Source organism: Numenius arquata, chromosome 8 (genome assembly GCF_964106895.1).
Source record: "Numenius arquata chromosome 8, bNumArq3.hap1.1, whole genome shotgun sequence".
NCBI lineage: Eukaryota > Metazoa > Chordata > Aves > Charadriiformes > Scolopacidae > Numenius > Numenius arquata.
The window spans coordinates 55,696,930-55,817,635 of NC_133583.1; the positions used below are offsets into that span (position 1 = coordinate 55,696,930).

Here is a 120,706-nt window from a genome sequence, read left to right on the forward strand (position 1 = left end):
CTTTTCCTAGTTGCTTTTCTGACCGCTACTAGCTTTGAGCTGATGTTTTCTTAGATCTCTTCAAACTGGAGCCTCATTTCTTTCATGTTAACTCAGTGCTTATTCCTGCACTGTGAAGCTGAAACTTTTCTTTTTAATTATTCCATATGCATTGCTTTATACTGAATTTCAATTGTCTGTTTTACTGTCCAGGCACTCAGTGTTCAGACCTGCCTGCAGCTTTTGACCTCAGCCCTCGAGTCAACTTTATCACCCCACTGTTCATCTTCTTTTTCAAGGCATTAGTTTAGTTTTGAATAGGACAGATAGTGCCTTGTTCCACTGAAAACTTCTTAAAACAGTCTGGTACATATGAATCATTTTTCCTCTTGTGTACTTGTTTATTGACTTATCCAAACAATTGTAGTAGATAGGAGTCATATCTCTCAAACAAAAGCAGTATTTGCTCTCTACAAAGTAGTGTTTACTATTGCAGCCACCACTTTTTCCTAAATTCTTTCCATTTGGCTTGTGGGTTAAAATAAAGGGGAATTACAGGATTGCAGCAGTAATTCTGTACTGAAAATAATTTGTTCCTCTACACAGAGTTGCACATACACCCTTTCATTAGCAAGCTTTTTCCTCCTTTTGAATCACTGATGCTACCAGAAGAGCTTTGCACGGGTGTCTGTTATGCAAGCTAAGAACCTGCCTTTTCCAAGAATTTTGAGCACAGAAATAACAAAATAGCATATTTTGGCCATTGCTTAATTAAAGCAGTAACTCAATTTTGAAGTGTAAACAATCTAACATGGATTCTAGTAGTCCTTATCAATGAGTGTTTAAGTAAGATGTGCTTACCTGCAGATTGAGAGAATTTTTTAAGGGGGGGAAAACTGCACAGGAATATTAAAAAAACAAACCCAAAACCGGTGCCAAAATAACTCTGGAGCTTGCTCACTACCAAGAGAAAGAATATCTAAGCCTGAGACCCTAGCCTTCAGAGAAAACTAGGTTTATACAGGCTCAGGACTTTCATCTTCGGGCAGTTGCAGATATGATGTCATTATAACAGAAAAATCCCAGATTAAATGTAGATGTTCACGTATCTATTTTAGGTAGAAGGAGTAACGCAGGGGTTAGCACAGCCTACTTTCTGTGCTTGGAAGTAAGAGAACTAGTCAATTTTCTAGTTCTCCTGCAGTATTCTAAGAAGATGGACTAAAGTAGAAAGTCATATATTTACTCCATCTGACACAGACATCTGCCTTGTGTTACTCCTTCACTTTGAGCACCTTCTTTTTGTCATAACTTGGCTGAGAATTTTTTTAGGTATAATACTTTTTCTAGTTTTCCTACTTCTGGAAAAGGTGAGGTGTGTAGTGAGGGGGCTTTTCTAAAAATCCTGGATATCCCATTTACATTCTGCAGTCTTAGAATCCGATACCTGTGAATAAATAAATTCCACAGTGGACAGAATTAATTTGCCCTGTTCATCATGATGAGGAAGTAGGCAAAACTCTGTGATACGGAGCAGATTTTGACATTAAGTTCTCTTACTTATTTTTTGCATAACTCCCAGTTTATATGAGAGGAAATTTCAGCTTTAGAAATTAAGATGCTCAGGAGCGTTGTTCTTCCTTCATGGACTCTGGTGAACACCCTTTGCAGCTCTTGTGTGTGTGTTTTTTTTTTTTTTTTTACCAGCTATGATAAATGTGTTAATCCTTTGACAGCTGGAGATGCTGTCAAGTTGGCAGGTATAGCTTAGCTTTACTTTCTTTTGTAAAATTCATGTAATTCTTTCAGATATGAATTCTTATGCTAAAGAAACTAAGTAAAACACGTTTCATTGCTATAAAAGAAGCAAATAGATTTGCCAGAGCTGGAGCCAACGAGCAGAGCGATGCCTGACTCAGCAGATCTGGCTTGCAGGAATTTGAGGGAATGCTTTGGTTTTGGAGTGCAGATTTTCTTTTTAAACTTGTACTTGAGTTTTGTGTTTCAGTCCTGCTGCTTTGGCTAGTAAGAAATAGGTAAAATGTGGTATGTTACACTTACACACTATACCATATGTATTTTCAAAAGTGCTGCTTTTCTTGTAATTAATTGGAGTCATTGGAAGAAAAGCCGATGATCAGAACATAGCTCCTTTCCTTAAGAAAAGAGCTATGCTACTTCAAGAAATGTCAGTTCTGATGTCGATCAGGATAACAAAGATGAATTTGTTAAGAAATTCTGAATTTGCGTTGTTTGCAAGAGATCTCTCTGTGGATAAATGAGGGTATATCCATGTGTGGACAAGGCAGTTTCTGCAGCTGTATGTTGTTGGATGGGGCTGACCTTACCTCTTGAATAACTTCATGGTGGGGGCATGTGACACAGAGTGCCTGGTACAGGTGGTCATAACTGCAAGTGTTAGAAGGGGAAGGGAGAATCTGCCAGGTGGCTCATCATGGCTTATTTGTGTAAAGCAAGTTCTCCTGGTATGAGGTAATCTGGGATCTCTGGTAAGCAGCAGAGAGAGATTCGTTTGCGAGGCTGTGAACAGCTGGTTTGTGGCAGCTGGGCTAAGGGGCTGTTCTTTTGGGTGACAGATCATTTCAGGATGCGGGAGGATGGGACAAAGGGACTTTACTACATCTTTCCTCTCCTGATAGGAAAAAAAAAAAAAAGTCAAATAATCACAGGGCTGGATCTGTCCATTTCCCATATGTCAAATTCATCTGAGGTCAGTTTAAACTGTTACCTCCTTGGAACAGGAACTACATCGCTTCCTGTTTTACCAAGCGCTGAGCTGGATGTCAGATCTCGTTAAACAGAAAAGAAGAAGAATGCAATTAGCCTGGTGGATAAAAGGGAGGAAAAAGTCTGTTAGCTATGAAAAATCAACACTTGAGGAAGCAAACCACATGTGGAGAACAAATGCTGGAATAAAACCCAACTGTTTGGAAATAATTCCTTTATTACTTAAATAAACAGCAGCATAATTTGTTGGAGTGACAGTGTGAGCTGTTCTGTACCCTGTATCTGTAAGAAGAATTCATTGCTGACTTAAAAGCAGATGGCTTTATATGGCCCTGGGTGGGTTCTGTGGGAAATGTTAGTTATATACTGTGATATAGGAACAGAAATATCCTAATAATGCTGCAGCAGGCTAAAAGGAACAGGGATATTATAAAGCAAGTACAAAATATGCTATGTCTGTATCCCATATTTCAGGTAGATTAAAAGCAGTCATGGATTTTATTTTTTTTTTAAAGCGGTACATGTCCTGTGGGAGAACAGACATCTTAAACTTCATTCAGATCAAGACACAGACGCCAGTAGGCTCATGGCCAGGCTCTGTTGTGCATAGTTAGGTTTGAAAAATACTTCCCTTCCTGCTTTGGAGACAAAACCCCCTTTTACTCTTTGTGTTTTGATTATTCATTTTTTGAAGCAAATGACAGCAAGTTACTTAAAAGAATTTTAATGGGCTTTTTTCTCCCCTTTCAAATAAAGGGACAGTATCAGCACATGGCAGTGGATACTTCAGGAATGCCAGTATTTCTGCAGAGTCTTATTTAAATCAGATAAATAAAGGTGAGAGTAAAGAATGTTTTATTACCTTTTAAGATACAACTGAAACTTAAATCTCCTGAATGCCTCACTCCGTGCTGACCACAAGTGAGCTGATGCCTGTAGAAGCACTGTTCTTGGAGCTCATGCTTCAATAGGTCTGCTTTATGCCATTTGTTCTCTGCCATGTTGTTGCTTGACTGGGTTGTTATCTGAGTTTATCGTAACACGTCTAAATTTAGCCTATAATCTCTTTGGGACAGCAATAATAGTTGCAAAGTTGGAGCTGAGCAGGTCTCATGGGTTTGAGCTCTCTCTGCACTGTCCTGATGCTCTGTGGTTCCACGAGGCAACTGCAGCCTTAGCGTGACTTACTGAAATCATCTGGCTTTCTCAGTTGTGCTAGTGGAGTACAGCATATTGCATACTGCGGCCTGGCTCTGGACGTGTCCTTACGCTGAGGTCTGCAAGAGTATCTTTGAGAAGTAAGAGCTCAAGTTAGCAAAGTCTGTCCTTGACCACCACTGGGGCTTTGTTCAGCTGGAGCTGGTGCAGAAGGTCGGGTGTTGCGCCATGAGTTGTATGCCAGGCCCATGGCAAAAGCACAACAGTGTGTGGTGGCACATGCTGCCTGTTAATCAATTAGCAATCAATGTTAATCAGTGAAGTACCCCAGCAGCTGTTTTCCCAAGGACCTGTTTCTCTGCCATCTACACGATCTGAAGAAGTGATTGTACCAAAGTTTAAACTGAGTCTTCAGCTTCAGGTTTTAAACCTGAAAGAGTTTCTTCATTTAAGCTGCAGCCACCACTCGCACCCATCAGCAGGCAACGTTCAAGAGTACAAGGACTCGAGTTTGACTGGAAATGTTTCCTGCCACTAATTCTATGTTGTGAGTTTTGCAGGAGAAGTTCTTTCCTCTGAAAGCACCAGAAAGCTGTCATGAACAGGAACAGTGGTTGCCTGGGTCCGTGTACCATGCTAGGGCATAGCTTTTGTCTTAGTGGTGGGTCAGAACTCCTTTAGATAGGTTTGACTTGGGAATTTGTGTGGGTTCTGGTAATGGAAGTGCAGAGCTGGGCCTGGAGATAGGAGATTGCAAGTTTGGGATATGTTGATGTAAGAGTATAGGATGTGGAGGAAGTGAAAGCTTGGGGAAAAAACAGCCTAATATACAGAGGTAATTTGTAGCATGGTGTGTTACCTTTGCACTGGGATGTCTGGTTTCCAGTACTTGCTCTGCCCTGCTGGATAATCCTGGGCTGGCTATGACATTTGCATGCCTCTGTTTCCCCGCTAAAGGAGGCATAATGCCCCTCTTTTTATAGTGTAGTACCTCTAGGTGCTACGTGACAGCTAAGTGCTATACTTAACACAACAAAAACACAGATAAAAATGCAGTTTTGGCAAAGAGTAAACCCTGCTCTCTTCCTCTCCCTTGTGGGCTGCTCTGGCATCAATAGTGAGCCAGGTGATCACCCTACTCCTCCTCTTCTCTGTCTGCAGACTGGGGTGAGATGGGGTGGTCCCCCAACATAAACACATTTATCTTTCTCCTCCCTGAAAAACGCTGTGTCAGTTTTGTTGTATGGACTCGGGGTACTCGCTGTAATACAGAAAGGGTAGGAGGCAAATGCATCCTGGAGCTCTGAATCACTAAGAAAAAGCAGGCAGCTTTGTTTTGTTTTTATTTTTGTTTTAGTTTAAAAACGCACTTCCCGCCCTAACTTTTGAAGCTTACACGTGGCACGGAGGGGGATCGCTTCCAGTTGATATGAGCCTGGAAAAAGAGAGGGAGGAAATAACTTAATTGCTTTAGACTTCAGTTCGGCTGGAGCAGAGAGGAAAGAATCAGTGTCCCTCTTTTGGAATTCAGCAAGACGGTCGTGCTCTCGGTGAGGACAGATCCTTTGTGGATTTTGTGGAGGTACTGTATGGGGCGCTGCGGGACATACACAAAACAGGTGGCTTTATATTTAAAACAGGAACTCTGCCTTGTCAGTGACAAAAAGCTTTGTTGCTTTCTTGGAATTGTTGCTGCGCTTCGATCATACTGTGTTGTGAACAGCGTGTTCCTCTCTTTTTTCACGAAGAGGGGAGAAATAAGAAATAGGAGCCTTCTGGGCTAAATAACCTGGGCTGGAGTGTGTGTGTGTGTGTGTGTTGGAGGGTTGTTTTGATGTTTAGTGCTGTAATATGGGGCTTCAGAGATAAAAAGGATTGGGTACAGGGGGTGTTATATCAAATTTGGGGACTTTGCCTCTAAGACGTTTGTAGTTTCAGCCTATCTACTCCTGGTCACTAAAGATCAGTTGATGGGTTGAAAACCGGGGGGAGTTAAAAGGGAGGGAGATGAAATGCCGGAAAAAACTGCTGATCTGCCTGTTCCTGGCTAATTTGAACCAGACCCCTAGGGAACGGGAGGACATTCCCACCTGGAATTCAGATTTTTGGTTGAATGCAGATAAAATTAAAGATTTAGTAACAGATAGTGCAGCTCTGGTATCCTGCAATGAAATCCTGAAGCACACACAGTCTCTGCTTCTCTTCTGTCAGTTCCAGCAATGCTTTCTTTTGGCATCTCTCGTGGATCTTGCAAACTCTGTTGACAAAAAGCAATGGGAGATTGTTTCTTGCCCAAGTCTTTATATTGAGACTATAGCTGCTTCCTCTTTCCTACTCACATTTTCCCATATGGTGACTTTGGAAAATTCCTCTCCGATTTTGTTGGGAAGTGCAGGAAACTCTCGTTGGTAGAGGGTTGCCTGTTGCTCTCTCTAATTCTGCTGCTCACATCTGGAAAGGATCTGGCTTGGAAAGGGGAGACTCGCTCCGAGCTCAGCGCATGTAACTGACATGGCATGAGCCGAGGGAGCCTGTGGGGGCAAGAGAAATGTTCTTCTCCATTCATCTGATTTCCGACAGCAAAGGTGAGTTTTCCAGCACTTTTTTTTTTTTTTTTTTTTTTTTTTAAATGCTGGGTTGTCAGGCAACATCCAGCAGCCTGCCTTTCAGCTGCAGCTTTTAGGCTATTAAATGTAAGCAACAAACTCAGTTAACCTGTTGATATTGAAGGAGAGGATGTTTTTCCATCTGTGTGTGTGTATGTCCTGTGAGAATGTGCATGGACAATAATAGATCTGGAGGTGAGATGTTATGAATATGACTCTGTTGTTTATTGAGGTAACCGTAACCACTGAGAAGCATTCAGTAACTCCTGAAACTTCAGCTTGCTCCTTCAGACCGTGCCTTTTGTAGCCTGACTCCCAGACTCTGCCTCTGGTGCTGTGTGGCAGCAAAGTGCAGAAACCGGTGGTGCTTCTGCCTGGGCTCAGAAAGATGCAGCCACAGAACCCCCTGACCTGCTTTCAGTGTAACTTCAGTCTTTGGGTGGAAGGACCTGACCCAAAGCCCACTGACAGCAAGGGAAGAGCACTCTTTCCTAGTGGGTTTTGAGCTACTCCTTTAACAAGGTTTCTTAATAAGGCTTTGGATCGGGCCCTTGGGAATGAGTTTAAATGGAGCGAGTTACTTCAGACTTTCTTTGAACTAAAAGAAAATCAAAATCATGTCTGGTTTTACTGCCTGCGCTCCAGATGTAAGCAGATGTTTCTGTATCCAAAGTGTCTCCCTGTGGCACCAGAGCAGCATTCACTTCAAAGGCATTGTAGCAGCACCGTGCATATTGATGACAATGGGGTGAGATTGCTTCAGAAATTTCAGTGTGCAAGAGATAGGATGTTAAAAAATTAACCTGAAATATTCTTTCAGCTCTATATGTGGAAAAGTCAGCAAGTTGCAAATCTATAGAGCCCAATACAAACCACGACGTGACCGTGTGCTATGGGAACAGTGTTGGTATTGTTACAGCAGGGCTGATTGGGACCTGTATGTAAGAAGGGTTTTTTTCTTTAGTTTCTTTTTTAAGTCTCTATAAGGGTAAGCTGATCTAGAGGAACAATATGTTGTTAGAGATCTGATATATCATAGTTTATTTTTTGAGATTATTTTCTCTAAGATTTCTGAAATATTTTCTGAGATTAGGTCACCAAATACTAAGGATTTTACTAATCCACTGTTGGCATACTCATATGGCCAATTTTTATCCCACTATTAATACTTAGCTGCCATATAAGGAACACCAGCTGATCTCTGGAATGTTTTATAGTGGAGATTAATTTCATTACATTCAACTTTTACAGATAATGGAAGCTGTGGAATAGTGGAGCAGGGGAAGAGGGATCAAGCAAACAATGTTAAATGCTTAAAATCACCCAGCATGTTGGTAGCAAAGACCAGGACCAAAGCAAAACCATCCTTGTCTTGGGATGCCCTGTCCTGTAGTCCCACCTTCTCCAATTTCTTCAAGTATAAATCAGTGTTTAAAGAGATTATTTAAGATTTTTATGACTGTGAGCGAGAGCAGGATCTCTCCAGTATTTCCCAAGCACCCAAAGTCTGTGAGAGCCCCAGAGAGAGTTTCAGCGGGTGCAACACAGCAAAGCCCCGTGGATGTAAACAGGGATGTGCCAGCTCTGACAGCTGCCAGTCTTGTTTCTGATGCAGAGGAGGAACCTGGGCTGGCAGAGGTGAACAGAGTACTTATTTCATATTAATGTCGTGAATCCATTGTGCTTTTTTCACCTTAAATATCAGCCTAAATAAGAATGTCTCGTCACTGTCGAATAGGTCTGCAAAGAATAGCCAAAAGTATGAAAGACGAGCCCTTACTGCAAATCGTTATGTGTGAAACCTGAGAAGGGCAAGAAATGAGACGGAGGGGGCTGGATGAGGGCCAGCTGGCGCGTCCCTTTCAATCATTTTAACCCGCTGCCAGAAAAGATAAAAGCTGGACATCAGCCAGGGCTCTAAGGTTCAGATCAGCACTGTCCAAAATCAATAGGAAGCCCATTTTGTTTTCAGGAGCCACGAGATTTTGTTATTGTTCGATGGAGGTGAAGCAGCCCCTGGAGAGGCGTCCCGGGGCCGTGAGTCACTCCTTTCCAGCATACCTTGTTTACATTAACCAGAAGAGTTTCTTTCCTACGCAAACCGGCGAGGAACAGTGCAACCAACAGTCCCGTATAGATAACATTGCATAACCTCCTCTATAAATCTCCGGGATCATCCGGCGTTTCTCAATACGAGAAAAAAAAAGGCAATAAATAACTTGAGGGAGTCGGGGAGGGTGCGGAGGATGCTGCCAGGCCGCTGGTGGGTCAGGCCGGAGGGGCAGCCCCGGGCCCGGTTGCGCCCCGGGCCCGGTTGCATCCCGGTCCCCAAACCGCCTTGAGACGAGGAGGTGACAGCGCCCGGGGGGCGGCAGGGCTCCCGGGGCGGGAGGTGCGGGGGGTCCCGGCCCCCCCCTCCCGGCCGGGCCTGACCCCTCGCCCTGCTCTCGGCTTGCAGGGGCGATGCCGGCCGGCGGCCGGGCGCTGCTGGCGCTGGGGCTCCTGGCGCTGGGCTGCGCCGCCGCCCGCCCGCCGCCGCCGCCCGCCGACAACGACTTCCCCGAGGGCGGCCCCGAGCGGCGGCGACCGCCCGGCCCGGCTCCCGCCTGCCCCCGCGACTGCGGCTGCAGCCAGGAGGGCGTCGTGGACTGCGGCGGCATCGACCTGAAGGAGTTCCCGCTCCTGCTGCCGGAGCTGACCAACCACCTCTCCCTGCAGGTAAGGGGGCCCGGCCCCGGCCCGCACCACCCGCCTCCCTGAGGGGTGACCCCGGGCCGCCCGGGCCCCTGCCTTGGCCTGGACCCGGCTCCTTCCCGCTTCGCCCGGCGGCTCCTGGGCGTCGCCCGCGGAGCAGGAGGTGCCGCGGGCCCAGCGCTCGCCCTCCACCAAGGCGCCCGGTTATTGGCGTCGGTTCTCTGCCCCACACGCCCGGGGAGGAGAAAACACAGACATTTATTCTCCTTATTCTCTCCCCAGCTCCAGGAGAAGAACTTTTGTCTGAAGTAATAATTACTCTTTCTAGTGAAGGCCTCTCATTTTGACGTGTCTTCGAAGAGCGTGGGCTAAATTACTTCATTAACAAGACGTTTTCTCACAGCACTACCTGTTAGCTGAAGTGTTGTAAACGTGGTGTCTCAGACCAGACACGGACCCAACCGGTGTCCTCCAGAATCCCGTCTCCCTCACGCCCTCTCCCTGCAGCAGGTGGGCTCAGCGAGGAGCAGGGATGACATGGATGGAGCCACCCGTCACACTGAGCGCCATCGCCTGTGACATCCAGACTTGCTGGGCTGCCTGCCACCGGGACGCTCTTGGGTCATTTTCCCCGGGGAACTCATGTCGTGCCTGCAGGAAACAGTTGCGGTGCAGAGACATAATGTCTTCTCAGGACAAGGGCACGTAATGAAATGAGGTTCAAGGCCAGGTTGGATGGGGCTTTGAGCAACCTGGTCAAGTGGGAGGTGTCCCTGCCAATGGCCAGGGGGGTTGGAACTCGATGATCTTTAAGGTCCCTTCCAACTCTAGCCATTCTATGGTTCTATGAGGTTCAAGCTTCAGGTGGAAGCATCAGTCCATCTGAGACTGTTGGCAGGTTTCTGTGGTCTACTGTTAATTGATCTCTTTGACCAGCATTTGGGCAGTCATCCTTTCCCTGCCTGTCCTCTGACTCCTGAGGACGTGGGCAGGGCTGGAGTCTCGCAGTCCCGTGGCCGTTCCTCCTCTGAGCAGTGGCTCCAGGCTTCTCCATAAGGCTTCTTTGGCCCTTAACCAACTGCTTTTTGTTTATTGCTCCCGTTTGCCCATTCTGTTCAATGGATAAATTGCAGATTTTGCTCAGAGCTTTCCATCCAAGTGCAGCACAGTTAGAAAAACTGTAACATAAGCTGGCACCTTCCTCGGCAGATCTGTCCCAGGCGTGTGCTAGCCACGGATCCCGCCTCAACTGCCAAAAGCAAAGAAGCTTTTTGGAGCAGCAGCTGTCACTTTGTGTGTATTGGCCTGGCTTCCAGCCCAGTGGGTCCTTGATTGGTCCCCTAGATGCTGAAACACTAGAATCACTCATTAATGCTCTAAATGGTAGTCAGCACGTTAATGAGGATCTGACGGCAGTCACCCCTGACAGTAGAACCAGAGCAAGTGAGCCCAGTTGGCCTCCCCGTGCCCATGATGAGTGGTTTTTAAAACAACACGTAAATAACAGAAGTAATAAACTTGGAAATCCACGCTGCCAGCCTTGTCGCAGATGCTTTGCTGCAGTAAGAGGTTTGGCTGCGGCAGATGGATTACGGGCCTTGCCAGGCGTAATCACACTCTTTGTGCGCTACCAGTGCATAAGCCGGATATTTCTGGAGATGAGCACAAGCTACAGAACTTGGTTCAGGCCTCCAAATGCTGCTGGGTTTGGATGTCTTGGTTTTGAGATCTGAGCTTGGCTTATTACGGAGAGAGGTCTGTTGACAATGATTTGACATGGTGGATTCATTTCCAAATTTTATTGGAGTTCACAGTCTGGGTTTATTGGGATCCTTCTTGGATTACTTTGCCGGTGATTAATACTCTCCATTTTCTTAGAATAACCAGATAGAAGAAATCTTTCCAGAAGAGCTTGCTCGCCTCTACAGACTGGAAACTCTCAATTTGCAGAACAACAGGCTAACTTCAAAAGGTAAGCCGGCAGAGGCACGAGGTGGGCAGAGCCTGTGCCTCCTCAACACCAGCTGGTGCAGTTAGAGCAGTGACAGCTGGTAAGGAAGGCCAGAGGGAGTGATGGACTGACTAGGCTGGAGTGCTTAGCTATAAACCGCGCTCCTTTGGCCATCACACAGATCATGGAGGCACTTTATCATCCGAAACATAATACTCAGTGTGTAAGAATGCAGCCTTACGGAACCAGCGGAGGAGACCTGGCAGCAGCACGGCGTGCTGTGGCGTGAGATCTGCTCGTCCAGGAAACTCCCTCTGGTCCCACAGGCACATCAATGCAATGCACTTGAGAACCAGAAATGTCTACATGCTGAATGATTTCCTTCTGACTGACCTTGTTTCATAATCCATTTGTTTAGTTCAGTCAAGTCAGTCAGTCAGTGCAGTTTAGTCCAGTTTGGTCCTTGTCAAATTGAATATAAATAACATATATTACAAATAAGGGAACTTCTGCCCTTCTAAAACTGTTGATTTTTGTAGACAGATTTTGCTTGCGTGATCACATGCTTATTAGAGAAATTTGACAAAGGGTTAGTAAGGAAAGCAAAAGAAACAGAGGAGCTGAAGTAAATAGTAAGAGAGGAGGGTATGCAGTACAAGAGATGTAGTTGTTGTTAACTTGTGTGTCACCCAGTTGCTCTGAATGCTATTGCTCTCCTTATTCCAATGATTCAGAACAACCTTCACTGAGAATGTGGGCACATTATGCATGGCACCCAAACCGTCACTCTTATGTAGCACAAAGAAGGCTTAATAGATTCAGATTTTGACATTATTACCTTTGTGGCTTGATGTTTCTTTCACAAGCTTCAGTGCAGCCCCGAGTTTCCAAAATGTTTTGATGTGGGAAGTAGCTTCACCTTTGATTTACAGTTATTTAAGTGACAGGTGAAAATATTATTTGCAGCCTTTCCATTGTGACAGCAATTGTGCTTGTGTGATCAGCTGGATATGGAGTGATTCAGCTGAAAAATAATAATTACTGGGGGGGAGTAAGCTCCGAGTTGGATCCGTTCTCTGAGCGTGGGTATCTGGATTGTGGGGGAGCAGAACACGAGAAGGCTTATGACATGCAGATACTGGTGTTACTTTGACAATGTCATGCTCATAGACCAGATTGATCTGATCATTAAACAACCTCAGTTTATGTCCTCCCAAGAAAAATGATTTGCAGATTCATGAGCAAATGACAAAAGACACTTCTCAGACAGCATGGTTGCCGCAAGCACCGATAAAGACACCCTACAGCGAGTCTACACAGCTCTCTACCTGACCCCTGCCAGTGGGGCTGGCCATGAGCCTTGCATGCTTAGGATTTTTAATGGTCTTCCTTTGCTCTTAACAGTTTGTGGTGGTGTGGTTTGTTTTTTTTTTAATTAGAAAAACAATAGGTCTGAGTCAGATTGTTTCAGTGGCAATGAAAAATATTTAAATCTCACATTAAAGATATTATCTGAAAGAGAAAGCTGCCCTCTGGTATTTTTGATCAGAGAGGCAATAAGCTGCCAATGTCACCTATTAGTTATTCCTGTTTTCAAGGGTTGCCAGAGGAAGCATTTGAGCATCTGGAGAACCTGAACTATCTGTACCTGGCAAACAATAAGGTAAGAGGCTCACAAGGCTTTCAGAGTTCTTTTCTAATTGGGTTCTGAAAGTTAAATGAGCAAGTCTTCAATTCTTTTAAAATATATATCCTACATAAGTAAAATTGTGCTAAAGTGATCGTCTAATGCAGGTTCATCTAAGGTCAAGACAATCAGTTTGTATGCTAAAAAATTAGAAGGTACACATGCTGGTGTATTTTACTTATTTGTGCAGCTGGTGAAAGGTTTCCCTTGTGTGTGTAGGGAGGTACAGAGACCCCCTGCATTTATAAGTTACTGCTGTCTTCATTAGGCTTTGGATCAGCTGCATGCAGATTTGGTAGCTGCCTGTATGCAAATATGCTGCGGGGTGATGATGTGAAATGCTGCGTATCTCATCAGATGAAGCTGGTTGAAAAATTTGTGAACAAATGCATCCTAATACCTGTGTTTGAGCCATCAAAATCTGTAAAAAGGTGTCCGGTTTCCCTTGACTCCCATTCTGATTAGATTTGATGTTGGGGGGATACCCACACACACTGAAACTGCACAAGTATGAATTTATTCTTTTAGCTGCAATGGCAGGAGCTGAATTTCTTTTTTAATGGAGAAGATCCTGGGTGTTTTCCTGTTAATGACCCAAGCTGGGTGTCATGAAAGAAGCACGTCTTTCCTGCCAAGGCTGGGAAACAAAATCACTTCTCGCATACCCATACATCTGGGTGATTTCCATTATGGCTTTCTTTATCCCCAGTGGTAGTCCACAAGTATTTGCTACAGAAGATACTGGGATGCCAGAGAAAAATATAAGTTAAAACATCAGGCAGAGCTTCTTTAGTCTACAAAAGCCCTGCCCTTCCGTCCATCCCTCTCTCTCTATATATATATATTTTTTTTATATGCATGTCTCTGTATATATATTTTATTATCCCCCTAAAATCCCTGACCTTTTGATATTTTGTTTATATACATGTGGCCACATTCAGCTTTCAGTCAGGCCAAGACATATCCAAAATCACTCCATAGATTTCTATATGGAGTGATTGAGAATAAAACCCATTCCCTAGTACAGTAACACCGTGTTCTTTTCTCCCTTTCAAGCACCATTTCCATATAACAATCTTGGCAGTTAGTAACTCCATAAAATGGAACAAGCCAGACTGTGACTAATATTCCAGAACTTTGCACTCCAATTTTCCCTGTGTGACAAAACAAAATATTTGGTTTTTCTGGCTTTACTGCAGAGAGAAAAAGATCCCAAAAGAAAATGCAAACATCAGCGAATGTCAGAACTAGTTATAGTGAGAAGTTGTGGACCCACAGAAATAACACATTTCTTTATAAATCACAAGCCAGGACAAACCAGATTGGCTTCGAACTGCATCCACTCTCCAGCAGGAAACACTGCAGATCAAGTAACTGTGGTGGCTGGAGGAGAGCAGGGATTTGCTGGTAGTTTGCTGCTTGTTTTATGGATTATCTTAATGCTGCTTTATCTTCAATTGTGATCCCATCACATGGAGCTAAATTATCTTTCGTTAAACTAGCACAGTTGGTTGGAAAAAAGAAATACCATAATAGGCTAAAAGCCTTTTGTGGCTTATGAGTAGCAACTACTTCAAGTAAAGAATGGATGCTGTAGTTTTGTTTTTAATTTTCCACTCCACTCTCATAATTTGTGTCTATCTGATAGGATAAGGGGGAACGGTATTAAACTGAAAGAGGGGAGATTTAGATTAGATTTTAGGAAGAAATTCTTTCCTGTGAGGATGGTGAGACACTGGAACACTGGTTGTCCAGAGAAGTTGTGGATGCCGCATCCCTGGAGGTGTTCAAGGCCAGGTTGGATGGGGCTTTGAGCAACCTGCTCTAGTGGGAGGTGTCCCTGCCCATGGCAGGCATGTTGGAAATGGGTGATCTTTAAGGTCCCTTCCAACTCTAAGCATTCTATGATTCTGTCACATAGTATCCACAGTAAGCCTTGTTAATAAGAGAAATCTCTTCCGCCCAACTGTAGACCAGTTCCTAAGTTGTCATTATTGTTTACTGTAAGCTGGTGATTTTGGTGTTAGGTCTTAACATTTCCCAGTATCCCCAAAGTGATATGGGATTCACCTGGATCCAGTGCTCCTGTTTACATGAAAGCTTGTTGTAAGCAAGACAACTTGTTCCAAACCTGGTAGTAATTTTTATATTATCCTTCCAAGTTCATTGGTTAACTCATTAGTTAACAGTGGAGAAACACTATTTGCATTATGGAAAGGAAGATCCAGCAGTAAAGCTGCAAGAAAATTGCAGCTGGAGCAGATTGCTACTTACTAGGCAAAGCTACTCAGTCAACTTAATTTTTGTTAACAGTTACAACAATCCAGCGTTAATCCCTCAAGCAGGCAACCAGGAGATCAATTAGTCTCATGACTAAGTGCTGAAATGCCACGGCCAAGTCCTGAGCAAGTGAAAACTCTTTTTGGATGAAACTTTTCTTTCTCTTTCCTCTTTCTTGTGGTTCTGATGGCTTTCATTCCATATATCTGAGCCATGCCCTTTGTTTTGTATAAAAGTTATGACCTAATAGACTGTGTTTCAGGAGAAAAGCTTTAATGTGCCGCTGTGGATGAAAGTGATTAAGTCTGTTTCCTGTGTCTGAATTCTCAATATTATGTTACAGTAGAGACTTATTTCTTCTTGAGGCACCGTGAGACCTTCCTAGTCAGAGACTTTACCCACTTCCCCGGAATCTTACCTCCCAGGTCAGGAGGTGAGAGCTTACCAGTAAAGCCCAGAGCAGTACTGTGGCAACTGTAGTAATGTGTTAACTGGCCATTTCCACTGCTTACATGCTATCTGGAAATACTGACAGGAGTGTCATCTGTGGGGAAGATCTTTCTTGTGTTTGTGACCATTAAGCATTTAAGACAGCTTAAGGACAGAGGTTTTGGCACAGGTGAAAATGAAAAACAGTAAGTAATGTACTTTCATCTTTTAAGAAATAGGACTCTATTGTGAGCCCAGTAAATTGCAAGTTCATGGATACAGTGCATCAATGCACACTTGACAAACTAGTGGAGAGAAATCTATGCACTCCTTAGGTAAATACATAGTTTAAGGCTTGGGTTAGGAATAACCCAAGCCTGTTCTCTCACACATTGTTCATCATCTAAATATTTATGGTTTTACAATATTATTAATAACTAACTGCAGTTTTATTGTAATAAAAATTATAAAAATATGTTTTCTCATCATGTGAGTCTTGCTGTGCCTAGCTCGCTCTAAGGACTAGGTCCTCTTTCACACAGCAGCGCTGTGAGGAGGAAGCTTTACAGAATCAAAGAATTTCAAGCTAGAAGGCAGATGTCCTCCATTGACCAGAGTTTCCCATCCTGATCTCAAAGCTTTAGATGACAAAGAGTTCAGTGTATCTGTAGAAAAGATGTTCTCTACAGAGCCTTTCAGAGTGTACATAAACCATTGTAAGAGTGGTCTCATTAGCGCTCTAGTTAACATCTGTAACCACGGTGATTGCACCTGCCTTCTGCAATTCAGTAATCTTCTGTTTACATACTCAAGGATCATATCTACAGCACCGTGTTAAGAATTTGTTTCCCAAATGCTTAGTCTTGATGCACAGATCTTCTGGGTTTATGCTTTCCAGAAAACCATCCTCCAGCCTGTACTGTAACCTGTATTCTTGATTTCTGTGTGAATGACTTTGGCTTTGAGCAGCCACTCAGTGAACCTTGCTATTGTATTATCTGGATTTTCTGTAAAACAGAGCTTTTTCAATCATTAGTTTTCATTCCACCAGTTTTTGTTCAGATGCAGATGTTCCTAGAATTATTTTTTCAAATCATTGATAAAAACAGCAATGGAGTGAGAGCAAACACAAGAAGTCAACTATAAGAACTAACAAAAAGCCTCTCATCAACTATAAAGTTTTGGAGACAGGACCTTTCTGTATTTTGCTTCTGATACATCACTTGTTCAGTGAACAGAGTATCATTTTGTCTTTGCTGTGAAGTCCCATTTGATATTCCATCATTTGGCTCAGGAGCATCCCTGTCCTTGGGGAACCTGAATCCTCTGTTGAAAAGATCATCGTAAATGGATGCGATATTGGAACAGACATATGAAGTGACACTTCCTCCCCTCTCCCCAATATACTTTCTGTATAATTTCTGTGAGGTGGGTCAGATTTTTTTGGCACAGCATACTGAGGAATTGGGAACAATAATAAGCAACGTGTTTGCTCTCTGAATAACAATTTCTTGATTTCTTCCATCAAAAAGAGACAGGACTCTTCCAATCAAAACAAACATTCACATATCTTGGAGCAAAAGTCTGTCTCCTTCCTGGAGAGATTAGTGAGTGAGGACAATTTGTTTTCGTTTGTGCAATCTGCGTTCCGTTTCATTTATTTTTGCCTGTTTAGAGAAAATAAATTTGCAAGTGTTTTGTTTCTGGTCTAACACTTAAAACATTAGTTGCATTTAATTGGAACTCCCCTGTATATTTCTTTTACAGCTAACAGTGGCTCCGAAATTCCTACCAAATACCTTGATCAGTGCAGATTTTGCAGCCAATTATCTCACTAAGATATATGGGCTCACATTTGGACAGAAACCAAACTTGAGGTAAGGGATCGGGAAGTAAAACAATAATAGTGTTCTGCCACTGCTCGGAGGCAGTTGGTGAGAGATAAGAACCTATCTGACTCAACCATGTTATTGCCTACTTATGTTTTTTGGAAAGAAGTGGACTATTTGTTATTCTCAGCATGAAAGATCAAATAATCTCTCAGACAAACACATTCCAAGAGCTTTTGCCAGCTGCCAGACACTTTTGTATGATTAAAAATTAAATTGTCTCCATTTTATATGTGGATCAGTTATGAGTTGAAAGGAACAGTCTTGGTTTCTCAAAATGGAGATTAACTGTTTAGAAATCCCTACTTTTATTATAGTCCATTCATTAAAAAAAAATAGAATCAGATTGAGAGTACAGTACTCGATGCAGTTGAGTATAACTCAACTATATTAAAGCTCAGATCAGGTTTTAAAGGTCTCTGCCAATTTCAGCTGGATCCAGTGCAGCACATTGGTCCATCGCAAATTCAGGTGCACATAGACCACCTCCTGTGAGATACAGTCATTTCCAAAGGCACTTGGAGTAATCTAGATGGACACTGCAGCATCTACATCCTGCAAAAACATCTCAAACTCTGTCTTGTAGCAATTTACGCATCCAAGTTTGGAAGCAGTTAATAATAGCTGACCCAGCGAAGCTCCTAGAGCCCAGTCTTGTGATGAACTGAAGAACTCTCAGTTCCCACTGAATTCCTTGAGAGCTGAAGCTACTCTGTACTTACCAGGCCTTTAGTCTCGTAGGCTCTTGGTAGCTGAAAAGGCTGAGTCAATCACTTATTTCTCGCAATATCTCATCCTGAAAGAAGTTAAATTTATACATGTGTTCTTCCTTGATCTGAGTTGCAGAAGCTGCTGTGTTTTGATTTCATATTAAAATTCTTGCACTTTTCTGAAGTTATTTCACACCCTATTATACCAACAATAATTTTAATCAGAATAATATCATCTCATTGATTTCTGAGATTGCTGATATAAAATCCTACCACAGTTGTTTCAGTTGGTTTATTTGCCCCCAGCCGAGTTCATGGTCTCAGACTGATTATTTGGAAAGCAAGGTTTTCAGAAAGGCAAATATTTGTGAGTTAAAAGTCCAGCTGACCATGCAGGGGGAACAATATTTTCAGTGTGGCTCTGAACTCCCTGGAGTGTGTGATCACATGATTATGTTTCCATACTGAGCCTTTCCTTCCTTCCAGGAAGACGTTGCCAAGTTCTCTGCAACTGGTAGAGAATCAAAGAACAAGTGAAAAAAGCATATTGTGTCACTGTGCTTTTTTGCAGTTCTAACCTGTCTACAGTTTTAGCTGCCTGCTGCATCTTGGGGTCCCCACAGGAAAGGAAGGGGTAATGGAAGTCAGTAAAATCCTGTGATTTCTTTTGTAAAAAGAAGTCAAATTATTTCATTTAGCAGTTAAGCCAATGACAAACAGGAATAAATTCATGGGGGTCAACTGTATTATACAGAACTAAAACCTGTGTAAGAAAACAATAATCCATTTTAAAAAGTCTGATTGGAGAAACTCTTCTGTGAATATTAAATGTTACAAGTAAGAATGGCAAAGGGAAAATAAGAAACCCTCTTTCTCTCAGTCCCTAAGGTTCATTAAAAAACAAAATTCTTCCAGGTTGAGTAAATCTGCTCTCTCTTTCTGGCAGTACTCTGTGCGTTTCTGAGTTCTAGGAGTAGGAGAGAAACTGTTTCCTGGGGTATTTCCAGCCTTCATGGAAGCAGAAAGAATGGAGGGATGAGAGATGGCCCTTTTTTAAGGGATCTACAGGTTGATTTTGCAAGCCCAGGAGGCTCAGATTTGATTCCAAAAAGAAGTTAAAATTGGGGGGCATATCTATTAATCAGATATTAATCAGATATCACCCTCTTGAGTGAGGCCACCACACAGACGTTCTTTGTTTCAAAGCACTGCATGATCCCAGACTTGCATTCAGTCTCTTGTTAAGAAGATAAGGCTGCTTGTGAAATCTGTATTCACGTGCAGGTTTGGATTTTGAATAGACCTAAATTTCAGAGATACTTGGACCAACCATTTGGTTTCGCATTGTATCCCTTGCTAAATTAAAGGGCACATTTTAGAAATAAATCTAATTATCTCAACGGAAGAAGGAAAGGTTGAAATATAGTTTTAAAACAGGTTTCTCTTTGTAAACTAAAAACCCCAGATCCCACTATCTGTTTAACCTCATCTTTTTTCTCCTTTCAACAGATCTGTGTATCTTCATAACAACAAACTTTCAGATGCTGGGTTACCTGATAATATGTTCAATGGCTCTGATAATGTGGAGATACTCATCATGTCCAGCAATTTCTTGAAGTATGTTCCAAAGAATCTCCCTCCAGCATTATATAAATTGCACTTAAAGGTAACAACAACAAGGTTTTGTATTCCTTTATGATTGTGACAAAGTACTGTGTTTGTATGGGATTCAAACCACACAGCCAGGCCGTTTCAGTGCACTTGGAAACATTCCCAGGCCATTTTGTAAGTCTCGACTGCTATATCCTCAGCAGTAGCTCTCTCCCATCTCTTTACTTTTTTGTTCATAAGTAACAGTGTGCTTTTGCAAAACACCAGAATGTTCACAGGGGACAAAAATGCTCTTCTGGGTTTTCAGGGGAATGTGTTGCAAGTGCCTGTGTGGTAGCACTGTTGGTCTCTTCCCTGCATATAATTATATTATTACAAGTTAGTACAAGAAGGTGGATCATTCTCCATGGCCATCCAGTGACTGTCCTCCCCGTTAAGTTTGCCACTGATGATGCTGTTTTTCCTGACAGCTGTTTACCCACTCTGTGCTGGCTTTGCTCACTAACTCATTTCCCATAGACTGCTGTTTCCTAGCATCAGTGATTCTTGTTTGCTACTGAGCTGGCAAGTCAGACCACACAGAGCAAGTCTGGATCAGTGATTCTTTACTGCTACAAATTCTCCAGCAGAAGTTGTGGTATTAACTAGTCTCCAGCATTTTTAATTCTGCGTCATCTGATTTCGATAAAAACACTTCATCATGTCTGTGCTAGAGATCTCAGCCTTGTTAACGATGGGAGAGCTGCAGCGGTGGGGAATTCTGATTCCGCTTGTTCCTAGTGTTGACAGCTCCTTGGACGTGTGTAAACTGGAGGCTGTTATCAGCCCCTGGACTCAGGCAGTTCTGTGTTGCCTCCCAGCTTTCTTTTCCCTTGAAGGTTTCACCGCTAATTCCCGTTAAAGTCCCCTAGAAAACAGGCTTCCCCAGCTTGAAGAAAGGTAAAGGCAAACAGTCAGATCCTTTAAATTGCTGGGATTTCTCTGCAGTGTGAAGTTCCTAGACCCCTGTGTTTTACTGCCATTTATAGGTAATTGTTATCTCCCAAAGGGGTCTCAGACTTCAAGGACTACACTTTGAACTTGTATCCTTCCCTGCTGTCACCAGTTGTGTTACGGGCAAAGTAGCTGAAGAGAGAAATGAGCATTTTGTTTTCAAGTGCACTGGCTGTCAGTAGTAACATTTACCTTGATATTTTGGGAAAAAAACAGGACAATGAGAAATGAGAGACAGCCAATAGTGGATCAAAAGCGTCCAAAAGGTGTACTTTAGATGTGACACGTCTTTTTTTGTCTTTCACTATTCATTGAGACAATCAGACAAATCTGACTGTAGTGGTATCCACTTTATGTTAGTTAGCACATAAATCTAGTCCAGCCTGTCCATTGCATTATTGTGTATGCATGGATTATGGGAAATTTAACAAATTCAGTGTCAGTATTTCATATATCCTTTTATAATTCCTAGTGTTTTATATATTTTATATATAAATAATATTCCTACAGTTCCTGTATGGAATTTCTAAGTGGAATTTAGTTTTATATTTTGTTTGTGTCTGCCTGCTGGCCACTCCAAGGCCATAGTAAGGCAGTAGGAGTAATTATTTTGGAATGCCATTGATGCTGAAGGATGGCTGGTTCCCAGCTTCCAACATAATTCTTCTTTATGGTGAAATCTGTCTTACAGAATTGAGAAATTCTGAGTAAACTCCAGAGGTAATTGCCTAGATTACATGATACATTTGCACATAGGTGGAAGGATTAAGAATACAAAATAAAACCATCTGGCATGGGGGAAAATTCTAACTCCTTAGCCCAAAGATTCCATGGGGAATCAGTAAAATTAGGTTGTAATATTTCAGTCTAGTATTTGTATTTATTTCTTAAGCAGAATTATAATGCTGCCTGAAATATCTTATGCCTAGCCCTTTTGGAAGTTTAATTGCCTGGTGTTAGTTGAACAGAACCTGAAGGTCCTATATTGTTTTGTGCCAAATAATGTGCTCTGTGCTTCTGGTCTCTCTAGAACAACAAGCTGGAGAAGATTCCCAAAGGAGCCTTCAGTGAACTTACAGGTCTGCGGGAGCTGTATTTACAGAATAACTACTTAACTAATGAAGGAATGGACAACGAAACTTTCTGGTGAGACCGAGATCTGCAGTTGGCACCTCTGTGTCTGTCTATCTCTTTTGGTGCAGTAGTTTATCTACTAAAAAAAAGTACACCTTAAAAGTTATGTTTATTAAAAGCTGCATGACATGCATTTCTCTGCTAAGTCTATAGGAAAAGACTTAGATTCAGATCCTGCCATTCAAAAGCAAAGGTCGGGGTGAGTGGTTTGAATTCACATTGCAGAAGACGTATTTTTATATAAATATATATTTATACAAAAGACACAACACTGAACATCAGGATGCACCACCCCCTCATTGCCACAGACCCAGTCACACCAGGTACTAAGAACCTTCTGAGGAAGGGTCATCTAGAACGATGTCACAGGCTGGTGTCTGTTCTTCCAAACCTGTCAAAAGTGAGGCAATTTGGGACTTTCCAGTTTCAAGGGCAGTTCACTGGAAGGCCAGACCTTCATCTTTGCTAAAGCTACTTGTGTGTTTCTGTGAAGGTGACTTGAAAGCAGCCACAGATACACAGTTCTGAATTGGTCCAGCACAGCTGTACCCCGGTGCAGATGGGTTGCTGGAGTAGAAGGGGATGCAATAATGCTGCTCAATAGCCAGATGGTTGCAAAAGCTTTGCTACAAACTGGTGCAACAGAAATAGCCTTTGGCTGTCCTAAATTTAGCCTGGGACTAAGCACTTAAAAAAGTTAACATTTGTGTCTCTGCTTGCACCAAGTACTGCCCTTGTTCTACCTGAAAATCCAGATCACCTAATCTGTCCTGCCTATCACTTAATTCTATAAACTTTTCTGATCTCCAGACCTGAAAACGTATCGAACTGTGCTTTCCCTTTCTGCATCCCACTCCCAGAAATCTCCTGTAGAAATTTCCCATAGCTGGGTTGTGTCTGCCTTCAGGACATGTTGGACATATCATTTCTGTTAAAGTTTTGATGAACGGAGTACAGTGGCTATAGCTCAGGCACCGGCCACAGTCGGGAGAGGAGGTGGATAATGCTCCTTGCTCTCGTGATACTCTCTGTAGAGCACATCATAGTGCTATTGAGGTGTACCCAATCTGGGGTAACGTTACAGCTTGCAGCAATGAAGTGCTTTACCCAGAGAGTACACGTGCTTATTCAGAGCATGCTTGGGTAGCGGTGAATGGCAGTGTAGTAACCAGTCAGTAATGTCTGTAACGCATTAGTTCCTGCATTTCCTGAAAACTTTCTAGTCATCTGCAGTGGGTTATGGAGTGCCACGTGGATTAAAAGTCTCATTTGAAGTGAAAAACTGCCTTGAAATACAAGGCAATAGAGGGCTCCTCAGTCCTGGCATATAATACCATTGATCCACATCCAGTTGGTATAAGTGGCTGGTCTGAGGATTTATTTTAGCTTCAACTGAGTCCTTGGAATCCAGATTCAGTAGCTTACACAAAGCAGCTATAGCCCTGACTCACTTCCATAATGCTGGAGGGTCAGGAGAAGTTCACTACCTTAACCTAGGACACTGAATTAGCATTTCTGCTTTTCGTAAGAGTAACATTTCATCATCTAAAAAGCAGGCCTGCTTTTCAGTTTCAATAGACACTGTCAGAGAGACAGAAATTACTTAGGCTCAGACTATGTTTCTGTGAAACAGAGCGCTAAATTCTGTGTTCTAGCAGTGCTCCCATGGTGTCTTTCTTGTGCTGTTTGTTCACTGAAATTGCTCACATGTTGCTACCTGTGGTGTCAAATGAGAGAACAGTAGGCTGCAGGACTGATCTCGGATCTGAGCCTGGTGGCAGTTTGGATGTCTGTGGACTCGGGCGGGTTCTCTTGCTAGTGTGGCTGGGGAGCAATGGCAGCACCTAGTCCTAATCCCTGATGGCAGTATGGGACCCCCATCTTTTGCTGTTCCCATCAGTCATTATTATGAGGCAAAAAAGGGCAGTAATGGGAGCTGTGCCGGGGAGAAAGACTCTAAAGCAAAGACTGTGAAATCCTAGGGGAAGTTGGTTATCGTTTCACCTTGCAGAATGTAAATGGAGAGTGTTTTCTTTCCTGCTTTCCCAAGGAAATTGTCTAGTCTTGAATATCTGGATTTGTCCAGCAATAACCTCTCACAAATCCCAAGTGGTTTACCTCGAAACATCGTCCTCCTCCACCTAGAGAAGAATGCAATTAAGGTGATTGGCAGAGATGTCCTGACCCAAATCAAGAACCTGGAGTACCTTCTGCTCCACAATAACAAACTAAAAGCCCGAGGTATTCACCCGTTAGCCTTCCAGGGCTTAAAGAAGCTGCACACCGTCCACCTGTACAACAACATGCTGGAAAGGATTCCCAGTGGGCTGCCCCGGCGAGTGAAAACACTTATGATCCTCCATAACCAGATCTCTGAGATTAGCAGGAATGACTTTGCTACCACTTACTTCCTCGAAGAGCTGAACCTGAGCTACAACAAGCTCAAAAGTCCCCAGATCCATCGGGAGGCTTTCCGTAAACTGAGGCAACTAAAGTCCCTGGATCTTTCTGGAAACAACCTCCACACGGTGCCCTTTGGCTTTCCAAAGAACTTGCAGATTCTGAAGCTGAAGGAGAACGAGATAAGCAGCATCCCAAAAGGGACTTTATCTGGGATGACAAAGCTGCGGGAACTGTATTTGAGCAACAACAAACTGAAAATAAATTCCATTTATTCAAGAGCATGGAGAGAACTCAGCAGTCTCCAGGTAGAAACATCACCTTCTCTAATTGTTTTGGTAATGCTGATGTCCTCATCTGTCTGCCTAAGCCAATTTCTGTGCCACCAATGCTAGATGGGCTTGGTCCTCATGTTTTGGGCTTGCATTGTAAGTACTACACCTTCTGTTTCTAGAGTAGAAATGATGTGCTCTTGTGCCAGAGGTGAGTACCTCCCACTAATGACCAGGGTTGCGGTCCACCATGTACTGCTAATTCTAGGAAATGTAAAGACATCTTTGTTTCTGAACCGTAACGCTGTCCTATATTTTCAGATAAACATTAGTGAATGTTGTCATTAAAACTGAAATTATGCCTGTCAAATAGCGTGTCTCCCAAAAGATTTAAAATCAGCTCTGAAGAGAGACAGCAGGAGGAAGGAATGCATAAACAAAAACACTCCTAATTCTCAAAGCTCCCACATCAGCTTATAGTCAGACAGGCCAAGCTGTAGGATTTAGCAGCTCAGCTGGCTAAGGCACCTGGAAGCAGCTAGGAGGTCTGGATTCAATCAGCAGTCTTCTCATTTGCTTAATTGTTGGAGAAAGTTAAACACAAACCAGAAGGCAGGCAGGAACAATCACATTTGTGCTGTGCAAAATGACCTTTCAAAATTGTTAACTGGCTGAAGGATTTGCCTGCATTTCCTTTTAGGCAACAGCCTGTTTCCTGCAGTAGAAGGTATTACCTATGTCATATGGCAACCATCTATGGTGCATATGGTTAGGTCACTGTACAGGCAAAATTTGTACATCTCGGAGCAGAGCAGGGATAAGGGACATGGAGCATATGTCACACTGGCCCCCAGTGTGTTTTCAGACAATCCAAAGGTGTATCTATGTGAACATTTCTTTTTCTGGTGTTTCTGGGAATAAACAATAGCTTGTTTTTCAGTTAATATAAATGAGCAATGCAGCAACAGTATCTGTAGAGCTGTTGGTTTGCACCAGCTGCACATTTGGCCCATGGCTTTATTATTACATTTTGCATTTGTTTGATGCCTCAGTGATACGTGTGTGTGTGTGTGCATGCGCACACACATGCGTGCAAATCTATCTGAGATGAAAAGCAGTCCGGAAGGAAGATGCTGTTGAGAATTCTAGATGCTGGAATTGTTTTACTGCAGTAGCTTAATGAAATGTAGACACTGTCACCTTGGTTATTTGTTTTTCGAGCAAAAATGGGTCACGAGACTCGTTAGGCAGCTTTAGTTGTTGGTTGGAATGACAAGTTTTCCTTCTGAAAAGGCTTGGTTCATAGCTACTTCACAACACTTTTATTCTACTGTCACTCACTTGTAGTCAGTGTTAAGGCAGAGTTACACCTTGCTGAATCAAACATTGGCCCTTCAGTTGTACCTACCCCACAGTAAACCCAGCTCACATTAAACAAGGTTAAGATAATAGCACATACTTAAAATTCTGTTAGACTAATGGTGCATTTTTGGCTGTTGCTGTTTTCCTGGAACAGTGTTACTATTTGCTAGTTATTTCCATGATAGTATATATGAATCTTTTTTATCATCAAGGACTTAACTGTGCAATTGGTTTATGCCTCGATTCACTGGCGTGGATTTGACGAATAACCACCACATAAGATCCTGATTGTGCATGTACTTAGCATAGGCTTCAGTCCACGCTGTTTCCACGGAAATCACTGAAGACTATCTGCAATTGCAAAGCTAGCCGTTTACATAATTGCTTGCCGGACTGGGATTATGTGGAGAATAAAACCACTGAAAACATGACAATCATTTGCAGAAGCGTAGCTCTGAATAACGTGTAACTAGTGTGTCAGCTTGGGGCTATGGAAATGCTACAACACAAGATAACAAAACACTTATTTTGATCCATTTCCTTGCTTAAAATTCATCTGAGAAATGATCATGCCCTTTAGTCCTGACATCTTCATACATTGGTCCATGTTAGAATATTTCCAGGTGGTTTTAGGTGTAACTCTAAATAATGTAACCTTAGCCAGTGAAGTGTTTGCAGTAGCAGCTTCCAGGGAATTCCTGTGCATGTCTGAAACCCAGTCTGCTTTTAATTCACGTTAAGCAGGCACAGGCTAAAGCCTGGGGACTCCTAAATGTTGGGACTCCAAATGAAACAGCATGATGTCTCATGTGAAATCACGATGCTAAATGGCAGCGTAAGAGAGCAGAATTCTCATGGCCATGCTTAGAGGTAGATTAAATTACTTTATGCTACACTAAGTATCACTTCAGTTTTCCACCATGAACTCAAACTGAGCCTTTGTGCGTGGCTGACAATTTCCAGTTTCCACTGTAGGCACAGTGTTTGTCATTTTCCTGACCTCACCAGAAGGGAGAGGTTCTGAAGCAGACTCACCCAAGTACCATATAAAAAATAAAGCCCGTTTCCAGATGATTTTCCAATACAACAAATCCTGCATAAGCTTTGCATAAACATCTCGCTTCTGCACTGCTACTATACTAAGTTTTTTATAAGTGCATACATATATATGTATTTTTATAGACTTATATATGTGTGTGTTTACACATATATATATATAAAAAACAATGGATAAACTTCCAAAGGGAGGGAAGGGGCTGTGTACAGCCATCCTTTGGAAGCTCATTTGTTGTCAAACTTAAATCTGTTTTTGAAGTGCTGCTAATATTTAAACACAGTTATTTATTTGACCCCTTGTTGTCTCTTCCTTGCAGTCACTAGACATGGCTGGCAACCAGCTGACTTCTGTCCCCTTAGGCCTGCCAGAATCTCTAGAATATCTGTATCTTCAGAACAACAAGATCACAACGGTTTCAGAGAACGCTTTTGAATCCACACCCAAAATAAAGGGGATTTACCTCAGGTAAGGCCAAGTTTCCACTTTAACACACAAGACTTTTTCTTATTTATCCACTTTATAATGCTTACTTTTTAGAAAGTATTTAAATTCCCATCTTCCTAAATAAGCAACTTTGTTTTTCAGTAATGTATGATGCAACTATATTCACCTACTCAGAAAAGACGCGGATAGATATAATATGCTCTTTCTATTTGGAGAGAGTTTGTCCTTTCTGTGCTTATTAGAATGGTGTAGGCATGTTAGAAATTCTGGGAAATTAATGCTTAACGTTATGTCATATTCCAATATTCAGCTGAGAACTAAAAGTTTACAGCCCACTTGTAAGACTACAGCTTCGCCTATGTCTCTAAGCCCTGGATTTTGCCAAAATCCCCCTCTTGTGAGGCGTGTGTGGCTGATCTTGAAGTTGTGCACATTCCCTTGATAGTTTTGTCAGAAACAGATGACAAGTTACAGCTGTGACAGTTATGTAACTAAGTTTAGAAAGCTTTTTTGTTGATTTTTTTTCCTACTCTCAGTTAAATGAGGACCTTGTTTTTATAGGTGGCAGATACTGACCTTTTTAATATATAATGTAAAGTCACAGTAATGTAACAAATTTAAGCAGAGTTATACCATGAGGAGTGAAGGCAGAATCTGGCCCAGTAATATATTCAATTTTAATCTGATGGAACAGTATTGAAAATATTGCTTAGAAGTAATTTATGAAACCCTACAGAATATGTGATTAAGCTGATCCCATGGATGTGTTCAAAAAGCCTAGGCTGCACAAGACTAAGTATGGCCGTATTTTGTCTGTATGCAACCAAACTGTTCTGTAGTTCTGAATCATACCTTTTTGGATGAATGGTTCCATAGCAAGCAAATAAAATTGCAAAGTCTGGTGTAAATTAGAGCAGTCTGTCTATTCAGCTGCTCACATTTATGAGATTTTAGTGAATGCTTGGATGCAAACCAGAAACCACATACCACATTCTATATTTCTATATAAAGAGAAAAAAGGAATTTGCAAAACTGTTTTGCTAACATATTCAGGAGGCAACTCCACCCAAGCTAAGTTGTATTTCTTAATGGGAGGCTATTAATCACTGCAGTGCTGTGAAAGAATAATATACATCTGGAATATTAGACAGAATATGATTTTAAGCATGTTAGAGAGTAACAAACCAAGCAGTATATGTGAGAGGTTCTTAAATTGCAGTTTATTTGTATTCTTGGATTTAGTTTATTTGTATTCTCGGAAACCCAAATAACAGATGAAAAATTATTGCAGGTTGCTTTGTTTCTAAAGGGATACTTTGTACCAGCATTTTGAGTTTTGTGGGAGAAGAATTAAACTGTCAAGGGATGACACAGAATCTCATGAAAAAGCAAATTACACTTTGAAATGTGGGATATGGAGCAGATGCTTTTCCTCTCTGGGAAGGAGAAAGCAGAATACCAAGAATTTGTGGGGGAGGAATTCCAATATTATGAATTTTTTCCTTGCAGAATACAGTTATAGAAGGGGGAAGAGGGGCTGGGGCGGAGGAAAGTAGGAGTTTTTTGAAAGCTTGGTCAGTGAACTTGAAATCAGTGGGAGATACTTAATGTTTCCCAGTATTTTCCTACAAGGTCCTTTGTGATGCTACAGAGTGCTGTGAGCAAACTGTTCAGCCACTGCATTTGCCTCCTCGCTGATCAATACCTGCTTTCCCTTCCTTCTTGGAAGAGAGAACTAGTTGGAACTAGATGATCTTTAAGGTCCCTTCCAACCCAAACCATTCTGTGATTCTGTGATTCTTCCATCCAGAGGAGTCAGTACTCCTGGAGGGCTGTTGTAGGCCAGTGAAAAGTTAGAGTAACTCTACAGAATGCTTTCCTCCTAGTCTCCTCATCTCTGTGTTGGATATAAAAATGGGTTTATTTTAACAGGAAGGCCTTTTTGTTTGTTTAAAGGTTTAATAAGATTGCAGTCGGAGCACTGAAGGAAAGTACCTTCCAAAACCTAAAGCACTTACAGGTACTGGACATTGAAGGGAACCTTGAATTCAGCAACAATTCAAAGAATAAGGATGACTCAGAAGAGGAAATGGAAGATGAGGAAGAGGAAGAGGAAGAAGAACTGAGATAAAATGTGAACTCACACAAGCACATCATGTGGGAGGTAACAACTCTGGTTTCGTTAAATCAAAGACCCAGTACTCAAACTCTTGTGTAAATAATCCCAGGCACAAGTAGGATTGAAACACAACAAGTGGGTGCCTGAGCCCTAGCCTCAAAGACTTTCACTAAAACATAACTGGGAATTGCAAAATCAAAAAGGCTTGAAAACACAGTATTTTATAAAATGAAACAGTCAGTATATATCCGTGTTTTATCAGAGGCAGTGGACAGTGGCTTCTGCTTACAGCCACAGCAGACACAATAGGTAAAGGTCATGATGGTATGAAGGTCATTATTTACTACTTCTAATAGCAAAAAATGAAAAAGTATTTCATGGCATTTTTAAGCAACTAGTTCAAAAGGAAAACAAAGAACAAACTGTGAAGCTTATTGATGCAGAAGACCATGTGAGCTGAAATTGGATTAAAAAAATTAGACAGATTAAAGGAAGATAGATCCATCAGTGTTTGCTAAACATGGCATTAAGATTATGACCTCTTGTCTCAAGCAGTCCTTAAATCACTGACCGCTTGGAATGGGAAGATTATACTATACTTGGCATATTTCTTACGGAAAGAATATCTGGTTAAGGTCACTTTTGGAAACAGTATTGTAGGATTGGATTGATGCCTGGTCCAGGATAGCCAGTTCTCCCAACAGCCAGTTCTCTCTCTCCCTTTTGATAAGTCTCGGTGAGGGTTCATTGCTCACTTCACCCAGATTCACTGAATGGCCTCTGCTCAGTTACACGTTGTGATTGCTGCTGCCTTTGACTCCAAACTGGTAATCTTGAAATTCGGATCTCAGTATTCCATAAACAATCTGGCCAGCCACTCAGTCTCTCTAGTTGAACCTCTTTTCTTTTCAACTGCAAAAGAAAAGATGAAGGGAGAATGATGTTTGAAGAATATGCATTTTTCCATAAGAAGAATAGGGATCTGCTTTATGCATCTCTTAAGCATTTTGTGTTCAAAGATGATGAGGTTCAAGGCACTACTGTGTACTTTTGGAGCTCTAAACTCTAAGACTTAAAAAAAAAATATGTTTAGTTTTGTACCTAATCAACATATTGTCATGGAGAATGACACAAGGAAGTGCTATGAATAGTGCTAATATGCTGAAAAGATGATGGGGCTTGAAACTACTTGGAAAGTCAAACATTAGACCTCCTGGCTGGGTTGTATGAAAACTTTGTGAGAGAAGAAATAATTTATATCTACAGACTTAGAATACATATAACTTCTGAATCAACACATCTCTGGTTTGGTTTGGGGCATGTGTGACATGTCAGCAGGTACTAAGTTCAGCATATTCTGAATTCTGTATTCCATTATGTAACTGGTTTTGTTTTTCTGATGTTTTGCAGGAAAGCATATGGAAAATTACATATATGTCTATGTGTATATATCTATATAGATATACAGAGAACACTTAGCAAAACGTGCAATGAATTACGCAGAAACTGTCATGGCACTGGGCCAGGCTCATGGAAGACAGTGTGTTACAGTGCCTTATTCAGGGAGAGACCCTGAATGCCTTTCCAAAGCTTCCAAATCATCTTATACAAGACCCAGGATCATAAGGGATTGCTCTGGAACTCACAAAAGCTGGCTTTTGTTTCTTCTGTTTCTATCCCTTCACTGTTTCCATCTGTAATAACAATATGGGACTGTTTTGAACACATGCCTTCAAATGCTGCTTTTGTCACTGCATTTTAAGTGAACCATGTATATGCTTCTTTTCTTTTCCTCCACCCCAAAGAAGCTGTTGTTGATCAGGTGAGACGGATATTTGCAGTAGTTCATGTGTGGCACAGTACATGAGGCATTTTGGCCGTCAAGCAGCAGTAATAATTCTGGATGCAACTATTCCTCTGTTATAAAAATGTGTATATTTGGATGAGAGAAACAAAGTAAGGCTGGATCCCATAATATTTTATCTCTACTGCCAAAGCCTGCAGTATATGCCTGTTTTAGAAAGATTTTAAGATAAAACAATTGCTCTTGTGAATATATATAAAAAATCTGTATGTCTGCCTTCCAGAGCTTTGGTAAAGTTTCTGTCTTGCTGTTGTTTGCCCATGTGGCAGTTTTGTGAATGTCTCCAAAGGTATGTCCAGAAGATTGCGTAATACTATGCGGTTTAATATATGTGGTAGAATTTTTCACATACTGTGTATCATTCACATTAAGAGTCAGAAGTGAGACTAACGAAGCAAAAGAGATAAGTGAGTGTGGGGTGTCTCAGGAGAAAACTGTTAAGTGTCAAGACAAATTTCTTTGTTTAGTTCAAGTCTGGAGACAGTGCCTCTGTCATAATTTCTTAAAGCCTCACCTGTTTTATGGTGTTGAGTATTCTCGTCTCCTGTTGGAATCATGGAAAGTACGGAAACCAAGAAAAAGAAGACCTACAGAGGTAGCTGGATGACAAGTTGCTTATTTAATTATAACGTCCTTCATCTGAGGTAGCTAATCTGCTTGAACAAACGTTTTTTTCTTTTGAGGATTTCTGATTGAACACGTGTTGTTTTGCATACTGCATTCCAGGATTTACTTGGAAACAAAGTTGGCTTAATTTTTCACCAGCTGTTTTTCCTGCTGGAGAAGATCTAGTTCCACACTCTCCCTTTGGGTTCGCACAGCACATGACAGTAATTTCAAGCTGATATTTCCTACCTTAGACTATTCAACACAATCATGAATCATAGGAGGAAAGATTGCTTCGTGAAAAAAGTAAAATCTTGGCCCTAAAAAACTGCAATCCCCCACATTTTTGAATATTAGCTATACAGCTGAGCAATAAAATAGCCTTCCAACTGACCTTTGGGATAGATTTCTATGTAGAATGTTTTCAGAATATAGCTCAAATCAGTTAACTCTCTCCAGCAAACCCCAGTGGAAGTTTTGCTAGGCTTCAATGAAACAGATCAGTATATTATATTCCCAAGCAAGCTAAGAAATGCAGATTTGTATAGTTTTATGGAGAACTGTTGAATTATCTTTAAACTTCAGTCCCTTACACTGTGATTCTGTGTGAAGTCAGGGGTCTCAGACTCCCTTTGAATCCCATAAGACTCTGAGAATGCAGGGATGAAGGTACATATTAGCACCTTGTACAATCAGGCCCAAAAATTCAGGACGATACATACACCGTATGTATACATACAATTTCTTAAATCAAGTGTCAGCCTTTGCCAAAGGAGACCCACCTACAGTCAAAAGTATCCCATAGAGCAGTACAGTTAGGAAACCCGTTTCCAAGTTTATTTTGAAATAATTGCACTCTGAATATTTCCTGTGAAAGGGACAATGTTTACCAGGAAAAATTAAAAGAAAAAAGGCACCCCTTCCCCCCAATAAAAGCCTCAAACCGACCGTCCCTCAGGAGAAAAGTCTTTTGATTGTCATGTAAAAGATTGATGAGGCAGAATCACAGGCTTGGTTCCTCGCTTATCTGGTATCATCAGCATCTATGACATTGGACATAAAACTGTCAAACCAAAGTGGGAGTCTGTTTCTTTTTTTCTTTCAAAGGAATAAGAGGCTCCATGACACATGATGAGGAAGAGTCAGAAGTCTACGAGACAAAGCCCACATATTTTTCTTAGCTGTGGATGGCACCTGTAGTCCTGAGGTCCAACCCGGGGATGGAGCAGGACTCAGGAACAGGGTCTTTATTATCCCTGCGGTGGAAATGGGAAGAGTTGGGAAGTTGGCCTCTCCTTAGGCCACAAAGTGTGGCCAGAAAGAGATAACATAAATGTTGTTTTCATGTCACTTTCTTCCTGTTAATTGCTTCGATTTGGGAGAGAGACAAATGGAAAGTTTTTAAGGCTGAGATAGATCCATGGGTAGTGAAAACTTTGAAGTTTAAAACATTCAGTTGGCAACTTTATTCCTAAGTATGCATTTGCACGTGCTTGGTATTCATGCATGGTCTGCAATCTGAGGTCTGAGTTTATTTTCTGGTTTTCTTTTAAAGGTCATGTTTCCTCATTACAGAGGATACTGCACAAAATGGGGGGGAAATGGGATTTTTCTGAGATTGGATATGATTCTTCACAGCAACAGAAGTACAAAAGCAGCACGTGAGCTATAAAGAACTCAATGGGTGCCAAAAATAGCCCCTGGATAACGAGCTTTTACTTCAGACGGTGGGGTTGGAGCCCAGCTGTGTCTGCAATGTGGACGGGCCCTTCTGCAGCTGTTCTCCCCCTCGTCCCTGTTCCTTCGGGCTCCTCGCCCCCTCACAAGGGCTGGGGCACCTGGTGCCCGCTCTCTCCTCTCGCTCCTGCCCCCCTCCCCTCCAGGTAACCCAGGGGGTTTGTTCTTTGGGGGCTTTCAGAAAAAAAAAGTTCAAGGATAATTGTATCTTCCCTAAAGGTTTTATCTCCCCACAGAGAGGTTATGGCCCCTTTTCCCTCCCTGGGTGCTGGAAGGGCCCACACTGAGGTGCTGGGGGTCAGACTGGATCCGAGGAGCCTGTTTCCCTCTGCTCCCCGTGTTCAGAGAAGTGGAGGGCTCCTCCTGCCCCCAAAATGCCCCACAAAGGAGCTGGTGCCATCCCCATCTGCTCTGAGGAGAGGGGAGGCCCTGGCTGTGGCGGCTCCTCTGTGGGAAGGAGGTGGGGGGGCGAGGCTGAGGCCTTCCCTCCTCCAAGATGGCGCCCTGAGAGACCTTCTGCGAGAGACAGCAGGACTTCGCAGGTGACTGGATGTCCCCAGCCTCGGCTGGCAGGAGGGGTGAGTTGTGGGGGATGCCAGCGGCCATGTCACCAGGGAGGGAGGCAGGGTGAGGGGCTGGGAGAGCAGGGGGAAGAAGCCCGTTTGTGGTGTGGTGAGGGGGCTCCCGCTCTGCCTCAAGGGCCTCGCCACACTGTGCTGCGGAGTTCAGGGTTTAAGTGTTATGTTTAATGAAGAAGAGGTGCTTTACACAGTAAGTAGATACTTCTAAGGAAAAATGAGTTAAGAAAGAGAAAAAAAAAAAAAAAGGAAAACTTTTGACCCAATTTGAATGGGGATGTGGTGGGGCAGAAGGAAGGCTGCAAAAGGCTCCCTTGAGGGAATGGTGGCAGCTCCTGAGGAACCACACCAACTGCAGACTTCTGGCAGTGGCACAACATCTCCACAGGGCTGCTTCCTCCGAGAATTCGCAACCACCCTCCTCACAGCCAGCTCTGGCTCAGCCAGTCATGCCGGGGTGAAGATCTGCTGTTATCTTCTGAGCTCTGGGGACTTGGAGATTATTTTCATTAGCTCCTGCCCATAAATACTACAGGATTGTTCATCAAAAGGGCTGTTGAGGAAAGGATCCTCCAACTTCTGCAGGTGCGGAAGAGTTGGGCTGGCAGGCCTGCTCCTAAGGCATTGGTGGTACAAACCCCCTCTTCCTCTTCTGCTGCTTTGCAAGAGGGATAGGGAGGACTTTTTCCTGAAAAGGCTGAGGATCTGGAGTAGCAGGAGTTAGGCATGTGCAGGAGTGAGGCTACAGATTTGTATTAACAAAGTGGATGAGAATGGGAAGTGTCCTCCTCCCTGGGACCCAACTGCCATTTATTCTGCTGCTCGGTGGTCCGTGCACAGCGGGAAGGCAGGATGGATCTAATTGAAACTTCACAATTGTTCTCTTCTGACAGTGGTTCCTGGTGGTCAATAATAGTTTATGATGCTGTTTGTCACCATGTTGACTGAGCCTACTAACTTTTTTACAAATTTAGCTTACAAAAAGGTAATAAGAATAAAGAAATACTTTGCAAATAGTATTTTTGGTGGGAAGCAGTCTCTTGGAAAGCTTCTATGATCTAGTCTAATACCCTGTTAATTGATTTCACTCTCTGCTGTAATATTGATGAGTCTTTCTCCCTGGGTTTGGGAGTAGTTGTCCTAAAAACTTAAGCATATATAGAGTTTTCTGTAATACAAATTTAGCCTCGTCTTTTCAAGATATTTCCTCCTCTAATGGGATTAATTTAGGGAAATCATTGCAATTTCTTTATTATGTTGCTTATATAAAAACAGTGAGTAAATTCCCTAAAGAGCTCCATTTCCTTTAGTGAGGAAAATATTGGTGTGCCCTGTAACTCTGATTCATACTGCTATTGTAAAGTCAGCCAGCTGTGAGATATATGTGGAGGCAGTGGATGATACATGTGTTCTAATAATCCAGTATACAAAGTGTTTCCACAAAAATTCTTCAGTAGTATCCAAGGACGTTAAACAGTCCATCAGTTAAGTCCTTCCTTAAATGGTTTTGAATCAGGCAAAGGCTGTTTTAATGCACAGTTGTACAGACTATCTCAAGTTTTCCCCATGGTAGTTCCAGGATCTGTTTTTAGCATATGATCTGTTGAGAATGTTGCTTCTGATAAAAATTCAGACTGACTTGCAGTATTCTCAACTCCAGTTGCAGACAAGAAATTAATGGATCTCATGCCTTCATTATTTAGGATGTAATTGCAAGTTTGTTGACAGTCATCAAAGAAATTAGCTTTAAAAAAATCTTTACTTAGGTTATGATCTTTTATATAGGATTGAAATTAACTTTGATTACTTATTTAGCACTCTAGATCTCTCCCCTTCTTTGTGGTGGACCTCTGTTTTGGGTCTGTTTAATTCAAATGCAGCAGTGGGATAAAACCCACAGCACTTTACTGATGTGCTGAAGACAGTAGAGGTGCTGCACTGTGAGGCACCCTCATCATCCACAGCTTAAAGGAGCTGGCACTTGAAGGCACGCTTTTGTTGTTCCTACTCTCTCTGTAAAGCAGGCAGGAGGAACCAAAGTGAATCTTCCAATGCCAAATCAAGCAGGAACAGCCAAACTGAGTCTTCCAGGTTGTTCCTGCCTAATTTACAGAGAAGGGACAAACAAAACTTCTTGGATGCAGATAATCTCTAACACCGTTTGTGAAATTTATTCTGGAGAGCTACAGATTACTTGCACAAAAAGTATGGTATGGAGCTGTATGTTAGTCCTGTGCACGGCATCAGTGAGAAAATAACAGCTGAGAATGAGCAGTCACAGTGGAAATTCTCTCCATCAGAGAGCTTTGAGACTTCCTTTCTGAACTTTCTGCTAGAGCTAGCTCCAACCACAGTGCTGGACTGATACCCCCCTGTCCACCCTGATTCCCCCTTCCCTAGATATTTGGTTAGGAAGGATTTCATGTCAGAGAAATGCTTTCTTCTATTAAAAAACCTCAGAAGATTGGATTTATTCTAAAACAAAGATCATATATTTACTGATTAAATTATCAATAAAATACAGACTACCCAAATCCTCTGTAGTTTGAATTTGTTTTCAAGAAAACTAATGAAATAGAAAAGAACTATTTAAAGTATTTAAATGGAAAAGAAGATGGAAGTTTAGGGTTGAAAATATTCAGTTTGACTTAGTTCTGTATAATTTCCACATGTTTTTAATAGCCTAGTGGTAAAACCCAATAAAACCACTAGAAGCAATGAAATCATAATGAAACATCTCAAGGTCAGTCTTGTTTTTCGTTTGGTTTTGCCATCTAGCCCATACAGTATTTGTAGCAGATGTAATGTGAGATATCTGTGAACATAAAACACTTCTTGTTTTGCTTCCCCTGATTTTTCCATTTATTAAAATACTCTTCTTTAGGGGGGAAAAAAAAAAAGCTAAAATAAGCTAGAGTTATTATATCCTTATTAGGAAAGTTCAAAAGCAGCAATTAACTACAGTAAGTTTCATGTGGTGGGTCAAATCCTGGCTTTCATCTAGCATTGTGTGCAGACACATACAAGCCTACGTTTAATTCTTTAATGAAATGCAGATACCTCTTTATGATGAAAGATGACTGCTTTCAAAGCAACAGATGCAGAACTCTGTACCTTAGAGAAGGAAAAACTCCTGTGATGGAACCTGAAAAGCAGAGCTGTGACTTACCTTCAGCACATCTGTAATTCCCAGTGGCATAAGAAACCTAGGGTTTTGCAATGACTTAATTAAAAACACTTCAGCAACAATATTTGCTTGTTCTTTTGCTGAATTGAACACTCTGTGTCAGTGGGGAAGGAAGCACAGGATCCTCTACCACCAAAGGTGTTCGTGGGAGTACAAACAAGTTTTCATCATATCACAAATAGAAGAGGGAAAAGAGTTGTTCCATTAACTGCATAGTCTGTGCCAGTAGTTTTCAGTGAGAGGCAGCCAAGAATTAGCTGTGAAGGGGTGACCAGTGAGTCACAGGTGCTTGAGGATACCTGGAGACCTGTCTGCTTTGTCTTTAGTGGCTGTCTGCAAGCAGAAGCTTTGTGACAAGAGGGGTGGTTTGCTCCATCCCTACATCTCCAGCTGTTGGTACACTTTCATCTTGGAACCAGCAAAATAAGGAGGTTTGATTGTATTGCAGGCGAAGTGATTAAACACTCTTCCTCTTCACCATCTTGTCTTCTTGAAGCCTTCTTTATTCCTTCCCCAAAATACCACTCTCTCAGAAACAGACTGTTATGGTTTTACTTTGACAGCCTGTAAAATATCTGAAATATCCTGTGACACAAATCTGCCAAAAGTCTCAGCAGTGCCAAATCCATTCCCATATATCATCTTCTAGGCTGTAGAGATGATACTCTATAAATGATGGAATCTGAGGTTTTTTTCACTTGAAACAGGAGCCTGGCGATTCCTGTGAATATTGTGGGTTGTGATCCAGTGCTTCCAGAGGGACAGAAGTGGCTAATCCGAGGTAATCATATGAGTCCCCTGTAACGTGTTGTGTAACTGTCTCAGTCTTCAGCTAATTTATCCTTACCGTGCAACACCCTGTTGAATTAGAAAAATGCTTTTTCTCTGTTTATAGATGGGAAGCAAACCCTGCGTTCTTATGGTCACTTGACCATGAGATCACATGAGAAGTCTGAGATAGTGAATAATGAACTGAACTTAAGCAGTGACCACTCGTCCTGTTCTATTGATCTCATCCATTTTGGGTTTTGCAGGACAAACCCTCTTATAAATTCCAGAAGCATAAATAGTATGCTCCAAAGTAGGTAGTGAAGAATGTAATTTTGAGCATATATTGCCTTCTTAGTTGTATGTGAAATCATAGGCTAAAGTGAGAAATTTAAACATGTATTTCATTTGCAGCTTGGGCCTTAGTGAATGGATGCATTAAACTTGTCTATTCTGTGACTGCTTTTCAAACGCGGCAAAGTCAGATATTTTCCAAGCCATTATTATTGCAAAAAGATGTGCTCCCCCACTGCAAGATAGGCAGCAGTAGCATCCCTGTGGAAAAACTTATGTTGCTTTCTCTCCTCAGTGCATTTAGTTCTCAGCCGGAGGGCTGTGATCTCAGCCAGCTTAGTGCCTGGAGGGGAAAACCAGCAATTCCTCATTGCCACTGCGACTGCAGTGAAAGATAGCTGCCTGGATGTAAAACCACACCTGGTCGTTCAGCAGAGACGCAGCCGCGGGACTACTTAGCATTGGGCAAGATCAAAGGCAGCCTGAGTTTTCCAGATTCAGTTCATTTCCCAGGTTACACATTTCGCTTGCGCACATCAACCACCTTCTGCTAGTAGTTACCTCATTTTTATGGAAAGCACAGAAAGGACTGAGGTAATTTCCAAGACTATCCATCTGGCTTGAAGATGAAGCTTTCCAACTGCTTTGAAAGTATTACAGATCAGTTCACTGTTGTTAAAAGGGGACTAAAATTAATCTTTGTTGTAGAATTGAAAGAGAGACCTCATCAAATGGTGATGTGACGGAGTTACTGTATTTTCTAAGTGTTTTAGAATTGTTAGTATAGCATGGAGGGAGCCTACCATTTAATGATTTAGCTAATTATTTAGATCATCTTATTTGTATGGTGGGATACATGTTCAGGTGACACAAATAAGCTTAGCTGCAATTAAGTCATTTAAGTGGCATCAGTTAAGACTAGCTGAGAATATGAGTAACTGTGTTAGTTCCATAAACCTCTGTATTTGGGTTGGCAGCCTAAAGCTCTTGGGAGTTAGTGGGATGTGTAAGCGCTCTGGTTGTGTCTCTTTCTCCAAGTTCTGATTCTTGCACAAGGATTTATTACTGCAATTCAACACTTCAAAATTCCCTTGGCGTTAGCAAAATCCTCAAGGGCCTGTTTTAAGATGTCTTTAATGTTGTTTTATGCCACAACAATCTGCAGTGGCTTCTTTCCTCTCAGTAGTATCTCTAGAGCAATGCAGTTGCAAAATAACCAGCATAAAGTGACGGTCTCTGATAAGTCTGTGTTAATTTGGATTATTTCCCCAATTATTTCTTCCATAGCTGTGTACAATGCATCACCCTTCTTAATTATCTTCTCTCTCTCCTCAACACCCTCCCCTGGTGTGTCTCGCGTATACTTTAATTGGCCACGTTCCCTTTCTTTTTAGCAGGGGGAGGCAGCTTCAAAATACAGTTTAATGTTGCCAGTTCAGAAATATGTTCTTTCCACATCTAATTGAATGTATTCCATGTAAACTGTTGTAATTAGTGATTGACTGGTTGATTGATTGACTTTCTTAATTTATAAGGTTTTGTGATTACAAAGGTCACATGTTTGTTTTTATGCTTGGAAAGTAGGAGAAACATATTTACCAACACAAAGCTTGCACTCTTAACTTGACAATCAACAGCTTCATTATTTTTATTGGAAGGAAGTGTGATTATAGCTGGAAAATGTGAACCTTGTATCAAGCTGCTTGACAACAAAAGCTACGAGACACAGAAAATAGCTAAAATGGAGGAAAGCTTACCGTAAAAATTATTTTAACTTCAGTGTTTACCTCTCTGCAGTTAACAATGGTGTCTTGTGTTCTTAGTACAGAATGACTGCAGTAGCAGTCAGATGCTCCAGTCAAGGTCACATGAAGCAACGTCTATTTACCAGAACAAGGAACATGAACAGAAAATAAATTTTCCCAAGAAGAATTTGTGAAAGCAAAATGTAAGACACCAAAGAGTAGCTCCAAAGTACAGGAGACAGTGACTGACAAAGATAATGGAAAGTTATGATTAGTGTAATTTTTAGAGTGAATGGGAGGCACATATTGGTATAAACGCCGAGTGTTAAAGATCCAAACAATATAACATAAAAAAAATAATGCATTTCAAATTTGCAAGGCAAAACTGGACCATCTATGAATGGTCCAGTTTTTAAACAGCCTGTTGATTCCATAAACATATGCCTTCACGCATGAGACTTTCGCATTCCCTACTTTCAAAACAGAATGTAAAGGGCGAAATTGAGGTTTTCATTATGGTATGGGACTTGTGTAGCACAACTGCAGCTTCTTCTGGTCTTTAATGCTTTATCTCATCTGAAGTTCTCCTTGTAGAAGTCGCAGCTTCTTAACACTGGAGTTGGCTTAGACCTCTTGAGATATGACTAAGCTGAAGGGTGTCAGACTAAGTAAACTGTCCCAACAAGCAGACAAAAGGATTTGCACTTCGTAGTTAGCCAAAAGTTGTAGGTGGCTGGAGAAGGTGGTGGTGGTAAAGGCTAGAAGCTCTTTCTGCTTGACAGATCATGGCACCTTTGCATGATGTGTGGGCAAACTCAATCCAAAAGCTCCTAGTTTGGAACTACTCATTCCAAATCTTGGATCTACTTGGCCTCTTCCTTTATCATTTCTATCTGTGCAAAGTGATTGTAAAGTGATAGATGACTGGCAGAATTTTACTGTCACTTCACATAGCCACAATTGACTGTGTGAAGTGGAAGCTTTATGTTATGTTCTCTTTGCTGGCAAAGTCAGCATGCAGAGGTACTGGTTGTACTGGCCTCTCCACGTGCACTTAGGCTGTTTCATCCCTGGCTGCTTGTTCTTGTCCCTGTGTCACCCCTTGTCACGGAGTTGTGTTGACACAATTGTCTGTTAGGACTGTGCTAAAAACATATGTGAACTGGTTTGAATTAAAAATACTTCTCATCTGATTCTTAGTCTGGCCTTATAAATAATTAGGTCTGTATGGCTGGGAGAGGAGAGGAGGGAGTGCAGGGAGGAGTGGACATCTGGGGAAGGATGAAGGGGACCTCCTGGAGCTGCCAGTGCTGCTGAGATGAAAGTGTCAGATGCCGTGTTTGTCAGCTAGTGCTTCTGCCCATTCAGAGAGGCACGGACCAGCCTCAGTTCTCCCAAATCACTCATTTTAATAGCACTCTGTAGAGCAGGTCCACTATAGGAATTGTTCAGGAGCAAATTGTTGTGAATAATTTTGGTTCTTCTCTATTCTTTGTGTTCTGTTTGTTGTTTTCGCTCTAGGACCAAACCAGGAATATAGTTACCACCTGTATGTATTTTCAAATTAATACATAATTTCTGAGGAATTATAGGCAAATAAGATGTATGTTTGTTGTTTCTGGCTTTACCGTTTGATATTTAAGCTACCTATACTATGGCCCTCTGAGGCAACTAATTAATGCATGACAAAAGAAATAGTCTGAACAGGAGCCCTCAAAGAAGAGGTGAGCATGCACATCCCAGGAAAACCATTAATCATCTGCATGAAGCACTTCTGCTTCTGATGAGTGTAGACATTCTCCTTTTTGATTGGGTTATTTTTTCACTATGGATGACAAGAGTGCATTATAATACAAGGCACATGTTATCTGAAACTGATATGCCACAAGTAGCTAAATATAATATGTCAAGTGTATTGGTATGAACTTGTATGTAATCTCTGGATCAAATCCCAACTTTTCAAAAGGTCTCCTCACTTCCACTCTCCATTTTGGCAGAGAAATAAGAAGACAGTAATAGTAGAAGTGGACAGCCAGCCTGTTTTTGAAATGGCAGGTTTATTAAAAATGTTCTCTATCACAAACATTGGAAACATACTCAGCAGATTTTATTGTAACTGAAAGATTCAGTAGATAGTGGAAAGGGAGTAACTGTCAATGCAACTGTTAATTCAACCACTCAGTTATGAGAAAAAACATGCCAGTTTCCTCAGCAAACTCCTCACTAAACCCCAATATTACTCAGCATCATTGGGTTCCAGTTTGTGTTCAGTCTGCCCTTGGGATGAAGCATACAGTTCAAGAGCTTGAGCTTTGGGTTTCTACGTACACACAGTAGAACTGCCTACAGATTACAGGAGGGGACACATTAGCACCAGTGCTTATGGAATGGGGCTCACGTCGCCTCTGCCACTGCATGTGCATGGTACTGACTCTACTAAAGAGTTAGGTTAAAAAAAAGGTTAATAAATCTGGCACTTGGAAGGCAAACTGTGCTCTGCGGTGACCTAGGAATCCTTCGTGTTATATGTCACACTCAAATGCCTGTCTCTGAAGGCTGCCCATCAGAATTGCCGAAACGCTTTCTTGCAAAAATGCGTGCTTTGCTTCACCTCTGCTCAAAGTGTTATTTAGCAACATATGCAAGCCCTTGAGATCAGGAAATCAGTGTGATTTTCTTGCTGCTGTTCTAAAACTAAGCACAAACTCTCTATTTAGCAAATATTAGACAAAATGAGTATCTTTAGCAGTTTTGGTGAAACATTTTCACATAGCAAAAAATCTACATAAATACAATGTTCATAATTACTGAAATTCACAAAAAAAAAAGGCTTTGGTTAGAAAATTAAAAAGGGTCAAATAAAAAAAACTTAAAAAAGAGAAGCCAAAGGAGTGTCAAATACTATATTGGAGTCAAATGAGTGCAGAATAGAACAGTAGTTGTCCATTAGTTAATTTTTCAGTATTAAAATCTTCCACCTAAAGAAGCCCGTCTCTTGCAAGCTGTGTGCCTTTCCTGACGTTCACAGCTGGTCTCCTTGTTCCAGTACAAGCAGGGTGGCGGTAATTCCACATTTTCCTGTTCAAGGCAAAGAGTCCCTCTTCCAGCTGTGAGGTAGAGATTGGGTATCAGGTCCCTGGGGTATGAGATACCACTGAGTGTAGCAGTTACACATTTGTTTCCAGTTCATTTATTTCAATAGTGCAGTGGTCTTTACTGTTGGATTTCTTAGTGTGATTCTCCACTGGACTTTCTTCTTGCTCCACTTGTACGGGTATGTGGTGCTGAAACCCCTTCACCGTTTCTGGTCCACGAGATTCATTCATGGTCTTCACGCAGCCATTTCTCTGGTAAGCCACAATCTGATGGATGTTAATAGGCTTAGTTTCACAGATCAATGGCACCTATGTGAAAAGCATTAAGATTTGGAATACTGCCACTGTTTGCTGTATACAACAGGAAAGGAATTTTTACATTGAAAGCCTGTGGTCTGCTTTACATTCACTGGGACTATCTAGGGCCTCCATAGACTTCCAGGACCTGTTTCTTATATACACTAAAGCATCTTTACGCCATCTGGATAAAGAGAAGGTGTCTCTAAGTCTGTAAAAATGCAAATTATATCACAACTCTGATTTATCTTATACCCACAGTAATAACTGCTTGCATCAGTAAGCGATACAAGTAGGGTAAATGAAGACTAGAATTTCAGGGCTAAGTTCGGAAGATAGGGACTCTCAATGACCATTATGCCCAGCTTTGGGCAGCGCTTGCTCTTTGGTGCAATTACGTAGACCAGTAAGTATTTGTTGTTGTCTTCTGCCTTTCATCTAACCCAATAAACTAACACCTGTCTTTTCAGTTTGCACTATTTCAAAAGAAATAGAGGATTTTATTGACTGATTCATAAGTTAAATATTGACGTGTCCTTTAAATCAAACCAGAAGTTCTGATGGGGAAAATAAGACGCAAATACTGGCAAAGAGGTGAGCTTGCAGCTGAGAAAATTTGGCCTTTGGGTATACATTACTAACTCCACAAATTATGCAGCAAAAACATATGGCAGACCAAGGGTATATTTTAATACAATTATAGAGCACGATGTAAAGAAAAATCTCATCATGGATGACTAAATAATCCCTTAGGAGAGATTTTATATTTTTGAAACATCTCTTCTTGAGTTCTGACTGAGTTCTAAATGCAGCGATGAAATGTCAGGAGGCCTGTGTTATGCAGGAACTCAGACTTCACTTCTGGCTTTGTAACGGATGACATACCTTACCATTAGGTTGTACGTTTAGGTTTTTTGTAGCTAGCTATATGTGTAGCCCATATATTCACACCTAATCCTGTCATCAATAATTACTGCAGGTGCTAAGTACCTCAAAGGATAAGGCCTGTATTTCTATATAAAACTTGAAAGAGCAGGAATTTTAAATGCATGTTACAGGAAGGCATGAGACTGGGATTTTCCAAAAAGACTGTCTGTAAAATGGGACAAATAATAATAGAAATAAAACTTTTCTATTAATGCTGTTGTTCTTTGTAGAATACTATAAGGCATGAAACAGGCCTTGTGAAAATCAGTCCTGATGAAGAAACTTTTCTGCATAAACTATTCTGTATTTGTGGGGAAAAAGGTAGTGAGGGTCTGCCATGAACTGAAATGATTGGAGATTAGCACCTCCAAGCATGATGGGCTCATGGAATTAGGAATCTCCTTTGTCAAGGATTTGAAGGAAAGCATGAGAAGGAGTTCCTGGTGGAAGGAAAGATTGAATGATGCATGACAAGGAGGAAATAAAAAGGTATAGGAGTGGAGGGAGGCAGGGGCAGAATACAGAGTATGTGTGGTGTATGGAATAAGATACAGAGAAGGAAAAACAAAGAGGTAAGGAGGGACTTGTATTAAATGTAGAAAGCATGAAGATGCCTGAGAATGAAGTAAAGAATGGAGCAATGTGCTTATGCTAGTTCAGAAAGGAAATTATTGCAATGGTGGCTTCAGATTATGCTAACACAGAGGCTTGAAACAGGGTAGTTGCTTTAGTTATGAGCTTATTGATTATGCATATACACACTCATAGATACCTTTACCTCCCCCTATGCACAAATACTCAGTTTTCACTCATTTGTCACCCTGCTCTGTTGCTGGTCACGTTTTTAGAAGAGGGATGACTTACTGGCTAGTCAGAACTTGGGTACTGAGTGTGAGACTCACAGTTCCAGCATCTCATGCATTTGTAGGACAGTGCAGCTGCTTCTCCTGCTCCTATGCCCAGTGTGCCAGACACAGCTGGCCGGCAAGCTTTTCACTTGAGTAGGTTTTTGCATGCCCTCGTGGAAAAAGGACCCCTCCACCCCATCTGGCTAAACAGCACATTGCCCAATCCTGTCCTGTCTCTGAAACACCATTTACAAACTAGATGAAAAAATGTGGGAGGCTGATTGCTTGCAGGTTCTTTGCCGTAATACAGCACACGCTGGCACACCCTGGCTCATGGCGTTGTTACCTCGTCACCGTCCTTGATAAACTCCTTCCGGCAGATGTGGGCCATGATCCCAGCAGCCAGCGCATCTCCCAGGACATTGATCATTGTTCTAAACCTGTCTCTGGAAAATGAAATAGTAATGGTAAATTGTTGGCTCTTTGGGTACATTCCTATGCCTTCATTGCTGCAGTAATTATAACTGAAGGCCAGTTTTGCCATTTTTATGAGCTAACAAGTTCTGAAATGGTAGTAAGGAGTTTGACACAGGGCAGCCACTAGTTAGGGAGCTGCTCAGTTTGGTTTTCCAGCCTTTTCTGCACTCAGTGAGCTGTGCTGCCGCATACTTTAATTTGTAACTGAGCTAACCAGAGTAGCCGTGCCTCCCTATACATGCAAGCTGATTCAGCACTAAAAAGGTTTAACACAGGAGATGAAGACTGCATTTATGTCCGAGTCTTTATGTTAAGGTCCAGTACTGTGGCCCAGTTTGGGGTCTGGTGCTGCAAATGCTTCAATGAAAGTAGAGGGCAGCCAGTACAACCAGTACCTTATATTAGTTATCAAGGTCCCAATCTCAGCAACCAAAGTGCTAGTTGAGAAGATTATTGTATTGGTAGAACGTGCAGAATAAAATCAAAATTGTTCAGAAGATAGCTAGATAACTACACTTAGAAACTAAGCAGGCACTGACCATATTTAAATCATGTTCATTTCTTAAAAAGCTGTGGTTGCTATGGCTACCAGAGGCTCTTAAAATTCTTCATTTTCAGTTATCATCTTTTCCAATTTAAAATCGTATGCTTGACAATACTTTCTATATATACAGTTTCACTATTCTTCATTTATTCATTTATGGGATCATTTCTTCCCTGTTTACATCTTCCACCCACTGCCTAAAAAACAAATCTATTAAAATACAGACTGTATATACACAAAAGCAAGTGGTTGTCATAGATAAGTGTTACACTTGAAACAGCTTGGAATCTATTAGTTAAAATTGATGAGATTTCAAATATACAATATAGCTTCTAAGTCTGAAATATATCATGTCTCTTCCAAGAAAAACCTACACATCTGAAAACTGTGTCATATTAGTAACTTAATTTATAAATGGGGGTTGTAAAATGGAGGTTCACAAATCTCCAGATGTTTGGCTTATTACAGTCAGCGACGGTCCAATATCAACACTACCCAGATTTCTGATCCTGTATCTTAATATAGAAAAGAATTGAAACTGTGTGCTGATTTTTTTTTTCAGATATTTTAGGCATGTACTCTATGCATGCAAATGTTTATGCAGTTGCTTGCCTAATTAATATGAAAGTTCCTGCATAAAAGGCTATTTGCATGTGCAGTTACCCAAATTCTACATGCAATTGCAAGTAACTTCAGCAATAATATTCCAAAAGTTACACCTAGATGTGGTTGTTGACTCCAGGTTCCAGTCCTACACTTGTTTGCTGAATCCGTTTTTCTAATTCCTGCTGTTCTGATTTTGGGTTTTACCTTGAGGAAAATTCCCATGAGAATATGTTACGCAGGGAAAAATACTGTTACAGCACATATTGATAGGTGTTCCTGTTACAAACAGACACATAGACTTTTTTTTTCTTTGGTTGTTCATCAGATTTTGATTCTTGGAAAGATATTCTGGGTTGTTAATTTTGGATTGTGCTGTGGTTTTTAATTTTAATTTTTTTTTTAATTTTGGATTGTGCAGTCAGCTGTGGTAGAGAAGAAGCTGTATCAGCAGAGCTCAGGAGTTTGCATTCCCTTTTGGGCTCTGATTAGCATCTCTTTGAAGACAAGATTTTTCTGAGGAAACAGTGCACCGCACTGAAACTCTAAAGAAAATAAATTGCCTGGCACGTTGTTTGACCAGTTCTATTCCATATTTCTGTGTGTACAGAGTAGTCTGTACTATGCATGAGTACAGCCACACCACAGATCACTGATATTTCTCCACTAAGAGGCCAGCCTGCTGCTAGTGGCATTTCTTTCAGTGCAAACACCTGAGTCAGGTGTTACAGTGGTATTTTAGCTTTAGATTATATTATTAAAGATGCAAAACCTTTACCTTGTGTTTAATAAATCAGCTGAGAAATGTTTTAATTTTCTTCTTTACGTCTCTAGGCACTACCTAAAGGTATGAAGTTCACATACATGTTATGGCTACCTAAATGAGTTGTAATACCTGCAGTGCATTGTAATGGGTATTTCAGTCTTGTGAGATCATCTAAACAGCCTTCTTTAAGCATTCTTCATACTCCAGTACTTCCAAAACTAAAATTGAAAATATTCATCATGTCAACCATGTTGACACTGTGCATCTGCAGGCTCTTGAAACCACCAAGTGCCGAAATACAGAAATATACTTTTTGTATGAAAGGTCATCTGCAAAAGATAGAAAATTGGGTCTGTTCCTTGCTCACTTTTTAATACCATCTGGAATTATAGCCTGAAAAAGTTTTTTGTCTGTTGTTTTGAAAAGTTTTGTAAGACAAAAACTAGCGTAATTCCCATATATGCTGGAAGACTTACTGGAAAAACAATGAAATGTTGTTGTTGCAAGAGCTGGGCGAAAGCTGAGCAATATAGAGGGAAAAGGCTTTTGTAATACAGCTTAAAATACTTTGATTTTTTTGTGCTTCATTAACTATTGAGCTTCAGTGACTAGGATTAGAAAGGCTGCTTTATTAAAATCTGAACTGCCATTCCCATGTTTGGGTGCCCACAGCATGTATTATTTAGCCTTCACAGAAGAATATTCCTGGTATTCCTAAAATAAAATATTTCTTAAAATATGCATATAACACAACACTCATGACTCCTATTAATAATAATTTTCTATTACACTGAACAGGAAAGTAAATAATTTATTCTCACAATTCTTTATACAGAAAAATCAGTGGCTTAAAGTTGAATAAAATAGGATACATAACAGAAAGGACTTGTAACACATTTTTAACCAGAACCTTGAGCTAATGAAACTCCACTGTATTAATGGAGATATATTTTACATAGATTAAATAAAAAATAATTTGGATGTTTTCCTTGTGGGGGCATATGCTAGTTATGTAGTTAATCGAAATGCCAATGAGCTAGGGACCAGTATTTTATGATTCATCTTCCTAGACTATTAAAAATGTTTTGATTGATTCATGGACATTTACATAAAAGTTAAGAGGTCAAATAAACCACACCTTATGAATTTTTAAAGTTGCTCAATTTTTAAAGTGGCTGTTCTCATGGGTGACAAAATCTCTTTTATTCTAAGTGTGTTAAGTTTTAGCCTCTGCCTCTGCTGTGAAATCCTCAGTGATTAGGCATGCAGCAAAATACCCTCTCTACAGAACGACTGCACTTGCAAAACGTGGCTCTGCAGAGGGGGCTATAAATTGCTAGTGCCTATTTAGCACTGAAATCAGAAAGAGCAGAACTGCATCAGGATCTGTGACAAAAAGAAGACATTGTTAGTCCTAATGCAGTGATTGCAAGTATTGCATTCATCTTGACTAGATCAGTAGCAGCTATATACACCTGTAATCTGACTTAAGGTAGTTACTTTGGTCTACTTCTTCATCCTCCCTCCCTGTGAGTGTGAAGAACAATTGACCGCTGTCCTCTTCAGGACAATCTTATCTGTATCAGAAACTGCTGTGGTTACCTCTTTCAGCCTGCTCTAGTTTAGACTAAACGAGCTCTGCTTCTTCAGCCTTTCCATGTGGGTCATGTTGTCCAAGTCTCATCTACACTCTCTCATAATTTCTTTTACATCTTTTTTCAATATAATGCTCACTTCAGCAGAATTCTTAATCTGAGGCCACATTAGCACCATTCCGAGCAAAATAATTACTTCCCATGCCTTTTATGTATATTTATATTACTATGCCCCTGGAGACCATTTGCCTTTTTAGCAATGTTGCCACACTGGAAACCTCAAAATCTTAAAGTTACTTACAGCGCCCAGTCAACAGCAATAATCAACGTGATGTCGTCTGTTGGGAGCCCAACCGAGGTCAGAACGATGACCATTGTCACCAGGCCAGCTTGCGGGATGCCTGCAGCACCTATGCTTGCAGCTGTTGCTGTGATACTTCAACAAAGAAAGAAAGGAATAAGCTTTATCAGTGATGGGTTGCTCTGCAAGAAACCACACTATGTTTCTACAGGAGCTTTCCTAAACCGTAATCCTTCTTACACAAGCCACTACACAGAAGTGCCAGTGTTTCATGGACAGAAGCCAGGTCAGAGAGCAAGAACAAGCTAAACTGGCTGCCCAGTGCTAAATTCTCACCCTCTACCTTTGCAACCTTGGCGCTGGTGGGGCAGTTCAGTGTTATCTCTTAAAATTATGAGGGCAGAGAAAGGAGGGGCAGCCAGGCTGGGGGCTTCTTTGAGTTATGTCATCTTCTTGTGGGTCATGGCACCACGCAACGCTGTGAGCCATGAATCTGCCAGCACTCCTCATCGCTGCTGCTTCCCCCTTGGCAGCAGAGCTCCCAGCAGACGTCTCTGAGTCATCACCAGCAGTTCCTGTGCCAGGCAAATCCACGGCTGGCTGAGACTAGGGCCTTGGCTGGGCCAAGGGTGAAAACCTTGCATAGCACATGGCTTTGCATGCTTGGATCTAAATATGAAGCAAGCATGAATGTGACTGTACCTCTTCAGTTTCTGGAAAGTATTTTTACTTGACCTTCACATCAATTTTTCAGCCAGGCAAGCAGAAATGAATGCGAGACCAGGGCAAGAGTGGACCTGGCAGGCTTAATATTTTTTTCATAATGCTATTTTTAGGGGAGAGATTTCATTCCTTTTTCCAGGAGCAAAAGTGACCGGATATATTCATTTCCGCCCATCTGGCCACTTCCAAGAGCTAGGCCATCCAGCAGAAAGACAAAAACCGAATGTTGACAATTGTAAAGGGATGACATAAAACATATACACTGATAATCCACTGCATTCATCAATCCAGAATTTCAGAGCTTTTGGCAAGCAGTTAAATCTCATCAGCCTCCTATGATGGAAAATGAGGGTAACAGTATTCACCCATATGGAAACTGAGACACAGATATCCAGTGTCTTGCTCACAGCTGTATAGTGTACCAGCAGAGTAGCATCAATGTTTATAACTACAGCCCTTTCCTGCAATAAAAAAAATACATTTGCGTGTGGGTGTAATGGGCAATGAGAAAGACTTAAAACTACATTTTGAAAAGTTAGCTTGTATAGCATCCTAGTAGCATTGTAATAGGCAGAGTCGAGATAGAAAGGAAGGGACAGAAGCTCAGCAGTTGGATAAGAGATAAATGTAATGAACATTAAAAGGTCCTCCAGTTAGTGCTCTAAACTGGCTGGCTGATTAGGACTGCTTCTGCCTCCTAAACCAGTTCAGGCCACAAAGTCTCATAATTTAATTGGGAGCGAAAATAGGAATGTTTAACCAAGATTGTATAGGCAAACTCATCTGCTATTCTGTTGATTTTTTACCTTAATGTAGCTGCTTCTTCCTATAATATGTTCAGTTGATGGGAATAGGATCTTTACTCTGTTTTTCTGCTACATCTAGGTTTGCATAATCAGATTAACATAAACTGTCAACCTGGATTTTACAGATTATGAGCAAAGTAGACTGATTATGTTTCTAACATTTTTTCACCTCTGGCAAAAATATCCTGGCACTCAGAAATATTTGAATTTCAAATCTCCAGATCCTAAAGTTTCAAGATCTGGGGCAGATTTGGCCCATAGAATACAATTAGAATTTAGCTTCAGATATTCAAGATAGTGAATACACTGTGATTTCCTATTTACCCCTTTCCTTTGTAAGTCAGTCTTTTTATTTCTTTTCTTTTCTTGGATTTTTCCAGTCTTCATTTGTATTTTCCTTCTACTGTCTTTAGTTTTGTCTGATTCTTATGTACTCTCACTTAATATGGAGAGTGAAAATAAAGAGATAAATAGGGTTCTGCTAAGAGAAAGTTAGAACTTGCCTACTATCCATTTACCATCACCCTCCTTCTCCTTAATTTTTTCAAATCACCATTCTCTGCTTCAAGGTGTGTATAATGTCTTCCCATGCTTTGGGGCATATTTTAGGACCACATTCTAAAAACATCCCCGAATTCAAAATCACAAAGACTAAATTTTAGCACAGGATTGTTACAACAATTTTCAGAGAGAGAGAGAGCCTAAAGCAAGAGCTCACATGGGCACAATTTATTTCTTCTGCTTCTAGTCTAACCAGATCTTGCCAGAAGCCCATTAGCAAACCCCAGCTGTCATCTGGGGTTAGTTTCAGGACTCTCCTCCTCTTGTCATGAAGGTTTTCATGGCCAGCAGAAGACGGGCAAGGCCCTGCAGTGTAAATGGGGCAGTGATGAGGTCACTGGGTGGGTAGGTAAGCAGATCTCAAATATATTGCACAAGGCTCTGACTATGAGGAATGTTTTTCTAATCATTTGTTCCCTGCTGGAAACCTGCAGGTTTCAGTCCCTGAGGCATTCTTTGGCAGCCACTGAAGTTATTCTGGCAGTAATTGTTCAGCTGGCGCTTCTAGTCTTTTGGATCCATTACAGACCTTTCAAGGATGGAGTATGCAGCTATAGCACTCTCTACCCACTGAGAGCATGGTTGTTTATGAAGTTTTCTGCTTTAACAAGCAGCAGAGAAGACATTTAAAAAACATCTGAGTGATACGACATCTTGATGAAAACCTGCCCTGATAGTAGCATCTGTCCTCCTTCCTTGTTCCCCTACTCCTCCAAGGTCTGACAAAGAGCTTCCTAATACACTGGCTGTGTTAGGAACACTGGCTGTTAGGAAAACTGGCTGTTCAGGAACTGGCTGAATGGCCACACTCAAAGGGTTGTGGTCAATGGTTCAATGTCCAATTGGCGGCCAGTGACGAGTGGAGTTCCTCAGGGGTCGGTACTGGGACCAGTGCTGTTCAACATCTTTGTCGGAGACATGGACAGTGGGATAGAGTGCACCCTCAGCAAGTTTGCAGACGACACCAAGCTTGGTGGCGCGGTCGACACGCTGGAGGGGAGGGATGCCATCCAGAGAGACCTAGACAGGCTCGTGAGATGGGCTCGTGCAAATTGCATGAAGTTCAACAAGGCCAAGTGCAGGGTCCTGCACCTGGGACGTGGCAATCCCAGGCACAAATACAGGTTGGGCGGAGAATGGCTGGAGAGCAGCCCTGAGGAGGACTTGGGGGTGTTGGTGGATGAGAAGCTCAACATGAGCCGGCAGTGCGCACTGGCAGCCCAGAAAGCCAACCGGATTCTGGGCTGCATCAAGAGAAGTGTGGCCAGCAGGTCGCGGGAGGTGATTCTACCCCTTTACTCTGTGCTCGTGAGACCCCACCTGGAATACTGTGTCCAGCTTTGGAGTCCTCAACACAGGAAGGACATGGACCTGTTGGAACGGGTCCAGCGGAGGGCCACGAAGATGATCAGAGGGATGGAGCACCTCTCCTATGAAGACAGGCTGAGAGAGCTGGGGTTGTTCAGCCTGGAGAAGAGAAGGCTCTGGGGAGACCTCATAGCAGCCTTCCAATATCTGAAGGGAGCCTACAGGAGAGCCGGAGAGGGACTCTTTGTCAGGAGATGTAGTGACAGGACAAGGGGTAATGGTTTTAAATTGGAAGCGGGGAGATTTAGATAGATATTAGGAGGAAATTCTTTACTGTAAGGGTAGTGAAGCACTGGAACAGGTTGCCCAGGGAAGTTGTGGATGCCCCATCCCTGGAGGTGTTCAAGGCCAGGCTGGATGGGGCTTTGAGCAACCTGGTCTAGTGGGAGGTGTCCCTGCCCATGGCAGGGGGGTTGGAACTCGATGATCTTTAAGGTCCCTTCCAACTCTAACCATTCTATGATTCTATGACACACCGTTCCCTGTTACCTGACATAGGACTTGTAGTTTTGCAGTTTTTTAATCTTGTCATCTCATGTAAAGATGCAAATCAGAGTTGAAGCTGAACACAATTCTGACATTTAAAATAGTGTTTTAAACACCAGTAATAATAGTAAAATGTTCCAATCCCATTAAATGATCAATGGGTTGCCTAAAAGGAAAAATTAGACAGTTATCCTCAAACAGAAACGTGTTTCCTGGTGTCCACATGCTTCTATGGAATGGTACCAGTACAATTTCCCTTTGTACAGCCCCTGATCTTCACATTACTTTAAAAAAACCATCCTATGAGAATGGATCCTTTGATGAGTTTTGATGAGATGAGCAAAGATGAGTTTTGTTCTGAACATTGCTACGTACAAGAATGTTAAGAGTGCCAGACTGCACGAGACAAACAAATCACAGCACGTGGAATTTGAGGTTTATACCTTATAGTAATAATCTGCCCAAAGTCCAGCTCATAGTTGTTTACTTGCGCAATAAAGATGGCAGCCACTGCCTCATAGAGCGCCGTCCCATCCATGTTGATGGTGGCTCCCACAGGCAGCACGAACCTCGCAATCCTCCTGTCCACATGGTTATTCTCCAACAAGCACTTGAAAGTGATAGGCAGTGTGGCTGAGCTGCAAAACAGCAGACAGAAGCACACATTGATTTATTTTTATTTCTGGGGGATAGAACGGATTGTAGCAAACCTTCTCCAGGCAGGGTAAATTTCACACTAACCACATGAGCACTGCTTCTCATTCCTTGATCTGCACTTGTACCTCACTTGCCGTGTAACTCACTCCTTTGCTGGAGGGGGAATAAAGACAGTTACATGTATAAACGCTAGAGTTAGTGCAGATTTTCCTTCCCAAAAATTAAAAATCATGTTCTCTTTTTCCTTCTTTCTGAAGAAAAGGGTCAGAAATCCCACAGAGGCAGAATTGTACACTCAAAAGCAAGACCAGGGAAACTCCCTGTGCAGCTGAAAACTGCTGTGCACTTACGGATTCTAAAAAAGTTTCCTTCCAGGCCTTCTGAAACAAAAAGGCACTTCTAAACAGCAAGAGTAACCATAAACCAAGGAAAGGTATAAAGCAAGAAGGGCTCTTAACTCACTGTAAGGAAATGCTATACAAATACCCTTAGGAACTGTTCCAGTTCTCACTGCATATTAATAGTAATTAGACCACCAGTTTAGGCAATGAATTATAATGGTAGTGAGAGCTTATGAGAGACTGGAATTCTGCTTGGGTTAAACTCTAAAACATCCCAGTGGGCAACAGCTCTGACCAAGAAACTACTCCTTCTTTTGCCACCAAATGCATTAATGCGGTAACGTCCTACCTCATACAGAAGCAATTTCTTACTTCTGCAAGGGATTAGGCAAAGATCTTACCAACAGCAGCCCTGAAAAGAAAAGCTATGGGCCAAGCTCCTGAATTCAGGAATATACAAACTCATTTAATCACATTTTCCTTGTGTGATCATATAACAATCACATAATTGCAAATCATATAATAATGTGTACATATGTAAATGAGAGATAAATATGTATATCTGTGGAATGGTATGGAATGGAGTGGAATGGTATAAGACTGCAATAGGTATTCATTTTAAAATGAGCTTGACCCCTTCCAAACTTTAACCCTCAATTTCATACTCTAAAAAAAACCCCTGGTTTTTGTTTTCATTAACTAAGACAATTAATTAAATATTATCTTGTCATAAATTTACTCATTTTCAATAAGATGCATGCATTTCTAAATAGCAACACACCTAAACATGTTTATATTTTATCAGCCTTCTTGTAACATTCTGCATTTTACCATACAGTTTCATATTCACTAATATATCATGAGTAATCAAACTGCATTCAAGTGAGTGAGGGGGTATTTTTTATAGAATTTCTAATTTGTATAGAAATTTTTACAGAATTTCTATTTTGTATAGAAAATAAGTAATACCATTGAAGAATATATACAAATGGCAAAATATTGTCCTTGTTATGATACTAATTTCAATATACTGCTCAATATATGAGGCTATTTAAATAGATGTAAAAGAGCAAACTCCTTCAAAATTATTCCAAAGTTACCTCTTTAAAGAGGTAAGTAGGTATAAGGGAAATATCGGTATCATGATACTAAGGTCTTTAATGTTCTTTGCTCTTGTGATCTACTGATCTACATGCCCCGAGTCATGAAATATAAGCGTCTTTCCACTAGTTTGGGCGGTTCAGATTGCTCAGTCGCTGTCTGTTGTGAGCCTCGCATCAGCAATGTGGCTCTGATATCTAAATCTTTTAATGACCATTATCTGTTCTTAATGGAAGATAACACTTTTGATCTACAAATTCTCTCAGTCCTGACCTACATCATGTGACCTACAAAATCACAGCGAGATTCTGAACGCTCTGAAATCATAACCCCAAGTTTGCAGGAATGCATTAGCAAAATGTTTCCATGAGTAGGAGTTGTCATTTTGTATTTGTGCAAGCTGTTGTTTGAGGAAAGTAACAGTATTTGGAAAGGGAAAGCAGCTTCCTGCAGTAGAAACACAAAAGGAAGAAAAACCATGTCTATGCTTTCATTACGATATCTCTGTTTTCTATAACCTTATAAAGTCTGACTGCTGAATGATTTACTACAGACTGGCAGTCGCTGCCACAAAGATCTGGACAAAAGTAATTCTCTAAGTATGCAAATAAACTGAAAGGTCAAGGAAGCAATGGAAATCTGATTACCCCTGGTAACTGGTGTATAGTCAACTTTTTCATTCTGGCAATCCTAATATTTAATCAGTACTTACTTTGAAAAAGAAACATAGCAAAGCATAACCCCCCGAACTATACATTAAAAGTCACTTCTTGGGCATGCCTATCATTTACCACACATTCATTTGTGAATGACTGAAATTCTCTATGCCTTATTTACCATAAAATGTTCATAAAATGAAAGGATGAGGCTGGGACTCACAGATGATGTAGAACTGAAAGCCCTGGTGTAGCTGTAACTGGGATCAGACAGCCACAGTAACACTTCTAGATGTTCTTAACTGCAGGCATGGCCAGGAAGCAATTACTAAACTTACTATTCATTGTCTCCCTTCCCTGCAGCCACTTCAGTTTTGGAGGGTTACTTGTTTTTAAAGACAGTCTTTCCTTGACCGTTTGGCTTTTCTGTAACAAAACCCTGTCTGATTTATTTGTGGGAAAAAGAGGAGAAAAAGGTAATCTTACAAGTCCTTTTCCACCTTGCCCACCCTTTGACATGCCAGAATTTTAAACCTAAATGTCTTCCTATTCTGAGAGCAGAGAGCTGAGCTCTGAAACGTGCAAATTTTAACTGACTGACATCTTCCAATTTGGTTGGAAGATGTGACAAAGATTGTGAAAACAATCCCATATTACCAATGGTACAGCCAGTAAAACCTGTATCTATTTCCACTGTCGTAAACAGAATGTATGACACTGTTTTTGCAAGAATTCAACATTTAAACTTGTGCATTATCTCAGAGTGAGGTGCTGCTTTCATTTTAATTTTGTGCTGTTAAAAGTAAAATTTCTAGGGCATGTAACTAGATGTTGGTATTTTTTATTTACTAAATATTATAACAAAAAAGAAAATGTGCAGAATGGGAGTGTAATGATGATGAAAAACAATGTGGAAGATATTAAAAGGAAGCAAATTTCCATTTCACAGATTCTTGTGCCTCCCTAGCACAGGCAACTACTACGTACAGTCTCATTCAAATTTATGACACTGCATCTCAGAGCTAGTAGACTGTTTGTCCTAACTATTCCTATTGAAATGATTTCCAGAATTCACTGTTCAGATGAGAAATGTACTTTATGATCTAGATGTGCTCTTTTCAATTTACACTAAGTTTGCTTTTATGTGCTTTATGCATTTCTTTTTGCACAAATCAGTCCAGCTGTTACAACCCATATTGTCAGAAATCAGTTTTGTCCCCTCTCAGCCTGGATCGACCCAATCAGACTTTTTAAAGTCTTCTCTTACAAGATTGGTACTTCACATCCCTGATCACCCTTTCAGCACCTGTTTCAATCTGAATGAACATTTCCTGAATACAGTTGACAAAAGTTATGTGGAGTATCCTAGAAGAGATTGTCTTATTCAATGATGGTTCATTTTTACTCAGAATGTATCATCTGGCACGTATCAGAAAATACGTGTCTTATTTAAGGCTTTGGCTGTTGGTGACTTAGAAAAAAAATGTTCCTACTGTCATTTTTGAGTTATATTAATACATCATTTCAATGGTTGAAGAAAAAAGCATTCTCAGATAAATACTTTAATTTGTCTTTCTAGTTAAATTAGGTGAAGTTTGTTTTCTTGAAAGCTGCTTTACCTGGTGTTAAACAGTGGAGCAGTAACATGAAAGCCTGACAGGTAACATTTATTAGGAGGAAAAAGTACTCCAAAGCACTGATTTTAATCTGTTAAGTCTTTTAAAAATTGTCCTAAAGCTCTCAGCTAAGAGGAGAGGTATCTTCTCCCAGCACTAACTCTAACAATTAAAAATACATTTTTAGAGTCTTATCTCAATTTTGGGATAAAATGCTGCAGCTGCAGAGACTGAGCATAAGCTAATGCTGGATCAGGCCAAGCTCTTACTAGTGTGAGCCACAAAGACAGCTAGTCACCGTGGAGGAACAGCTGTTCAGCCTGCTCTGTTTATCTTATCATTCAAATGCATTTTGATATTTGCTCCAAAAAATCAACAAACTGATCTCATCTCCTTTTTGCTAAATCTGCCTTTAATTTACACTGTGCAATAGCCAAGATCTTAGCGTTTCATAAGCAGCAAACCCCTTGAAAAACTCATGTTTTATCGTTTGTCTTCAGAGAAGATGAAAATTGCTTCTTTTGATGGGATGTACCACTGAGAAGATGCTGCTTTAATTCATTAATGGTATGGAAAGATGACCTAGAAAAATAAAATTCCCTCATGCCATTGGAATGAGGAAAGCTAAAATCAAGAGGAATTTTGCCTGTAGGCCAAATGCTGCTTTTTCAATACAGTAAGAGGTGACAAGATGAGGGGCAATGTGGGGGGGAAGAAGGCAGCAAGACAGAAATCCACAGGTATGCGACCTGAGGACCACAGAGCAGGGCAAGGTAGGCAATGGCAGCACGTGCTGTACACACCCCACTGATGTAGTGAAGAGGAGCTGTGTACATCACTATGGGTGCCTCTTGCCAAAGCCAGTCCTGTGTACATCACTATGGGTGCCTCTTGCCAAAGCCTCTTGCCTCATGGGGATAAGGGTTTGGCTTCAGGGGCTGGCTGGCCAGGGGACTGCTGCAGGGACTTGGTGCCAGTCATAGGGATCGAGTTCATTGTGTCCTAAACGATGCACCAAAGGAACAAGAGATCTCCTTCTCTGTCCCTGCCTCTCCAGTAATGTCTGTGCAAACCAAAATATTGCTGTGATTGGGATTTCTGGAGAAATATAAAAGAATTGAGAATGGGGTGTAGAATCTTTCACTAAAGGGACATGTGTTGAAATAATGTTCGGAATCAATAAAATCGTCGTCATGAGGTAGCTGTTTAGTTGCTTTCAGGTTCCCTTGTGTTACATTCTTGGGTTTTGTACATGGTATTGTTTTTGATTCTTGCAGTTTGACTTTTAGCTTAAAATGAAAGCTTTTCACAGGTGCAGACTAGCTGTAATGAATATCAGGAGACTGATCTGTGGTTTTCTTTCTATCTTTAGTTGTAGGCATGAACTGACACAGAAACATCTGCAAGAAACACATCAGTATGCTTTAAACCAACCCTTTGTTCTCCTCTAAGATGATCTGAAAATCCAATACCCACATTATGAGTGTTATATAATGCCCCTGTGGCAAGCAATATTTAACCAAATCCAGATGTGTTGACTGTCAGGAGAAGCAGCTCTCCTGTCCAGCCCCAATCATTTGTGCATGTTCTTTTGGCAACAGCTCAGTTATGTGCAGTATCCATTCCTTTCAGTGTAACAAAGGTGAAAAGTTCAGCTATCTCTAGACAAGGCACTGCTATTTGAGCAGAAAAACATTAAAAACCATGTTGGGCCTGTGTTAGATTTGCAAAATACACACACTGGTAAGAAGGGGCAAACAGAGCTAAATCCATCAAGCATGTCCAAGTCCCAGATCCATAAATTCAGAGCCTTTTCTCAGGACTCACCTTAACTTTGGCAGTACATTGGCTTCTGACAATAAAGATACTAAATCTCTTCTGATTGCAAGTGATTTTGGTGATTTTGGACAGGCTGAGCTGCCAGCTGGCGCCAGAGCTCTGTTGCCACACTACACCCTCTCTGGCCTATAAACACGTAATTATTCCTTGCACAGTGGAAGGGGAGAAAGTGCTATCTCAAGGTACTGAATATCCCCAGGGACAGTCAAATTCAGCATAGGTTTAAGGGAAAGCTGAATTGCCCGTGTATTCCTCACTGTCAGTGGGCACCCTCACATCAGCTTGGGGTAAGGAAATGGGACTGGAGAAAAACTCAAGTGAGGATTGGTTTACCTTGACGAGACTCAGCAGAGAGAGACGCCTCTCTCTCATCAGTTCTGTAGGTTGAGATTTTTGCTTTATAACTCTCTGATGCCTGCCTAGCCCTCCTTAACCACACTGGATTTTTGGGGCTCTTTCCTAGAAGCACAACTCTCCCCACAAGGAGCTGAGTTCCTAGATGAACCATAGGCATGCTACACAGTTGAAAGTTGCCAAAAAGCTTTGCAATGACAGGCATTGTGATATGCAGGTCTTCTAAAAGAGCTAGCTCACATTTGCTAGAGACCATGCATATTCTTTCCTTATGCTTCTACAAGTAACTGAGAGAAAAAAACAACTGATCTAAAAATTCTCAAACCAACTAATGTTGGACTTTCTCCAAGTAGTAATAAAACTTAGGCACTCATGTAGAACAGGGGAGTCAAACCTCTGCATCCCTTTGTAGATCTGGTTGTGTATTTTGGTGACTTTTTGTTTTATTACTATGATTGATGATATTGGCGTTGGGCCTTGGAACATTTCTAACTTCAAAATATACCTCAAGCAACCTGGACCTGAATATATTATGAACTGCAAATAGGGCTCTTCATGATTGTAAAGTGGCTTGATACACTCAGAGCTAGAGACAGAGTAAGGAGATGAGATCCAATGAAGAAACAATGAACTGCCTTAAGAGGAAGGGGAGATCCCTATTTAAAAAAGCACAAGCCCTGAAAGTTTCCAGGACTATAAATTGGTTTTAAAAATCAAAATGCAATGCTGATGCAAAGTAAGGAATATTAAGAAAGGTAATCTGGTTTTGAAAATGGTGGGCTATGTGCTGATCTTTTAAGTCTTGATTAAATCTCCCTTGATAAAGGGATCTATACTGGTGAAAAAAATGCTTATTTTTGTTGATTATTAACAGAAAAGAAAAAGACAAACTCTTCTATGGATACTACAGGTAAAACGAGGAACAAAATTTTCTAATTTTTTTCCTAAAAAGAGAGAAATTCAGATTAGATTTTTAAGAAAAATTCTCTTTTTCTAGAAAAACAGAATTAATGGAATGGCACAGATTAAAAAACCTGAATCGTCAGCAATAGAGTTCTTCAGAAACACAATTCTTAGAGCAGTTCTTAGGGCAGATAGTCAAGCCTGTCAAATGTAAATCTGGCAAGACTTTCCCAACACTAACATCTTTGAGCGCAAAATTAGCATCTTACTTGAATCTGGGGATGTGACGACATCTCAAGCTACAAACTTTTTATGTTCTAATAAAAAAGCTTGCCTTAATTATTCAAGCCTAATTAGAGTTTAAAACACCACCCAGCACATAATTTTTTCTTTACTTTGTATTTCACAGTATGTTGCTCTTTATAGGTCATTTTGGAGCAAACTGTTATGTATGAAAACACCTTGTAAAATGAAACATAGTGGAAAGACAATACATTCCAACTGTACTGAAATAATAATTCTCTCCTCTCCTTTCTTTTAATTCCTATACATTCCTTCTTCTATGCTTACTCCTGCCCTAACCGCTGTATGTATATTCATAAGAGATAGCCATCTACATGTGACCCTCCTGCCCCAAATTACCTTGTCAGACCTCGCTAGATCTATAATGAGCCTAATCAGGCCAAAGAGCAGGCGATAAAAGTTTTGGGCTCTTTTCCCAAGTCTGGCAGAGGTCTAGTACAACTTAAATTTTCACTTTTTCATTGTCCCCTCAGTAAAATAGAGATTATTTCTCTTTTAGCATTGACGGTAATTACCTCATTGCAAAGTAATGTTTTGTAACAAAAATAAGTTTTGCAGAAGATTAGAGCAAAAATGACTAACATCAACTAATCTGAGTTCAGGGAACTTACATTGTTACTTCTCCATGTGTTTATTTACTTAGAAAATTCGCAGAAGAGTTCCAGATTTCTGCAAAACTGACATATTTATTTATCAGTGATGATGCCCTATTGAAAGCCATATGCACTTACTTAATGGCCCTTATTAGACTATTAAAGAGAATTTATTTAAATCAATATTTGTTTGACTGCTTTCCCAGAACTTTTTATCTATGTGTCATTCCTGTCTTTTCCTTCCATAATCCTACCAATTACAAATAAACTTCATTTCTAAGTGGGTCGCTCTGTTGTAGGAGAGATTACATGAATTCTTCCTCTAGGAGCTTGGGCAGTTATGGAGAAAAGTAAGGTTAGAGGCACAAGGGATAAGAAGCTGGTACAATACTGTTGCCTGAAAGGATATATTAGTCATCAGAGCTCGACTTATTATAGAAAATATTATAAGATGGAAGAAGGAATTGGTATTTAAGTATAACTAGATGAAGTGCTCCTCAGTCATTATTGTTAATTAGAATAAATATTTTGGGGTTAATAAAACCTTTTAAATTTTCATTATGTTTCTTTATAAAGAGACGTTCCTGATTTATCATTGATTTTGTACTAATTACTAATTTGAAGTCTAAATTAGGTAGATGAAGGTAGGTGTTTGCAACTAGCTGTCATCGTTTCAAAATCTGGATAACAATTTAGTATTTTCCAGTCTCTATGTAAAGTAACAATAGTAACTTTAAAAATAAAGAAGCAAAAATGAGATAAAAGAAAGGTATCTTTTCCTTTCTTTACCCTCTTCCTTTACAGCTGACAGTAGAAATAATGAATATTTAAGATGTGCTGGAGACCTATTTACCTGGCATTTTCCGCTTGTACTGTGGCTTTTATTGCTGCACAAAAAGTGGAAGGTATATCTGCTCTTGTTACTTCAGAGTAACAAGCCTCCAACCACGGAGGCCATGAAACTGTGTTTTCATTATATTGGCTACAGGGAAATTTTATTTTAGTTGTTGTTCTTGTCTCCACTCCATGCAAGTCAATTCCAGCCCTTTCCAGCATTTCTCACGCACCAGTTTATCCGTGTTGGGAGTCACATTCATAACCAGTTCACAAGCTATGGTTAAAACTCATTGTAAATCCTCCCTAAAAGGATGCAAAATATATTATTCATTGAGCAGAATAGCCAAATACTTTCCCAGTGCTGGACAATAGCTTGCAACCACAGCCTTTTCTTAATGTACCAAGAAATACAGACTAAGATGAGTAGAAAGGGTAAAATGTTTCCATATGACTGAACTAGGAGGTTCTGCACTAATACCAAAAATGAAGTCTGGACAAACTGTGTGTCTCTTTTACATATTAACTTTGTAGAAGCAGAATGTTTGTTTTTATGGAAAAATACCCTTATTTCCTTTCCAATCCTCTAAGAAAAAACATTTTTGTCCAATATGTTTTAAACTGAGGGAAAACAATGTGACAAACGTTGTTGTCAAATGGATCCCCCACATAACTTCTGAATGTTGAGATACATCTTTTACAAATATACCAGTGAATTTGACACAAGCCATTGTTCAGATATATCTGCTCCAGTACAGTGCTGCTCCCCAGAGAAAGCTGTAGTAAGGATCTGGAAAGTATTTTGTTGCATCTGTCTAGAGACTGTATAATACCTGGAGGACGTGGCCAGAGCAATGAGCAAGGCTTGAAGAATCCCTCTGATGAAGACAATGGGATTCTTCTTGGTGATAAAGAAGTACATCATTGGCAGAATAAACAGCCCATGCACCACCAGGCCGCAAACCACTGTGATGGCATAGAAACCCAGTTTCTTCCCAATGGCTGAAGGGTCATCCATTTCTAAGATTTTACCAGCAATTAGGAACACAATTCCGAATGGAAAATACCTGAGCAAAAAGAAAGACAGTCATTATTAGGAGATAGCTCTCTTCCATCAAACAGTATGAGATGGGAAATCCTTATATTTCCAGTAGCAGTGCAGTAACAGCAGCCTGTCTGGAAGCAGCACAGCTGGGTTCAGTCGTTTTATCCGACTAAGCTCCTCTCTCTCAACACTTGAGGAGTGTGCCCGAAGTACGGGGTTAAACAATCTTTTATGCAGGGTACTCCTCAGCACAGCTGAGGTTACGGTGCTGGCCAGGAATGAGTTTAAAATGTTTTGGTTCAGAAAACAGCTCTGACTTTTTAGCTTAAATCATTTACTGGGGAGGGGAGGAATGAATCCTAAGCTCTGCTGATCTGCTTGTGCTTGTGTAACTCTTCATGGATTTTATTTGGAAACTGTTCAGTAAATGTTTATTTTGCCTTTGGAAAACATAGGAGAAATACCAATATGCATTAGACATGCTCTTGGACTGCCTGGGAGTTTGATTTGGGGCAGATAGGAGGAAGAATACCTAGACACAAAGCCATAGGTGCTGAAAGAGCTTAAGATTAAAAAAAAAAATTATAAAAAATCATCAATCTTCTGCTTGCAGCTGTGCCATACAATTACAGAATTGTTGAGGATCTTAGCTATAGAAGCTAAGGATCATTCACCCTCATTTATTTCCCTGGAAATAAATTTATTATATTTCTGTGCATCCTCTACTGTTGAAATTTTCTTACACTTTTAAAAAAAATACTGATTTTCTTACTAAAACAGATACTTACCAAACAGCAACTGCCACTATCTTCATGACAGATTCGTTTAAACACTGGCAAAAGCTGACCAAAGGAACGCCACTGTTCCCCATTCTTCCCAACATTATACCTGCAAACAAAGGCATTCAGGTTCAGTTTCTCAGGTGCCTTCATGCAAAGCCCCAGCACTTTCCCTCCTGGCTGTAATTCAAAGTGGGAGACGAGTGGAAGAATATAGATCTAGCAAGCTGTCTCTGCCTGCAGTCTGCCTTACCACAGTGTAAAACTGGGCAGCATCCATAAGATGATTCTGGGGCAAAGCCAGTATTGAGGTCTGTTCTGGTAAAGGGGAGTTAATACGGGGGCTCTCCATCCCATTTTTTAGGAGATATCTGTCTACATAATAGCATCCAACCCTCATAATCAGTCAGACTTTGCAAACTTGTGGGAGATAGGAAATGAAAGTTCATGTGAAGAAAAGCCAAATTGCTATACAGACTAACCAGCAAAGAGGGAAGCAAAGAAAACCCATTTATGTGCACCCAATGCTCAGAAAGGAAAGGAATACACCTCTGGCATGTGTCACCTAACCATATATTCTCCAGACAGTGTTAGTTTCCAATAATGCATATAAGTAGACATAATTTTCCTATTTTATTAGTTTTCTGCCATCACTCCCTGAAAGGATTATAAGTGATCAAGTTAATTGCTCAAGGAAGCACTTCAGAAGCAAGCTGCACCAAGTGAGACTGCCTTTGAAGGGAGTTTCATGTGGAAGCAGGGGGCTATGAGTGGGGTGCGTGCTGCCACTTGCTCTGGGTATGCAGTGTCCTTGCTTTGAGCGGAAGCCCGGGCTCTGTCCCTTGGAGGGACATCTGCGCTTGTAAGCCAGGTCTCAGGCAGCACAGCTTCCAGGGCGACCCCCTCCTGAGGCAGGGAGGGAGGCTCTCAGCTGTTTTGTCCAGGGATTTCACAAAATAACAGTGCATTCAAGATGTGGGTTTGTAAGCATGTTAATATTCATCTAAGCTATAACTTTTAGGTCAGAAAACAACACTCTTGTATTAAGTATGTTGCTCATCTTTGGTAATAGGACATTAAATACAGTTCAGCTCCTCTAGCTTGGTCAGTGGCAGTTTTACAAGTCTTGGCTCCTAATTCTGTACAATGCCAAAAAGAAGAAATGGCTTCTTTTTCATTTTACAGGAATAACTGAAAATTGCTCTTTAAAATACTGCCCTACTTAAGCATGTGGCTATTGGTGGGGACAGACAGAGCAGCAGGCAGGACTGGGGCCTTCTGTCTGCAGCCCTGGTGTACCAAGTTCCATTTCACTGCAAACATTTTCCTTGTAGAGAGTAAGTAATGTGTGCTCCTCTGAGAAAAAAAGATCAGACGTCTCAATGGTTAGCCACTTGTGATAATCTCTAACAGAAACTCCTGCACGCTGTGTGAGAAGAGGTAATAGAGATAGTCACAGCTGAGCCCAGCATCAAGGCTTTTCATGTGTTTTGACCTCACTCTGCCTGTCAATTGTTGCCCATTTTAATGCATGCCTGGCAAAGAGAAGTCATTCATACACAAGATTTATTCCTGGACTGAGATTACTGAGCAATTCAGCTCCCACTTTAGGAAAAGGAAAAGACAGTCAGTTTAAGTCTAAATTCTTGTCCCTTTATGCTATTCTGATGCTGTTCAATGATGTTAAAGAAGCTATAATAAGAACTCATACCCACCCTAATGCTGTTTTTCTATGCCAAAGTGGTGTAAAAAGACCCTTCTGCAAATAAGACTCAGCCAAAGGGAGCAAAACTGTTACAAAGCACCAAGGCCTGTATACCCTTTTTTTTGCAATAAATAAAAACTTCGGAGGGATGCTCTTCTTTCATAGAGATTCAAGTCTTCTGTTTCATTGCTTCCATTTTTTTTGGGGGGGGGGGGCTTGCAGAAAGCTGAAGATGGTGATAAATGTTTGCCTGCAACCTTTGTTCAAAATGACAGTCTGAAATAGCCGCCGGTAGACGACAAGTTTTGAGGGTTTAGTGTCTCAGGTTTGTTCAGAGCTAATATGGCCACAGCTGACCCAGCAGCTGGGGCTACGCTGAACATGGCAGTACTGGCAGTACGTTTTATGTACATCAGCCAGGAAGAAACCAGCTCTCGAGCCCCAGGCCAGCAAGACTTATGGGCATGGTAAAAATAATACATTCAGTTCTGGGAAAACAATGAATGATCTTCTGTACTCACAAGTATAAAATTGCCAATGGTCCTAATAAGCACATGTAATTAATTCATTCATATCCAATACTGTTTGACTGGAATAGTATTTGCTGTGACATTGTACTTTGGGAACTGACTATAAAATACTACATACTGGGGCACAGTCAATTTCCAGCAGTGTTGCATGTGGAATACCACCCTCCAGAGAAACTAGAAAAGAGAGACAAACCTGCTAATTCCAGACTTGATTTTTGATCCCTTGTTCTGGTATTAACCATGATATACTAAATACAGTCAAAGGTGTTTTATGGAACTACCTCTGCTCACCAGATTAACTTCCAGGAATCAATTTAGATAAGGAAAATTTGATCAGCATTTTCTTGTAAAAATTATCAGAACTTTATGATTAACTGCAGCGTGTTTGTTTAAATTCCCTCTTCCAAATCCACAAACATAATATGACACACATGGCACCAATGAGTTCCTCCAGCAAGTGAACCTGAATAAGTTAGTCAGACAAAAGCTCTTAGTGATAAGGTACTAAATGGTATATAACTATCAGCATTGCATGATAGCAAAAATAAAATCAAGAAGTTTCAATCAAAGAGAAGATCTACAGATTTAAAACTTATAAAACAGTATACCTTTGTAGCTCACTTGTTTGAGATATCACTGTAGCTCATTATCTGAATTGTGTTCTTACATAGATAAGTGACAGTTATATTCTACACCAATAATGCGGTAAAATGTGACTAGGATTGGGCAAGAACAACAGACTGGGCAGATTCCAGGGCTAAAGTAATTTTCTGCCTCGTGGGGGGAACTTTAGTCAAGGAGTTGGTCTGGGAGCAGTTTTTTCTTGGACTGCCAGCTGCGGGGAGGAAACGTCTAGCCATGAGAGCAGGGGGTGTCTCAGCCTGATGGCTCATGAACCAAGAGCTGTGCGAGATCTTCTTTGTCCCTGTAATATGGCACCTAGAGCTCTGGGCATTAGAACCATACTACCTTGTTCGGATTTGGAAAGAAAGTCTGCTACAGATTTGTTTATTTCAGAATTTCTTGAAAGATTCTCTGGGATTTTTGCTACTGGCCAGAGAGTGAAGCAGAATATTGGCAGGGTCTGACCTGGTATAGTAATTCCTACCTCCTCTGAGCACAGTCTATAAGTGTTTCTTAGAGTCAGGAAAAAATGGTTCATAAATAAAAGCTCAAAATAATCCAGAAGAGAACCCCAAACAAACCCAAAAAGAATGTAAGTGCATGCACAGAAAATAGAACTGCATGGAACAAAAGTCACCAAGGATTTTGAAGATTTATCTTCGAAAGGTTGGGAGAACAGCTCTGTAACAGTCTTGCCTTCTCCCCCACAAGGTTTAGACAGAAGCAGTTAAAAAAGGTGAATCAAGGAACAAAACAACCCAACCCCTATCTTTTTTTTTTTTTTAAACGGATACTTGGATTACTACAAACCAAACATGTCTGAAACCTACCCATTGTGGCAGAGAATATCACAATTCCTAGAACATTCATGCCGTCACTCGTGCCTGGTTCTGACTTGTAAATCACTTCAGGAGGGGGAGTGATATCCAAGGCAAAATTTTGGACATTGGATCCATTCTCATCCTGGACTCCATATATTATAATGCGACGAGTGGTGCTTTCAGATGATGCTTTGTTAGATTTAATGATGGGAATACTCTTGGTGCGGTACTGAAAGAAAATAAAATAGTTTTTATTATAATATCCCAGCAGGAATTAATAGCTTAACGAGACCTCCTAAGTGCTCTGTTTCAACAAGTCTGCATGTTAAAGGAACAAGCATGAAAAGAATGACAGCTCCTGTCCCTGTGCTGCTGAAATCTGTAAAAACAGTTGAATTTTTGGAAAAGCATAACAAAATCAGAGTTTCCTATAATCAGACCCTTGTGCAGCACACACACCATCTCCTAGATCTCCATAGAGCTACTTTCCTGTAAGACATAATCAGGAATGACTTCCTAAAGGTTCTGAGTGCCCTTTTCTTTGTCTCAGCAGAGGTAAGGTTCCCATGAAATATTCCCCAGATGAAATAAATATAGCCATGCCTCTTGCTCACTCGGAACTTTTAGATGAGGTTTTCTGGCCAAATTTGAATCTGAATAATTATATTCTTCCCAAATATATTATTTTGGTCCTTTAATTGGACATAGTATTCTGTTCTTCCTCTGTGCAGTGTTACTGTGTGCTCTTAAAGAGATCCCAGCTACTCTGTGACTCAGTCCTGTGGTACAAGAAACCATACTCTAGGCATACTAGCATAAATTGTACTGCCATAAATTTTTCCCTACAGCACGTTTCTCAAGGTCCTCAAAGATCTGGCCTCAGGTGGAGGTGGAGCTGACATGGGTGTACATGTCTACTCTCTAGTCACACTGTGCAATTTATGCTGGTTTGTTTTGCCTTCAGATACCAAGGCTGCTGAGGCTAATGGAAAGGGACTCATTAATTCCTAAATGCTGAAGGTACTAACAGTATCTGGAATAATATGTGATGTCTGTATCTGGATTCTGTTCTATGAAGATACATATTTTATATGATGCTGGCTCATCTCTTGCATCAGTGGTAAAAGGAATACAGCCACTTACCTGCTTGAATGTGGCCTCAACAAGATTGGCTGGAAACATGTTCCTAAAAATGAACAAATAAAAGAATAATTTCTGTGGAACTGAAGACAACTTCTGTTTACTGTGCCTTGGGTCTCCCACGATAAACCAGTTATTTACCCTCCTAGAGAGCAAGGGCTGGATGGCTGCAGAAGACTGCCACTCTCTCCCACTCGTGCCATACAGCTGTACCTGACTGAGCAAGGCTCAACACAGAGACAGTTCCTCAGAATTAAAGTTTTGAGACTTGCTTCTAAATACCTGAAGCGAGACCCAGAGGCTCTAGTTTCAGTTTCTGGCTCTGCCACATTCTCCATGTTGTAACTGGGGCAACATAATTGCTATCATTCCTTTCCCCATCTGCTAACGGGGAGAAGAATATTCCTTTATTCCATATTCTGTCTTTCCTACTTAGATAATGAGCTTTTCAAGACACTGTTCAGGGATCTATTCCTGACACTCCTGGATACTGTAATCTACTTTGGGACTTCTAAGTAATCCTGTGAGATGACTCATAAATTGTAGTACCTCCTGATACACTTTCATCACTGAAATTGTAAGTGATGTAGACTTTGCAGTGGTTTGGACAGGAACAATTTTCTATTCAAAAAGAGGATCTCATTCCTGATTACAATAATTGAGATTAGAGCTGCACAGTCTCTGCTAAATTTTATTTTAATATCATTTCCAAGGCTTCAGAACAAGAGTCTGAAGTGAAGCCAACAGCTTCATCTTTGCGCACAACTGAGCTACAGAGGAAGACAATGACCATACGCTGTGAGATCTGCAGTGAAGCTGATAGATTTTGAATTCCAAAAGGGACTCTTGTTGTCATCTTTTCTGACTTTCTGCTAATCTATAACTTCTGTTTGAGCTCAATTGCTACTTTGCAGAAAGACATTCAATCCTAATTTGAAATGGAGAGCACACCCTCTACAGGCTTCAAAGAGGAATCATAGCATAGTTGGACAAAAAAGCTAAAAAGTCATACATTTCCATGCAGCATTTGGGAATCAAGATTTGTGTGATGATTCTAATAGGATCCTTTTCAGAAATGATTGCTTTTAAGCCCACATTTCTGAACCTGTGGGCAGAAGACAGTGACAGCTTAGCACCCAGTTCTATGCTTTCATATACATAAATTTATGCAAGGAGAAACTCCTGAATTCTCTAACAAAAAGACTTTTTATTCAAAGCTTAAGCCCTAAGACAGGACAACACTAAGTATATGTGAAAACCCATTCTCATTCCGAAGAGAATTGCTATATATATAGTTAAGTGCATGCTGAAATGAAACATTTTCCAGGGCTGCTTTCCTCTTTGCAGCAGCATCAGCATATGTCTTCTGCTAATGGAGTCGCAGCAAGAGCATGCTGTGCTGCACTGGCTTAGAAAAAACAATTTTATTGCTATTTTAAGTGATCATAATGTGACATTATGGTCGCACTTAAAATTATGAGGTAGAATCTGTTTCAGTAGCATCAGGGACTGAGAGAAATTGCTACAAAGAGATAATTAATTATCCTTTTCAGGGCAAAGCAGAGGCAGAAGAATTTTAATTAAAGGGTAGCTGTACTGTCTAATGATTGAAACAGAAGATGGAAAAGGAGTGGGTTTTGTTGGCCAGCTGTGTGAGGGCAGACAAGGCACGTAAAGGCATCGTTGGTCATTTTGGTGAGGTTGTTGCTTTAGGGAAAAATAGTGTTATACAGACAATTTACTACCAGGCAAGACAGAATGTTGGTGTGCAGCACTTTAGTTCTCTTCTTTAACTGTCCTGGCCTTTCCTCACCTCAGCACAGGTGATACAGTTCGGATTACCTGCCCCTTGCAGCCTGATCTGCTGCCTGGTGTTCCTGTGGGATAACAGCCTAGGCTGGCTGTGCTGTACACTGCAACACCTCCGTACATTTTACCAATCCTGCTTAAAAGCCCCAGGTATGATGCTGGCTGTGCACTATGGGGATGTGACAGCAGAGGACAGCAGCTTTGGACATATAAGGAAATTATCATGAGTTACCAAGGTTTAGTTAAATTAATGCATTCCCTTTGCACACACTTTCATTTAATTGGAATGATTTAGCTTAAGACACTTAAGACACTGTGTAGTGATGTGCTTAGCGATGAACAACACTCACTACACCATTGTAAGCAGTGCTGTACGTCCGAGTGGTGGGCTGCCATCAACAGAGCTTTCACCTTGGTAACAAAAGCACAAAGCCCTGGGTTATCTCTGCAAATCGTCCATAAAGCTGATGATTCTCCGGTTCAAATGCCGAATCTGTAGCCAAAGCGAGACACAGACAACAGCTGGCTGCGCATCGCTTTCCTATCAGATGCAGACACAACCTTCTGCCTGAGCCCTGGGGACTTGGCTGACACAGGGGACTGACTGAAGAACAGCTGGATGGAGCTGGACCTGGGAAAGATGGAGAGGATGTTTATAGGACGGGAAAGCACTGGAGAGAAAAGTTGGTTACTGCCTTATTATGCCTTATAAGGGAATTCTGCTTCCAAATTGTTAAAGTTAAATTAATACTAAATTGTCTTCGTTTTGTGATTCGAGATGATCAGATGAAAGGTGCTACAGGAGCGCACAGTGTTAGTGTGATGGTTGTGCTCTGAGCTGCTGAGTGAATATGGATTATTCTGAAAGCACAGATCCACACTGAGGATTCCTGCACAGCTCTGAATATGAATGTCACGTATGAGCTGCAGCTTTACAAAGAAATATGAATTTAATTGCTGATAATTTCCAATTTCTGCCTTCGTTTTATAGTCCTAATTAGTAGAATTAAGAACAAATTAAGACTGCTCAAGAAAGGAAATATATGGTTAGTAGCTAGATTACATGTTAGACAAATTTGTGGAGGATTAAAGCATTTTGTTTCTTTATCATTCTTTATCCTGCAGGAATTACAACTACCCACTTAATACTGTATGCTGGAATTCTCCCAATATTTTTTAATATATTATGCACTGTGATCCGGTCTTTGAGACTAGCCTTACCAAAGTTACACAATTTATCTAGTGAAGGGCTGGCCTGAATGTGTTTGCCAGAACTTCGGCTTATTTTTTATTTTAAGCTGGTTTACTTGGATTGAAAAAATCCAGTATTAGCCAAAATTTTGTTTTGTTAATTAAAAACATTCAAGAGAGCAATTTGTGGATGAGAACTGTAATGGGCTAAGAACAAATAATGACAAGAAAGTATCAAAGTGTCACCTAGAGTTGGGGGATGACTGGGAGTGTTTGTTGGTTCAGTCAGGCTTCTTCAGAAACACTTAAGAAATTCTAGCTTTAGGGGTATGTTTTGTTGCACGTTGCTATTTCCACCCATGAGCTGGATGTTTGGCAGGAATCTCCTGCCAATGTTTCAGAACAAGACACTGAAATGAGACTGGTAGTGGGGAATCTAATGTTTTACCATGGAACTGGGATGAAGAGGGCTGGCGGGATCCTCCTGCCTCAGGGCATCCCTCCTGTGGGTCTCTGTCCCACCAAACCTGAGCACTGGGGAACGCTAGCTGGGGTGGGAGCTTCAGTTTAGCGCAAACCCCAGACACTTGCATTTGCCCAAACGTATTACAAAACTAATGACGGGGTGTTGCAACCTGTCGATCTCTCCTTGTGCTGCCCACCTACCTTCCAGGCATCCAGCCTGCAATCAGACTGGCCCCTGCAGATCTCTACTAGCTTTATTGCAGCTCTCCACAAGATAAAGATCTACCCACATGGATCTGGAATCCGGGCCATAAAGTGAGGCTGTCTCTCTACTCAGAACAGGCACTGTGTAACAGGCACTTGTGTTTATCACTAACATATATTGAATTAAAGACACTTTGTCAGTACTTACAAAGTAATAATTCAAGCTGAACTACTCATTGCTGTCACCACCTCTAAATGCTGTTGTGTTAATTCAATTAAGAGAGCTAAGCAGATGAAATACTTCTAGATTTCCAGCATTACTTTTAGATTGCTTACAAGATACAGGACACAAAATAATATTGTAGGAAACTTAAAGTGATCTGGGATTCATTTCTCTAGTACAAGCAACATTGTTTCTAACCTCAGTGGCACAATTCAACATTCCTGGCAAAAATAATTTCACATAATAATAGGGAATTAAACACAGTGAATAACATTGAGTGGGGCTGGTGTGGAACACAGATAAATTTAGGTTTAAGACAAAGATACGATTGTAAAACAGAAACTGAGACATATGGTTTCTGGTTACATAAAGAATTAAGACCTAAATACTGTCTGCCCTGAGGAAGAACATTTACCAGAGCGTCTTCTGCTTCAGGAATTCTGCCAGAGCAGGAGCGTTCACATGGGCTAAAAGGGTGAATGTGCATGAAACTTCTAGCTCAGTGGACCTTCCACAGGCCGTAGACAGAGCTGTTGAGCCACAGCTGGCACAGCATGCCTGGCCTGCATTTGCTGTGATAGCATATACGCTCAAGGGACCAACTAAACAACTTCTTTGACTACATCTTGCTGGGATGCACAGGCTGGTTCATTCTACTAGCAAATTCTGGATTCCCTCCCTAATTCTGTATGGGATAAGAGGATTCAGATGGAAGGATGTATCAAGCTAGAAATGTGTATGTATGACTAAGGCAGCATCTGCTCTGCAATTTGGAAGCTGTGGAATTTGAAGAAAATCCTGAAGACTTGTATCAAATATAGACAGCACCTTGTTCCAAGGAGCAACTCCGAGGGTGCAGATTCCCATTACATGTAGGACTACTTAGCACCTTACCACTGCCAGAAGTGGGAGATCCTCTTCCCTTCTCCATTGCCTCCCAGCAATAAACCTACCAATTAACACTATTGGCTCATTTTCCCCCCCGTAGTATTCTGCTGCTTTAGGAACTGAATTATGTTAGGAAGCCATTTTTCAGCTCAGGCCATGCCTTGGCACTGCCCCCAGGACATGGGAGCTGTCTTGCTCTCTTCAGAAGGTTGATGACTCTGAATTACAATAGTGTTATAAATATCAGCATCGTTAAACTGTTTTACTGCTCATGCTGAATTACCTGAATTGTCCACAGACCATTAGCCTACAGCTACTGGGATAGCCTGTTTGATGGCTGCTGGATAACTTCTATTAGAAACAACACGCCAAATTCTGGTTGCAGTTATGCTACTGAATATCTGTGACACTCCGACTGAGCCCTGAGTATAACATCTGCTGATTCAAAGCATTCAGCTTTTGCAGATCTTTTTAATGAGAAATTAGGCCAGCTGCTGTAGTGTAAGAGCAGCCACAGGTACGGCAGATGTCGTTTCCTTGACTCAGAACACCCATTCCCTCTGGGGCACTCTCTGCTCTGCAGCAGCAATCTGGTTTTGCTCTCAGACGTTGACGTTATCAGTACCTAATCCCTGCCACACCAGACAGTCTTTGTCTGCAGTCTCCCACGCTGTGGAATTAAAGCCACCAGACTGTTTTTTTTCTGCACACGCATCCTCGTAATATTTTATTGGCCTATATTTGCACTGAGCGTAAAACAGCTTTGGACACTCTGCTCTCAGGTTTGAACTAGCACAGCTGAGCTTGCAAGAACATTTCTTTAAGACTGGGTAGCTGACAGTATTCTACATTTCAGTGTTTGAGATCTTACCCTGTCGCTCTGTAGAGCAAGGGTAGAGAGAGTGGAAACGGAGTCTGAGTGGCTTGACATGACAGCTGTAAAGTTTCCTGCTTTTCCAGCTGTGCACAAGAATGAACAGCACTATGGTTCCTCTTTACTATAGGCTGAGGTCCTTCTCAGTGACATTATCTCAAAAATTCATTTGCTTTTGCTGTCCTGTGTGTGATTTCATCACCAGCTGTGTAGACTCCTGACTACTGTTACCATATGACATGAGCCACAAATCCCATCCTTAGTCATACGGGTGCACATCTGAAATATCTTCCTGCTGGTGTCAGGGTTTGCACTCCTGAAATCAAGGGCAAAATTTAATTCAGCAAGACTGAACAAATGACCTATCTCAGGGCCCATGGGAGAATGCATCTTGCACATCAGTAGTCACCTCCAGTGCCTCGTCTCTCATCTCAATCTTACTACCTCCTGCTAAAGGACCAAAGAAGGCCTTTGCAGAATTAATGAGGCATTTAAATCCTCGTTATTGTGGTAGAAGATACTACTAGGATGCAAAAATCACTAACCAGGTCTAAGACATTTTCTATTGCTTGTCTTTTTTGCAGATCAGAGCAGAACTCATATTGTGCAATCATTTTGCCAAACACTTGGACTTTTTATCTGTCCTGTGGCTAACACTCTTGCATGGCCTTTCAGTTCCAGCAAGGGATCTGGAGGGTGAACCTCCTTACCCTGCTGCTTCTGAAAGAAAATGTCCTGACACAGCCGCAACAGGGCTTTGGCTTTCTGGAAAAATCATTCTTTGTCGTGGAAGCACAAGTACATCACATCTTTAGGAATCTTGAAAAGGCTGGATCATATCAAAGTTAACACGACAGGCCCAATGCATTTCCACTATGATTCCAGGTTCCAACAAGGCAAAGCTATTTCATAAAAAGTGTGCATTTACATTGGAAGATGTCCAGGCCAATTGTCAGGAAGATAGATGATTTATTCCCTTTTAGGGTTGAGGCTTTCTTAATGCAGTTTTAACTCTTGGCCCCCATGTACCCCCCGCTCTGTGACTAAGGTGTCCTGACCAGAGAACAGAAACTGCTTCGTAGTCCATCTCCCCAGTGTTATTTTCATCATGGAATTCTCTTTTTTCCATGTTGGTTTCCTTTTATGCCAAACAGGAACCACACATTTAGGCGCTTCAGAGTCCTTTGTAAGTACTCAGGCTTCTGTGCAGCTTGAACTGCTTAAAAATTAACCAGAAGTGAACATCTGGTCACATACAGTGCAGAATAGTGCTGGCACCAGGCTGGTTTTCTGAGATAAAAGAAAACTGGCAATCTGAAATGAGTAAAAAATGGTAGTTTGCCATAGGGGACAGATACATATTTCTATCATAGTATGCAGTGGCTTTTAGCAAAAGATATCTGAATGTAGGGCAAAGTTATTAAAAAAAGTTATTTCATAGTTTAAACCCTGGATCATTTAACGCACTATTAAATATCTTATTGCATGTATATACAATTCAGTCTTCAGCTGTAAACTTTTTAAAGCATGATTTCTGGTTCTGCACAGCCTGGATTTTTTCCAAACTACAGCAGATACTGGGCTTCTCCTGCCCTATTTTCAAGAAACACAATTTCTATAAAATAGGTTATAGTTCTTAGCTTGAAAAGAGGGAAGGGAAATGATTTTAAAGAGTGCTCAGGATTCCTATGAAAACACAAATCCTCTACAGTGTTTATATCCTCTTCTAACTATTAATGGTATAAAAAAAAATCCTCTCTTGGTTAAGCCAGATTGAGTTTTCCGGTACCTGCTATTAAATTGGATGCAATCCTGAGTATTCAGAGGTAAAATGCTCTGACTTAGCCTTCCAGTAAACTTCAGAAACATACAAATTTTTGTGTTATGGGTTAAGGCATGATTTAATCCTGATTTTATTTGCCAAATTGTTTTATCTGGAGTTCTTGAACTAAATAAAGCTTGTGATTTCATTCTGTCTGGTTAGACTTGAGAAAGACTAAAAACCTATGTGAACCTTGCACTTGCTGGTGCCCAGATTTGTATACACAAATAGTCTTACAGAAAACAGGAGGGTGAACCCCCAGTTTGGCTGGGATTTTTTTCCTCATGTGAATATTTCTGGTGTTTGCTTTGTTTTTATCTCATCAGCCAAATTTTGCTTCCCTTGGTGACAAATGCAAGTAGAATGATTAAAGTTGCAGCAAGATTTACCCTTCTAAGTCAAAAGTATCTTGATAACAGCAATCAAATGTGGTGGAAATAATAACTGCTAATGTAAACAATGTGGTCCTGAGTCACATATCTTGTTTTACAAATGCTTGTCCCCCAGTTATAGGCATTTCCTAATCTGCTTGTCAGGTGAATATACGTTGTAGAATTAAACAAACCTAATATTTTAAATTGAATGCTATTCCTGTATGGCTGTCCCTTTTTGTCCTTTTGAATAAAATACTCAAAGTCTGAATTATGTTAAAAATTGATATCTTGCCTTCCGTAATTTCTTAACTCACAAAAGGCTGCTGAAAATTCTCTCTTTTATTCTTGGGGACATAGTGCAGGGTTCATTTCAATATTTCACAGAGCAAAATGAAGGTAAAGATGTGTGTTGATTCATTGCTATTACTTCCATTCAGGTGCTCCAAAAGCCACATTCCTAGAACAGAACTCCTACTAGGTCTCCTCTGAGCTGGGAATATTTCCTCTGGCACCACAGATTTTTCTCAACGATCCTCAGTGAGGTAATTTCTTTTCCACGTGTCTTGGTTTTCTAGCTGTAAGAAAGGAAAATGGTCCTTGCCTAACTCACAGAAGTATTGCACATCATGACAGTAAACCATTAAAATTCATAAAGCATCAGGTACTTTGGTGCTTTAAAGAGAACAAGATGATACTTAGCTGGAGGATTTATAGTTTTAAATGTGGAAGGAAATATACTTTCATGAGCCTTGCAGTCCTTGCACCAGAAACCTTGAATATAATTAAGGCAGATTTGTACATCTGTCTCAATGTAGTAATAAAGTGGCAGCTAAAGAGAGAAGCGTCTTCAGAACGGCATCTCCTGCACAGCTTCAGACTCACAGCTGCCCTCTTAATTACTCATCCTTAGCCTGGATCCTGGCACACTGCCGATGGAGAGGGACGAGGTATGTGAGGGGAGATTCCTGCACAGGTACGAAGGTGAACTACCCAGTTAAATGGTTATCTATCTGCCACAGACAGCAGAAGATACGTTTTGTTTAAAGCTGGATCAGGTCAAAGCAAAAATTCAGACATTTATGGCCAAAGCAGCACTAAAGTTTTTAGGTATTTGAATGCTGATTTTAGGTATTTGAATGTTGAAAACACTTCTATTATGCTGCATTCAGTGACCTCTCTGTCCAGATTGAATCTAGGAGGAAATCAGTAGGGGCAGATTCACATCCACAGATCTTGTCCCCGGTCTCTTTGGGTTCCCTTTAGAAAGGAAGTCTTTCAAGTACTTTTGTTTCACGTGGCAAAAAATGGTTGACCTGTGGATACAATTTTTGAGGCATGAAATTCAGTATGTCGATGAGATTATGTATGTCCTGTTTGATGCGACGTTTAGAGCCATTTCAGAATTATGCAGTACAGTGTCACTGTTATGTCCTAATCAAGTCCTATACACCGGAGGTTTTCTTGCTGTATTTTTTACATAACAGGCAAATACTCAGGGGAAGCACCTTCTCTTCCTAAATAACGCAGAATAATAATGCGATTATTGATTAATGTTGCAGGTGTTTAGGATGACCATGAGGCTCTGCGGTATTTCTTGGTTTAATTTTTTGCTAAGTCAGTACATTCTTTACTTTCTGAATAAAACCACTTCTAAAAGCAAAATCCTCACCCTGAAATTCCAGAAATTCAATTTCTAGCAACATCCTCCCTGCCAAATATTCCAAACCTGACAATCTCATATGTAGCATCACAAGAAATAATCATATATTTCATCATTTCAAAGTGGCTTCAAATCTGAATTCAGTGAAGGTGAATACGTGTATCACCATGCCAAGATTCATGCTTTTAAAATAAACCCCACAATTATGTCAAATATATCATCTCTCCACTTGTACATTTAGCATTCTTCATTTGCAGAATGCCAGATGTTTCCTGTGTAAACTTCTGTGCACATATGCAATTGATAAATTGAGAGGAAATTAATGAATTGAGAAGATAAGCCAATCTGGGCCTAAAAAGATGGTCTCCAGCTGTGAATGGAAGTGATTTATCATTGAGCTAAAGGATCAGCTTTTCTAGCTCAAACCAGCAGATACATCATTACATTTAATCCAGACTTCCACATAGATATTTAGGAGTTTTGCAATTGACTTTAGCAGAGCCAAGATTTCACCCATAGTGTTTGCCTAGGCTCAAAGCCCATTCCCCACAGTTGTGTTATTCTTATTTATTTATTTAGTAAATGTGGTTATTTCTGCGGTGCAGGAATAAAAACCATCAGTTTGTGCACTCAGGGTAGAAAGATTGCAGCTGCGACTGCTGCTTAGCACAGCAAAAAGGAGAGAGCTTTATTCTCTCTCTTTAAGCTTCAGTAATGAGAGTGGCTCCTTGGCCTGTCGTTGTTGGCACCTGCCCAAACCAGTGAGGACTTTAAGGTTTCGCAGACTAAAAGCACGTGTCTGGTTGGAAACATGAATACCTGAAATATGCATGGAAACTACTATAATTTGCCCAGGTTAATGTTCATAGGCAGTGGAATTATATATTATATTTGCAAATGTTTACTTCAGGACATAGTATTTTACCTGCAACAAGGCTCAGCAGAATAAAGTGTTCCCACCTGTGGTGTACAGGGACTAGCCAGGCAGAGATGAAGGGATGAGATCCTAACTCAGATCTCAGGTTCCAGTTGTACAGACATTCGGTCGTTTTATGCAAACATAATACTATAGAACTGAATTTAAATTTTGCCTGCCCAAATTACTTTCCATCTGACTTTTCATCTCCATGAACTGACTTACTCTGGGTCTCAAAAAACAACTGGGCTGGTGTGAGGAAGGGGATGGGAACCTGTGGTGAGGGACACCCTTTCCAGAGACAGCTGTAAGGTCAGTTTGGGTGTAACATTGCACCATTATGTCTCACTATGCCGTTACTTGTCTAATACCAAGGCCTTGGAAACAGCTCAGCACACCAGAAAGGGTTTCCAAACACTGCCACTATGAAGACAATCATTAAGATTACAATTTTCTTAAATTCTCTTTTATTTCTCAGGCTACTCTGTAGTACTAAGGGATTCATCCAAAGCTCCAGAAACTTGCTCAGTTCCTCTTGCCGTAGGAATTACAGTCCTTTTATGTAGCAGAAACAAAATAATGTGACTTAACATTATGTCACAAACACACACGCACGAATTCCACTGCGCATGTATCACGGCAAAGTCACTGGGGAGGTACAGATGCCATGAGGTGGGCATCTTCCCATTGAAGATGAAGATGGTGGTTTTCTGGAAAGCTACAAAAGAGAGCGTGCTCAGCTGCTGCTCCATGAGTAATATAACATGGCTCATTCTCAGTTAGACATTGATTGATACAGTAGAAGAACATGCGGGTTTCAGGTGGCCTGGCTGAGTGCAACTTGGAGGAGAAAAAAAAGATTTTTACAAGCTTTTCATCCCACTTCCTTCTGATTTGAGGCCCCAGTAACTCTCATTAAAGTACTTTGTGTGCTGACTCCTTGTCAAGGTCAGGAATTTGGGTTTTTGAAAGACAAACCATGCAACATTTTTAATTTTAACAAGTCAAACTCCAAAGAGAACTCTTCATGTTCTAGATACACACTGGGCCTAGACACCCGTGCCCAATATCGTACGAGATCCCTGGCTTGAGAAACTACCAACCAAAGGCAAAACTTGGTCTTCCTGCCTGAACGAAATAAATCTGAGGCACATACTATGTTCAGTCAGGAAACTAATCCCACTAGCACCTGAGATGTTGAGACAAAGATGGATATTCAGGCAAGGCCATCACTATACCATCAGTGCTCTAATGCTCGTCTAAAAGAACAACCCTCCCTTCTGCAAAACAAAGTACAACAAACAAGAAAAAGCCACAAAGCAGAAGAAATAATGTGATAAAAATAAGGAATAAAAAGACCACAAGAGTGGTCTTCCTATTTGTGTCCTTCACCTGCAAGTTGCTATGAGTGTAACAGCACTTTTAAGAACTATTTCCTGAAAAATGTGGATTTCGCCTTTTATATTTAAGGTTTTACCTGTAGGAACTGTCTGCCCTTATTTAAACATTACATTTAAATACTATCTTGGCCGTAATAATAGATTTCATGATGAACTCCACAGGCTACATGTGGGGGTAAAAAAAAAACCCCTACCCCAGTGTTGTTAGTACTTCTGATATATTTGGTGGCCATTCATTTAAATTTTACTAGAAACAGCCAGTATAAATATCTGATAACTTGAAAATCATCAGCTGAAATTTTTTTGATTCTTGTTCTTGTTTTAAACAAAATGTTCATCCTTCGGTTCAGAACTTATCCTCAGGGCACAGTTCCTCATGCAGTCACACACAAAATGCTACCTCCAGAAAGCAGAAAGAATGGATGTAGTTACCGGATTAAGTCAAGCAGTGCATCTGCAGAGCTCATGATGGGCTTCCCGCCCTCTTCAGTGCTCTCCTTCTGTGCCGCTCCACCGGGATGGATAATGGAGACCATAATTATTCCCACAATCACAGCTACAAATGTTGTCCACAGGTAGTAAGTGACGGTTATGATACCTAATCGACTGGAAGTCTTGGCATCCAGGGCTGCTAGCCCAGACATTAAGCTGTGGAAAGAAAACACAACATACATAGTATCTTTTGCATAACGTTAATGCAGCTGAAAACCTAATTTCCTAATTATTCCAGTTTATCTGCTTCTCTCAGGATTGCCTACATGTCAGTGTTTTTAGAACCTTGCCAGTAACACTAAAGCTGTAGCTTCTGTTTCTAGAGGGTTGTTTCCCAATTGCCATGTGAGATCCCGGTTACTTGAAGGAACTTGCCGGCTCAGGCTGCACACATGGGGACTGAGTCCTATCGACTGTTCCCTGAAGCTGGAGGGACAGGTTTATATACCCTACACGTGTGACGGCTCAGTTCACAGGAGCAATGGCAATAATCAGTCATACAGACTTAGGCATGAAACTCTACACATCATTTTACAGAATCATAGAATAATCCAGGTCGGAAGGGACCTCTGAAGGAAATCTGGTCAAGCCCCTTATCCCTTCCTGTGTGAAGCCAGACCATGACTTCAAAATGAAAACCAGTATGGGGAAATTTTGTCATACAGTCCATTTTTTACCTAAAAGAACAACTTTTTTTTTCTTTCTAAATGAACACAAGGCACTATATATTTCTGCTTTACCAGAGGGCATACTGGGGGGTGAACTGTGATTCAGTGTGCCCCCAGTCGACGTGCAGACAGTGTATGGTACGCAGAGGAAACTCAGCTTTAGCTCCCACTGACCCTCTTTTATAGGCAAATTAGACAGGGCTCTATTTGGTCCCTGAACTTGCTGTGGGCTGCTCTGACATAGACCCTGATGCTGTTTCCAAGTGGCCTGGGGATGAAATTTGAGTTTCCAGTGACACAAGTGTTGCTTGGGGCTTTAAATGGAGATTTAGCTTTGAATAATTCTCTGCAAACTTGTTAAAGCATGGATCTCTGGAAAACTGCAGGTGAAATAAAATACCACATTTACTATGATGTGATGTGCCCCACTGTCCAGCTTTGTCATCAAACCAGAACCATTTATTAGGAATTTCCTCATAAATAGTCATTTACTAAGCTATGCCTCCTTGAATGAGATCTTGTCTAGAGCCCATGCTAAAGTGCAGCTTAACCTTCACAGTAGATTTAATGAAATCAAATGGGTGGGATTTAGTGCTCAGGTTCCTGCTATCCACTAGATTAATTAAGAAAATGTATTGCTTTTCTGCATCGCCAGTCTCTCATCTAGCATGGGTTTTGTTAACACTAGAGGAGCAAGGGGAAACATTTGTTGCACTCTAATATGGATCATTTAGAAAATGAACATCTTGATAACTCTCACTCTTGTAACCATTGTTCTTCCCTCTCTTTTATCACTGTATTTGATGAAAATTCCACCTTTCTGCGTGTCTGTAAAGCACTGTGTACAAACACAGCACTACATATTAAAAAACAGCAGCAGCAATTAGTTAGACTATTCCAATTCTGACTTAATTCCTTTGCATTTCCCTTGGACAGGTCCGTACGGAAGAGTAAATATTTTAAAACAATTTTTTGATAAAACAGTTGAGGTAAATACATTTATCTCAAATTAGGATGTTAGCTTTCTGTAAAACAACCTGTGTGTTGCTATTAGATTTCTAGGACTGAACTCTTCTCGCAGGCTGAGGTCCCACAGGCCATTGAGCCAGTTCAACAGCTTGTTGATGCCCAAAGGAGATACCTGTATTGTACTAGACTTAGCACTGTTCCACTCCCCACCCTAACCTTTCCAGAAAAAAAAAGGAAAAATGAAAATCAGGTTGATTTTTCACTAGCTGGATGTTTTTATGGTAACAATTTTCAGTGTTCTTTATAGATATATTACGCAGGGAAACAGACACCAGTGGTATGAAGGCCTGACGGTTGACCAGCAGATCTGTAACTTGTAGATAGGACACTATGCAGAGCAATGACTTGGAGAGGGCCCTACCGAGGAGACAGATGGTACATTTCTCTTCCTGGCACTGCCCTGAAGCCACTGTCAATGTGGTAAAGCCACACTGTTCCTGTTATTCTTGATGCCGCGTTGTGCTTGTTCTACAGAACAATGGAGAGATGAACCCTGTGCATAGCACTTGAACTGTCTTGATTGTCCACCTGAGAAGCATGACCAGAAGTACTTAGGGACAAAAATCCTAATTAAATATGTCCAGTGGTTCATGTGCCTTTGGGGGTGCTACCTCAGCCTCAAGGTGTTGGGCCGTTAGCATCTGGGAGGATGTTGTGCAGCTAGAATCTAATCATACATTGGCTCTTAGGTGACAAATCCTGAGGGGGCTAATAATGAGATTGCTCTGTCTTGGGGATATTCATTAACAAGATCATCATCTGTAATGAGATTATCCTGTCACCAGATAAAGTCATGCTCAGTTCATGCTGTGATGAGAAAGTCCTCAAAAGTAATTAACTATGGAGGTGCAACAGGGGTAACTGTGGTGTGACAGAAGCATGAAAAAAGGTCTGGGTTCAGACAAAGCTCTGTTTTTCATGGCCTGCAATGCTCAGTTTGAAGAATCATAGAATCATAGAATCATAGAATGGCTAGAGTTGGAAAGGACCTTAAAGATCATCTAGTTCCAACCCCCCTGCCATGGGCAGGGACACCTCTCACTAGAGCAGGTTGCTTAAAGCCCCATCCAGCCTGGCCTTGAACACTTCCAGGGATGGGGCATCCACAACTTCCCTGGGCAACCTGTTCCAGTGCCTCACCACCCTCACTGTAAAGAATTTCTTCCTTATATCTAATCTAAATCTCTTCTCTTCCAATTTAAAACCATTGCCCCTTGTCCTGTCACCACTCTTCCTGACAAAGAGTCCCTCTTCAGCTCTTCTGTAGGCTCCCTTCAGGTATTGATAGGCTGTTATAAGGTCTCCCCGGAGCCTTCTCTTCTCCAGGCTGAACAACCCCAGCTCTCTCAGTCTGTCTTCATAGGAGAGGTGCTCCATCCCTCTGATCATCCTCGTGGCCCTCCGCTGGACCCGTTCCAACAGGTCCATGTCCTTTCTGTGTTGAGGACTCCAAAGCTGGACACAGTACTCCAGGAGGGGTCTCACGAGCGCAGAGTAGAGGGGCAGAATCACCTCGCGAGACCTGCTGGCCACACTTCTCCTGATGCAGCCCAGGACACGGTTGGCTCTCTGGGCTGCCAGTGCACACTGCCTGCTCATGTTGAGCTTCTCATCCATAAGCACTCCCAAGTCCTTCTCCTCGGGGCTGCTCTCCAGCCATTCTCCACCTAACTTGTATTTGTGCCTGGGGTTGCCACGTCCCAGGTGCAGGACCCTGCACTTGGCTTGGTTGAACTTCATGCAATTTGCACGAGCCCACCTCTCCAGCCTGTCTAGGTCCCTCTGGATGGCATCCCTTCCCTCCAGCGTGTCAACTGCGCCACCGAGCTTGGTGTCATCAGCAAACTTGCTGAGGGTGCACTCTATCCCACTGTCCATGTCACCGACAAAGATGTTAAACAGTACTGGTCCCAGTACCGACCCCTGCGGAACACCACTCGTTACTGGCCGCCACCTGGACATTGAGCCATTGATTGTAACCCTTTGGATGCGGCCATCCAGCCAGTTCCCTATCCACCGAGTGGTCCATCCATCGAATCCATGAGTTTCCAATTTTGAGACCAGTGGAAGCAAAGAAGGGACCAGTGGAAGCAATTCTCCAAAGACTCTGGAGTAACACTGGTCATGTCCTTTTAAGCAATTGCTCAGAATCATTTTCAGAAAGAAATGCCTGTAACTAGTATGAGACAGTAATCATTCATGAACTGTTTTCCATTTGACTTCATATGTTTGATGTCAGAGGGAACAGGACAGAAGACACAAAGGTTAAGAGACACACTGATTATCACAGTTATTGTATGAAGTATGTAATACACAGTTATATCACAGGATTTCCTCACCATTGATCTTTAGAGCTCTAACATTCACAAAATGTAGCCAAAGAATGACAAGAAAAAGTACCTTTCTTACTTCCTAGGGAATAGGGAAATCAGGAAGAATAAGCTTCCAGATGTTTTAACTTAAGATAGCTGTATCATGCTCAGGTTTTCCCTTTAAATCTAATTTTCACCAGACGCTCTCGGCTACATAAAAACTTCCCCAACAGTTTCCTAAGCTGCTTCTAAGGCTGAACAAAGATGTTCCCATGCCATCCACTACTAGACTGTCATAAAACACAAAGGAATGAAAACCAGTGTACCTTAAATTATTGTCACGCCTCAGAATCTGGTTAGGCTTAAAGTAACAGGACAGATATTCGATTCATAGATTAAAATAACTTGACTTACTATGTAGCTAAGTGGCCTCCACATGTATGTTTCATGTGTAGCTTCCATAACACATTTTAATGATCGCCGAATGGACAAAACAGGATTAAGACAATAAAAAACAATCTGCAGCTTTTCTGAATAATTACAGTACATCTCACTCATTTAATTAGTCTGGCAAAAAAATATTCCACAAAAGTGTAATTTCATATTCAGGGACCATTTCTTAATTTGTATAGAAAAAAAATGATGTCAAGCCCAATGCTTCCAAAATATGTGTTAATGAGTTTTGGATGAGATATTAAGTCTTCCAGCGCAGGATTTAAGTGAAATCTCTGATTACTATGATTTAAGAGGTTTCTTGCACCTTGCTTTGAAACATCTGGTGCTGGATATAATAACAGACACCGTAATAAACAAAGTAGCCCCATGACCTCTTTATCTCCTGCATTGATTGTTCCAATTACATGTAAAAATCATCTTCCTGAGGCTTTTCTTTCTGCTGTCTAGAATAGTCTGCTTCATTTTTTTTTTTTATTCTATCTTGTTTAGCCAACAAATCTTGAATGAAATTGTGTATTCTCAGAGACAACACATGATTTGAGGAATAGCCTCCAAAACTGTTGTATCTGCTGTATATCTGTGTAAATATCTGTCCTATGGTCCTTATATGTCTGTTGCTTTCAAGCCTCTTCAAAGTTGTGTTTTGATAACCTGAAGATCTCTACACAATGCAAACCTGATGCTCTACAACATTTTCATGCTTGCAGTCTTTCTAAGGTTTGTATTTTTATTCTTAACAAGTACAAGATACCTGGCTTTTTTATTGGGACTTAGGTAATACTAAATCTACTCTGCTTTGTTTTCTGGGAAGTAAGTTGTTCTGCAGCCGAATCTGTCTCCTCTCTTCTCTGAACTTTCTAGCCACATTTTTATTGCAGAAAGGAAGTCTGAAAAGCAGTAAACCAAACAGCAGCATTTTGATCAAAAGCTTTATATAGTCAATAATTCAAAAAAGTTTATTTACTTGCAGCATTTTAGTAGGACAGATATTTAAGACAACTTCAATTGTTTCATCGCCGATTGTTAGTAAAAAAAAATCCTACCTAAATTATTTTATGTAGGATGGCTTGATTAAAGTTTGTTTACGTTTTTAGACAGTCTCCATGTGATTTATGAAATGTTACAATAAATTATTTCTTTATGGGGTCCTTGTTGAGGGAGGAAGGTGAAGAATGAAGCCAGGATCAGTGGAAGATCTAATGAAACCTAAATTAAGCTTTTAAGGGGAAACTAGAAGGGAAAAGGAAGATCTCAACAACTCCTAGAATTATTATTTTGTGTGACTCGTTAAAAATGTAAAGTCAGTCGCTAGGTTGTTTAAAATATTGGTAATAGTACTAACCAATGAAACCCTTAAGTAATAAGTTTCATGTCTGCTTTGAGAGAAATCTGCGTAAAACCCTCAAGATTACTGTAGCAATTTTGATGTAATGAGGAAGGGAATTCTTTCAGTGTGTTGGAAATCTAGTAAGTTCCATGCAAGCAAGTAGCTAAACCCTTATGAGCACCTCTAGTCTTGTTCTGGCTGTCGCTGATATGCATCAGAGTACTTAGGAAGTATTTTATTTACAAATGAAACCTTTTTATCTTCTCTGCAATTCTGTAGTTTTTTCTGTTGCTCTCTGATAAAAGCGCATTTTTTGACCTGTCTCAAGATCAAAACCTATATCCCCAGAAAGGGAAAATACAAGAAGCTGCTGTTAAGACCCCATTCTGCATGTTTATTTTGTCTTCCTCTCCACCAGAAGCCATCTGGATGTTGCTTTGAAATAGATGGATTATGGATAAAGTTATCAGAAGGGATTAGTGTGATTAGAAAGACATTAATCCTGTCAAGAAGTAATAGTCAAGTATTAACCACCAACAGTTGTTCCTAGAATCATGTTTGTTTTCATTCATCCCGTACCCTCCCTCGCAGTCTCATTTTGTAATTGCATGCTGCAGAAAAGACCTTCCTAAGCAAGTTCTCCCAGTGAGGCCGGGAAGCTCCTCTAACAGCTACATTAGAGATGATTATATTACAGTTGAGCATCATGAAAGTGAAGTGCTGGCTTCACTAATGCTGCTTGATCAGGCAGGCAGGCTGGCACTTACCTTTTCGTCAAGGTCAGTGCCTTCAAGTTTCAACATGGTAATAATCTCCATGTCCACAGCACAAGCCATTTAATCATCTTAAAATGCTTTACTAATATAACCTAATATCATACAGGAAGGCCGTATCTCCATTTTACGGACAAGGAAACAGAGAAATTAAGGCACTTCAAAGACAAACAATTTGCAGTGAAGAAAGATATTTCTGAAGTGATGTCTGTATTGCAGTGGACCATCAGACTTTTTCTCGTCTGGGCCCAGCTATCTGTGCTTTCATGACAGGCTGCTTCACTTCCACGGAGGTACCATTTACAACACTTTGCAACAACAAAAATAAGACTCTTTACAGTAATGAGAGAAAGAGATAAGAAACTTGCTCTGGCTCTTCCTATAGTTTGATGCTTTATTTCGCTCTTAGTCTCTAGTGTAGTTACAATTATTTCAGCAGTGAGAAAGAGGGGTCAGAATGACTTTTTCTTTCCAGGATATTCTTTTGTTTCCTTCTAACATGACAGAATACCTACAGAGCAAGACACCGCCATGGCTGCGATAGAGAAGCCTGCTGTTCTCATCACATGCAGAAGTGATGGTGGTACTGGTAGGAGGACCATAGCCTGCCCCTGTCTGCTTCACCCTACATGGTCTGCATTTAGTTAGAGTGGTCTAGTTTAGTTTTTTCATCTCCAGATATTATATCACACTGCACGGGAACAAATGCCTAGTTAACACATATATACATATGTAATATGCAATTACATATTACAGACAATCAAGTGGCATCTTGGTTGGAAGCTGGTGCCACCCTACATCTCCAGTCCCATCCACCTACTTTTGAGTGATGCCAGGACCTCTCATGTGGCATGACACCATTTGTATAAGTACAGAGGAAGATAAAATCCTGCAATAATCCATGTTCACACCTCAAACTAAGCTGGATCAGGTAGGTGTTGAGCACTTGCTGAAGGACAGCCCATTAGTACAGATGAACACTCTTTCTGTGTATGTTTGTGTACAGTCCAGATGGGCAATAAGATGACACCCAGGCTCTCTGTGAATTTTACTCAGACTCAATAGTTTTGCAGATTGCCAGTGTACTAACGCTTCTGCTGATCTGAACACAACTAAGGAACTATCATGATCACTTGTAGGCAGGGGAATGATTCCCAATGTCATCTATTATTAAAAGTTTCAGAGTACTACAGCATAGTTTTCTAAGGAGATGAGAAGTCTAGAATCATCCTGAAGGCCCAGAGGTTTACTAAGGTTTGCCTCCTTTGAAAATCAAGTAATAGGAAACAGCATTTTAAAAGTTTAGATGTCTTGATATAAATGAAAATGGTGTCTATGCTTAAAAATAACAAATAAAAGAAGTGGAAACTGTTTTACAAATAGGACCGTTGCAACAGTTTCTGCATGGTTAGATTATCAGCCCTAAATAGCACTTGAAATGTGAATTAACTTTTCAGGGTGCCTCAGCACATAGCTATTTTACTAAACACAGTGGAAGCCCAAAGGTGTCAGGCATGATGGAAGGTCTGGCTCGTGATCTTCAAACAACAGCAAACGAACAGTATGTCAGAAGATCTCGCCGTCTGGAATACACTATTTGCAGTGATTGTGTTTACAGCTGGGCTGCTGGAAAAGAAATTGAAATCTACAAAAGAAACCAAATCTACATTTCTAGTACATCATAACATGCAGCTTTTTGAGATTCTGTTTTTTTCAATAATGCTTTCTAAAATAGTAAGAGTTTTATTTTTCACCTAAAATGTTGAGGTCTCCTTTTCCTTATTAACGCTTGTAACTGTCAATGATAAACTGACATACATGGCAAAAATCCTGCCAGGAATTCACATCGTGCATTGTATTTTCTTAGTGTGTAACAGGAAACCTGTTTTTATCGACTAATGTAAACAAGGCAGGACTTTGTTCAGGACACAGTGAAGATCAATGTCCAACGGCTATTCCATCACCACTTCCTCCCAAATAGCTCAATATGCAAAGCTACTGTGATACATCTGTGAATGCTGGAAGGGATGAACAGCAACCTGTCATCACTGACTGATAAAGGAGATCTGAGACACTGTAGGATAGCTCATGCAGAATTCAGGCTGGCTTGTTGAATTTAGCTGTTCTGATAAAAATAAATAAATAAATAATTTCCTAAATTCAAAGGTCAGGATGCAAACGAAACCAAATTATCTATTCAATATGGATGTGCAGCTTCACATCTGTGGAAAGAGCCAAGAATCTTAATAGTACTTGATTTTCTGTTCTGTCAGTTCTTTCAAGTGTTTTTAGATTAAGAAAAGGGCAAAAGGATTTGAAACACGAATTTGGATTATAAACAAATGCCAGACTTACTCAACTGTTTATAGTTCATACATGTTTCTATCCTAAAGAAATGGGGGAATCCAGCCAGCCCCTCAAGCTTCACAGGTCATTGCTGTTTCTTTTGCAAGACACAAAGTATTTTAGAGCTCTTAGAGGATTACAGGAAAATTCTGTCAGGTCACAAGATGCTCATACCCCAATTGTAATCACTCCAGTGCTTTCCACACCCATTTACTTGGTGACCGTAGATGTCTATTGCACATCGCCAGATCCCTACTGACACTGCCGAGCACAAATTATTTTTGTACTGAGTTAGTCCAATTTTGTCATTATAACATGCATAGCTCTGCACCATGTTATTCTTCATTGAAACAGTTTGGACCACTAGGTTGCACAAGCCAAAAAAACCACTAGAAGACGGTATGGGATCTGACCACTAGACTCTGGGTTCCTAACCACAGCTAAGAACATCGATAGTGTTACAGATTATAAGTAGTGAAACTTCTGAAGAGATCTGAGGCATGGAAGAGGGATTCTTAGTAAGATTTCCTAGGAAGGCAGAATGGAAATTTCTTCCACAAGCTCAAGCAATCTCAAAGCATCCTTTGGAGAACTTTTGGGGTAATCTGACATAAATTCCGCTATATAATAGTGATATGGATAATTTAAAGTAGTGTAATGGTGCTAAGTGAGATTGCTCTCTGACCAGTTCTTCTTACCATTGGGTAATCCTTCCCTTTCCATTTCCCCAAGTACAGTTTTGCTTTTCACTCTGAAAGTAAATATATTATCCACTCTTACCATCTCCTTGAAACTCACAACTCCAGACTGGCTTTCTCTACAATAAAGACTGCAGATTGCATTACCTAGGAAAGGGCTAACAGCTTGTTCTCGTTGTTCTCATTGTTCTCTCAATAATTATTATAATAATAATAATTTTTATTATTATTTACATTACAGCGATAGACATGACAGGTAGTTCAGAAATGGGACATTATACACACTTCACATTATCACTCAGGTACCCCACAGATTTTCCCGTACTAACACAGCGGAAGGTTTATCCTCCTCTGTTGGGGAAGGCCTGTTCCCGAGTGCCAATATTTCTCTATTGACAAGGTAACCCAGGTGAAATAGAGGGGAAAATCCAGAGTCTAATAATGTGAAGAAAAAACCCCATGTTTCCAAGAGCGATTTAATTCTATGGGAAAATACAGCTGCTTTGGTACATTATAAAACATTGTTCTGAGCAGGCTCCTCAGAGAGCCATAGGCAGCATTTTGCAGCTGCTCCTCAACACCTCGCTAGATAATACGGTACATAAATTTGATTGCACTTGATTACGCCCCAGTTTGGCAGCTGCACAAGCATAAGAACAGAGCGACTGGTATTTAGGAAAGAACGACCAGAGGGAATAGCTTAACTCATACACAGCAGAAAAGACCAAGCCAAAACTGAGCAGAAGCTTATGTTATCTATCCTTTCCTATACAGCCTTCAGTTAAATTGTGTGCATTTGTCAAGACAACATAGAAAGTATCTCTCAGTACCAGGAAGGGTTTAGAAGAAATGGTACCACACGTATTGTCATTCATGTAAAACCAATATTATTGAGTGAATTAATTTTAGCTGTCCTCTCGGTTTACATTTCATGATAAAAAAAAGAAAAAAAGAAAGATTTCATAGCCTTTGAGAGATCTGTATTTTCCTTCTGAAGAGACATTATATTGACCATATCAGGCACTGATTTATAATCATGGTAGGACATCTAGATTGCAAATTTCAGTCCTGGTCTCTGAGTGGGTCAAATTTTTCATCCCTAGCAAAGTGTAAGCTATAGTAGTAAAACAGACAAATAATCTCCAGTCTGTGGTCTATTACCAGTTTCATCTACAGCTGACAGCAAGCAAAACAGCGCACGCCACCATTGACCCAGGCTAATGGTCTGTCTCCCAGCCTGTTTTTAACCAAACCCGAAACTCCCAAAGAATATACCATTGCAGTGAAGTGATTGAGGGTTATGCCTGCAGGGACAACTGCAGACAGACATGAACTCGGCTCTGCCGTCGCTCTGAGCTGCCAAGGCTGGTCCGGAAGCCATATAGCCACATTAGTCCTTCGCAGAGGAGCTTGGGCGCAAAGCCACGCTAATGCGGCTATACGGCTTCCGGCGGGGATCCGGCACCGCTCTGCCGAGTTTGGCTGGTGGGCTAAGTGAGCTCACATCTGCTTGCACCCAGAGCATCTCCACATCCGCTGGCACAGTTTATATAATTGTCAGCTCTTCGAACGTAAGTAATGGGTCCCGAGAGGCAAAATTCGGTATGGCACAGTCCAGCTGAACAACAACCGAATGCCATTAGAACAGAATGAGCAATATTTTTCATTAGCGGGATGCTAAAATGCCGGTGCGCTCCCCAAATCAGAGGGCTGTGGAAAAAAATATGATATGGGGAAAAGAGTACTATAAAGGAGTAGTTTCTAATTAAACACTGGGCTTTAACAGCATGAGTAAGAATGACCCACTCAGGAATTGAGCAGAAGGATAGGGGATTACCAGAACTGATGGCATTATGGACAGGAATCCCCTTAAAGAAAGACAGTTCTATATTTAGCATACCGTATTTAATTCAGCAACAAAACCCCAATAGTAACAAATATTTATTACTACCCCCAAATGAGCCTTCAAATAAATATAAAATTTTATTAGCACACACAAGATATTCAGAGGAATGATCTTTGTAATTTTAAAAAATACAGGTAAAATCTGTTATTTAGATTTGACTATAAAGGGAACAATCTTTCTTTAACAGATTCTGCACATGGAAAAGGACTAAATCTCTGCTACTTACTATTTCTTAAACACCTGGAAAATGGGCAGTGGCAAATAAATACCAAACATAATAATTATCCGAAGCTTAAACAAAACAAACTACAAAGGGAATACTCACTGGGCTGACAAGCCTGTTAGGCAGCTGACCAGTTCAATTCCGCCCTGGCGATTCTTTCCCACAAATAGTCTCCCTGCTTACTGCTAATCACAGTCTTGGAAAACCGGGCCCTATTACCAGATAAAAGCTTGGGACAAGCTTTTAACAAGGAGGGTGTTGAAATAAAGGACGCGATATTTTATTACATATACAGGTATACATAAAGGACAAAGAGAACTGGATAGGTTCAGCTGGTGTAAACCTGTGTAGCTGGCTTTAGCCTGTTTTTCTGAAGCAGCAAGGCTTATGCAGTCAAACTCCGTGTGTGAGAGCCCTCGCTCACTGCACCTCTGCCTCTCCAACAGCAAGGGAGAGCTGGAGTTCCTCTCTGGGGTAAATGCTGCAGTGTCAGCTCTCTGCCTACTGGAAGGACTCCATGCCAAAAAGAAGTACTATAAATGCCTCAGTGGTGGTAAATCTTTCAGTCAGAGTTTGCAGTTTCTTCAAAACCTCATTCCCAACAAGATGCAAAGCTGTAACAGCTCAGGTTTCGGTAACAGCCTCCCTAAAAACCATAAGTCGATGCAGTTACGCTTACTGAAAATCAAGTTTCTGGCCCACTGGAAGTGGATCAGTACAAAACTGGTAACCCGAGATGAAGATGATGGGGCAGGGAACGGGCACAAGGACAAAGACGCTCCGAAGGGAGGTGACAGCCTGTGAGTTATGGCACAGTCCCTGCCAGCTCGGCTGGCCCACGCTCCGGCCAGTGCCCGTGCCTGGCACTGCTGGCACGGATTTGGTCAGAGGGTTTACATTATCTTTAGCAATAGTGAGACGATATTATTGGGAAAGTTGAGTGTCTGCTCCTCTCCCAATTTTTTTTGCTTCATGCAGAACACGTTGACATCAGATTTGATTATTTCAAGGATTTAAGAAGTTGAGAACTAAAGTGATCCACAGGTATCTCTGCCAATCAACGTGCCCTGAAGGCACTACCTGCAGGTGAAGAATACATGTGTGTGCAAGTTTATAATTGACCATAGTGAAAGAAAGCAGAGATTTTATTATTTTCTGGGCAGGTAGCACTATTAGAAACCTCCTCGGAGGAAGGGCCTCGCAGATGCCCAGGTCCTCACGCCAGACTGAGCACCCACAGCTCGTGGTTCCTCAGTCTTCCAGACAGAGCCACCTCCTGGCAGCAGGGTGTAATACAGACTGAGCCTCCTCACACGCCTGGAAGCGTGTTGGATGGAAAGAAAGATGGTTTAACCAACTTGAGCACCTTGGGCCAGCTGATCAGCAGATATCTGTCTGAAGACCTGGCCCCATGGTTTTTAAGCACATCAGAGGAGCCAGGGCAGGATGCACTCTGTCACTGCCACGTATGCGTGTGCCTGTTTGAAAACCTAGGATATTTACTGAAACCTTTTGCATATAGGAGAGAAAAGATATTATTTGCATTGCAGTTGTCAAATGAGGATCGAGACCTCTGTTCCAAAGAGAATCAGGGAACTTCATATCTCGTGCAGTCAATCTTTCAGGCTTCTTGAGGACATTCCCTTCCCCAACTGCAGTAGGAGCTCAGGCAGGGTGTAAGTGTGTAGCTGTGAATTCAGATTTGGCTCTTATTCTCTCTGAGTTCTCTCAATATTCCCATTCCCAGGTTTAAAAGTAGTATCCTATCTTTATACATACAATAAGTACTATACATCTGATAACTGCGAGGTCTAACATTTGGTCTTGTAACGCTCCTTTCCTGAGCATTCCTAGGGCAGATACAAACTGTCAGACTATTTGTTATCATGTCTTTCTTTACGTTGCTAACAGAAGCAGCATCCTTTGTTATGTGAGTACCTGTTCTCATCACTAAGAAGAGAAAACTCTATACACGAGACACTTGGTGGATACTAATAGGTATGAACAGGGCTAAAACTCAGGCAGAGGATAAGGGAAAATGATAAATACTTCTTTTAGAGTCATTGTATGATGCTATGAAGCTTGTTTATGTAACCAGATAACCCAAACAATATCAACCCCCACCCTTAATGAAGGTCCACGTCACAACAAAAACAAAAGCTCATGAAGGGCTCAAACTGGAAAGCTAGTTTTACTGGTGGTTGCTTTCTCAAGAGTTTTATGTCCATGGGAAAACAAAAAGTAAGACCCCAGGTGAGAGGAGGTATCGGGAACAGGTACAGGAGTGCTGGGATACAGCACTTCCAAGCGCTGGGGCAGAGCTGGGTAAGACAAGGAACAGTACATTGAAGAAACAGTCTCCTGTTGTTCGACTGATTTCTTTTGCCTTCAGGATCTTTTAAAATAAACACAGTTCAACCAGAGATACCTGACTATGTCATCAGTTTCTCCTTCCTAATGGATACAATCTGCAAAGTTCCTGTTTTAATTCTCTAACTATCAGGTCAAAAGAGGGATACTACAAATTTTCAGCCACTTCTGTTTAAGGCTGAATCTGTGCCAGTGACCTGTAAGTGCGAGATTTTCTAGTCTATTATCGGTCTTCTGAGCAACACACTTGCCACCTTTTACTTCTGCCACAACCCTTCAAGATAAAGTCTGGACTTGGAGGCAGCATATTTTGCACTGAGTGCCTCTTTCAACGCTCCTTTCTCACCTTCACTTTTCTTTACAAGTATTTGGTTTTACTTGTTCAAGAAAAATTCATGAAAAAATTTGCATGAATTTCGATTAAGAGAGTAAAACGGTGCTGTACCCCTGGCTTTTGTAAACAATAATACAGAGTAATTTAGAAGATAATTTAAATGTTATTACTCTCACAGGACAGTCTGAGAATATTCCAAATCCACAAAGAAATTTATTTTAAAATGTTCATGCAGACTGGTAAAAACACAGAGCACTGGTTTACTTTTTCGTTTTATGAAAAATATGTATGGGAAATACTGTGCTTGTTGTGAAACACAAAAAAAAAGGTCCGTACAAGAATGTAATTATATCTGGAGTATTTTTTGTTTGCAAAACCCTGATATTTCAGTATGCAATAGCAAGTGATGTTTGTTATACAGGGAGATAGACTCATGCTGTCTTACAATGAGAGCTAATCCCTTTGAAGATCTGTAAAGTTTCTTCTCTTTCTTCCCCAGAGGATAGTGTCCATCAATTCCAACAGTGCGGCTCAAAGGTTCACTCCTGACACATCTGTAGGTAACCCAGAGCTATCACAGGCTGTGTCAGAGCAGCTCTTCCCCACTGTGCTCTTTCTCCTCCCGGCATTTCTAAAAACCAAGGGGATTTAAAGAACTATACATTTCAAGGATGGGGATGTGACTCTCCTACCCCTTTCTGTCCTTAATACATCACTTCCTCACATGAGATTCTTATTGTCCTTGGAAAACTCTCTTTTCACCTCTCAAAAAAAAAAAATCCAACATATTTTATCTTGATGTTCTCTACCTGCGTGGGACAGAACCAGGTGTGAGCCTATGGTCTTACTACGGCCAGTTCTCAGCATGTGAGCACCATGAACCAGCTTCCCTCTGTGAAAAACTATGAGAAGGTAGATGCAAAGGTAGATGATTTAAAAATAAAATTAGTGCTGGGTTGTGTTTATTTTCAGCAACTCTCAGTGATCTGAAGCTTAGAAATGTATCTTTTTCTTAAAATGGAAGCTGAGTTTTTGGCCTTAGTTCTAGAAGCTGAGGCTACAAGAAAAGGCACCAAAGAGTGCAAGATATTTTACTCAGATCTGGTTAGGTCTAAGTTATCTTTGTTACTCTCCGTCTCTCCTTACTTCTTCTGTCAGCATTGGGCTGAGAGCTTTGGCCATCCAACTGGTATTTGTGATTGCAGTCAGTTGGAAGACAAGACAAATTTAGAGGAGAGAAAAAGCTATCCTAAATTATCCTAAATTATGCAAAGGCAGCTGCCATGCACCATCCCTCAGCACCAGGATCTAGATCATTAATCCTGCCACCAATAAAGTGCACCACTAAAGGTTCTGCCTTTAATGTACTAAGAAATCACTTTCACTTCCACCTGAAGCCAGGCACATATTATTAGTTCACTGCAGACACGTTGTCTTTTTTTTCTATATTCATCATAATACAGCACATCTCTCAAAATACTGTAGAAGACTATAAATTAACGGTGCTTTTTCATCTTATTTGAATGGTGTATTATTTCAATTGTTTAGATTTAAGGTAGGCTTTTTGATAAGGTGCATTATTTATTCCATATATTTAACTTCTAGTTAGCTTGAAGGAAAAAGTCCTCCCATTACAAGGAAAGAAGAAAACATCACTTAAAAAAAAACCCATGAGTTTTTATTAAAGTAATACCTATATGAGGTATTGCATAAATGCTCCTATTGATTAAAAATATGTTTGTAGCTCCACTATAAATATGAATATACAGAAGTCAGTGATTGCCCTGGCACTTTGATATTAATTCAGTTAAAACCAAAATAGTGGTGATGCCATGTCTCATTTAGGAAACTTCAAAAGTTATTGGAACAAGCATTGTCCTCACTTACCTTGAGACAACCAGTGGGAGAATCAACATTTTCAGCATCCTCATCAGTAACTCCCCAGGAAACTGGAAATAACTAATTTCCTAGAAATACATGGAGAGATGCTTATTGTTTTGAGGTAAAGACTATCTGTCTTCATAAGTCCTGCTAGAGCTGTGGATCAGATAACATCAGTAAAATCTGCAGCTTTGGTATATAAGGTGCCAAAGATAGTAGTCTTTAGAAGATCATTGTAAAATTACATCTTTAAAGTACATATTCTCATGTAATTCAACAAAACCACACTACATCGTTTGTTCCTTTATAAAGGAAGACAAAAATGGAATATGCTGTCTCTTGGGAACTACTGTTAATAGGTTGCCCTGAATAATCTCTTGATTCTGCATTTTGTATGTGTATGGTGTGTATGAAGATGTGTATGTAAATGTGTATTAAGATGTGTATGAAGCTACTGCTTGGACATAAAAGAAGTCCAAACTGCAGTTAGCAGTAGCTGAATGAAGAATTGTTTTAGTTTAGTCCCACTTACTAAGTGCCGTATTTTTTAATTGAGATTTATATTTTGTGCACAACCAATGCATTCAGCAATGCAAGTTGCTCTCTCTGTTCTGTCTGAGCAACACAGCAGAAAGACATGAGTACCTGCAAAGAGCTTAGCTGAAGTGCGCTGGAGGAGAAATCCCCAAGTGACTTTAATAACATGGTCTGTTAATGATGAAAAATCTCAAATTTATCAATATAAAAACACCATTGGTGTAATATAATCATCTGTACCTCTGTACATCTGATGATGAAAATTGCTCCCAGTGTTTCCTTTAGAAGGATATGTTCCAAAGTAATATAAAATCCAATGAACATATTGCACTACCAGTTTCTAAGAGGTCTATATTAGATGCTACATTTCATCTTGCTTAAACACCCACTATTATTATCATCCACACTTGGAACATTATAATATGCTTATGCCAGACTTACTAGGTGTCTTAAAGACCAGAACCCTTTGCAAACGTATTGTTTGAGAATGCATGAAAAGACCCAAAGAACAAGTGTAGGTTAACAAGCAAACAAAATTAAACAAATTTAACGAACACACATACGTGCTTTTTGTCATCAACAGTCCAATCCCGCAGTTCCACAAGTTGCTATGCCTTTTGTTACATAAGTATGGTATTTTCCGTGTAGTGAGCGACTGCCGCGGCACACGTACCTGCTGGGAGAGCCGCCTCGTCCTCAGGAAGAAGCCGAGAAGACACCCAATGGTGACCGACAACACCGAGAGAATGAGCAAACCGTTTCTTTTACAGACATCCTTGATCCGAGCGAGGATCGCCTCAAAACCCACTGCCATGCTGTCCCCCCTGCTCGCTGGAGAAGAATCAGCATCCCATGGAGAGAGAATTCGCTCGTTCCTCTCGTTCGGGTAGACAGATCTAGCTCTGTATAGATCAGATCAAAGCACTTCCAGTTCTGCTTAGCTGACCTGCAAGGTCACCCCTCTGCCAATAGCCACCAAGCAAGCAGCTGGCATTATTGTTCCAAATTAATACCGACAATCCTATTATCGACTACATCATTAAGACCCTGGAAGAAGATTAGGGGGCTCTGGAAAATTAGAACAGAATGCAGTAGTATTTCTAAAACAAGACTGGTTCAAAACAAAGTGACACTCCTGGGAGAAGGAAGGTGTTTGAGTGCATTCCTCGGGCTCCCCGGGCTGGGATCGGGAGACCCAAACCTGGAAAGGGAACAGGGCGAGTCACGCATTCAAATGGGTAAAAGTAAAGTTACGGCAGATTTTGTAAAGGGCAGAGCAGGTAACATTTTGAACTGGACTATCACAACAGGGCAAGCCGGGTGAAACTGAACTTCATTAACTAAAGCAGGCTTGGGGGTTTTTGTTTTCTTAGTGAAAAAAGGCTGAAAGAGTAGCCTAAGAGCCAGGCATCCAACAGAAAATAGCTGTTACACTCAAACACGCAAGGACACCTTCTGGCATTTGTCATTTATTATCTTGGAAGTGAAACAATTTCACTTTTTCTCCAACCACTCTGTTGATTAGAGCAGGGCCAATTTACTTTCAGAGGATTATCGGACTAAGCCACAGGGATTGCTTTCCTTTCCTTCGCCGTGTCCGCATTCAATCCCAACGCTGATTTTTATGCTAGCGAGTATCTGATAAAAATACACCACCGTAAGTGCTCACCGCGCCACGCTTCCTTACCGAAACATTCCTGTGGCTTCCGGCTTACTCTGAGATTGTTTAGTGTTTTTATGGAAAACAGTCCCTACAGTACAACAGAACTGTGTGTTTACAGTATTTTGTTTTATGCTGTAATACAGTACTTGTTGTCACATGCTCACATATGAGTAAAAAAGCTCGTTGAGAGGTTGAACTGTTCTCTTTGGAGGCAGGACCTGAGTGATGTATGGTCAGTAAGAGGTACGGACACACACCAAAAACAATAATAATAAAAAAATAGAATAATGCGGAGTCTATATGCTGAACGAAAATACTGCCAAAACAAGAGGATCATAGAAAATGTTATTAATGTGTATGTAGAAGAGAACCGAACTAACGCTTCACCGTCCCACTGCAGACACCAGATAACTTCGCTACCTCAAGTGTGTGCATCAAATACACTTTCCAAATTAAATAATAATTTAAAAATGCTTCACGAAATCTCACCGACCCCCACGCTCGCTGCAACCCTCAGTTTTAACAGCTGGGACTTGCCCCGGGGACGGCCGCAGAGCCCGGCGGAGCCGCCGCTCCCGGGGCCCGCCCGGGCAGGGCAGGGCTGAGGGACCCCCTCGGTGCCCGCCCGCCATTTGCCCGACCCCCCCCTCCCCCCCCCCGCCTCTTCCCTGGGGGGCTGTCGGGGAACCAGCCCCAATCCATCCGATGCCAAGGCTCCGCCAGCCGCCGCGGGGCCATGTGAGCTCCCGCCGAAGGGGGCCGCTGGACGCGGAGCCGGCCGGGGACGGGGGGGCAGCGGAGGGAGCGGCGCGGGCGGCGCTTCACGGCCTCTGACGCGGGCATCATGGCGGCGCGGCGGCAGCTGCTGCTGCGGCGGGCGACGGCGGGCTGGCGGCGGGGCTACAGCTCGGCGGGCGCCGCCGAGTACCTGCACCGCAGCATCGTGCCCACCATGCACTACCAGAAGAGCCTGCCCAGGTACGGCGGGACGCGGCTCCGCTCCCTGCTGCGCCTCGCCGGCTCCCCTGCCCTCCCGGATCGCCCGTCCCGCGGCCTCCTGAGGCGCCGCCGGGCGGGGGCCGGTGCAGGGCCTGCGGTGAGCGCCCTCCGGGGAGCGAGCCAGTCCCGGGGCGGCCGCCTAGGGCTGCGGGGGGACGCGGGCGGAGGTCGGTGGCGGCAGGTGGCCGTGTGGGGCCGGCGGCCCCGGGGCGGCCGCTGTGAGGAGAGGGGAAGGGGGGGAAAACGCCCTCCTTCCCGGTTCTGTGCAGCCGCGCTCGGGGGGTGCTGCTCGCCTCTTGTTGTATGTGCTCTGCCTAAATCACAGCGGAGGGGAACGATTTCATTTTTTAAAGCGTAAATATGACCATAAGACTATTACTGAAACATTCCTTCAGGTTGCAAAGTAACCTCCGTGAGTGTAATGGGATTATTTTATAGCAAGAAGAGCGTTTTCATGCTTAGGCTGAGAGGAGGATGACAAAGATACTGGTTAGGAAATCTGCAAGAAAGAGTAGATTCTGAGCCGCAGCAGCGAGGGGAGGTCCCGAGGCAGGGGGGGCTTCCGAACTAAACCTTCCTTCTATATAGCTGCTTCTCCTTGCCACGGTTCATGTCATCTTCCCTGTGAGGTATTGGGACCCTACACTGCAATACCTTTGAACCAAGACAGGCAAGTTGGTTTTCTACCTTGTTTGCCAAGAACCTTATACTTTGGTGATGTATGTCCATCTATTCCCTTTTTTCTCACCTTCCACAGGATGCTTTTGAGCCATTTGGATAACATGAGGGTATAAGGAAGGATAGGGAAGAGGGGAGGTGAAGAGAGACCGCTGTGTTAGAAACAGGCTTCATTAGTACCATTGCTCATAAAATGCACGTCTCTGTGCTCCCCTTCCTTCAGACTGCCGGTTCCCAAACTAGAAGATACAATTACAAGATACCTGAATGCCCAGAAACCACTTTTAAATGATGATCAGTTCAGGTATGGACAAACAAGATACGTGTATTGCAGTATTATGTGCTGCTTCAAAGCCAAGTGTTACATATAAAGAATATGACTTCTGACAGCATTTTGACTCTTGTGGATTGCTGTAGGAAAACTGAAGAACTTGCTCGTCAGTTTGAAAAGGGAATTGGAAGAGAGCTGCACGAGCAGCTGGTTGCTCAAGACAATCAGAACAAGCATACCAGTTACATCACAGGTACGTTGGCCTACTGGGTACATAGCTCATAATGCTACAAATGAAATAAGCTGAAGCTTAAGTTCTCTACTTCATAAACTTGGAATAATGTACTGTGAATAGTACCTGTGACTGTATTTGAGCAAATTCTGAGTCTCCGGCAGAAAGAAGAATGCCCATCATCTTGTATACACCAGGATTCTGGGTAGATGGATATTGAAGAAGTCATATTTTTTCATGAGTTTCTGTATTTAAATTTTAGTTTACGGGGTTTATCTTTTTTGTTTTTTTCATTGCTGTCTATTTATGTCTAGCTTAATAGAGGAGCTTAACTGGTAATTCCCTTAAGGAAACTAAAGCAATCATTTTCCAATAATTCCAAGTTATTTAGAAAGAAAACTGAACTCTGAAGGGGGGTTCAGAGAATAAAACTAAGCTGTGGGAGGCAGAAGTGGCCAGTGCTCCAGACTTCAAACCCCCCAAAACTACAAAACCATATTCTTTTAAAGAGCAAAACAAAAGGAGTGACAGAAAGAGGGAAGATGAGAATAAAGAAAAACACATTAAGAGAATGAGAGTATGCATATAGCCTTTTATTATCCTTCCTTATTATTGCTTCTACTGACTTCCAAATGTGTCTGCTTATGAAAATATTGGGTAGGTAGCAACAGAGGTGGAAGTATTCAAATACCTATGGAAGTAGAAATTTGCATGTTGCCCAGGGAATGCACTTCTGTCCTTGCTGTCTGTTGAGACTACCTATAGGGGTGTTAGCTACCGCAGATTCTGTAGAGAATACCAGATTATTTCACAAAAGCTGCTGTTTGGTTTGTTAGCTTTTACTTTCCATTCACTTTGAACAACATCTGGAGTTTTAACTGGTGTTTTTATGGTGTTTGTCAACACTAACCAGTATGCAGCTTTGTGTCTGTGAACTGTGGGGTGTTTGGATTCCTTTTTGTTTAGTTATTATTCTTTCTTAGGCCTCATAAAAGACCTCTTCCACTTGAAATTGGTTTCTGAAAATATGTGATAGGCTACGTGATGATGGCGGATGTGGTTTTAAAACTGTAGATGAATGCTAGTTACTTACCCGTGAGGACCTGGAATTAAAACTGTACTTTAGGTCCTTAAGTTACCCATTGCCCTTCTTACAGCCCAGCTTTCTAGCTCTACTTGGGACTGATCCAGGCTTGGAATAATAATAATAATAATAATTCTTAATACATCAGCTGCCTTGAGGTGAAGTTGGTGTGCACTTGCTTCCTTGGTCTGTATCCAGGAAGTGTGCAATACTGGAGCTTGCTGAGTTTGAACTTGTTAATGATGATGAAATAGAACCTACTTAAAAAAATGCCTTCTCTGCCTGTGCCTCCTGGATTATTTTTTTTTTTACTCATAGGCATGTGTAAAGGTGTAACTACTTTCAAGAACTATGATTGATTCCCTTGGTTTTGGCGAGCACAAAACCTTTGGGTCACATTCATGCTTCTTGTTATGCTGACAGACTGTCTGAAAGACCTGTGGGTATCGAATGTAATTCTGCTTTCCAAAGTCAGTTCTGGGCCTGGAAGAATAACTGTGAGGTCTCCTCTAACTTTGTCTTTTTGCCAGCTTGAGAGACCAATGGCAGTGCATTGGTACCAAGAGTTTTGCCCTGTGCTGATCATGGTAGTGGACAGAAAGAGGAAGGAGGTGGAAACGTAAGACAGTAAATGTAGATGGAGGAATGCTGCCAGGAATGAGGGAAACACTGGATCAGAAGTAAAGATGGTTCTAAAGAGAGGCATGCCCTCAGTGACAGAGGGTGGCAGAAATTAATAGATTAAGAGTAGGTATAGGCATATTCCACTCCAGATGTGAGGTGTGCACCAAAATACAATGCTGGGGAGCTGCATTGCGTGTGGCAGGAGTTATGGTTTATCACTGAGCCATACAGAAAACATGGAAATTGGCCCTTGCTGCTGCTGATGTTGACAGTCTTGGTACGGATTGCTCCAAATACAGTATTTTTACAATTAGCCAACAATACCTTTCTTCATAACTGGAGGTTGGGAGAATCCCTGGGGGAATTGTCTGGCAGGGTATGGACTACATGAACCTCTGATCTGACTCAGTAAGCTGCTTTTATGTTCTGACCTATTTTTCAACTCTCCATTTTCAGGTCCCTGGTTTGACATGTACCTAAAATCACGTGAACCCGTTGTTTTGAATTTTAATGCATTTATGTCTTTTAATCCTGATCCGAAATCTGAATATAACGATCAGCTCATACGAGCTACGAACATGACAGTTTCTGCTGTACGTTTTATGAAGACCTTCAGGGCTGGTTATCTTGAGCCAGAAGTTTTTCACCTCAATCCGGAAAAAAGTGACACTGAGATCTTTAAAAAAATTATCCGATTTGTGCCTTCTTCACTTTCTTGGTTTGGTGCCTACATGGTCAATGCGTACCCCCTAGACATGTCTCAGTACTTCAGGCTTTTCAATTCTACGCGGCTGCCTAAACTCAACAGAGACGAGCTTTATACAGATGAAAAGGCAAAACATTTACTGGTACTGAGAAATGGGAATTTTTATATATTTGATATTCTTGATAGAGATGGAAATATGTTGAAACCTTCAGAAATACAAGCACACTTGAAATACATCCTTAGTGACAACAGTCCGGCCCCGGCCTTTCCTCTTGGCTACCTCTCCAGTGAAAACCGAGATACGTGGGCATTGCTGAGAAAGAATCTACTGGAAAATGGCAATGAAGAAGCTCTTCAAAAAGTAGACTCTGCTGTGTTTTGTTTAAGTTTAGATGATTTTACTGTTAAAGACTTTGTGCAGTTGTCCCACACTATGTTGCATGGAGATGGTGCTAACCGCTGGTATGACAAATCCTTTAATCTCATCATAACTAAGGATGGCACCGCAGGAATCAATTTTGAACATTCCTGGGGAGATGGTGTGGCTGTGCTCAGGTTCCAGAATGAGGTTTTTAAAGATAGCACCAAGGCACCAGCCATCAGCCCCCAGTCCCAGCCTGCTTCCGTAGACTCTTCTACAGCAGTGCGGAAACTTGACTTTAAGTTGAACGATGCCTTAAAAGCAGGAATTACCAAAGCCAAACAGAAATTTGATGCCAGTGTAGAAGGACTGTCTCTTAATATGATTCAGTTCCATGAAGGGGGAAAGGACCTTCTAAAGCAGAAGAAGGTAAGCCCAGACGCTGTGGCTCAGCTTGCCTTCCAGATGGCTTTCCTCCGACAGTACAATCAGACTGTTGCTACATACGAGTCTTGCAGTACTGCAGCTTTCAAACATGGTCGTACAGAGACTATACGTCCTGCCTCTATCCATACAAAGAAATGTTCAGAAGCTTTTGTCAAGGAACTCTCCAAACATAGCACCGAAGAGCTTCGGAAGTTGATAGTGGAGTGCTCAAAATACCACGGCCGTTTGACAAAAGAAGCAGCTATGGGTGAGTAGGAATACATCAAACGCTTTTGCTTTTGCACTAGAATGTCTATCAAGGTTGCTGTAAACATTTAGTTCACAACTAAAAAATTTAATTTTCATGGAGGTCCAGTGTTAATGTAAACTTGACAAAAACGGTAGCAGAAGGCTGCAGTGTAAAATGCGTTCTCTAAGACTCAATTTTTGATGGAGGAATTGTGGAATCATAGAATGGTTTGGGTTAGAAGGGACCTTAAAAATCATCGAGTTCCAACCCCCTGCCATGGGCAGGGACACCTCCCACTAGAGCAGGTTGCTCAAAGCCCCATCCAGCCTGGCCTTGAATACCTCCAGGGATGGGGCAGCCACAGCTTCTCTGGGCAACCTGTTCCAGTATCTTCCCATCCTCAGCGCAAAATTTCTTCCTGATACCTAATCTAAATCTCACCTCTTTCAGTGTAAAACCGTTACCCCTCGTCCTATCGCTCCATTCCTTGATAAAGAGTCCCTCCCCATCTCTCCTGTAGCCCCTTTAAGTACTGGAAGGGGCGATAAGGTCTCCCCGGAGCCTTTTTTTCTCCAGGCTGAACAACCCCAACTCTTTCAGCCTGTCTTCATGCCTCTGTGCTTCCCACTTCACCGGTAATGTGTTGAGAAACTTTTATACATTAGTGCGTGTTGTACTCTCTGAGGCAACCAAGAACTTTGGCTTTATGTCTGAGGAGTTACTGTTTTATCCCTGCAGGGGATAAAGGCTTTAAAAACTTCCAAATCAAACTGATCCTTTGGCTGTGGCTCTCCTGGTATTTTTCTAAATACTTTCTTTTGAATTGTCTGTCCCAGAAGCACAACTTGGTGTATTGTTTCAGTGAAATTGACTGTTGCACATTACCCCGTGGAGTCTAAAACTTGTCTCCTTTTGATGATACAAGATCTTTTTCCTCTTCAGCTTCATAAATTTTAGGAAAGCCTTTCTCCTTTTTAAACAATGTAGATATGTTCGGATAAATAGTTAATCAAAGAATGCGATGTATTATTAAAATTGTTAACATTGCACTTTTGTTTGCTCTCATGATTCCTGGTTGAGGCTAGCAGTGAAACACCAAGCCCTCATTCCCTGGGATACGTGTATTGCATGTGCAGAACGTCTGGGTTCTGAAAAATAATTCCTGAAATACGAAAATAAATCCCAGTTCTATAAACCCAGTCCTCTTTTGTGGCTGAAAAACAATGTGATGTCAAAATAAGTGAGTTTGCTTCCCCCCAAAATTAGTCATCTCTCTAATACTTGTGATTTTATTTTAACAGGTCAGGGATTTGACCGGCATCTCTTTGGCTTGCGCTATTTAGCCTCATCCAAAGGTATTGCACTGCCTGATTTCTATCAAGACCAAGCCTATGCTCGCATTAATCACAACATCATTTCCACGAGCACGTTGGTTAGCCCAGCTGTGCAGTTAGGGGGGTTCGGCCCCGTGGTGGCTGATGGTTTTGGAGTAGGATATCAGGTACACGATGATTGGATAGGTTGTAATGTTTCCTCGTACCCAACGAGGAATGGTAAAGAATACCTTCAGTGTATATACAAGTCACTAGAAGATATCTTTAATGTTTTGAAGGGCAAGAAAATCGGTAGTTAAGACATAAAAGCTTTGGAACACTTTACGGTTGCAGTACAAAATGCAGACTGTCTAATTGGTACACTAATCAGTGTTCAATGTGGCTGAGACTGGCTTCGTTTATATTCATTGAACTTGAATACTGTTAGATTCAGTATGAAATTTGTATCTATTTTAAAGAAATCGAGTACTGACCTTGAATGCGTGTGTCAGGAAATACAAACATTCACGATGTCAAAATTAAGTAACAGATCGATGTGTTCCAACAGATCCGTGTTCTTAAAACACATTACTTAAAATAAAAAGCATTGTTACCGAGTTTAGGAACTCGGAACATCTCTGTTCCATGAATGTTCAGACAGACAACAGCACTGTGATACCACTCTTAAACTGTTTGAGTTTAAAAAAATACATGCAGTAATTTTAAATACGAGTGGTTACATTTGCAGTCCTGCAGTAAGCTTGCTTACTAACTTGTCACACTTACTTCTCTCTTTAAACTTGAATTCATATCGGAACTGATTGTGCCTCAACTGCTTGAAGCCTTTCCATTGTAACAGCTTTTTGAGGAACAAAAAAATGAAGTGGGAGGCTTTAAGTAACCTGCAATCACCAACTGTGTTGTTAAATTGACTGGAAAAGACTGTATTTTAATAAAGCTATCTATTAATAACCACAAAGTTCTTTTATTGCCGTATCAAAATGAGACAGTATGGGTAGGCCCTTTATGAATAGCTCACGTTTCTTACAAAGGTTGAAAACATAACCACTGAAAGCAGCATTGGCTCTCCCCTTCCGTACGTGAAGTCTGTCCAATAACTTGCTTTTGTTTTGCTACATAAACCTCTGCTCTTGTGCCTTAAAAAAAAAAAAAAAAAAAAGCACTGCACTTTTATCTTTTGGGGTTCTCTCTTTCCAAACTTCCTTTTCCTGTGGAAAAATAACCTCAACAGAACATTTTCCTGTTTCCTCCTTGTTCTGTCGGCTAGAACTTTTGACATTATTTATTGTAGCAAGCGCCAGTCTTAGTGCCTAGAGCTGCGTCTTCAATGCACGGGGCTTGTTGCAGAAATTCTAAAGACTGAGACTTATCAGAACTCTCTGAAGGATCGCAGGAGCTTAAGCACAGACACCAGTAGAACTTAGCGATGCTGCGAATGCGAGATGAAGTCGATGCAGACAAGCTCCGTGTGTGCTGTTCACAGCTGGGACTCTGCCAGCCACAAAGTGGGTGATAACAAAAAGGGAAGGGGCCTTTTTCCACAAAATTCACTATGGTATGTATAACTTGTTCCCCTCTGCCTTTCAAATCCTCTTGACTTCCAGTCTTTCTTCTGGGAAGACGGGTCTGGAGCACAGTAGCGCTTGCCTCTGCAGCTCGGTGTAGCGCTAACGCAGCTCATGTCTTTCAGCACAGCCCAGTGTGTCCTGACAACCAAATGTATCAGCAGAACGTTAAGTCTGAGCATGTCTGGATGTGACAGATGAGGGTCAGAGGCCCAGAAACCTCCTTGCCTTTACTCTTCCTTTGGACATCTCAGCTTCCAGGTTCTTTTTCCTTTATCACAGTGAGCATAAGCAATACCGTATCTTTAAGTATGAACTCCAAATGCTGGGAAGCAAAGAGATTTGCTTTAAATATGTAAGTGCAAAGGCTTTTCCTAGTCAGGGCTCTTTCCTCTGCAGCCTGTCATGGGCTGTTCTAGTTTCCAGTTGAAAAGGAGTATTTTAAAACTTACTATGATTGTTCCTGCTCATTTAAACAAAGAAAGGAAGGTGATCATTTGAGGGGGGTGAAGGAAGTAATCAGACCAAGAGTCTTTGAATTAAGTTCACTAAAAGTTTTTAGGTTTGTGGTTTTGGTTGGTTGTTGTTTTTTTAAACATGAGAACAGCTGGCACACTTGCCAGGAAGTAGCTCTGTCTTCAACTAGAAATGAGTGAGGTTTACTTAATGACACACTTGAAAAGATAACTTAATTTTCTAATTCTCTGAAGATTGTAAGAGGTATGTGTAAGTGTCAGTAGCGGTCAAGCTTAACGAGCGTTCTCAGTAAACTCACCTCAGGGTCTTTACTTGAACTGGCCAAAAGCTCTCAAAGAGGTACCTTTTCGATTGAACAGTTAATGCAGTCCTTCACTAATGCTCATAGCCATTTCCTGACGGTAGGAGTGGTGAGTGAAAAGACCTTATTTACTTATATTAGAGAATCAAATGTGGGTACTTCTTGGTGATAGGCTATTAAAAACTTAAAGCAATAAGTTGTCTAAGTAGTTGCTGTTGATACAGTAGTTAAGCTACCGTCCATGACAACCATATATATTCCCCAAAGAGACGACATTAAGCAAATGGCACAGTTCAGTATATACTATTTTCAGTTTGTACTGAGGCCATCTCAAAGTGCTCTGTGGAAAATACTTTATTAGGAGATCCTGGGAACAGTGAGTACAACTGAGGTTTCCATTTCTGCAGTACAGCCATGTGAAAAGGAACTCCAAGGAAACTGAGTCTCTGATGGTTACAGCTCCCTCATCAATAAGCGTGTAAAGATTTATTAGGGGTATGAACTTCAGCATTTTACAAATTTATGGGTAACTTCATAGATTCCAACTGATTCCTTTGTTTTTTCATCATAGTCATTCCAATCCTAAAGGAAATAAGATTTCATATTATTAGTCACAGAAGACAGAAGGCAATAGTGTCTAAATCACAGACTTGAATTCAAACTGAAACTAAGCCTTACTCAAAGTTTGGGTCTTAGATTTCTGTGGAAAGCACCGTGCAGTCACTAAGCTGCATTCTGATACCTGAGTGAAGCAAGAGAATTGACCTGAAATTAAATGAGCTTCAGTGTTTTTTATTTTAACAATATTTTTTTTTTCATATGTAGTCCACAGCCTGTAGTGGACAACAACCACGGCAGATGAAAGGATTATCTATCATTTACAATACCCTGGTCAGGTGGGTAAGCAGACAAGCAGATCCCTGCCAAGTAGGATACCAGGGACCAGATTTGACCTTGAGATTTCTTGCTCACAGCCAAGGAAGATTTGCAATGCCGGAGTCGTTACCCTGAGCTTTGAAGGACAGTCTTTCTGTTACTTTTTAATATCTCTGCTCACAGGAAAAAGTGCAGGCACCTTCTTAGAAAAATGAGTTCACCATTCTGAATAACCCCAGCCATTTAGCATTCCAGATGTTTGCTCTCTGGAATTCCTGAGTGACTGAAAAGAAAAGTTGCATTTCTACCTTTGTCAGCTGCTAAGCTATAAAGGGCGTACTTCTAAAATGACTCTGTTAGTAATGCTGGTTGTTAATAGTTGATCTAGTTTCTTGCTCAGCTATGACTTTCCTGCATGAAAGAGCAAAACTTGTCTCCTGCACATGCAGGGGGTGTATTTTGGACTGGTGACTTAGGGAAAGAAAGCTAGATAATTAGATTTACTAAGAAAACTAAGAGAACATACCTTTTCTAACAAGTTTATATCATTGAAAGGTGTGCCAGATTCTGCGCCTTCAGCGACAAACCCTGCCTGCAAACACATTTGCAGTAAGTTTTTAAGAATAAGTTGTACAAAGAAAATAAAAAATTATGATCACTGAAACATGTTTAAAGAAAGTAACTCAGCACAAATTTTATTATATTTCTTTTACATTAGGTAGAAAGAGTGGTTAAGGGTCAGCATAAGGTTGTGACCCTCTTGTGAATTGGGAAAATTCAGTCTAAGCAACCACAGTGTCAAATGAGGGAACACTGCACCTCTTTTCCTGCCAAAAAGGTATTTCCAGGAATTCTAGATAATGTTAAACCTGAGTTTCTAAGTTTATGTAGCAACACCCAACTACTAATAGCTTTAATTTTTGTTTCCATACAGGCATTATGTATAAGATAGCTTCATAACAAACTTACATTGCAAGAAAACAATAGAAAATGTGGAAGAAAGTTAATAGTTGTGGCTTAAATATTGTCAGAATCCAAGACACTGGAGAGAAGGAGCAGTCTGTATTGGATTTAGGTGCAGAAGTTGCTGGCAGGCTCTACCTGCAAGGAGGATCAGCTGGGTGAAAGAACAATTAGTATACCCAAACAATCATTTCAAAGGGAAGGGTTCTTCACTGCTGTTACTGTTGCCGGTTTTAAAGAGGTGAAGGAAAGGATAGCACTAGGAAGGAAATAGTGTATCAGTGGGGTATAGCACAAGAAGGAGGTGTTCTTTTTTATCTTCTATAGGAACTGCTCTCTCATTTTAGGGTTCACAGTTGCCAAGCTGCAAATTAAGGTTTACTAGTTTTAAAAGTAAATTTAAAATTCTCAGCTACATCTGTAGCATACAGGAAGGTTTCTTGCATTGCCATTTCTAACTAGAGAATTTTATTTAAAAAGCAAAGGTAGCTTCTTCCTGGTTTTCTGCAAGGGATCTACGCTTGCATTTTTGATAGAGAAATCCAGTCAGACATTTAACTGTGTAAGAATGTGTGATGTAAGCCACGTGATTTTAAAATATCTTGGGATTTGAATGGAAGGTTAAGCACTTGGGAGTTAAATAAACCACGGAGTGTGGCAGACGTAGCAACAGGAGAGCTATCTGCGAGGCACGGTGTGAATATGGCCTTTATATGTCAGAAGCCCCTCTCAAGGGCACTGCCAGGGTTGGAGGGGGAGATCAGCATCATGGGACAAAAATGCAGGGCTGCAGTATAGAACAAACGCTAGAAAATTAGAAGAAGCCTTGCTTTTGCCACCTGGAGATATTCACCGGCCCTCCAAGGAACAAGACGCCATGTGACTGGAATTACGAGCGTCTGGACCAGACAGGCAGCGGGACTTGTGTTCTTACAAGCTTTGGCGTCAGGGCAGAGACTGGCGTAACCTCTGCCGAAGGGAGCGGGGACAGGCAGGGACTCGTCTGCCCTCTGCTGACCGGGCAAGGACCAACGGCTAAAGCGTAAATAACTTGCCAAGGAACCAAAACCGCCTCATCTTCACAACACTCTGATTATGTCTCACTTTTGTCACCAACAAAACTATTGGATGTGCCACAAAGCACAGAAGCTTAAGAAGGTTTAAGAGAAATTTGATAAAGAGAACTCCATTTCTTTAGTTGAAGCATCCACCTGGGGGCCAAGGACTCAAGTAAAACCAAAAATGATATATCAGATTTGCAGTTAGGTGTCTCTACTTAAGCACATTAAACAAGAAAGGTAAGTAATTGGGGGGAAAAGTTGTCCTTGCATATTATTAGAACACACAAGTACCTAGTTTGAATTTGTTGCTGCTACTAGGTAGGGAAAGAGGGTTTATATCAGACAATCAAAGGATACCTTCTCCTCTTTCAGACTCACGATTTTTTTGAGAAAACTACTATAATTTAAATATGTCATGCAAGTATTAAACCACTCTAAATTAACTTCAGGTATGGCTGTATTATATCTATTACAATATACAAAGAAAATACATTAATGCTATGGCCTATCCTGTTTGGTGCTAATCAAAAGCCAGACCTAAGGTTGTAGAGACGCCAGGCTGGCTTGGATCATGTCAAATGGAAAGCAATTTACAGAATTATTTGGAACTGCGTAAGTCTATATATTTACTCATTTAGGAATCACAAATTCACTGAAATATCTGCTCAGGGATTCAAGTGTACTCTCCAATACAGCGCACAAAGAATATTAAATTAAAAGCTTTACGACAGGTGTGAAGTCTTTGTTCTGCAGATAAAAATAAAATTGACAGCGAGGAAGCAGACATCTACAAACATCGACATTTTGTAGTCTTCTCATAGATTCTTCTTGAAGTGCAAATTCCTAGGTCTGGCTGCAAAGCTTTCAATGAGGAATAAGCTAATAACCATTCTGTTCCTCAAAAAAGACGGACTTCACGTAAATAAATAATTAGATAAAAGAAGACCTCTTGCAGCACACTGCAGCGGTGATTTTATTTATACCAAATTCTTTGTAGGATCAGCTTTTTTGGTCTGTTTCTTAGCACAGTGTCACAGTCTGAGGGAAGGATAAGGCAGGTTTATATTTATCAGTCTATTTACACCTAATCCGACTGGAATAATAGGTTAAATATAGTAGGGAGTTAGCTGGCGTACAGCATGACCATGCACAAGCAAATGAATCACTGAAGAGTGGCTGGGCCCAGAGGAAATCCTTTAACTCTGAACCTTGAGGAGTGCTTTGCAGCACTCTTTAACTGCCGTCCATCTTCAGTCTTTGTCTGACCAAGTTTCAAATGGAAAAATGGCAATACTCGTTTCTTATAGCTTTGGTGTGTCAAATCTCAAAGGAAATTTTATTTTTTCTCAGAGGCCATATACCGAAGACTGTTCATAACCCGAACATTACTTACTCTCTGTGACAAACCAAGAAGCCAAGTGTCCCTCTCCTGAATGTGGCTACCTAATGATGCGCTCCTGCAATTCCCACCCAGGGAAAGATGCCCTTTTGCAACGACCTGAGCCATGAAGACCTTTCAGATGAGTTCAGATGAGCGGTGCTGAGCCACCTGTATAGCAAGTTGAACACAACTCCAAGGCGTGATTCATTTTAGATTTTACTTGCACAAAGAATACCAGAGTCGTTAGTGTTTGCTGCTTGCAGGTTTGGTAGGGTTTTTTGGAGTAAAATGAAGTAAAAGAACAAACTATGGAGAGAGAGGATGTGAAACTGGATGTGTAGGATGTTCCAGGCAGAGCGACACCATTTCAAATAGTGTATATTTTATCACTCTATAAGAAGCGCTCTTAAAAACTGAGAAACAAATCACAAAGAAAAACTCACCTGTGGTTGAAAATCAACTGGTTCCAGACCTCGGCATTCAAACTCCACTATCGTTTTGAATTTCTCGCTGTCTTCAGCCTATAATTGAGTTGGAAAGCCATTAGTTTTCATCTAATAGCGACAGACAGTGACAAGCATTAGCATAGGAATGAACTGCTTTAAAGGCAGTACTATCAACTCTGATGTCCCAAGTGAGAGCAAAATCCTAGGGCTCGTTTAATAGGTGGTCATTAACTAGGATTTCTTAATCTGCCACAAGGAAGCCTTCCAAAGGAAACTAATATGGGCATTATATAATCGCCTCTAATTTGAGTGATAGAGTTTTATGTTTTGCTTATGAAATGTAGCACAATTTTCTGTCAGAGGAGAATACCAGCTTTTTGTGTTCTTGAAAGAGGAATGTGATGATAAAGCAAAACCTCAAAATATCATTAAAGCTTATTTATCTTTCACTTGTTATATAGAAGAGAAAGCAAACTTACGTTGTAAGGTTTGATTGTCTGACTTATGATATCTAAAAAAAAAAAAATCAGAAGTGTAAAAGTAAGTGGCATTATGTCTTCAGATTTATTCAGCACAAACCAAGCTCCAGCTTCTTCTTTCAAAGAAATTTCCTTATACAAAGTAAAAGAAACAAAGTAAGCAAGCAGTTCCTGCAGCTGGCCCTCAAAAAGCGTAAGTCAATTTTTCTCACTTCTCCTGAGAAGTTTACATTACACCATTTTGTTACCCTACCAGTGCAAAAAGAATTATGTGCTTTTGTAAAATGACATTAAGGATATGAAACCTGAACTCCCCGGGAGGCCTTGCTATCTCCTTCATGAGCATGACGACAAGCATGTACCTGTTGTGAACTCAAGCACCAGCGTACAAGGAAAAAAAATCCCTGCTCTTTACAAACAGCGTCAAGCAAAAATGGGGACTAAAAAAATAAGCCCAGGAGAAGAAATGTAAAATGGATGATGCCTCTTAAATTTCTAAGCACGTACCAATGGAGTTCTCCCTGGAGCACAGCTTGCATTTCTGCACCATAGTGGCGCTTCCTCTGCCTCCTTTCAGGGGAGCACTGTCCTAAAAACCACGACAAGAGAGACACCATTTTTAACTGCACTCCAACTGAGCCACTGGAAACCTCTGCAAAGGTAAAGTAGTTTTTTACAACTTTAACTTTTAAAAAATATTGCAACAAGAAGTCTTTTTTTTTTTTAGAGATATCTATAATTCAGAAAGCTGTAATTATCAAAGAATAATTCTGTTCCAGACTTGAATAATGGATAGTTATGTCTTGTCCATGTAGGCATGTTCCATTAATTCCTCAAAATACACTCTTACCATTCGCTAGTATCAACAAACAGGGATGATTGTTCCTAAAAACAGAAACTTCTCTTATCCCTGACAAATTTTATCCAGCTTTTTCAGTTTCCAAATGCTAATTTTGCATGCTTAACTCAACTTGAATTACCTCAACTTCGCCAAAAAGATTCCACCAGCATCAGAGGAATAGGCTACAGGCACAAACTACTTCTGATATCACTTTAAAGTTTGTTTTCAAATGATATTTTTACAGAAAGGCGGCTTTTCAAAGCAGACGTAAATACTTTGTCACCAACAGTCACCATTCCAATGGCATATTTCAATTAACAGTCTCCAAATAGTTTTTTTTTTTTAATAGGGAATATGACAGCTTTTCCTGAATGCTGTCAGCTATTAAAATACTATCTCATCTAAAGTGCAAGGTGTCACATCCCTGACACCAATATCCCTTGCATTAAGAGGGCAGGTTTGTTTCCTCGTTTCTGTTCTGATGCAGGTTGCAACAGGGAAGCATACCATCAATCGCAGATACTGCCATTTCTCAGAAACTTCACCACAGTTCCCACATTTCAGCTGAAAAATAAACATAAACCAGAGCATTTAAAGCTGTCAATAACCAGGGATTAAGAAGCTGCAGGAGCTGACGTGAGCCCTCCAGACCCATCATCCCCACTCTTTCCCAGCTGAGAGGAGACGGAGGCAGGCATCACTCGCCGTCTATCGCGACAGGTGGGTGAGCTGACCCGACGTGGCAGGTATGGCTGCCGCAGAGGGTCTGCCCTTTGGTGTACTGGGTGGAAAATGTGGTACGAAGCACGGTCAGGAAATAAAAGATGGGAATAGCACATCTCACCATTTACCTGGGTCACCTGCCAGTGGGTATTGGATTCCCAACCACCGCACCAACGCAGGCACCGACCGACGCTTGAGCTAAGGACTTTTCATTATTCCAAACTAATGTATAATGTCATGCATGTAATTAATGTACACACGCCTATAGATTTCTACCATCAAATTCACTGCTCCGGTACCAGCCTGCTTGCACCGTGCGGAAAAAAAAACCCACATCACGCTTTAGCCGAGTGAGGTGACACTCGACACCACGGGCCTCCCTCGCCAGGTGTCCCGATGGACAAGTCCCACAGGCTCCCAACACCCCGTCCCGGCTCCCGCGGCCGCCCCGCACCTTGAGGTACCATCGGAAGTCCTCCCCCGCGGCCCGCAGCCCCGTGATGTTCTCCAGCGTGGCGCGCAGCTGCAGCCCGATCCTCTGCAAGGCAAGAGGCAGCGAGAGAGGCCCTCAGCTCGGCTCCCCTCACCTCGGCTCCCCTCACTTCGCGGCTCCTACCTACCCCCATGGCCTCGCAGGGTGCCCGGCGCCTCACGGGGCCCCCGCGCTGTCGGGGCTCTCTTCACCACCACCCCCCCCCCTAAACCCTGGCGGGAGCAGCTGCGGGCTTCAACCCGCTCCTGCGTGTTATTTTAGCGCTGGGTTTGGTGGGTTTATTTCCACCCCCGCCCTCCACCGCGCTGCGCCGGTGCCCTCAGCCAAGCTGGCCGCCGCCTCCCGGTGCTCTCTGCCGCGCTGAAGCCGACGGGAAGCCGACGCTGCCCTCGGCCAAGATGGCGCCCGGCCCTTCACCGCCCAGCCGCCCGCAGGAGCGGGGAGGGGCGGCGGGACGGACGGTGCGGGGCGGGGAACGGGACCGTGGAGGCGGTGGGAAAGCGGGGCCGTGTGAGGAGGTAGCTGTGGGGAAAGGCAGGGGGGTGCCGGTGGCGGGAGGAGGGAAGCAGGAGGTTTCCTCCTGCAGCAGGGGGTTAGGTGTTTTCACCTTTCATCAAGTCATTTAACCATAATCTTTTTCTAATGGCAGTGGCTACGGATCTAGAAAAACAGGAGGTGCTAGAGAAAGCAAGGGAGCGGGTGGGCAGCACTGTCATGAGGAAGCACCCTCAGAACCTGTGGGGAGCCCCGGTCCCCTGTGGGGGAGCCCTACAGCGCTGTACAAAAACCACCACTTCGAAGTTAAGACATGTTTGGTCCTCTACGTCTCTTAATCAGTTCTGCGCAACAGATCTGCTAGTCTGGAACTAAACTAACTACATTGTACGTTGCTTTTAATTTCAGTTTCTCTGAAGCCGGATGGAGTATCGGTGAACGTCCTGGATGGCTCCCGGGTGGCCTGGTGTCCACTTCTGCTCTGAAGGCAAAGGGGCGATCACGGCAGCAGGGTGTTCAGCAGCTGACAGGCGTCTTTGCTATAACCAGCCACCACATGCAGAGCCAGAGCTTCGGCTTCCCAGGTCAGAAGAATCATCTGGTTCATCCTTTCCTGGTTGTTTTGCACCTTTGAGCTGCCCAGCAGAAGACCTGACTCAGGACAGTAACGAAAGTTTATCCTGACAGCTGGAAAAACTGACATTTCCTAGAGCCAGACTTCATTCCATTTTCTACCGCTGCACAGATAGAGAAGTGAACTATAGCTTTGTGTGATACAACTGAAGTAACAGGCCCTGAACGTACCATGACAGAAGAAGTGTTGGGAAGTCAGTTTCTCACCAGAACTTGTAAATTAAAAATACAGATCTCACCATTTTATTAAGACAGTCACTGACATTTTGTAAAAAAAAAAAAAAAAAAAAAAAAAGAAAAAATCTAACATACATAAAAAGTTCAGGCCAGAAATAGTGAAAAATTGAAACAGCAATCCCGCCCCCACCCCTCCCATCCGTACAGACATTGCAGTACAAACTTCAGTTTGTGTGATTTAAATTGGCTTAATCTTGAAGTGTAGTCCAATAAGACTGAAGACTAGACACTTAAGGTCCTGGACCAGGTAGTAGAACACTCTCAAGCCTTCTGGATCCCTGCAGTGCACAACAGAAGGAAGGAAAGAAGGAAAAAGACCCACCAGTTAGACTGATGTTCTAAAAAAGCAGTTTATAGAAGCAGCCTATTAAAAGAACACACCAAAGCCTACAGGGAGATTTTTCAGAGGTCATCTTAGACATTAACAGATTTGTTCATCCTGCATGGACTGATGAAACAGTCTACGGTCCAAGTTTGCAACTCGTAAGTCTTTGACAAAATGTGCATTTTCGTCATGAAAGCAAGTAGCAACACCACTTTGGATTTACAAAACACGATACACAGTCTTTTCGGCTTTTCAGTCCAGAAGTCTTGGTTCTCCCAGAGACATTAGCGTCACAATGAGAGCTCAGCTCAGACCCTGAATACAGGGGGGTCCCAACATGGGTTCCTGCAGAAGGGTTAGTGGCTCAGCGGGTTTGAAAAAACAGCACATAATGACACAGCCTAAAAGCGTTTGGTACATTACACGGGAACCCAGAGCACCTGTGCCCCCAGGAACCGATTTATGCTTTGAAACAATATAAAATGCAAGTACTAATCAGCAAGTTGGAATACAGATTGTTACATAAAAACAACAGCAACATAAAAAAGCAGAGTACGTACTTGGACTGATTTACATCAATGAGTGAACCTATTTTTGACGTGGTAAAGGAGATGTGCTCATCACCGATTACTATTTCAAGCTCCTGGAAAAGAAAAGATTACAGGAAGTCAAACTACTGCTTTATGGTAGAAATAGTTAAGTACTGAGATGATGGCTTTTCTGTTTTTCTTGCGGAGATGTTGAATGCAGCAGGTCTGTGAATCACATTAAGTCTCACAATTAAATTGCCATGCTCAGGTTTTAAAGTAGTATTTGTTTCCCTCTTGGCTAGAAACAATACTGATGTGAAGAAAAAGCCCAGTTATGTTTCTAATGAGCTAAACAGCACAGATTAGAACAGCAATTAGAAAAGACACCGTACACCAACCTGTCGGCCAACTCTGTCGGGAGGCGGCCAGAGCGCATCATCCTCTTTCGTGATCTCGCTGTCGTCGATGATTCTCTTCAGCTCTTCCATCACGCTCTTATGCACATAAGCCTACGAACGACACTCCAGCATCAACAGCCGCCCCAGGCGCCGCTCGCACGGATCGTGCGCTTCGGACCGCCCCGGCCCCCCAGCGCCGCTCCGGGCAAAGCCCGGCGGAGCCGCCCGCCCCCCTCCGCCTCTCCCGTACCTCCTTTCGGATCATGACGTCGTTCTTGTAGTTGCTGTTGTTGGCGTAACGCAGCTTCCCTGGCGGAGACAGGGCGGACGTTAAACCCCGCGACGGGGCGGCACCAGGCGGGCGAGCCGCGACCCGGCCCCGCGTCCGCCTGGCAGCGGAGGGCCCCGCTGCGGCCGCCGCCGCCACCTCCTCCTCCCCCCCTTCCCTCCCTTCCTCCCGCCTGCCCGGCCCCTGCCCCATCCCCTCACCATCGGGCCGGAACTCGAACTCGAGGAACTCGTGGCCGAACTTGCCCTTATGCCCCACGTAGTAGCGGAGGTAAAAGTCGCTCGCCATGGTCCCGCCACCGCCCCAGCATGCACCGCGGCGGCGCGGGCCAAGCGCGTCACGGGGGGCAGGGGCGGGGCGGAGGGCGCTCCCCGCTCCCATTGGTTGCGGCTGCCCCCTGGCGGGCGCCGGTGGCTGCGGCCGAGCGCGTGAGGGGCGGGGCGGGGCGGGGCGGGGCGGGGCTCCCGTTCCCTCAGTCGGCGGTGGGAGGCGGTGGGAGGCGGTGGGAGGGGGTTCCTGGGCCGAAACTACACCGAGGCGGCCAAGACATGGCCGGGTTTCCTTGAGAGACGAAGCGGTAGAGGTGAGAGGCGCTGCCTCCCCGCCCCGCCTCCTCTCGGCCGACCGCTTCCCCGGGGCAAGGGCTTGGGCCTTCGGCAGGTGGCTCCCCCCTGGGGTACCTGGAACTCGGGCAGCCGACACAGAGCTGTTTCCTCGTGGTAATGTTAGCAATGTCTGACAGAAAAAAGTCATCGTGGTGCTTGATTATGGCACCCCCTTTCCTCACACCGCCGCTGTGGTGGTGGTGATGGTGATGTCTTGGGTGCTGTCACTGAAACACAGACCA

The 120,706-nt window shown here is 41.7% G+C and overlaps 5 protein-coding genes across 7 annotated transcripts; 2 read left to right on the forward strand and 3 right to left on the reverse strand.

The window, feature by feature from the left end:
* The first annotated feature begins 5,369 nt into the window (after positions 1-5,369).
* Positions 5,370-33,067, forward strand: PODN (podocan). 2 transcript variants are annotated; one of them, XM_074152890.1, is made up of 11 exons: positions 5,370-5,467; positions 8,950-9,209; positions 11,064-11,157; positions 12,735-12,799; positions 17,300-17,409; positions 19,641-19,797; positions 21,766-21,881; positions 23,920-24,577; positions 27,277-27,425; positions 29,361-29,568; positions 30,934-33,067. In XM_074152890.1, exons 2-10 carry the CDS (start codon positions 8,955-8,957, stop codon positions 29,533-29,535), a joined length of 1,779 nt encoding a protein of 592 aa, XP_074008991.1. In that variant the 5' UTR covers positions 5,370-5,467; positions 8,950-8,954; the 3' UTR covers positions 29,536-29,568; positions 30,934-33,067. The 2 variants fall into 2 exon arrangements, with proteins under 2 accessions (XP_074008991.1, XP_074008990.1); XM_074152889.1 differs by lacking the exon at positions 5,370-5,467 and adding an exon at positions 6,434-6,470.
* Positions 33,068-43,469: 10,402 nt separating this feature from the next.
* On the reverse strand, positions 43,470-99,532 carry SLC1A7 (solute carrier family 1 member 7). The gene is made up of 11 exons (XM_074151306.1): positions 99,392-99,532; positions 98,188-98,267; positions 81,799-82,014; positions 69,544-69,586; positions 68,410-68,629; positions 64,730-64,829; positions 63,730-63,963; positions 54,143-54,337; positions 49,756-49,890; positions 45,816-45,915; positions 43,470-43,706 (listed from the first exon to the last, which is right to left on the reverse strand). Exons 1-11 carry the CDS (start codon positions 99,530-99,532, stop codon positions 43,470-43,472), a joined length of 1,701 nt encoding a protein of 566 aa, XP_074007407.1.
* A 1,680-nt stretch (positions 99,533-101,212) lies between these two features.
* CPT2 (carnitine palmitoyltransferase 2) lies at positions 101,213-108,301 on the forward strand. 2 transcript variants are annotated; one of them, XM_074152212.1, is made up of 5 exons: positions 101,213-101,359; positions 102,282-102,362; positions 102,476-102,582; positions 104,726-106,030; positions 107,314-108,301. In XM_074152212.1, exons 1-5 carry the CDS (start codon positions 101,226-101,228, stop codon positions 107,643-107,645), a joined length of 1,959 nt encoding a protein of 652 aa, XP_074008313.1. In that variant the 5' UTR covers positions 101,213-101,225; the 3' UTR covers positions 107,646-108,301. The 2 variants fall into 2 exon arrangements, with proteins under 2 accessions (XP_074008313.1, XP_074008314.1); XM_074152213.1 differs by having other exon boundaries at positions 104,726-105,957; positions 107,310-108,295.
* Positions 108,302-110,026: 1,725 nt separating this feature from the next.
* Positions 110,027-117,382, reverse strand: CZIB (CXXC motif containing zinc binding protein). The gene is made up of 8 exons (XM_074151739.1): positions 117,080-117,382; positions 116,914-116,997; positions 116,244-116,300; positions 115,403-115,484; positions 114,896-114,927; positions 114,414-114,491; positions 111,092-111,157; positions 110,027-110,271 (listed from the first exon to the last, which is right to left on the reverse strand). The coding sequence occupies exons 1-8, from the start codon at positions 117,083-117,085 to the stop codon at positions 110,194-110,196; spliced, it is 483 nt and encodes a 160-aa protein (XP_074007840.1). The 5' UTR covers positions 117,086-117,382; the 3' UTR covers positions 110,027-110,193.
* Positions 117,383-118,297: 915 nt separating this feature from the next.
* Positions 118,298-120,168, reverse strand: MAGOH (mago homolog, exon junction complex subunit). The gene is made up of 5 exons (XM_074151740.1): positions 120,060-120,168; positions 119,821-119,879; positions 119,571-119,681; positions 119,203-119,285; positions 118,298-118,595 (listed from the first exon to the last, which is right to left on the reverse strand). The coding sequence occupies exons 1-5, from the start codon at positions 120,145-120,147 to the stop codon at positions 118,496-118,498; spliced, it is 441 nt and encodes a 146-aa protein (XP_074007841.1). The 5' UTR covers positions 120,148-120,168; the 3' UTR covers positions 118,298-118,495.
* Between the last annotated feature and the right edge of the window lie 538 nt (positions 120,169-120,706).

Coding starts and splice junctions, on each gene's coding strand:
- PODN (XM_074152889.1), top strand. CDS start 6,434: ATGTTCTTCTCCATTCATCTGATTTCCGACAGCAAAG. Junction 12,800..17,299: donor TGTACCTGGCAAACAATAAG/GTAAGAGGCTCA, acceptor TTTCTTTTACAG/CTAACAGTGGCTCCGAAATT. Junction 21,882..23,919: donor ATGGACAACGAAACTTTCTG/GTGAGACCGAGA, acceptor TGCTTTCCCAAG/GAAATTGTCTAGTCTTGAAT.
- CPT2 (XM_074152212.1), top strand. CDS start 101,226: ATGGCGGCGCGGCGGCAGCTGCTGCTGCGGCGGGCGACGGCGGGCTGG. Junction 101,360..102,281: donor TACCAGAAGAGCCTGCCCAG/GTACGGCGGGAC, acceptor CCCTTCCTTCAG/ACTGCCGGTTCCCAAACTAG. Junction 102,363..102,475: donor TTAAATGATGATCAGTTCAG/GTATGGACAAAC, acceptor GGATTGCTGTAG/GAAAACTGAAGAACTTGCTC.
- CZIB (XM_074151739.1), bottom strand. Junction 115,485..116,243: donor GGCAGTATCTGCGATTGATG/GTATGCTTCCCT, acceptor CGTGGTTTTTAG/GACAGTGCTCCCCTGAAAGG. Junction 114,492..114,895: donor AGACAATCAAACCTTACAAC/GTAAGTTTGCTT, acceptor ACTCAATTATAG/GCTGAAGACAGCGAGAAATT.
- SLC1A7 (XM_074151306.1), bottom strand. CDS start 99,532: ATGGCAGTGGGTTTTGAGGCGATCCTCGCTCGGATCAAGGATGTCTGT. Junction 68,630..69,543: donor TTGAGGCCACATTCAAGCAG/GTAAGTGGCTGT, acceptor ATTTTCTTTCAG/TACCGCACCAAGAGTATTCC. Junction 54,338..63,729: donor GCTCTGGCCACGTCCTCCAG/GTATTATACAGT, acceptor GCTGTTTTGCAG/CTCAGCCACACTGCCTATCA.
- MAGOH (XM_074151740.1), bottom strand. CDS start 120,147: ATGGCGAGCGACTTTTACCTCCGCTACTACGTGGGGCATAAGGGCAAG. Junction 119,880..120,059: donor GTTCGAGTTCCGGCCCGATG/GTGAGGGGATGG, acceptor TGTCTCCGCCAG/GGAAGCTGCGTTACGCCAAC. Junction 119,286..119,570: donor CCGACAGAGTTGGCCGACAG/GTTGGTGTACGG, acceptor TTTCTTTTCCAG/GAGCTTGAAATAGTAATCGG.